General features: G+C 31.7%; 2 protein-coding genes across 2 annotated transcripts; one reads left to right on the top strand and one right to left on the bottom strand.

Moving 5' to 3' along the window:
* The first annotated feature begins 31,171 nt into the window (after window positions 1–31,171).
* LOC139487900 (receptor-type tyrosine-protein phosphatase epsilon-like) lies at window positions 31,172–77,276 on the top strand. The gene is made up of 27 exons (XM_071273110.1): window positions 31,172–31,244; window positions 35,511–35,622; window positions 44,642–44,851; window positions 49,128–49,349; window positions 49,825–50,025; window positions 51,317–51,490; window positions 54,128–54,328; window positions 56,714–56,848; window positions 57,327–57,464; window positions 58,554–58,665; window positions 59,365–59,432; window positions 62,038–62,276; window positions 63,164–63,251; window positions 64,260–64,327; window positions 64,743–64,779; window positions 65,634–65,731; window positions 67,187–67,324; window positions 68,254–68,399; window positions 68,716–68,851; window positions 70,725–70,874; window positions 71,622–71,721; window positions 72,678–72,751; window positions 73,100–73,225; window positions 73,803–73,913; window positions 75,481–75,629; window positions 76,373–76,508; window positions 76,869–77,276. Exons 2-27 carry the CDS (start codon window positions 35,568–35,570, stop codon window positions 76,938–76,940), a joined length of 3,384 nt encoding a protein of 1,127 aa, XP_071129211.1. The 5' UTR covers window positions 31,172–31,244; window positions 35,511–35,567; the 3' UTR covers window positions 76,941–77,276.
* A 915-nt stretch (window positions 77,277–78,191) lies between these two features.
* On the bottom strand, window positions 78,192–122,044 carry LOC139529808 (neurogenic locus notch homolog protein 2-like). Its single transcript, XM_071325759.1, has 10 exons — window positions 121,892–122,044; window positions 119,719–119,937; window positions 111,162–111,386; window positions 108,726–108,926; window positions 103,218–103,352; window positions 100,927–101,070; window positions 95,213–95,413; window positions 81,727–81,849; window positions 80,515–80,545; window positions 78,192–79,511 (listed from the first exon to the last, which is right to left on the bottom strand). The coding sequence occupies exons 1-10, from the start codon at window positions 121,941–121,943 to the stop codon at window positions 79,382–79,384; spliced, it is 1,461 nt and encodes a 486-aa protein (XP_071181860.1). The 5' UTR covers window positions 121,944–122,044; the 3' UTR covers window positions 78,192–79,381.
* Window positions 122,045–144,179: the final 22,135 nt, after the last annotated feature.

Here is a 144,179-nt window from a genome sequence, read left to right as displayed (position 1 = left end):
GATTTATTTCGTCTTCAAGCCATTGTTCAACTACTAAATTGTCTATTCTTCTTACCAGCACACTTGGTACAATTAAAAACCTGATAATAAATTGTTCAAATACGGCCTTCGAAAATAGTGGAATAAATTACTTTTGGAGTGTCAAGAACTCGTTGGAAGTACTTGATAAATTGCATGCTTATATTGGTGATTTTGAATCTGTTCAAAGTTTTGATTTTCTACCCTGTATACCACATTGCCTCACATTCTCATTAAGAAAAAATTCACAAACCTAATTAAATGGGCATTCGAAAATCAGAATTCAGAATGTGAATATATATGTTCAAACTCTTTTAGGTCATTTTTTAGTAGCAATAAACAAAAAAACTATGTTAATTGGACATGCTTTGATACTATTTATGCCCTTGAATTTTTACTAGATAACATTTTTGTTCGCTGTGGGGATTCCGTATATCGTCAGATTATCGGAATTCCAATGGGGACTAACTGTGCACCACTTATTGCGGACCTGTTTTTGTATTGTTATGAGTTACAATTTATGACAAAAATAGACAAAGACCCATCGAAACAACATCTGATAAACAAATTTAATAATACTTTTAGATATTTGGATGATATTTTGGCTCTCAATAATGACGACTTCAGTATGCATATTAATGAAATTTATCCTGTTGAACTTACTTTAAATAAAGCTAATACTAACAATGACCACTGCCCTTTTCTCGATCTTGATATCTATATCATTAATGGAAAGCTGAATACTAAAATTTATGATAAAAGGGATGATTTTTCATTTCCTATCGCTAATTATCCGTTTTTAGATGGTGACGTTCCCTTGTCACCATCTTACGGTGTTTATATATCTCAACTTGTACGATTCGCTCGTGTATGTAACAATGTTTTAGATTTTAACGAGAGAAATTTATGTATTACTGAAAAATAATTCCACCAGGGTTTTCGATATCATAAACTAGTCAAAACATTTACTAAATTTTATTATCGGTATAAAGACATCATTCGTAAATATAGCTCAACATGTAGACTTCTAATACGTTCAGGTATTTCACATCCATTTTTTTATGGAAATATTCTTTATAAAGCACAAAGGTGTCAGTATTCACCTCAGAAACTTACAAAACCTTTGAATAGACTTATTAAGAAGGGATATAATTACGATACTGTTGTCAAGTCATTAAAGGTTGCATATTTTGGCGTTAATATTGAGTCACTGATAAGGTCCTTGCATCGGAACAAAACACATTTATTCTAAAAACAGTTGTTGGCATGACACGGGTTATGTTCTTCTCATATATGTTATGATGGTATGATACTAAACCCCTAACGGGAAGGATTGTGCCTGATGTTCATATGATGAAATCATAATCTTTCAGTCAGTTTAATTGAAGTCTGGAGCTGGCATGTCAGTTAACTGCTAGTAGTCTATTGTTATTTATGTATTATTGTCATTTTGTTTATTTTCTTTGGTTACATCTTCTGACATCAGACTCGGACTTCTCTTGAACTGAATTTTAATATGCGTATTGTTATGCGTTTACTTTTCTAAATTGGTAGGAGGTATAAGGGAGGGTTGAGATCTCACAAACATGTTTAACCCCGCCGCATTTTTGCGCCTGTCCCAAGTCAGGAGCCTCTGGCCTTTGTTAGTCTTGTATTATTTTAATTTTAGTTTCTTGTGTACAATTTGGAAATTAGTATGGCGTTCATTATCACTGGACTAGTATATATTTGTTTAGGGACCAGCTGAAGGACGCCCCCGGGTGCGGGAATTTCTCGCTACATTGAAGACCTGTTGGTGACCCTCTGCTGTTGTTTTTTATTTGGTCGGGTTGTATCTTTGACACATTCCCCATTTCCATTCTCAATTTTATTTGATATCCTTCACCTCTCTGTTATGAAGATATCGCAGCAGACCAGTCATCATTACTTCGATACTGGCATATAAATAGAGGAATTTGTTTGAATGAAATTTGCTGTTTTACAGTTTTTAAGTATTTAGTCGGAAACATGCACAATGTAAGTCCAATAACCTCTTTGCAACAAAATGAATCTACTCTAAATTCCATTGATAGGTAAATGTATATATTTTTTCTGTTTCGGATTTTTTGTTTTAAATTGTTTGAAAACATCGCATAAAACAACAAGATAGATATGAAAAAACTAATTATAGATACCAGGACTAAATTTTGTATTAAAGCTAGACGCGCGTTTCGTCTACAAAAGACTCATCAGTGACGCTCGAATCCAAAAAAATATAAAAAGGCCACATAAAGTACTACTTTTAATGTAAGTTGAAGAGCATTGAGGACCACGGTTCATAAAAGTTTTGGCAAATACAGCTAAGATTATCTATTCCTGAGGAAGAAAAGCCTAAGTATTTCAAAAATTCAAATGTTTTGTAAACAGTTAATTTATAATGATAATACATTGACATTTAGAAGCATATGTGTCGATCTAATTTTAAAGAAGTATCAGAGAATTGATGAGAAATAGTGGATTCGTAAACGATAATCAACGAGCGATTTAGTGAGGAAATAGTGATTTGATAAGGACATATATATACAGAATAGAATAGTTCTAGATCTTTAACAGCTATCAAACAGCAATAAAACTGAAAAAGTGAGAGATTCTTTACAACCATTATTACAACGTTTCAGCCTATTGTAAATACTGAAAGCCGGTGCATTTTATTTATAATTTAGATTGAAAAATGTCGATCGAATCAGTTGGAATCATCATGAGTTCATCATCATCTAACATGTATTGGCGTCTTTCAATATACCTATAATAAAACGATAACTTATGATTATACATTTAATTGTATGGCAGCTCAATAACACGGAAAGGAGTCACAAAAAATCAAGCATATATCTGCGTTTATTATATAAGATAAATAAACGGTGGTCAATCTCTAAATTAATCTCTTACTTTTGTCACATGAATATCCGTGCCAACCCTTTTTACAACCACCAGGAAGACATGATCCTTTAAACCGGTTGCATAGCTCAGTCAAACAATTACACTTCATTGTACAGTTGTTACCGAAATAAAGATTGACAGGCTACACGATTACAAGGATATAATTATGATTTCTTATTGAAACAATCGATGTTCTTGTTAACAAGTTAATTTGACATGTAATGTAAAAAAGTTTGCGTCAATACCATTAGTAACAGGTTCAGATAGGCACTCAGTTGTTGCTCTTCTCGGTCAGCATCAACTTTATTCAAACGATGCTTAATCGTTGTATCATCGTTATTTGATTATTTTGTACTCTACACATCGAAATGAAAATATATTGATCTTCGTTATTTAAAAGATCAAATTTCTATTGCATTACATTAAATCACAAAGCTAAAGTATTAAAAAATATTCACCATTAATTAATGCATTCCCATGATACTGAAAAAATTATGTATATGAAACAAAAGTGTAGCAACAGTGACACGATCACTGGGTTATATGAATACTTATAAAGTCTTAGATTTATAGATGCCACCGAACGGATTATAGTCTTGAAACCACTTTGTCAACCAGTTGTCAATTGAAGTTGGCGGGAAGAAAAACAAACATTATGTAAAATTTTAATATTATCTTAAAACAATTAACTTTCTTCCGAAAGCCCTTACATTTTCAAATTATATTGGATCTTGCCTCACTGATGATTCTTATGAAGACCAAATTACAAACCTAGTGTCTATAGTGATATTTGTTGTAGATGGTTTATATATATAAAGAAGTTTTGAAATTTGTCGCATAAACTCTGACATAACAGCTTGCTGCCTTGCCTTCTCTTTTGGTATGCCATTCTGAAGGAGAACATTATTTCCAATCAGTAGGTACGATTGAAAAAATCTTCTACATGAAGTTGGTTTTAACTATTTCAGCTTTCTAAAAAATAAAACTTTATGTCCAAAAATTGTTAAAAAAAGATCTGACAGTATATTTCTATTTCGCTCTCCATTTGAAAAAAACCAATTGAATATATATGTTTGAGTCCAACAACTGAACAAAATTTTGGAACAAGCTTTCACAGGTCAATACAAAGAAAAACACCAATGACAGCAGCAATGTAAAATTATCATTGATATCACTCGAAATATTTGATTCCACGTATTCACTTTTAACAACTGATATTTATGGACCTGTTTGAGAAGTAAGGTAATATGTCAAAATGTTCGTACTCTTGTTGCAGTATTCCTCTTACAAATAACCAGGTTTACATCCAGTGGTGTTGTAACATAATCCATCTGTGGTTTCACAGCTATTTGATATACAGCAATCACAATTTCTCTCAAAATGACCCATACTACATTCTGAAATATTAGACTTCATTATCAATTTTGTTAGGAAACTTTTAATCTCGAAGTAGACTTAGTCTTTGATCTTAAACAACCGATCACATAATTATAACAATAGCAAGTTTTATTCGTTTGTTTGATTGTTATTGATTTGTTGTTGTTGACTGTTACCCTTGCAACCTTTTGTTGTTATATCGTTTCTTTACGGTAGAATTTTGAAGAAATAAAGAGATGCGTGATGTGCAAGTTAGTTATTAGTAATATTTTAAATACTTAGGATGTGCTAATAAACATCATTTGTACACAATGCATTATTTCATTAAATCAAAATCTAAAATATATAGTATTATATGGTTATTTCTTTGCAATCAATATTTGACAATTAAGAGATATTTAAATGTTGTCAATTAATATTATCAAGAAACTCTCAAGTTGTCAGACATACGTATTCATAGTACGTATTTGAAATTTGCCTTTTATATCATCATTATGGCTCCGTTGAGCTTCTTTCAATTAATGCATTGAATTATATTACCACAGACATCAAAATTGTCACGTTCTTTTAAAAAATGTCTTTTGCATATTATGAGTAACATATGTAGTCGATGGTAATTTTTTGTTATATTAAAGCAAATTGTCCTAGCTTGCATTGGTGTTTTTAATTTTAATAGATATAGTAAAACATATATAATACAGCAAAACGACGAGGTATCATTTCAACAACTTTTGTAAATATGAAAAAAAAAGAAAAAAAGCGACATATATCGTGAAAGATAAATGTCGCAGGGTTTTGTAACTTAAAGACAGACTCTGGCATTAACTTAATTGACTGCATAATTATAAATAGCACATGATATCATGTGTGTTTTCACATGTTAAGTACAGCTCTTTGTAAGAACCAGACAGAGTGCGATTTAATATAAAAAATAAGATGTGGTACGATTGCCAATGAGACAAAATAAGGTGGTTTCAGATTTTTTTCTATAAATTGCCTGGTAATAGCATTACTTAAATACTGCTAAAAAAATTTTAGTGGGAAAATATGAGTGGTTGCCATGGTAAAGGACACTCTATTTTGTGGTTGTTAAGCGTGGTAAAATCTTTCAAAAATCAGCTAAATCACTAATATTCAGAGTCTGATTATGAATAGAATCAAACTTTTTTCATTTTTTTTTCATATATAACATTGATAAAACTTGGTTTAAGCTCCATTTTAGTTAAGATTGCAAGTCATCCAAATTTGTAATTTTTTTGAAATACGCCAAAAAATGCATATGTTCAACTTTTGTGAATTTTAGATTTTTAAATTAGTATTTTTTAGAATAGTGCAAATGTGTACAGCAAAGTTAACACTATAAATATGAAGTTTGGATACAATTTTACCAAATTTGATAGAAAAATGCGTGGGTCTTTCTTTGGTTTTATCACCATAACAACCGATTTTGTCTTTGGAAACGGAGTATTCATTTGCAAAATATTGCAGTTTAAGAGCTTGAATGTCCTTAAATTGTTTCATAATCGATAAGAACATACATAAAAGCTAACGCGAACTTTCAATTACTGTCATCAAGTGTTGTTGACTTCAATGGGTACCATGGAAACAAAGATTATCCATAGCAACATCCATTTAAAAGCTGCAGAAATGAAAATGTATGTGAAAACATACATATATAGAAGGTGTCTATTTTCATATTGGAATATGGCTTTGTTCGTTGCTTCACTCCCAGTCTTGTCTTGGTTTTTTTTTCTCTCAGAAGGTTCAATAAATGTAATAAATAATGTAACATTGGTGCTGGAGGGTTGGAAGGCTTTGGAGAGTTGAAGAGTTTTTGAAGGAAAATTAATAAGCTGTTTACGATCGTTCGAAATTCTAAATTATTTTGCGCTTCATACAAAATGTACTTCGGTCAACGCTTTTACACCCCAATGAAGTTACAAAAAGAAACATTCAATTCTTAATTAAATCTTTTTGATTAATTAGTAAAGATTAATAACTAGTAAAATTGAGAATGGAAATGGGGAATATGTCAAAGAGACAACAACCCGACCAAATAAAAAACAACAGCAGAGGGTCACCAACAGGTCTTCAATGTAGCGAGAAATTCCCGCACCCGGAGGCGTCCTTCAGCTGACCCCTAAACAAATATATACTAGTCCAGTGATAATGAACGCCATACTAATTTCCAAATTGTTCACAAGAAACTAAAATTAAAATAATACAAGACTAACAAAGGCCAGAGGCTCCTGACTTGGGACAGGCGAAAAAATGCGGCGGGGTTAAACATGTTTGTGAGATCTCAACCCTCCCCCTATACCTCTAACCAATGTAGAAAAGTAAACGCATAACAATACGCACATTAAATTCAGTTCAAGAGAAGTCTGAGTCTGATGTCAGAAGATGTAACCAAAGAAAATAAACAAAATGACAATAATACATAAATAACAACAGACTACTAGCAGTTAACTGACATGCCAGCTCCAGACTTCAATTAAACTGACTGAAAGATTATTATTTCATCATATGAACATCAGGCACAATCCTTCCCGTTAGGGGTTTAGTATCATACCATCATAACATATATGAGAAGAACATAACCCGTGTCATGCCATCAACTGTTTTTAGAATAAATGTGTTTAGCTCCGATGCAAAGACCTTATCAGTGACTCAATATTAACGCCAAAATATGCAATCTTTAATGACTTGACAACAGTATCGTAATTATATCCCTTTTTAATAAGTTTATTCAAAGGTTTTGTAAGTTTCTGAGGTGAATACTGACACCCATGTGCTTTATAAAGAATATTTCCATAAAAAATTGGATGTGAAATACCTGAACGTATTAGAAGTCTGCATGTTGAGCTATATTTACGAATGATGTCTTTATACCGATGATAAAATTTAGTAAATGTTTTGACTAGTTTGTGATATCGAAAACCCTGGTGTAATAATTTTTCAGTAATACATAAATTTCTCTCGTTAAAATCTAAAACATTGCTACATACACGAGCGAATCGTACAAGTTGAGATAAATAAACACCGTAAGATGGTGACAAGGGAACGTCACCATCTAAAAACGGATAATTAACGATAGGAAATGAAAAATCATCCCTTTTATCATAAATTTTAGTATTCAGCTTTCCATTAGTGATATAGATATCAAGATCGAGAAAAGGGCAGTGGTCATTGTTAGTATAAGCTTTATTTAAAGTAAGTTCAACAGGATAAATTTCATTAATATACATACTGAAGTCGTCATTATTGAGAGCCAAAGTATCATCCAAATATCTAAAAGTATTATTAAATTTGTTTATCAGATGTTGTTTCGATGGGTCTTTGCTTATTTTTGTCATAAATTCTAACTCATACCAATACAAAAACAGGTCCGCAATAAGTGGTGCACAGTTAGTCCCTATTGGAATTCCGATAATTTGACGATATACGGAATCTCCAAAGCGAACAAAAATGTCATATAGTAAAAATTCAAGGGCATATATAGTATCAAAGCATGTCCAATTAACATAGTTTTTTTGTTTATTGCTACTAAAAAATGACCTAAAAGAGTTTGAACATATATATTCACATTCTGATTTTTTGAATGCCCATTTAATTAGGTGTGTGAATTTTTTCTTAATGAGAATGTGAGGCAATGTGGTATACAGGGTAGAAAAATCAAAACTTTGAACAGATTCAAAATCACCAATATAAGCATGCAATTTATCAAGTACTTCCAACGAGTTCTTGACATTCCAAAAGTAATTTATTCCACTATTTTCGAAGGCCTTGTTTGAACAATTTATTATCAGGTTTTTAATTGTACCAAGTGTGCTGGTGAGAAGAATAGAAAATTTAGTAGTTGAACAATGGCTTGAAGACGAAATAAATCTATATTTAGGTCTTTCCACTTTTCTGTGGAAAGACCTATTGTTTTTCTTCTGATTATTTTTTTTTTTTTTTCTTCCGCCTAATTTTGTTCTTGCGATAAACATTTGTTTCGCAATATGTCGCTTAGATATTTTGTATATGATATCGAACAGTTTATGCGCTTTTGAAATTTACCCTGCGTAAACAAATACTTTTCTTTGTAGGAGTTATCTCCCCAAACACTGTTTTCCTTGTTAGCGCATCTCCTTCGCAACCGTAAAAGATTATGACAAATTTATTTTACAAAATTGCTCGTTATATCCTTCGCATGATTTGTCCTATTTTGACCGAAGCGATATGACCGCTCCATATGAGAGTTATTTCCCCTTATGCATCTGATATAAGTGATATGAATTTCTATCTTATAAACCATAAATGATAGAGACCTAGGATCTTTTGATTTGAGGTCCTTGGTCCCAAAAAATGAAAATTAGGTCAAGGTCAAAGGTCAAGGTCATATTTTAATATTTGAATTTGGCTTATTTTCACTTATATCCAAAGACTGTATAAGATATCAACAAATTATTTTTACTAAATTGTTAGTTGCGACATGTCGTAAGATGTAAATTTTGATTGCAAGCGTACGTTGAATGTGAAAGGGAGTTTTCTCCCCTCTTGTATTAAAAAATACGCGTTTGGTGATACAACTCATTAACTAAATATAATTAAGACCTATGGTCTTTTGATTTGAGGTCCTTGGTTTATGACCTTGAAATTGATCTCAAGGTCATAGCTTAATTTGACGTTCTATATTTTGACCTTTGCTTTTATTCTATATGTATACATGATAAAGATATACAACTTTTAGAAAAAGGTATCAAGCCATTTAACCTTGAAAAAAAACAACCGGAAGTGACCTTTTGTAAACCGGAAGTAGCTATTTTTTGTACTTTATTAATATAAAAGTATATAGAACCAGATATTTTTGGAATCGGTTTCAAGTAAATATTTAAATATAATCGGAAGTAACATTTTTCAAACCGGAAGTAACAAATTATCTCCATTATTTAAAAAAAAATGTATGGAAACAATATGTAAGTGATATGAATTTCTATCTTATAAACCATAAATGATAGAGACCTAGGATCTTTTGATTTGAGGTCCTTGGTCCCAAAAAAATGAAAATTAGGTCAAGGTCAAAGGTCAAGGTCATATTTTAATATTTGAATTTGGCTTATTTTCACTTATATCCAAAGACTGTAAAAGATATCAACAAATTATTTTTACTAAATTGTTAGTTGCGACATGTCGTAAGATGTAAATTTTGATTGCAAGCGTACGTTGAATGTGAAAGGGAGTTTTCTCCCCTTTTGTATTAAAAAATACGCGTTTGGTGATACAACTCATTAACTAAATATAATTAAGACCTATGGTCTTTTGATTTGAGGTCCTTGGTTTATGACCTTGAAATTGATCTCAAGGTCATAGCTTAATTTGACGTTCTATATTTTGACCTTTGCTTTTATTCTATATGTATACATGATAAAGATATACAACTTTTAGAAAAAGGTATCAAGCCATTTAACCTTGAAAAAAAACAAACCGGAAGTGACCTTTTGTAAACCGGAAGTAGCTATTTTTTGTACTTTATTAATATAAAAGTATATAGAACCAGATATTTTTGGAATCGGTTTCAAGTTAATATTTAAATATAATCGGAAGTAACATTTTTCAAACCGGAAGTAACAAATTATCTCCCTTATTTAAAAAAAAATGTATGGAAACAATATATTTTTGGAATCAGCTTACTAGGAGCTATCATTTGACAATTGAAATGACATTTTAAACTTAGTTTCACAACTTTTCATATCAAAAAGGATGGAAAGACCTTCAATTGTTCTCTGAATTTTTTTTTTTTCTTCCGCCTAATTTTGTTCTTGCGATAAACATTTGTTTTGCAATATGTCGCTTAGATATTTGGTATATGATATCGAACAATTGATGCGCTTTTGAAATTTACCCTGCGTAACCGAAAACTTTTCTTTGCAGGAGTAATCTCCCCAAACACTGTTTTCCTTGTGAGCGCAACTCCTTCGCAAACGTAAAATATTATGACAAATTTATTTTACAAAATTGCTCGTTATATCCTTTGCATGATTTGTCCTATTTTGACCGAAGTGATATGAATGCTCCATACGAGAGTTATTTCCCCTTATTCATTTGATATAAGTGAATTGCATTTCTAACTGGTAAACCATAATTGATAGAGACCTAGGATCTTTTGATTTGAGGTCCTTGGTCCAAAAAAATGAAAATTAGGTCAAGGTCAAAGGTCAAGGTCATATTCTAATTTTTGAATATGGCTCATTTCCACTCATTTCCAAAAAACGTTTAAGATATCGACAAATTATTTTTTCTAAATCGTTTGTTGTGACATGTCGTAACACGTAAATTTTGATTGCAAGGGTACGTTGAATGTGAAAGGGAGTTTTCTCCCCTTTGGTATTTAAAAATACGCGTATGGTGATATAACTCATTAATTTTGTCTATATGTGTTACATTTTAGTGTTATGTCGTTGTTCTCCTCTTATATTTAATGCGTTTCCCTCGGTTTTAGTTTGTTATCACGATTTTGTTTTTTGTCCATGGATTTATGAGTTTTGAACAGCGGTATACTACTGTTGCCTTTATTCATTAACTAAACATAATTAAGACCTATGGTCTTTTGATTTGAGGTTCTTGGTTAATGACCTTGAAATTGATCACAAGGTCATAGCTTAATTTGACGTTCTAGATTTTGACCTTTGCTTTTACCCCATCTGTATACATAATAAAGTCATGAGACTTTTTGACAAACGGTATCAAACCATTTAAACTTATAAAAAACAACCGGAAGTGACCTTGTGTAAACCGGAAGTAGCTATTTATTGTACTTTATTACATAAAAGTATAAAAAACAAGATATTTTTGGAATCAGTGTCAAGTAAATAGTCAAATATTATCGGAAATAGAGTTTTTCAAACCGGAAGTAAGAAATTATCTCCCTTATTTAAAAAAATATTGTTTAGAAACCATATATTTTTGGAATCAGCGTACAATAAGCTATCATTTGACGATTGAAATGACATTTTAAACCTATTTTTACACCTTTCATATTAAAATACATTGTTTTGGTGGAAAGACCTTCAATTGTTCTCTGAACAATTGGTTTTTAATTGTAAGGGGTTTTGTGTAGCTTCGGAAGCCAATACATAGTTGGGACTTTCATTGTATTTGGCTCTGCTTGTAAAAGGGTGGCTCAAAGTTATGTTTGTTACAGATTTCGTTTTCTGAAAATGAAGTCAGTTGGAATGTTGGTGAATTGGTGATTTCCTTTTTCAGAACCTCAATGTAAAATTTACGTCAAACAATAATAATATTATTAACAGCTTTATCGGCCGGGACAAAAACAAATTCCTTAGCTAGTTCTTTTAGTTTATGTTTGATACGAGAAATAGGTTTATTGTGGTTATTGTTAATAGTAAAATGTTCTTTAAAATGTTGAATACGTATATCAACTATCTTCAATACTGAATTAAAAAAAAGAGTCCAAAGATTTTTTGTCAGCTTTTTCCCGTTTTATCCATTTCATACAGTAAGTATATATATATGGAGTGAGTCGTGGATGATATTACGACACTCATTCCAATTAATAATTGACGGGGGACGATATTTAGGTCCTTTACTGAGGAATGATTTTAACTCTCGGTCTTGAACGATGTTAAGATCTTCTGTTATAACATGGGAAATGGGTCCATAAATATATTCGGAATTACTGCAATTACATGAAGTAGGTGTATTTTCACTGATATTAACATCTTTACACATTTGACTATAATTAAACACAAATTTCCGGGTAGATTTCTTGTAAATATAACAAATAAGAGGTAGCTCAGTATTGTCAAAATATTCAGGAATTTGTTCTTTAACAGAATGTTCGTTAAATATACCGGCAATATTTACAAAATCAAAGCCTTTATTGACATACTTAATTTTAATAAAATGTTTGTATGATCTTCAGGGCGATCAATTTTGGGAAATAATTTAGAATAACAATATGCCATAATAATTTGAACAATTTCATACTTAGGACTGCTATATGAAATTGTGTTGCAATCCTCCAAAATTTTATTTAACTTATTAACCGGTAACGAACAGAGTTTTGTTAACAGATAATGTCTGCCGTTGTTTTTTGAAATAGAAATTAGGTCCGAAATATTGGTATGGTTGGCCCGAAATTTTCTTTGATTGCGATTTTTTCTACGACCGTGTTAAAAATGTTAGCGATGGTAGTATTATTAGATAGCCTATTTTGAAGATTGAGACGTGTAGATACCCTTTGAACAAGTTTAATATTTAGTAATTTTCCATTTCTAAGCTTCATAATTGTTTTGTTAGTGAATTATATAATAAAGGAGCAAAGATTGGCGTCCAGAATATGAACCAGCATACAAAAGTTTTAGTGATATAAAATGGATAAATTTGTTCGGCTAAAAATGTCAAACGCTATCAATATTAATTACCCGAAAAAGATAGGGTATATCAGGGTAGGACTGATGGCTGACTAAATTGTAGAATGGGGCTGAATATTGAAATACTACTTTTTGATAAATATTCCTAAAGTAATGAACTAGAGCAGTTCTCGCTCGGACACACACTCCTTAATCTAGTATTTTATAAGAGCATAAACCTGACATATTTTGTAGACATCTATAACTGCTAGTAGTGTTAAATCATGTATGTTGCCCGCTCGATGTGATTAGTTGTTTTTGTCGTTTGATTTCTGTGTTATTGACTCCTTCAGTTTTAATTCCGTTTTGGTGTACTTTCAAATAAGTGTATGAAAAAATTAACTGAAAGGGTTATTGAATATAGATTAATTGCTTTTCGATCCCTCAATAATATGCTTAGATAAAGGTAGAGATGTGCCTAAATTTATAAAATTATATAAACAGAAGAAAAGGTTTTACTTTCAAATCTTTAACTCTCCGCCTGTTTTGACACAGTCACATTTGAATATGATATTCTTTAAATTCGACCCCAAAATAGTTATTGTCTACTCTTTTGGGTTGTGTGTTGTCTCTTTGACACATTCCCCATTTCCATTGTCAATTTTGATTAATAGGAATAAATATTCAACAAGTTGTAATAAATTCCATTGAGCACAAAAACTAATCCAAATCAGATTTCATTTATTTGGATATTCAAAAAAGGGATTACTTCTTCGGCAGAAATAAACAAAATAGTAAATATTATCTGGTTTGACTTTGCAGCACTTATTGAAGATTTACACTGTACACACAATATCATGAAATAAGTTAAAGGAATGAGAAACACTTTCTATTTCATATTTTGACACTAAAATCGTCAAAATATTTGTTAGTCTTGCTACACTCAGTGATATTATTTGTATAAGTCCGTTTACTGAACGTATTCCGTTGTTCGTCTGTCCATCTGTCGTCAACAAGTTGGACAATAACTCAAAAATGTTTGAACCAATTCGCGGTGAATTATGTATCTATTGTCGTGAGCTCCCTTTCTTTTTTTTCTTTTTTTGTTTTATAAATTTAGGATTTTCAGTTTTCCAGTTTTGGTGTGATTTTTTTTCATTCAAAAAGGGGGATTTTCTAGTTACCGAACAATAACTCAAAAACACTTTCACCAATTTGCAAGAAACTTTGGTGAATGGTTTATATCTATTGTCATGATCTCCCTTTGAATTTTTATAAATTTTAGATTTTATGTTTCCGAGTAACTGTTTTTTTTTTTTGTTGTTAAAACAAAGGGTGATTTTTCCAGTTTTCGAACAATAACTCAAAAATGCTTTTAGCAGTTTCAATTAATCTTTGGTGAATTGTTTATATTTATTGACGGGAGCTCACTTTCAATTTGTATGAATTTTAGATTTTAAGTTTCATAAAAAAGGGGGATAATTCAGTTTTCAGACAACGCTTCGATAAGTAAGAAACTTTGGTGACTGGTTTATTTCTATTTTCAATAACCTCCCTTTAGCATTTCATGAATTTACGATATGAGATGGAGAAGTTACTGAACTCTATTCTTTGAAAAAGTGACGGGCGTATCATGCACTCATGGCGCAGCTATTTATTTTCATTTTATTGAATCACACAATTCACAATCCAGGATAAGCCCCTATAGGTAGGAGTACTTTTGAACTGTGCTGTATATCTGAGGTAGTTAGTGTACAACTTAGTTGATTGTAGGACAGAAATAACAAAGAGATTTTACCTAATATGTTATGTGTGAAGGGTTTTTAAAACACCATGACTTTATATGATTTCTATTGGTCTGTCCGTCCATCTCTCTGTCATTGTCACTTCAGCTGCAGTTTAGAAATGCTTAAACCAAATGTTTCTATTATTGATTTTTAAGCTTATATTTTTGCTATATTATCAATATATTTTCTTTTATCATCTCTTGTACTAAATTTTACCTCCTTGTTCTTATCTTTATAATATTTTCCAAGATTTTCTTTCTGTCTCTGAGATCTTGTAGCATTGATTTTTTTGTGTTATCTGTTTACGTTCTTGTATTTTGTGTATACTGTTGGTGGTTATCCATTCTGGTTGTTTCCTATCATTAAATCCTAGTGTTTGTTCACCAACCTCACATATTGCTTGTTTAGTATCTATCCACTTTTCTTCTATGCCTACTGTTTCTCCCAATACCTGAAATATGTTCCTTAACTCAAGTTTGAACTCTTGTGCAACTTTTGGTATCTTTAGCTTATCTGTGTCATATCTTTTCTTCTGTCCCCGATTTACTCTCTGTCTCCGTCTATAAAGTTTAAGCTTAACTCTGGAAATAAGTAATTAACGATCACTACCAACATCAGCACCTCTATATGACCCTACATCTTCCATAGATCTTCTATACATTTTGTCATGTGATCAATCTGATTCTTGATGTTTCCTTCTGGTGATGTTCATGTATATTTATGAATATCTTTATGTTGGAATATGCTGGAGCAAATAACAATGTTGTTAGTCTGACAATAATCCCGAAATAGTTCCCCGTTCTCATTGATAACACCATACCCGTTCCTCCCCATGACATCTTCATTTCCAACGTTATCTGATCCTTTCATTACATTTATGTCACCCATTACTATTATCATATCATGTTTATGGACTTTTGCTGTTACATCATTCAAGGTTTGGTAAAATTCCTCTTCTACTTCATCAGAAGCTTCGTTCGTTGGTCATACCACTGTATTATGGTAAACTTTATATGTCTAGAAAAAAATCGAGCTATTATATAAAAGGCAGCAAGTAAGGGAGAGCAGAACAAGTTGTATATGCTAAGTAGGATGAGAGGGCACAGACCTGTAAAGTCAAAAGAGGGACATGTAAAAAACAAAGAGAAGGAACAGTTAGAGAGGTGGAAAGAACATTTTGAAGAGATTTTAAACTCGAAAGATCCACCAGTACTAGCCCATATTCAGCATTCAGATGTTGTTGATAAGAATATTGAACCAACAGCCATAGAAGAGATAATAAAGAGTATAAGGACACTCAGTAATGGTAAGACTCCGGGCATTGACAACATAAAAGCTGAACTATTGAAAATTGATGTAGGCACAATAGCAAAAGTCTTTTGCCATTTATTTACAAAGATTTGGAACAGGGCAAAAATACCAACAGACTGGCAAAAGGGAATTATAATCAAGCTCTCAAAAAAAAGGAAATTTGGAATATAGAGACAACTGGAGGGAAATAACCTTACTATCTGTACCATGGAAAGTCCTCTGCAGAATCATCATCAACAGAATTAGAGATGCTATTGACAACATACTACTTAATAAACAAGCTTGGTTCCGAAGAGGTGGAGGCTGTATCGATCAACCAAATATTCAACCTTAGAAATATAATAGAACAATGCATTGAATGGAACAGCCCCTATTTATCAAATTCATAGACTTCAGAAGGGCATTTGACACTATCCATTGAGAAACCTTAAAAAAGATCATGGTAAACTATGGAATCCCAGGTTAAATAATCAGGATGGTACAAGCATTTTATGATCACTTCAGTTGTGTAGTCGAACATGAGGGTAAACATTCGGAATGGTTCCACATTAAATCCGGAGTCAGACAAGGATGTAAAATGTCTGGATTCCTTTTCTTACTGGTTATAGAATGGACAATGAAGCAAACAACACAGAAAAAGCGTGGTATCAACTGGGGAAGACTAGAGGTATTAGAAGTTCTTGAGTTTGCAGATGATATTGCTCTCCTGTCAGCAACAAGAACACAGCTGCAAGCCAAAACAGATGATGTACAAAAGATAGCTAAATCAACACGCTGAGAAATAAACAAAAGAAAAAAAATAATGTGTGCAAAGGCAAACAACATCCAGCCTATTACACTGGACAACGAAGAAATAGAGATGGTAGACAGCTTGACATACCTTGGATCGGTCATAGATACCAACGACAATGCAAAAGCCGACATAAGGAATATAAGTAAAAATGCAAGAACAGCATACATTATTTCATTTATGTTGAATTTACTTTTGTTTTGTTTTGTTTATCAAATTTATATTTAAATTTAATTTGGTATAGTAACATTGGCCACTTGACAATCTAAAGAACTTACTTCGTTACAATGGCTAAAAAAAAGTACATAGGGTAAACTGCAGTGTGTGGCTCATATTTCTAAAACCTAAGCATTAAGAGTAAAATTTGACGGGATAACATTGTTCATTAGGTCAAAATTTATCTGCCCTGAATTTTCAGACAAATCAGGCAATCCATTGTTGTGTTACTGTCCCTGAATTGGTATTTTAAGAAAAAATTTCAGCTTTTTGGTTATTATTTTAAATATTATTATAGATAAAGATAAACAGTTAACAACAAAAATGTACAGCAAAGTAACCCCTACAAATTAATCAACATGATCAAAATGGTCAATTGACCCCTTGAGGAGTTATTGCCCTGTATAGTCATTTTTTAACAATTTTCATAAATTATGTTATTTTTGTCAATTTTTAAAACTACTGGGCCTTATTCATTATAGATAGAGATAATTGTAAACAGAAAAAAATTTCAGTAAAGTACGATCTATAAACACATCACCATCACCAAAACACAGTTTTGGTCATGAATCCATATTAGTCCTTTATTTAATATTCACATAGACCAGGATAAGCGACACAGGCTGTTTAGAGCCTCTAGTTTATATTACTTTAAAAAAAACTCCTACACACATTTATCCTTAAATACTCAAATTTATGTCAGTGGTTTTCCAATTTTGCTTATCGAGGGATTGATTTTCGTGCGAAAAAAATATTAATCATTTTTCTACATTTGAAGTATCTAACATAATATTATACACATACTCGTCAATATATTAGAATGTATACCCTCATATGTTTAAAAAGTATATTTTTATGGTTTGTAATTCAAAATTAGATTAAGATAACAAGAATACATCGCATACATATCTTTCCACATGATAACGGCAGAAAAATTTAGAAAGCACAACATGCCTGTGTTTTTAATTTAAAGTTTGTCTAAACATATAAGTGATAAACATGTTTGAGCGTTCCTTCAATTCCTAATAAAAAAAGTATTTAGTTGGTTCGGTTCAATATATATTTACGTCGTAAATGTACTTCCTTGTGTGACTTTTATCAGTATGTGATATTACAATATCTATTGAGTATTCTTCTTCAAACGTAAGTAAACAGTTGTACATATCTAGCATCTTAAATTTATTCAAAATTGTATTTAGTCTTTTTTACCAAATACAATGTTCAAAGTTTTAGATATTTGGCCACTTTAGTCTTTAATAAGTTAGTTAAATCTCTTCCTTGTTGCAATTTAAACTTTTAAAGAACCTTGTAATTATTTTACTATAATGAATCGTTTACATACATATATAGCTATCAATTGCTACCTTATATAATTAAGATCAATGATACAGAGTCTAAATACACCAATGAAATAATGTATAGAATTGTTGAGTGTCTCAAAAGATCTGATCATCGTATATTTTGCAACCAAATGACTAGGTCAAGAGATTCCGATTATTGCAAGCTACATAATAAGCTATGTGTGTTACTCATGATCATGTGCTCGTGTAAAGCAGGAGTTGCCTATCCTTCCTTAGAACACATTGTGTTGCTGTGTTTTGTATTGTATACTGTTGTTTGTCTTTTAACCGTTCTTTGTACTTTCCTTGGCATTGTCAGTTTGTCTTCCACTAATATTTCTTTGGTGTCTTTCGCCTTCATTTTGCATTCCTTATTTACAACTGAAAAATTGTCCTTTAAATATTTACTGTTATTTATTTTGACAAGAATATGACAAACAACATTCTTAGTTAAACAATTATTCTAATATTATTCTTAATACCATCTGTAATTCCAACAAATTGCAGTTTATTGATAATAGTAATTATACTTTGCTTTTTAGTCTTCTATATTATATATTACTTAAAATTGAAAATTATCCAACATTTCAGCTTATTAACATTTTTCAAAACTTTTAAAATTTTTGCCAGTGTTAAAAAAAGTACACTTGTTTAATGAGGGAAACAAATGCGTATTTTTTAATTTCTTTATCAGGAAATATATGAAAATAAAAATATCACTTTTGATTAGGTTAACAGACCGTTAAATGACCTTAATAACAGGGAAATGATTTTTTTTAAAACACGTCAACATTTGATTTCTCGATGGAATATTAATGTCATTGTGTGCAGATTATTTAAAGTGAAGGTTAAAAAATCTATCATAAATGATCATGATATTTTTTTTTATAATACATAAATCAATACAAAAGGATAGCAACAATTGAAGTAACTTAAATCGTCTAGATTGTGCAAAGACAAGTAATTGTTTATATAGAAAATGCTTCAAATGGTTATGTTACAATATTCCCTTTAATCAGTTGTATCGTGTATTCAGGTTGAAGAGCATCGTGTCAAAAATGTCATATTGTGTCTAAATAGTTACTCTATAAGATTTAATTTACAAATCGCTTATGTAGCAACTAAAAGAATTGAGCTGAAATGGTGTCGTATGCATAGAGTAAGACACTATTTGAAGATGAAAGGTATTAAACTAACCTACCGTTTGTTTTTAATTTTGATTTTGTTCGTATCTGTTTTTTATTGCTTGCTGATCTTTTTGCTATTTGGAGTTAATCTCTATCTGTTATTGTTTCCTTATATAAGGGCAATAACTAGTGCTCCTATTAGAGATCATCTGAATGTTTTGAAAGAATAAGAATTGTTTTCTCAACACCCTCAACATTTTCACCTGTAGGATTTCCATATTCATATGATATATTATTTTTAAAGATAATACACAAAAATGGCCTTTTTACTATTGTGTTCTATGTTAATATTTTATATAGTCATATTTTCCATGTTAGTAAGCAAGTGGTTTCATCAGAAACATTTATACATGATTCTTTATGGACCAGCTGAAGGATGCCTCTGGGTGCAGGAGTTTCTCGCTGCATTGAAGACCCAGTGGTGGCCTTCGGTTGTTGTTTGCTCTATGGTCACGTTGTTTTCTTTTTGGCACATTCCCCATTTCCATTTTCGTGGTTTTTTTTAAAACTAGATACCCCAGTAGTTTGGGTTTTGGTTTAGAAGTTTCAGAGGATTATATTCTTGTAAAAGTGAATGCTTTTGGCAAGAAGGAAAGGTCAGGAAGGCTCATGTGAGCTAAAGCAAATTATAAAAGTTTCTCTATAAAATGTAAACACATGATAGTCCTTCGTAAATTGCAACTAAAAAAGTGATTTGAGTGGTCAATGAGCAAGCGAACAAATTGTTCCTTGTTATGAACTAGCACTCACACAATTATACTGTCAGTATTCTAATCTATGCGTTTCCGTGAAAGGTAGTGTACCCGACCTTTTTAGTGTGATAAATGTAAAACTACATCTGATTAGCAAGGTACATTTTTCGCGTGATACCGACCGTGAGAAGAATTTAGAAAGCGCATCATGTGATTATGATATTTTAAGTGTGTTAAATAAATTGATAAAAGACATTGACTTCGTCTTTAATTCTTATCAAAATGTGAAGTTGTTTCTCGGTAAAAAAGTTGGAATAAGTAAACATTAAAAAGTGATACAAATGATTAAGAACTATTTTTATTATCATAACAGATTGAATACTTCCTTTTATTATTTTAGGTACACTATGTATTGCACAATAATTTTATAAGCAAGATGCATTTATAATTGTTGATATTTAGTTTAAATGTTCATGCTACGCAAAACATTTTCAAAATGTCTAAATTGTAATATTTTAAAAAATATAGGGTTTATTTTACAATTTCAGATATCAATCACATAACTCTATAAAACATAACATTTCTTTACCACGAATCGTCAATAGCTATAGTTCTATACCTGATATATGCTTGGGGTTTTAATGTCACAGTTATACAAAATTCAGTTGCGGATCCATAAATTTACATAAGGGAAGCCCACTGACTTCCTAAGAGGGGGCCCACTAAGTCATGCTTTAGTGATTCCATTAATGTTTCCAACAAATAGGGACTCCCCCCCCCCCCCCCCAAGGAAAACCCTCCAAACCCCTGTCTGTAATTTTGATAATACAAGATAATATCAGAGACCAGTTGTGATATCAACATAGGCATATGATTTATTAAATTTATACATCAGACCAAATATCAAAATGTATCATTTAACCATGTATGAATGTTTCAAGTATATCTATCGATTTTTTTTATATTTTTCTATCAAATAATTACATGACGATCATCATATTGATATGGTATTTTGTTTATAATTTGTACAGATTTTTTTTGTACAAGTTATCAGTGTTTCATGAACCGCTCAACACAATTGTATGATGCAAGCACACAGTCTTTTGTTTTGCTTATTTTTGTGAATTTTCCACAACTACATGATACAGTCTATACTGAGCATCGATGCAAAATAACATTATAAGAACACGAAAAGACTTTTTATGGATATGGTTTTGGTATAAGGAGAAAAATAAAATTAGAATTTAAACCATTCGGTTATCCTCATTTCCAGTTTGAGGACAATGAGAATAGCACTAAATGTTAAGTTGAAGTATATAAATTTGAATTTAAGACAGTAAACTGATATATTTTAAAAGATAAACTTTTATCACTTGTTGCAAGAGGGTAGATGTGAAAATACTTCTAACTTGTACAAAAACCCTGTACAAGTTATAATTTGTACAAAATTACATCTTGAACACAACATATATACCATGTATACGATAACATCAACATTGTGAGTGCATTTTGTTTTACATCCTGTTCGTGTTAATAATCAATTTAAAAAAACCAAAGCATAACATTTATTTTTATCATTTTTATTTGTAGATTACTTAGTTTTAGTAGGACGTGCTTCATTATATTTGGTACATTTTGTACTATGTTATGTACAACACTTATCCACGTTACTGCTGTGTTGACTGTTACAGCACAAAGTTTTTTTTGTATATTAGTTATCAACTAAAACACTGAATTCACTTTTTTTTTATCATTATTCACTCAACTGTAAAGTATCAATGGATAAAAAACCTTTGAGAAAATACGCTCGTTGAAAGACATAGTGAATTTAACATACATGTACATTACGTACATTATATCGGTTTTTTTTTCCTTTTCCTTTTCATGTAAAATAGGATTGCTCATAAACAGTATGTCTTGACACTAGTTTTTTATAACTCCGTCATAGTGCATCATAGTACTACTTTATTGATTGTAAGTTATGTAAAGGATATAAGCCGATAACAGTCCATTCTGTAAAATATTGGACAGGTCTGAGGCCGCAGGCCGAAGACCTGTTCAATATTTTAAAGAATGGACTGTTAGAGGCTTATATCTTACTTAAAACATTGTTTAACACGTCAAGAAGGTGAAAAAATGCAATCAAATAAAAAAGATTTATTTTCATCAAGTGAGAAAAATTGTTTTGTGAATAAACTTTCTTTACATTAAAATGTATCCTACGTGTTGCCCCTTTTTAACAGTAGCTGAACTTAAACAATAGAAAAAAAAAAGAAAGTACAGCTGAAGGTAAACATGTCCAACATGTATTTCTACATAAAGAATAAGACTCAGGGTATACGTATCAGGATTTTTGCGTGCGAAAGGACTACCCTGAATATGTTCCGTGAATACCTTTACATGCGTTTTGTGTTTTTAAAATGGATAAAGACGTTGAAAGGATATTCCTAATGCCAAAAAAATACGAAGAAAGTGGTGATTAGTGATTGTGCTGATTCAAACTTTGGATTTAAATCAAATTTGTATTCAGATTACAAAGATGATATAGTTTTAGCAGCTGATAAAGGCAAGTTTTATAAATATAATATTTCACAATGTAGTCCTCTCTTATTTGTTCTTGTTTCTTCTCGGGTTTTATTTCTTACTAGGGAAAAAAGAAGAGAAAAAACACATGTGAAGACAGGTTCGCATTGACCCATATTAATGCACTGCAGTCGATCGATTTTGTTTCAAATATATAATTTATAGGAACAAATGAAAAGATAACAATGTGCAATCGTTTTACATTCTTTTGTTGTTCATCGGAATTTTCAGGAGAATGTTAGGGACCGCATCAAAAAATCTATGAAGGATAAAAATCTTAATTTAAATATTTTCGGGATGGGGGTCAAAATTGCTGCAAGTTTTGTTTAATTGACATTGATTTATATATATCCTCAATTTTGTCTCCCGATTTTCTTTTGTAAAAACTAAAAACCTCTTTCTTACACATAAGGATCACTACGAACAAAGTGCAAATCGAACACACGGTTGATTTGTTTACAGCCGATTTCATTGAGTGTGTAGGCAAAGTTAATATCTTTGGTTAGCTTGCTTGTTAGCTTTAAAAGTAGACTAGTCTGACACATAATTAATTTATCTGTCTGTTGGACTAGGCTACTTCGAAAGGAGGGTAATATACCTGACCTAATCATGACTTCACGGTTCGGCTGACAAGCAAGCTAACTAAAGATATTACATTTGCCTACACACTCAATGAAATCGGCTGTAACAGATAACATGCAGTAACGTTTCCTTAATTCTGAGTAATTTCCCATATTCATCGTCGTTCATAAGCTAAATGTCGCATTATATTCATATTGAAGCAATTATATCAGACTTAAAAACAACATCTTGTAAATCAACGAAGAAACCTGAAAATATAAAACTATTGAAGTCCCCTAGTTCACGAAGCAAGTTCTAGCCATGCACTTTTTACACAGGGTGAGGTTTATGTTGTTTTTGGTCCTTGTATAGCAGCGTGATCTATCAAACGTAAGAAGCATTCCTTTCTAATTGTTTTTTTTTAATTGTAGATGAAAAAGATGTTAGGAAGAATAAGAATAAGGAAGAATAAGAGCAACACCAGAGATCAATTTTGATAACCAAAGACGGACGAGAATTAATCTTTTGATAGTATTAAAATCAAGTTGAAAGTGATTTTTTTCTAAAGGAACTGTTTTGACGAGTGAAAAAACTATTGTTTTGGAAGGTGACTTTAATAAAATGTGTATTTGTAATTGTTTTTCGTTATTTGGTTGTATTTTTCTTTTCCCATGATAAAAACAGTTGGCGGAATTGATATGTTTTTTTTTCAGTCATTGGACTATCATTTACCTGTAAATGATCAGTTATACTACCTTCAGCTGTCCAATATTTTTAAGAAAGAAGAGGGCTATTCTTAAAAATAGTGGACAGCTAAAGGTAACATAATGGTCTCTTACAGGTAAATGATAGTCCAATCACTGAAATAAAGAACAGGTACAACAATAGAATAACGTCACAACAATGTTTTAAACATCGTTAAACATTTTTAACATTTAGAGCGTGTTTGAAAGTATGTAAACTTTTGTAGGATGAATTTTTGTAAAAGATTTGAAGACTGGAGAATTTCAGGAAAGGTATCAACAGTCATAGATACTAAGTGACGGGGCATTTTTCTTTTTTAGTTCTCTACCTTTTTTCAAAAGTCCGTATATTTTTTTGGTTTTCTGTTTTTCTGTATACTTTGAACATACATATACCATAAATGTATTTGCTATTTACTTTCAATTCCAAGTTGTTTACTTTCAATCGTCACTATCCAATCAGGTCACTGATATATATTACAAAGAGACTCTCTATATAGCCGTGGATAGTTAACTTGGAATTGATAGAAATTATCAATTTCATTTTATTTATCGTATGTGTATGATCATACTTTAAAGAAAAAAAAACGAAAATAATGTTCTGTCCCCAAGTGATTATGAAAATTATGTGTAAAATAGTCCTAAACGGAAGTCTTGTCTATGACTTAAAAGTCCGCCCGATGACGAAGACCATATCTGGACGCATTTATTTTCGTTTTTCTCCCTAAATAACCCTAACTGAATAATCATAAGCGAGAATGTCAAATGCGACTATGCATAGGACATAGATGCATGATGATTAATATATTGTGGAAGGATGAGAAGCGACACACAAAATGAGGTCTTCTCATTTAATAGTATAGATATACAGTATGCATTATCAGCACTAAAACTTTTGTATCTGCGTCTTTGGCAATCAACTGTCAATTTCAACAGAGATTTTGTTAACATCTTTGTTAGATTTATTTATATGCAGCTTTGAATTTTTTAGTCAGTTGTGTCGTATGTCTGTGATTAATGTTTACACAGTTGGAGCTGCCGATCCAAAATTGTTGTTACATTAGACTACATATAGTGTGTTTGTTTAGGTTGTTCATTTATTTTTTTCAATATAACGGAACTATAAACAACTGGCATACACGTAGATGATTTTACCCGGCGTTTTACGTTTCCGGAAATTGGCAATTTGATTTTCCGTGAAAAAAAGATGATGTTACCGCTAAAACAAGTCTACGTTTCCGGGAATGAATACCATACTTTTCCTAGAAAATAGTTACGATTCCGGAAAAATAAATTATTACTTTTGGGGAACATAAATAAGAAATTATACTTGTTGAATGAAATAAAGACTCGACACCTTTCGTTAATTGTTTTCTTTTCCTCGGGGTCAGGAGGTGATGCCAAAATGGTGAAAATCTCGAATTGCAATCTATATAAAGTTCCAAAATATAATCTGCAAACTTCATGCATTCATCGTCAGATGGAGCATCTACTATTAATTCCCCAAAGTGTTCTTCAATCTTATTGTTTGGCATGTAAGCAAGTCCACTTTGTAGGTAATTTGAGAAATTGGTTTCGCCTTTCTCTGTATAAGGACATAGCAATATAAATTATATGTTTATTGTAGATATTTCTCTAATTTTTGTTTTTATTAATTCGTAATAACAGTAATATTTTCTAGTTCATGCGTAAAATCGACACAATCAATATCTCATTTTTGGATAATTAAATTCAAAATTAGGTTAAATCTCGAATTTTGTACCGAAGTGCACAAATTGTGACCTTGATAACAATCAAAACAAAATTATGGAGTTCGTCAAAAATATTGGACAAAAAGAGCGACAATCGTTTTTTTTTTATACATGATACAAGCATTTACTTAATCAAAACTTGTTATACAAGTAGTTTAAAGATTCGGTGTATACAGATTTTTCTAGAATTGATTGATGATACATTGTATCTTTCTTTTCATGTTCATGCATACCACATTTAAAACTAAACACCTTAAGAATTGACAGACGTATGCGACTTCTGTATCAATAAAACAATTATTGTGTACACATCCATTAGAATACATATATTTACTTTCTTTAAACAGCTAGAATATTTGAGTATTGGGTTTCCTTTAATTGCACATTTGTCAGATCTATTATTATTGTAATTTTTTACATACATATATCAACCCCTTAAACTCTATTTCTCCAAAGATGTCAGCCAACGTCTCTAGACAAACAATAATTTTGCTGTACACAGCTTTACAAATATATCATGATCTCATCGATTAGGTGACTCAGATTTAATAAAGTTGGCTATTTATCGCTAGAAAAAAGTTAGTTAACATCAAATTTGAATATTTATGTTTATTAACGAACGAGTTTCTTTTTTTACGTGCATACAATGTACCAAAAATCAGTGTATTCGAATAATTAACAATCCGACAAAAAGAACATAAAACGGTATGTTCATTGCAAAGTCGCTACACAATTAAATATCAAGTACAACTATAAAACCATGGATAGTTTTCGTCTGTCATTATTGTTGTAATATACAATATAATGTGTTTAAAGACCAATTATGTGATTAAATAAATCAAAAAGAAATGTCACGCTTTGTCATTCGTGAGTAATGCATTCCATATTTATATTTAAAACTTGTTTCCTAACCGTATTATATGCATAAAACCGATATGAATAGTTCACAATGTATAATTCGATAGGAGGGTATTAGTATGTCAAAACCCCAAAGGAGGGCTATACTAATTTAACTCAGTCCAACCATATGTCCGTCCGTCTATGACATGAAACTTTTGTTGCATATTACACAAAAGATTCCTAAAACTGTCTTAAAAGCTTTCCTGTATGAGTAAATACGTGTAGTGTGATGTGGTTTCACATTCGTGCTCATCAACCATCTGTTAAACGAAGATGCATCATTACTAAATGTATAAATGACCATGCATGAAATTGTTAAAAACTACTTATCAGAGCTTCCTGGCATTTAGTATCAAGCTTCACGTAAGCATGCGACATGCACATTTTTACCGTATATGCAGTTTCCCAATAAATCGGTTATATACTATCTGGTTATCAAATACTTTTATATTCCGAAACTTCGCCATGTATTCTTCAAAAACTGTTATTTAGAGGTTCCTTAAAGGAGTAGGTCCGGTAAGGACCGATTTTGGCCTCAAATTTCAAGTTTATCTTACGAAAGATTTTTACCACTTTTTAAACACTTAAGTGTCTATTTCATTTGAATCAATTAATTTATGTGAAAGATTTTAACTGATATAGTCATTAAAAACAACCCGATTCAAGCTCAAATATGAAAAATCTACCAAATATGCCGAAAAATGTCACTTTTCAGATGATTTTTGTCAAAAATGAAAGTGGCCGCATCCGTGTTCATCCTCAACCTTTATATATGTTATGTTTTATCATAAAATACAACTTACATTTCATTTTAAGGATGAACACGAATGCGGCCACTTTCGTTTCACACGAAAACTGTCTAAAATTTAACTAAAATGCTAGAATTGTGCAGATTTCAGTAATTTAGCATAACTTAATGGTGCTAGTACCCGATATATGTGCATTGTATTGTCAAAAACAGCCCATATTTATGTAGCAGAAGCATTCTACTGTCCAATAAATAACTAAAAGTTTACATTTTAACAATTTTGTAAAACTGCTATATTTTGGGGCCAAAAAGGGGTTTTACTGAACCTACTCCTTTGGTATCACGCTTCATGAAAACATATCGCGCATCAACTTCCGGTTAACAGAAAAAAATCAAAATTCTGCCCCAGAATGTCCATCTACTGTATAAATTTTTTCTCTCTCATGAACTACAAATAAGAACATTCTAGTATAAACTGCAGATTCACATGAGCATGTTTTACCGTGTGATGTCATGACCAAATGACCAAAAATAGTTAAATCTAATTATAGATTATAACATGACATTTTCCATATCGGCTCTGATATCAGACACTCTGGCTTGATATGGGAGTGTAGGGCTGATACTAGGGCCAATATGGAAAATGTCATGTAATAATCTATAACTAGATTTAACCTGTGGTGATCATTCAAATAGTTATGATTGAACATTTTCTCTTTTCTGAAGAAGTTAATTATGTGATAAATAGATTATAATATGCCTTTTACTTATTGACCCTGGTATCATTCCGCGACCCATATTGGCCCTCGGGTAACGCCACGGATTGATATTGGAGTCTGGGATGATATCAGGGCCAATATTGAAACGAACATGTTATAATCTATAATAATTTACTTTAACGAACAGCTATGCTTATCTTGGATAGACAAGTATTTCTTTGTGACGACAGGACTGCATTGATTGCTCGATTTTGTTATGGTCAACGTCTAGTGGCAAGTATTTCTTTAAATTCAAGACGAAAACAATTCAAATAATAAATTGTAAAGAAGAAATTCAGGGCTCGATTATAAGTCATCGAGACATGAGAAATACATGTATATTAAAATATATTTTTTTATCCTTGATAAGCTGCCATGATTTACACACACGCTGGTGACATTAAGCATTCTGCGGGTTATCTTCATAGAACAGGTTGATTGTTGGTGTTTGACCTACTTTCAGTACTATTGACGTTATTGAGAAGATGACTAATGGGTACGAAAGCCAACGGGAAAACTGTCCATCCAACTCAGAATGTATTGAAAATAAACAACTATAGGTCAAAGTACGCCCTTCAACACCAAACATCAAGAATTAAAGAGTCCAAAAATGACTAAATTGTAAAAAATCAAACTCGAAAATCAACTGTCTTATCTATATAAAAAACGAGAAACACTTATCAACCATACCAACAACGACAACCACTGAACCTACAACAAGCTCCAGGCCTAACATGTGCATAAGACGTCAATATATATTCTGTCTTTCTAAATTTTATTTAAGAAATATTTTTTGATATATAACTAACTACAAAGGTACCTCCGTCTCCAAGCGATATGTATCTACGTGGAATTAGAACACTGATATCACGTGTTTTTTGGTATGCTTTAAATAACATCTATTTTATCTTTTTCTTTCATGCGTAAGTCTTTAACACTGTCACGGGAAAGTAGCACTGATTTGCGTAATGATAAAAAAAAATAAAATCATCAAGATCTCATAATAATTTATTTACACTACCTTCCAAAAATCAGAGGTAACAGTGGTTGCACCTCGACCACTAGCACTCAAAAGAAGCCCGCTACTTACCAGAAAGGCTGTCTCATGAAATATAGTATTACTAATTCTGTTGTGGCAAACTTTTTCTCTTATAAAATACAGCCTTTTATTTCAACTTTAATATGAGAGACATACATTAAAAATAACGAGTGTATCGTCTAATAATAATTTTACATGACTTTTGTATGTTTCATTATAAAACGTTATTTTCATTGGCTAAAATCAATATTGCGTCTTTCTGAAATTAACCTACATTTAAAATTAAATGTAGAATTCATGATGACACAAGCTTTCTAAAAAAAGTGATGAGGTTGACAAAAGAAAAATTTTGATAGAAATCGTGTTTTCTTGATCCTTGCAAAAAAACGTAATTATAAGTATTGAATACATCTTTAAGTAATTTCATAGGGTTGTCAAAGCGTTGACCATGTACACATTTTCAAAAATGAAGCGGAGGTGCTTCATGAAAAAATGAACTCCGATCAATGATTTTACACCCCAATGAATTTACAAAAAAAACACCATTATATTTTTTAATACATTTATTTCAATCTAAAAAAAGATCCGTTTCGATTGTCTTTTCTAAATAACGAACTTTCCTTTTGTTGAAACATAAAGTTTTCCGTAATACTAAGATACTCTCACTTTTTAAGAACGTTAAATGCCGTATTTGGCAAAACCTTTTCAACTTTTTATCTTCAGTGCTGTACAACTTTGTACCTGTTTCACTTTCGATCTTTTATATCTGGGCGTTATGTATTCGGGTTTAGTTATCTGTAATTAGTTAATACTTCAGTTTCTTTATGTATATCTCTTTCATATTCATTTGATAAAATTTACTGTTTGCAATAGCATGAATTGTTCTATATAATAAGAATGTTCTTATCCCGGGCATAAAAACAATGCCGTATTTGGCGAAACCTTTTCAACTTTTGATCTTCAGTGTTGCACAACTTTGTACTTTTTTCACTTTCGACCTTTATATCTGGGCATCACTTGTAAGTCTTGTGTGGACAAGACGCGTTTTTGGCGTATTGAATTTTAAACCTGATGCTTTTTGTTATCTATTAATCATGTTTTTCTTTGTCTAATATGTTCTATTAATTTGTATTGTAGTCCTGTAATATTATGTTGTCATTTCAATGTTATATTTAACTTTGCCATTAAAGTGCGAGGTTTGGCATGCCACAAAACCAGGTTCAACCCACCACTTTTATTCCCCCTTTAAAAGTGTCCTGTACCAAGTCAGGAAGATGGCCATTGTTATATTATTGTTCGTTTCTGTGTGTGTTGCATTTTAACGTTGAGTCGTTTGTGTTTTCTCTTATTTTTGAGAAATTGAGATAAGACGTGGCACGGTACTTGTCTATCCCAAATTCATGTATTTGGTTTTCATGTTATATTTGTTATTCTCGTGGTGTTTTGTCTGATGCTTGGTCCGTTTCTGTGTGTGTTACGTTTCGGTGTTATGTCGTTGTTCTCTTATATTTAATGCGTTTCCCTCGGTTTTAGTTTGTTACCCCGATTTTGTTTTTTGTCCATGGATTTATGAGTTTTGAACAGCGGTTTACTACTGTTGCCTTTATTTAAAGCATCATGTAAACCCTAAGTATTATTTACTCCTTTTTAAAGTTATTCTAAAATACTCAAATTTATGTCTGACTCAGTGATTTTTCAAGTTTGGCCCTTTCGAGAGATTGAACGTAGGAAAAATATTAATATATTTTTATAAAGGTATCTCATTTGAAGTCAATCATCTAACATACTATATACACATACCCGTCACTATATTAAAAAGCATACCCTCACATGTTCAGAAAGTATACTTTTATGGTATTTAATTAAAAATTAATTTAGATAACACGACTACATGACGTAGAACATCATCCACATGCAAACGACAGAGAGATTAAGAAAGCACAACATTTGTTTTTATTTCCTTTCAAGTGTATCTCAAAATAAACATGTTCGAGCTTTCCTTCAATTCTAATAACAAATATATTCATTTTTTTTTCGGTTCAATATATATTTACGTCAAAATTTGACACACATGATTAAGTCCTCCTTGGTATTCGTAAATGTACTTCCTTGTGTGACTTTTATGATTTGAGATAGTACACTATCTATTGAGTATTCTTCATCAAACGTAAGTAAACAATTGTACATATCTGGCATCTTCAATTTTATCCAAATTATACTCACCAAATTAAATGTTCAAAATTTTAGGTATTTTATTTCGATAGTCAGATTTCATCCTTATAACACAATAAGTTAACTTTGTGGTGAATATATTATGAATCGCATATATATGTAGTTTTTTTCCTGATATATTTTTATGTTATAAAATTGCATAGAAGTTAAAACACAATAATAAGAATGAGAAAAGCTGGTACATGTATAACTGAAATCAGAAATATCCACCAGAGACCAAATGACAATAGAAGTTAACAACTACAGTAAAGGACACTGTACGGACTTCAATAATGGGTTAATATATAACAGGGGGCGTATATGGTCATAGACCATTTATATAATTTAAAATACCATTGATACATAGTCTAAATACACCAATGAAATAATGTATAGAATTGTCGAGTATATCGAACGATCTTATCATCGTAACTATGTTTTCGACCAAATGACTATGCCAAGATATTCCGATATTTTGCAAGCTAAATGATAAGTTATGTATGTCACTTATGTGCTACATGTGGAGCAGGAGCTGCCTTTCCTTCATTAGAACACACAGTGTATCAGTTTGTCTTTGGCTAATGAGTTTGAAAATCCCTTTGGTATTTTTCGCCTTCATTTTGAATTCTTTTTTTACAGCTGAAAAATTGTCCTTAAAATATTTACTGTTATTTATTTTTAACAAGAATATGACAAACAACATTCTTAGTTAAATAATTAAAAATAATTATGAATAAGCGGTTTTCGGTACTATTTTTCTAATACTATTCTTAATACCATCTGTAATTCAACCAATTGCAGTTTGCTGATAAGAGTAATCATATTTTTTCCTTTTTAGTCTTCTATATTATATATTACTTATAATTGACAATTTCCAAAAATTTCAGCTTATTATTATATTCATTCATCAATTGTTAACAATTTTTAAAACTTAAAACTTTGCCAGTGTCGACAAAAAAGAAAGTTTATTTAACGAATGAAACAAATGCGAATTTTAAAAATTTCTAAATCAGGAAAAACATGAAAATAAAAATATAACTTTTTATTGGTTAACAGACCGTTAAAAGAATTTAATAACAGGGAAATGTTTTGTTTTTTAAAAGACGTCAAAATTGGATTTCTCGTGGGAGTATTAATGTCTCTGTGCAGATTATTTAAATTGAAGGGTATACAATCTATCATAAATGATCAAGATATTTTTTTAATAAATCATAAATCAATACAAATAAACTCATCATAGATACCAGGACTAAATTTTGTATATACGGATAGCAACAATTGAAGTAATTTTAATCGTCTAGATTTTACATAGACAAGTAATTGTTTATTATAATAATATAGAAAACACTTCAAATAGTCCTTACAATGATTAAGTCACAATATTCAATTTAATCAGTTGTATCGTATGTACAGGTTGAGGAGCATCATGTCAAAAATGTCACAAGGTGTCAATTTACAAATCGCTTATGTAGCAACTAAAGAATTGATCTAAAATATTGTCGTATACAGACACTATAAATGCAGTAATCTTTGAAGATAAAAGTTATTGTACTAACCTACCGTTTGTTTTTAATTAAGATTTTTGTTCGTATCTGTTTTTTATTGCTTGCTGAACTTTTTGCTATTTGGAGTTAATCTCTATCTGTTATTGTTTCCAAGATAACAGGGAAAGTGAATCAAAATGAGTAATTTCATTATATGAGGGCCATTCTAGTACTCCTATTAGAAGTCGTCTGAAGGTTTTGAAAAAATAAGAATTGTTTTCTCAACACTCCACATTTTGCATCTGTAGGATTTAAAGATAATACACAAAACTTGTCTTTTACTACCGTGTTCTATTTTAGTCATATTTGCCATGTTAGTAAGCACGTGGTTTCATCAAAAACATTTATACATATTTGTTTATGGGACAGCTGAAGAATGCCTCCGGGTTCGGGAGTTTCTCGCAGCATTAAAGACCAATTGGTGGCCTTCGGTTGTTGTCTGGTCTGTGGTAGGGTTGTTGTCTCTCTGACACATTCCCCATTTCCATTTCCAATTGTATTAAAACTAGATACCCCAGTATTTTGGGTTTTGCCTTAGAAGTTTCAGAGGATTATATTCTTGTAAAAGTAAACGCGTTTGGCCAAACGAAAAGGTCAAGAAGGCCCAGGTGAGCTAAAGCTAAATAAAATGTAAACGCATAATAGTCCTTCGTGAATTGCAACCAATACAGCGATTTGATTGGTCAATGAGCAAGCGAACAAATTGTTCCTTGTTATGAACTAGCATACACACACACTTATACTGTTAGTATGCTAATCTATGCGTTTCCGTAAAAGGTAGTGTTCCCGACCTATTTAGAGGGAATAATGTAAAACTACATCTGATTATCAAATCTACGCAAAGTACATCCTTTACAAGATACCGACAGAAGAATTTAGAAAGCGCATCAGGTGTATATGATATTTTAAGTGTGTTTCGAAATAAATTGATGAAAAACATTGACTTCGTCTTCAATTCTTATTAAAATGTGAAGTTGTTTGTCGGTAAAAAAGATGGATTATAATTAAGTAAACATTAAAAGTGATACAAATGATTCAGTACTATTTTTATTATCATAACAATACTTTTATTATTTAAGGTACATTATTTATTGCACAATAACCATTTTTAAGCAAGATACATTTATAGTTGTTGATATTTAGTTTAAATTTTAATAGATAGGCAATCATTTTCAAAATGTCTAAATTTTAATATTTTAGAAACATAGGGTTAAATTCGCAATTTCAGATATCAATAATATAACTTTATATAACAGAACATTTCTTTACCACGAATAGTCACTAGCTAAAATTCTATACCTGATATATGCTTAGGGTTTTATTGTCACAGTCATACCAAATTCCTGGCCCCCTGGAAAACCCTCAAATCCGTCTCTTTAATTTTGCTAATACAAGATAATAGATTTAACAGAGACCTGTTGTGATATCAACATATGCATATGATTTATTAAATTTATACATACAGACCAAATATCGAAATATCATTTGAACTATGTATAAATGTTTCAATTACATCTACAGATTTTATATTTTTTATTAAACAATAATTATTGTTAAATAACTACGCGAAGATCATCAGATTGATGTAGCATATTTACGTGACGATATCGGGATATAGGTATTTAGTCGTATCTTAACACGTACTTGTGATTTGTTTACAAACCGGTATTGACAGAAATAAACAAACAAATGTCGAAAAGTTCAGGACTTAATTAAATCTGTATTTGGGTAAGATGATGCAAGCATAGTATTTTTTACGATTTTTATTGCGTCTTACACTTTGAGAAGCAAATAATCTTTCACTACTTTATTAAAATATTGTGTAAAAACGTTAATTATGAGCTATGAAAGTTAAGTGGCTCGAGTATTTTTCTGAGGAAGTTTTAAAAAATTTCATCAAAATATTTTTTACAAAGGACTAGATTTCATTAGTCTTTACTATCCTATAGATTAACAACTTTTGGTTATATTTATATTTTAGAATCTTCATTGAAGGTGGAGCAAGAATGCACAGTTAATTAATTATATTGATGACATTCCTTTGTATTATGTGCCGATTCGAATAAAAGATTTGCGAGTATTGTCTCCCTTCAACAGGTTCATTATTTTATAATTCAGTATAGGTTTCTGATATATTTTGGATAATTACAAAATGTATCAATTCAATATAGTTCAGTTTTTGTTATTTGTGTATCAAAAACATTGATGTACGAATATAATTTCATAAATTTGAAACGTTTAAAATGATTACATACCAATATAAAGAACCGTCTATCATGTTTGAAAAAGACTATAATAATAAATGAATATCGAATTATTCATCTCCCCTTCATGATAGATTGATTGGGAAACTAACCAGAGTTATCTAATATTAATCACACCCAGGCACTAGCAAGCAAATGTTGATTGTTGCTTATTTAACGAAGACAATTTCCCACTATAAACGAATGTTACTTTATACAAGTATAAGGACTTTGTTAGCTAAATCTACAAATTTTATTAGATACTATGAATTTTCATTACAATTGATTATTATGCTATCAGATATGGTATTTTGTTTGTGTATAAACGATAACATCAATATTACAAGCACATTATTTTTACATCCTGTTAATGTTAATCATCAATTTAAAAAAAAACAACGCATAACAATTTATTTTTATCAGTTTTATTTGCAGATAACTAGTTGGACGTGCTTCATTAGATTTGATACATGTTTTGTACTAAAAAATAGTATGTTATGTACAATACTTATCCACGTTATTGCCGTGTTGACTGTCACAGCACAAAGTAAGTTGTGTTTTTGTATATTACCTGTCAACTAAAACTATGAACCCCTTTTTCATCATTATTCACTCAACTGTTAAGTATCAATGAATAAAATAAGCCTTTGAGAAGATACGCTCGTTAAAAGACACAGATAATTTAACATATATATGCATGTACATTATGTACATTAGATCGTTTTTTTCATTTTCATTTTCCTTTACATGTGAAATAGGATTGGCTCTTAAGCAGTATGTCTTGAAACTATTTTTTTTTAACTCCGTCATATTACTATTTTATTGATCGTAAGTTTTTATTTACTACATTGTATATCGCAGGCATTTAGACCGTGGTTGAAAGTATGTAAACTGTTGTACAGTCGGAAACCCGGTTGAAATAGAACAAAAGAATCGAAGCTCTTTGTTAGAGAAGGCGATAAATGTGTACTGTAATGTTTACTATAGTGACAAAAATTTTAAAAGTTAAAAGAAACAAACAAAATTATAATTTTCTTCTCAATTACGAAGTGTTTTATTTTAAAAACACCATTTGCATAAGTTTTCAATTTATTTAGTACATAGTTAAGCAGAACAATTAGATATCAAGTCGACGACATGGGAATCTTTCAAGTTGGATGAAAGAAATGCATAACATCCGATTTAAAAAAAAATTACCACGGACGGAAAACACACCAATGTATCAGTTCAGTAATTTTCGTTCCATTATGTGACTTAAGAAAAAATTCCAAAAAAATGAGTAACAATAGTATCAAAAGGAGAAAATCAAATGCACCTTTTTTTTTGTTAGGGCGTGTTTGAGTTGAAAATTTTGTCTTGATATCGTATAAATCAAGAATATTTCATACATCGTCTCGCTCCAGATTATATCATTTTTATTTATCAAAGCTACAGGTTGACTTTATAACATACAAAAAATCACAGTACTAAAAGATGCAATATATAGGTCAAGTGAAATACCTATCTAATGAATCACAAAAACAGAGAAGGTGGGTTCGAATAGCTATTTTTTTTTACTGGAAGTACTTGACGACAGTCTTTCAAGTTGGATGATGAAAATGCATATCTTCGAAAAATTAAATTCTTTTGTGTGTGATAACCAGGATTTATAGTCTTCAGCCACTAAAAAAATCTAGTCTGCCCTTCCACGAAATATTTAATTAGATTTTTTTTTAAATGTTTATGAATTTTCGAAAATTCCACCTGACAACCGATCAGACAATAGTTTTAAGTTGAATCAATGCGGACAAGATCATTAACTGATGCTTATTCGCTAGTTGATATATTTGCCTTTTAAAATACAACTGACATATTAGGATCGTAATGGTGCAATGGGGATAAATTTATCGGTTTCCAAGAGCAAAATTGGTAGCGTCATCCCTACAATGGCTTCCATTTCTACGATTGTGAAAATGAATTGGCGTAATGGGGAGATAATTTTGACGAAGTAGAATCCTGACTGTTGTAGGAAGAATTTTTGTAAAATATTTTCTGATTGGATAATTTCAGGAAAGGTATCAAAAGTCATAGCCATACTTGGTGACAGGACATTTTTTTTAGCCCTCTTCCTTTTATCCAAAGTTCGTATTTTTTTCTCTGTTTTTCTGTACTATGAACATAGTTACATATACAATAAATAAAGTGAATTTGCTATTTACTATCAATTCCAAGTTTACTTTCGATTGATCGTCACTATCCAATCCGGTCACTGATATATTACATAGAGACTCTCTATATTGCCGTGGTGGATAGTAAACTTGGTATTGATAGTAAATAGCAAATACACTTTATTAATCGTATGTGTATGAATACTTTTCAGGAAAAGCGGAAGTCTTGTCTATGACTTAAAAGTCCGTTCGATGACGGAAACCATATCCGGATGCATTTATTTTCGTTTTTCTCCCAGAATATAACTAACTGAATAATCATAAGCGAGGATGACAAATGAGACTATGCATGGTACCTATAGGACATACATTTGTAGATGCATGATGATTAATTTATTGTGGAAGGAAGAGGAGCGACACACAAAATGAGGTCTTCTCATTTAATATTATAGATATACAGTATGCCTTATTAGCTACTGAAACTGTTTATCTGCGTCTTTGGCACTCAACTGTCAATTTCAACAAAGATTTTTTTAGCATCTTTGTTAGATTTATCTATGTGCTTGTTTGAATTTTATAATCCGTTGTGTCGTATGTCTGTGATTAATTTTTACACAGTTTAACCTGCCGATCCAAAATTGATGTCACATAAGACTACATGTAGTGTGTCTGGTTTTTTTTTGTTTTTTATTAATATAACGGAACTATTAACAACTGTCATGATACACGTAGGTGATTTAACCCGTCGTTTTACGTTTCCGGAAATTGGCAATTTGCTTTTCCGTGAAAATGTTTCCGCGAAAAAAGTCCACGTTTCCGGAAATAAATACCATACTTTTCCGGGAAAATAGTTACGATACCGGAAAAATAAATTATTACTTTTGGGGCAAATAATTAAGGAGTTATACCTGTTGAATAAAAAAGAATAAAATAAAGACTCGCCACCTTTCGTTAATTGGTATCTTTTGTTCGGGGTGAGGCGGTGGTGCCCAAATTGTTGGTGGAAATCTCGAAATTGCAATCTATTTAAAGTTCCAATATATAATCTGAAATCTTCGTGCATTCATCGTCAGATGGAGCATCTACTATTAATTCTCCAAAGTGTTCTTCAATCTTATTGTTTGGCAAGTAAGCAAGTCCACTTTGTAGGTAATTTGAGATATTGGTTACGCCTTTCTCTGTATAAGGACATAGCAACATATATGTTAATTGTAGATATAAGATATGACTTTTTTTTTAAAAGATTCTAAATTAATATGACGTGCTTCTTTCGCTTTGTGAACAAACCCATGCTCTAAATCCAATAAAATTTGTTTGCACATGCGTACAATGTATATTGACTACTTCACAATAATGAATTTTATCAAATTATCATGCACTTAATATATTTCCTTAACTTTAAAACACTTTCAAACTATTAAATGGTGTACATGATGTTATTAATTCATTTATTATGACTGTAATGTGTTGCATTCCAAAATTGACATATTTGACCTAGATACAACAACGTACCGTTCATGCTGGCTGTTCAAACTCCTCCCTATGAAAAATCACAGTGCCAGCCGTTTGCTTCTTTGCAAACAAAGAAGGGAGGTTCATGGAAGAGCTTTCACAAACGCTTTTACACTTCTACTTATCGGACATAGAAATTACCTTAATTGTCCTAATACGGTATATATTGTTTTTTAACGGCTTAATGACCAGAGATGTCCTGCATTTGTAATTAAAGTGGGACAAACATACACCAATGCCGTCTGTAATACAATGCACTAACTACAAATGTAGCTTGTTTGTTTTATGCCGCATATTGATATCAATAATATAGCTGTGGCCACATCTTACCGGATAGCACGAACGGACGCCTAACGGATGAAAATAAAAGTTGTCCGTTTGGAGTCCGTGGATGTACAGACCAATTAAAACGGACGAGTAACGAATGCATATCGGACACACACCGGATATGCAAAGTACGAGAAACGAAAACGTAGCGGACAGAACGGATGTCGACGGTACATCCAACGAAGGAGTATCCCATAAAACGGACATCTAACAGAAGCATACTGGATAAAACGGTGAAGTGTGGATTTAACGGCAACTTTTAACCAATGAAAAAAGAATGTTACATAAAAAAAACATTAGAATCAGCTATTTATGTATCCATGATTTGTTTGGTTGAGCGTTCCAGATTAAGAAAATATCTGTCTTTCATATTCTTTTTGTTTGTTGTTTTTGTGTTTAGTATGTATCGATTGAGTCAATTTGTTCTAACAATTTTTTTCTTTTAATTTTGTTCTTTTTAGTTCTTTTACATTTTTATCACAGGAGCGGGGAATTTAGTGCACACACATATGTTTTACAGCATCCCATAGCACATCTCTTTATGTTATCAGCTTTTCAATGGGAACCAACTGTGCACCCCTACTGGACGAACTTTTCTTATTTGCATATGAGTCAGAGTGTCTCTAGACACTTGATGTAAAACAAGAAGATCAAAGAAGCTATATCATTAAATTCAGATCCTGAAAAGGCGAATTATTACACGCTGGTCTTGGGGTTGAAATTATAGGACTGGTGTGGATTTTGACTGTATGTTTTTTTTATTTGCTTTCATTGTTTTCGCCTATTTATCTTTGTGCTTTATTGTTGTTTTGGACCAATGACTTGAGAGGTCTCAGTATTTATGCATACCACTAGCAGGTTTGGACTTTGGTCGTTCGTGGCACATGAAGTGTGATACGGACGCAAGAGGTTTCTGAAGTGTTGTTTCATTTTGATATCCTTGTATTTATATTTTACTGTATTTGTACTTTATCGAGAAAGTACATGTATATACTATATACAGTATGCAGTATCAGCTACTAAAAAAATGTTTTATCTGCGTCTTTGGCAATTAACTGTCAATTTCAAAATGTTTATGCTAGCATCTTTGTTAGATTTATTTATACGCTTGTTTGAATTTTCTATTCAGTTGTGTTAAAGCCAACATACATAAAAAATTCGGCCTATTGTTTTCTTAATTATATTGTTTCATATTTTTCATATCATGGCTTTTTAAAGCCGACCATACGTTATGATTGTCTGATTGGAAGTCATATCTTTATACACAATGGAAACTTTTGTTTGTTTTCTTAAACAAATGTATGTGAAAAAAAAACTTGACAAAATTGGCGTAATTCAGTGTTAACGATAGAACACAACTTAAGCTTCTTGACAGACAGTTTCAGCCATGTGTCTGAGAAAAAAAACATAATAATGCACATTTTTCGCATATAAAAATTAACATACTTGAACATTATATCTAATCGATATGAACTTGCCAACATAATTTGTAACAATTTGTAACGTTGACTTTCCTGTTTGAATTTTTTTAAGTAGTTATTTTGGGATATTTTATAACGGTTGCTTTTACACCGTGTATCATCAGTACAGCGGATATAGGTACTACCCAAGCGGGAGTGATCGACGTTGACCTTACACGGTAACGAAAATCATTGTTTTGTTCACATAATATCAATGTGTACTTCAATCTAAACATAAGTGTTGTTTTAAGGTAGCACAATACAAAGATTTTATAACTCCAACTTCCAAGTTTTAAAATGCTGTAACTTTCTTAATAATGCTTGAGAATTTATAAAAGTGGTAGTTTTGGAACGCTAACAGATTACTCTTTCAAATTAATGCAATGTTAGTATCATGCAACAATTATGTAACCAATTATAATGTTAACTGTGTCTAAAATATTTTTCACCAAATTTCCACTTTCAAATGAAATTAGCTTCTACATATGTATCCCTAGAGGGTTGATTTTATTATATGTTGTTCCTATATCTACAAAAGGATGTCTCAGATTTTAGATAGAATGTAAAGAGCAAATTTAACACCTAATTAAACATTATCTTCTTTTATGTGGTTAGGATGTTTACACTAATTAGAGATTTATAAGAGAATGGAATACCATAAAGACAATCTGAGACATCTTTTTGAAGCCCATGATGTGTTGATTAAGATTTCGTTAAATTTTTCTGTATAGTTAAAAACATGATAGAGCTAAATTCATTCAAGTGACTTACCCAGATTTTGCCACTAATTACATAATAATTGATTACATAATGATTGCATGATAAAAATATTGCATTCATTTAAAAGATTAATCTTTTATCTATATATGTATACCTCTTTTATTATTTTCTATGCATTCATAAGAAAGTTACAGCATTTCAAAGGTTAGTGATTGGAAGTAAAAAAAATCTTTGTATTGTGCTACGTGTACCTTAAGAAAGGATTTGGTCGTATGTTGATGATTAGAGATGTCTCATTATTCCCCAAAACAAGAACGATTACTAAAAACATGTGCAAATATTTGCCAAAGAAGTTGGCACTCGTCTCATCCGATATTATTCTATTTTCATTGCAACTCTTTTTCTGATAGAAGGCAACTATGTGTGTTTAATCAGTATAGGTGTTTCAATAATTGGCATTGCAATCTTTCATGCATATGTTTTTTCGATATTTTATTACGAAAAGAAGCGTTGTGTACGGTGTTTAGCCGATCACATAAATCCTTCTGTACGGTGCATAGTTAGGTTGCTGTACACCGTACACAAAAACTAAATTTTCAAACTCGTTTATTACCTAAAAAGTTTCAAGGAATGAGTAATCACAGTTAGGTTTATGATTGGTAACTATTACTTTTGCCATGTTTTAGTTTTCTTTCAGATAAAACATGTAAATGTCTCGACAATTGCATCGAAATTGAAAGTTGGTGTTGACATTAGTTGACAACTAATTGCGTATTTACAAGTTAATTGTTCTTATTAGAATATCAAAGTTGTCTTATAAATAGGAAAAAATCGATTTGAAAATTATTTTGGAGGAGCAGGAAATTCAAATGTTGAGAAATGTGCACTGCATGTTGATAAAATAAAACAAAGATTTTCATGTCTGTGTCAGTTCAAAATCGATCATGCCCGCTTGGTTAGTACCTATATCCGCTGTAAATTTGTACGATGATACACGGTGTGTTAGGTGTGATCAAAGGCTCCGTGTTGAGCCGTACTTTCACCTCTGGTTGTTTACTTCTTATATCTTGTGACTTTGATTGAGACTTGTTCCATAGGCACTACATGTAGACATAATCAGACTAACAAATCGGTTTGCAAATCAAAACAAATAACCTAGAATTTATTGCGAAAAAGTATGGTGGGATAGGGAAAAGGTCGGGGAGGGCATGTGCTCACAGATCATTTACCATTTCCTGAAGGAATTTAATTTTTGGTTTTGATATATATTTTCATTTTTTCTGTCTTCAGTGAATGATATTTTTTTCGTTTATTTTGTTTTCTAAGAATGACCTGTTGTATGATAAATTGAAATGTGTCACAAGAGATTAATTAAATCCCAACTACCAGACCTCTTATAGACTGAATGAACATAAAGTAAATTTTATCGATTGCCGATGACAAACCAATCTAATTAATATATCGATCTCTGATTACGTTATGTAGTTTACATAATCAGAGATCAATATTTTAATTAGATTGATGGGAAACAAGTTTAATGTTAATGATTAAATATTTACTAGAACACACCCGTGAAATCGGGGGAATTTATAGCTTGGTTGAAAGTATGTATACTGTTGTAGGGAAAAATTTTGTAAAAGATTTTGTGTCTGGAGAATTTCAGTAAAAGATTTCATGTCTGGAGGATTTCAGAAAAGGTATCAAAATTCATAGGTACTTGGAAACAGTTTCTCTCCCTTGTTTCCAAAGACCGTTATTTTTTTTTCTCGGTTAAATTCCATTATTTTCGCGTTTCTGTATACTATGAACATATGTATCCTATAAATAAAGTGTATGTGCTATTAACTATTAATTTCAAGTTTCTTCTCACAGGCGATCACTGCTATATTACAGATAGAGTCTCTATTAACCCGATAATAGTTGTGCTGTCCCCTCTTTGAGTACTCTTTATGTGCAAGTTTAAAACCGGTAGACTTGTCCTGGCTTGGTTGAAAGTATGTTATCTCTTTTAGGAAATTTTTTTGTAAAAGATTTTATGTGTGGAGAATTTAAGAAATAATATCAAAAGTCATTTAGGTACATTGAGACAGGACAATATTTTTACGCCCTCTCTCCTTTTTTTCAAACTCCGTTATCATTTTGTTTTCTGTTATATTCCATTATTTTCACGTTTCTGTATAGTACTATGAACAAAGACATATATATTACATTCTATGTCTCTGCTATGAACATACGTATCCATATTATAAATATCAAAGTGTATTTAATTTTCTATTAACTAATTAATTCTCAGATTCGTTTCCATAGCGATCATATAATTAATTATTGTATACAGTACATGCAGATAAAATCAAAAATAATTGTCCTGTCCCCGCCCGAGTACTTATGAAAATTATGTGTAAGTTAAAACCGAGGTATAATAGTAATGATTCTTACGATCTAAAAACCACGATATGGACAACACCCTGATTGGCTTAATATTTTTCATTTTTGTTAGCTATCATACGATTGGTTCTCAATATCAAAACCGGTAGTCATGTTTGACATAAAAGTCGGTCTGATGACGGAATAAATATACGAGCGCCTTTATTTTCGTTTTTCTCCCAAAATAACCAAAACTGAATAGTCATAAGAATGGATGACAAATGCGACTATAAAAAAGAAGATGTGGTATGATTGCCAATGAGACAACTGTCCACAAGAGACCAAAATGACACAGACATTAACAACTATAGGTCACCATACGGCCTTCAACAATGAGCAAAGCCCATACCGCATAGTCAGCTATAAAAGGCCCCGATATGACAACTTAAAACGATTCAAACGAGAAAACGAACGGCCTTTTTTTTTTATAAAAAAGTGAACGAAAAACTAACATGTAACACATAAACAAACGACCACCACTGAATTACAGGTTCCTGACTTGAGACAGGCACATACATAAATAACGTGGCAGGGTTAAACATGTTAGCGGGGTCCCAACCCTCCCCTAACCTTGGACAGTTGTATAACAGTACAACATAAGAACGAACTATAAAAATCAGTTGAAAAAGGCTCCACTCATCAGATGGACAAAAATACAATTGGACGTGGCCGGGTACTTGTACATCCCGACAACAAAAAGACACTAGGAACAGATCTGAGAGTATTCGCAGTTATCTGACAGCTAGTTTAAAGCCACTAACAACTAATAAAAAAAAATCATGCATCTATGCATTTTACCTATAGGACACAGAGGCATGATGATCAGTTTATTGTGGGAGGAAAAATAGCGACACACAAAATGAGGTCGTCTCGTTTAATAGTATAGATACATGTACCTCTATTCTGATTAATATGAGAAAAAACATGTAAAACAATTAATGAGATATTTGTAAATTTACCGAACCTTTTATTTCAGAGAACCTTACATCATTTGGCAAGGCTACACAAAGCTCCTCAGCTCACTTTACTAGACCAGAATATGCAATTTACCCACCAATATCAAATGCTTGGAGTAAAACGCAATGTACACACACTGGTTATGGTCAAATAGCAGCATGGTGGATGTTTAATTTTTCATTTGGATCTGCATTCATCACAGACATAGCGATATATTATAGAGGAGGATGTAAGTTTACATCGGCGATTGATTTACACTAATTCAAATAATGAAATCAAATCAAGTTTTTTTTTTGTACAAAAGCAGACCTCTATGAAAGGCAGTTCATGTCAAAAACCCGATAAAGTAACGCGTTAAAAACCACATTTTAACGCGATAAATATAGTTTTAACGCGTTAAAACAATATTTTAACGCGTAAAGAAATCAAAATATTTAATGCGTTAAACTTTGCAATAATTAACTTTGAGCTTTAACCCGGCCCGTAAGGAAAGAAAAAGACATTTATCGCGATAAAATACCCGTCGCACTGGCTGCATGTGTCATAATAAATCACATTTAACGCGTTAAGCTTAGCCATCGTTTCACGCGCATAAAAACATCATTTAACGCGATAAAACATCATTTAACGCGATAAAAAATCGTTTAACGCGATAAAACATTGTTAACGAGACAAGACCCCACACCTTGATTTCCCCAACAACACTGAATCCATTTAAAAATAATAGTCTCTGCACTTTAGAACACCAATTTTTACGTCCATGTTCATTCAGCTTGAAAGCGCGTAACACTCTCCTTATCTCGATCAGTTGTATGACAGCATACCACATGACCTAACTCTAGTTTGTTCGGCTTGTTTTGGGTACGACTCAAATGAATCACAAAAAAAAAACAACTAACAAAAAGCCGTACATGTATTTTTTACTTTTCTTAGATTAATTGTTAAACTTTAAATTTCCTTTGTACAAATGGTTTGTGATTATATATACTAGTCAACAAAAGAAACGATCATTTAAAGGTAAAGACAGTGTTTGCCATCAATTTGTTTTTAAAAATCATACAGTTTCTTCGTTTATTAGTTAAGCAAAGTTCGGCCAAACGAGAAATCGTTAAAATGTATACATTATCAACTGATTTACCATAGACAGTATGTGTAAAGTGATATTTAAAACGCGGTAACAATCTTAAAACTAATCCGAAAGGTTCCAAATTTACTGTGTATTGTTTTCATATCTAAAGCATTGATTTGAGACGAAAATAAAAAAACATTTTTTTGCAATTTTTGAGATTTCAAAAAACACTTTTTTCCCAAAAAATTTAAAAAAACAATATTTCAACCCATTAGTTACAACATGAACATAACTTGATTAGCATATTGAATATTTTAAAACAAATTAAAAATTTTATTTAGTACTTAGAAAATTATGTGTCGATTTTTTATTCAACTTTCCTCAAAACTAATTTACACCCTATGATCGTTTACACGGAACTTAGATACTTTCCGAAAAGTTTTGATTTTCATTATCACATGTGCATACATTGCAAATGAAAGCTTTTTAAAATAGTGTATATCATTTTGTTTTATTTGTAACACTTTTTGATACATTTTATTGCAAAGTCGTGTATCGTTTCTTTTGTTGACTAGTATAGTTTTATTTTAATTCTGATCGGATATTTGTTTGGGTCTGATCGTTTGTAATCGTGATTGTGATTGTATTTTTTTTTTATTTTCCATTCGTATGTAATTTATAAAGGTAAAAATAATTAATCACCCAGTTCATTTGTATGACTTTAGTTTAAAGTAACTCTGTATACAGGATTTGTTTTACACTGTTTGATTTTTGAAGGACTACCGACGTAGTTAGATGCATTATTACTAACACAATTCTACATTAATATCATTGTAATTGTTATAAAATACATCAAATAACATACTAAGAAACCAAACTTGATTTGTATCCAATATTTAGAAATTTACATATGACGCTACTCTTGTGACGTATTTGCATTCGTGCGAAGTCGGGAATATGTCAGTTATTAACTAATCGGGCGTTTCTATGCATGTTGCATTGTCGTTTTTTTTTATTGCTCTTCGGTGTGCTGTGGTTTCATTGCTTCCCTCTTTAGATTAATGTGTTTCCCTCGGTTTTAGTTTGTTACCCGAATTTGTTTTCTCTCAATCGATTTATGACTTTTGAATAGCGGTATATTACTGTTGTCCTAATATTTTGCCTTTTGTTATCACATTATAAAGGCACACGCATTTTCAACGTTTCTCTCCAAAAACTAAGTTTAGCCATGTTACTCCTTGAATAATGCTTTCAATCGAATTTGACTCTTGCATTCTTAATTTTTATATTGATATTGAAAACATTATTTAAAAAAAAAATCCAATAGATATATATAGACATACCAGACTTTTATACCTGCTTTGTACGCCAGACGTGCATTTTGTCAACACAAGATTCATCAGAGGTGCTTGAATCAAAGAGTTTGATAACGAATTAAAAAACAAAGTTGTAAGGATGAGTAGACCAAAAATAATTGTTTTCCCCAAAAATACACCAAGGCCAATTTATCCCATGGGTATATAAACCTTATAGGTTGCACTTAGAAGAGACAGCTATTTCACAAACCCCGCCAATTTGTATCTCGCAGAATCATAACATGGGGATGTTACCAGAATAAACATATACAAATAGCGGCGAAATTAAATTCTGAAAAAAAAAAAATAATTAAGAGAGAATTTTAATATAAGTTTACACTCTAAGAAGTGTGAAGCATTAAAATATTGACAATATGCAGCAGAAACCTATATTTTTACCACTGATCTTATGGGCTTTCAATTCCAGTGTTAACAGTTTGCTTTGATTCTTAAATCCTGCTAGCTTAATTATCGTAATGCAGCGAATTAGTTTTTAAGTCCTTACTTTCACATGACCGTAAATGATTTTTAACTGGCGTTCTTAACATATCAACTATATGGTCATTTTTATAAAGCTACTGTTTTCAAAAGTATGAAGTATTCGAGATATTTAGGATTTTTTTATCCTTGTCATGGATTACCATAGCCGTACTTGGCACAACTTTTTGAAACTTTTTGTCTTCAATGCTCTTCAACTTTATACTTGTTTGACAAACTAACCATTTTTATGTGAGCATCACTGGTGAGTTATATGTAGACGAAACGCGCGTCTGGCGTATCAAACTATAAGCATGGTACCTTTGATAACTCTTAACAGATACAATGTATATAGAAATGAAAGACATTGTATACGGTAACACGTAACTGTGTAGGGTGACAATTAAACAATAATAAAGCTTATGTCTGTCGTAAGTTATGAAACAATATTTAAAACGATATTTTTATTAAGTTGTTGTATTACTTTCCATATGTCTTTACGCTGGGGTCACACATTCACGATTTTTACTGCCGTCCTTGACAGATTCATTCCCGATTAAAATTTGTCAAAAGTCTAATCAAGATCCTGTGAATCTTGCATGGAAATTCAAACTTTAATTAAAATTTGTAAAACAAATAATTTAATCACGACAACAATCAAATATTGTTCAGGACGTGTCGATATTCAACCGTTTCCAAGCGAATTTATCCCGATAATCCCGTTCTCAATCCGCTTCTAATTCAATGTATATCTTTTGCCTGGTAAAATTCGACCGAGTCTGTCACGACTGCGTCCCTATTCTACCGAATGTAATCCAACAGAGGTCAGACAGTGACCAGACAGTGAACCGACGCTGACAGAAGTTATCCGTTCGAAAAATGTCGGCACACTCGGGATGATCAGGTACTGTCGGAACGTAATCCTATAACGGTCCGCGCTATCGCATTGCCAACAGCCTTGTCTGGTGTCTGTCGTATTGTATTCTGTATTGTCGGGATTCTGACGTGGGTATCATTGACGAATTTCTAACGGGACTGTTCCAGAACGGTTTCGGCAACAACGGTTCGCAATGGACAATATCTTGATGCAATCTGGACTCAATCGGCAGAAATACAGCATTGAAAAATTTCTCCAGATCATTACCGTTCCACAGGATACCGTTCAGACTACACAGAACATTGTAAGGATTTTGATCCGATACAGCAAAATCTGCCGGGACATGGCACGATTGTAATCCGACTAGACAAAATCGGCTGAGTTTCCCCGAATGTTACGGGACGCACCTAACTGTCGGGGTGCTTCGCCGAACTATTCGGACCCTTCCCGACACGTGGGAATCTGTTACGAACTTAAACGACTGCGTTCAGACAATGATAGGACGTTCCAGATAATTGAGGATAGTAATCCGATTTTTTCACTTTTCGTGTCGTATCGCGGTCTGATCTCAAACGGGAGCAATAATCGTCAATGTGTGAACCCCGAATTACGTATACCTTTACCCCATTCAAGCTGTAAAGGAATTGGTAGAACAATAGACTCTTTATTTATCCTTTTACGCATTACAACATATATAATATATGCATTGCGATAAATTTTGTTGCAGTTGAGCAACGGATGAATGGATTTAAATTGTATATATCTAATACTTCCACTATTCCGCCTCTTGACTATGATCTCTGCTACCAAGATCCTGATATAGGTCTTCCAAAGACCACTCAGACTATTCCATGCTATCAACTTGGACAATACGTAATTTATTATGATGATGTGGCAGGATCTGATAGTCAAGGAAGCATTATTGAAATATGTTATGTTGAAATAAATGGTAAGTTTGATAAGCTAATAAAAATAAAAAAGAACCAAAAATTAAGCCAACATTTGAAAAATTGTCTCCTTTAAATAAGAAAAGGAGTAATTTTTCTGTCAAACAAAAAAAATTAACAAACAATGACAATTTGTTTTATATTGATTAACTTAAGTCGACCTATGTAGTTTGTAACCGAACATCAAAGTAATTGTTGATATATATACAGATTAAATTACCCTCTAGTAATTATTTTAGAAATAACACTCTTACTAGTAAGTATTTTGGTAAGCAAAATGACTAATGTCAAAATTGTCCCACACATTTGCACTTGAAATCATTTACGAGTTAAAGCAATCATATAACATGATAAAATGTTTTAATCAAATTATGGGATCCGACGACTTCGGTTAACAATCATAACATTGTCAAATGTAATTATATCAAGTACGCTAATTTCATTTTTCTCAGTATATTTTTTCTTTTAATATCTTAGGTTGTAAAAAATCATTTTGGGGAAATAACTGTAGTAAGTCCTGTACAGAACGATGTATAGACCAACATTGCTATCCTGGAAATGGTTCATGTGTTTTGGGGTGCAATACTAAAAACTGTTTGAAAGATCTATGCGATAAAAGCACTACAGTATGCACCAACGGTTGCAAGGAAAGAAGAACTGGAACGTATTGCAACAAGTGTAAGTAATTTTACTTTTAGATTTAGGTCAATAATTCGAGATAGCATGACCAATTGCACTGAATTCAATGTTCTAATCATAGTAAAAGCTTCAAAGAAACATATAAATAAGCTGTATCAGTGAACAAAGGAGTAATTTCAAATTGCTACACTTTATCGATCATCATATCCTTTAAACATAGTAGGTTTAATGCTCATTTAAGAATTCAATGCTTATTTTTGTAACTTCATTGGGTTGTAAATAGTTATCAAAGGTACCAGGATTATAATTCAATACGCCAGACGCGTTTCGTTTACATAAGACTCATCAGTGATGCTCAGATCAAAATACTTCAAAGCCAAACAAGTATAAAGTTGAAGAGCATTGAGGACCCAAAATTTACGGCTCAGGTAATCTATTCATGGGATAAGAAAATTCTTAGTTTTACGAAATATTCAATGTTTTGCAAAAGAACATTTATAAGAATTACCAAATAATTGATATTCATGTTAACACCGAAGTGCTGACTACTGGGCTGGTGATACCTTCGGAGAAGAAACGTCCACCAGCAGTGGCATCGACCCAGTGGTGTAAACAGTTATCAAAAGTACTTAATACGCCAGACGCGCGTTTCGTCTACATAAGACTCATTAGTGACGTTCAAATCAAAATAGTTTAAAAGCCAAACAAGTATAAAGTTGAAGAGCATTGAGGACCCAAAATTCCAAAAAGTTGTGCCAATTACGGCTAATGTAATAGTTGAAACTCGAGGATACAAAAATCAACAAAATTTAGAACGAGTTTGGGAGCCCACCCATAATTATTACACATTACCTCAGCTCTTATTCTGTGTAAATGAACCGATAAAATTAAACATCGTTTTTTGTAATGATTTTATTGTTTATCAACTGAAATTATGTGTAGATGTATCCTTTAAACATTCCTATACCGAAGCAATTGTATAGGTATCAGGGCGTATTTGAAAGCTTGGGACGGCCAGAGATACCAAGCCGGAGGAAATAAGAAAAGGTTTTGACAGCGACAAGTATTTATCGAATTATTTTTTTCATATGTACTCATAAGAAAAAAAATCGAAGTTTAAAATTGTCTTAAGAATTGCCTCCCTATCTTTGGGTTTGATGAAATAATTTGTAAACAGAAAAAGTAAACCAAATTAACTAAAATTTTCATAACAAACATTAAATAAAAACGGATCTGTTACACACATATATATATATATATATATATATATATTGCTTGATAATTCTTACAAGCCCCAAAGATACTATTTATTAAGATTTCTCTTTGATAGATAACATTGCAACTGACGCTTCAGTCTCACAGATTCAATTTGGTACCAAAACGGTTGATCTTGCAAATGATGGAGATAAAACAACGTGTTTCAAGAGTAAAGGAACTAACGTACGGATTCAGGTTGACATGACGGAAATAAGAATAGTGACAGAAATTCATCTTACCGGCAAAGGTATGTCAGTTTACAGGCTTCCAAATTGATGCTCAAATCGATAATCAATCAACTTCCACTTAATAGTTATGAATTGCTTCAATAATTAATTTATAAGTTACCTTTATATATTTTTTACGAAAAAACAATGACAAAAAAATAATTAAAAATGAAAGAACTTAATATATATCGATATATTACAGTGCTTATGAATACATGTAACTTGGTTTTTAAGTTTGACTGGTGTTTATGAGCGAAGGTAAAAATGTTTGATCTAACTTTGAATTTGTCAAACATAATAACATATTGTGTCTTTTTGAGTTACATACGAAATTGAGTCACTATAACAAAACTTTTAAAGCAACTATGGAATTCTCAACTTGCTATAATACCCGCAAATTTTTGAAACTTGGCCGTTCCATTTCAATAAATTGACAGTTGTTTTCCATCTGTTCCGTTTGTTGATAAAAGTTGATTTGGTTTTCCAATTTTGAAGTTTTCTTGAATTTTGTCAGAAGATGTTCCTGCAGCATTTTGTGCAGTGCAATTTTATATACACTGCACTACAAACCATTAAAAGTCTGAAATGGCCTATATCTGTACTCGACTGTACTGATTTTTACTCGACCAGTCTGAATTCGTCTGAGATTTACTTGATAGTACTCGACTGTAGTCTGAACCATACTTAACAGTCTGAATGTGTACTTGACCAGTACATACTCATTTTATACGAGTCTGAACCGTACTCGACCTAGTCTGAACCGTACTCGACCTAGTCTGAACCATACTCGACCTAGTCTGAACCATACTCGACCAAGTCTTAACCAACCTAGACCTATTCTTTGTATATATCAACTGAATTTTATCAATTTATGAATTCTTTTAATAAAAATGAAATTTGAACAACAACTTGAAATTAAAAATGTATTCAATACAGTATTGAAATTAAAATTTCACAATAATCAACCATAATATAACTCAATATATTTAACACTTACATAATAATGTATATCAACTTTTAAAATATAATAAAACAAGCTGATCAAATAATTTAAAAAATTGAGTTGTGACTAATATTTTCAATATTATTCAAAATTTTATGAATATTTCGGAAGTATTTAATGGTAACAGGACTATTTTCACCAATTTAACTTAAGCCTAGAATAGATTTATGTTCAACTTGTCAGTTGACTTTAGTTTATAATGCAGTGAATGTTTTTTTATTAAGATATATATATGTATAAAATAGTACATAAAACAACTTAATAAATTAAAAAAAAATGAGAGCTTAACTGTTTTGTTTTATTAAACCAAGAATTTAATATAATCATGATAATAGAATTTCATAGCAATTCTTTATAACCTTTTTAAAAAATGAAATGTACTCCAAAGTAACAGTAAAAAAAAATTCAATTAATTTTAGTATTTTTTTGTCAAATTAGCATGGCATACATAAAGCACTTTAATATGTTCTAATTACCTCAGTACATGTGTGTTTTACAGGTAAAAAGAAAGCCCTCTTTTCTTAAATTCGTGTATTACTTATCTAGTACATACATGTATATTCGAAAGGCCTTGTTCAATTTAAACAGGATGTTGCTATTTTGAATCAATGTTATTCTAGAATTTTAAAATACCTCTGGTCAGGTGTGATCTTATTTATGAGTTTGCCCCCAAGCAGAGGTTATACTTTATATTTCACCACTAATCAGAAAAACAATTTTATCTATTTATTTAATTTTATCCCTTTTTATATAAGTTATATATAATATATATATTTTTTTTATCCTAAATATAATCAAGAGATATATTTCTTTTATAATGTTAATTTGTTTTTATAAATTTTGTTGGCTGTTGTTATATATATCAGTTAAAAAGAAATTTATTTTAACAGTTAAAAAGTAGAGGTTTTTTGGTTAGTATGGTTCAGACTGGTCGAGTATTGTTCGGACCTTTGGTTAAGTATGGTTTAGACTGGAAAAATAAGTCAAATACATGTCGAGAATGGGTTAAGACTGTTTCAGACTGGTCGAGTATGGTTCAGACTATTTTCAACGGCAACGATAAGGGTCAAGTACGATTCAGTACAGTCAAGTATGGTTCAGACTGGGGTCGAGTAATGTCAAGTAAAAGTCAGACCAATTCAGATTGGTCGAGTAAAAATCAGTACAGTGGAGTTAGGATATAGGCCATTTCAGACTTTAATGGTTTGTAGTGCTGTCTTTATCTATGCATTGTTTTTTACGTTGTTGTGCACAATCGTTTTGAATATAAAACGTCTGTTTTTCATGATTTTTGTGTTGGCAAGTTGTAAAGACTTTATTTTTGCTGTTACTCTACATTTTCATATATTGTTAAATGAAGTGAGATTTTGCTTCAACAAGTTTAAAAAATGCATTTATATCCAAAGAAATGTATGCTAGAATATATACTAATCAGATTATCTTATAAACATTTTGAAATATAAGAATTGTTTGCTTTTATTCCTATGAGTGTGCTGTCTGTAAAACAAATGGATTTTAAATCGCTTATTCTGCAAACACGTGACATTTAATTAAAAAATAGACAGCTAACTAAAAAGAAATGTTGTGTTGTTAAGTCATTTAATATCAACATTTATCGTTTTTGTATTTTGTTTATAATTTTGTCATGTTTTAGTGAACACAACAACAAAGGGCCGTGTACATACAATTTACGCTTCAAATTCAAGTGGTGACCCCGCAAAAGGAACTGTTTTATATCATGGGGAATCGTTACCACAAAATATCAGCACCAATGCCATTTTCAGATATTTGACATTTGTACCAGATAATAGGAGTGCATTATTGGAACTTGACATTTGTGAAATTGGGATCGTTGGTGAGTATTTGAATCGAAACTTGGAATATAAAACTGATCTGTTAATAGACATCCAGATTTAAGCTAGGATTACCATGTATTGACGTTACTGTTGATGAGTACTTAAAAACTTTTTTGTAGTATTCTGTAATGAAATAAAATTAATGCCAAGTAAGTTTGAAAATACAAGATGTAGTTTTGTGGCCAATTTTCAATAAATCTAATTTACAACAGGAATTACTTTTTAAACACCCTTCACTTTTTTAATTAAATACAAAAGTACCGTATAATATTTTCTTAAAGTAAGTGTGCATGTATTATCGAATATTTGATCAAATTAATGATCGTTGAATACTTTTAAAAATAGTTACAGATTTTAGCAAATGTTTACTAGATTCAAAATTACAAAATTTATTTTAGAAGTGCACTTGTATTTTCATTTAGTCTTTCTGATAGAAACTAATTCGTTTACTTTAATTCTATCTTTCCATACCACATTTTGGAAAAAATTGTCCTTAACATCGCCCCTTTTTTGTTCGACCTCTTTCATTTTACAATCATTATTTATGGATCCCTTGGTCTGTGTAATGCCAAAATCTTAAAATTCAGGACGGCGCTCATTTTTTTCTGAACAGTTTGTAACTGGGAAATTTCGTATATATTGACAAGCGTAAATATGTTTTCGATGAAATTTTAAATCATGCAACGAATAGAAAAAACTGAATTATATCATGATCTATTCATCACAATGGACATAGATGGATGACTCCAAATATAAGCTATAACAACATGAACAACATGATAATTTCAAATTTTCAATTGTCAATATCCCATTTCTCAGCAGTTACATACCCTCTGCTCCATCGTATGGCGTTTACGTATCTAACTATACATTAAATTACTTTCGTTCATATTCACACGTAATTCTATAAAATTGGTTTCCTACTTACACCTGAACTGATTTTACAGAGTTATAGGAAAAGACAAGTGAAATCGACGCTACATAAGTTTAACATTCACCAGCACCAAATCGCCGAACTATACGATGTGTCGGTGTCTTAACTCACTAGCTTCATGCGGTCTTAGATCTTTATGTATTAGTAAAATAATCTAATATGTAATTCGCAGCTTGAATACTATTTCCGATTGTAACATTTTGACTGAATTGGTATGGCAGGTGCTAAATTCATAGCAGGAAATATACGCTGTTGAGGCTTTTTCAGCTACTCATTTTGCTACTCGTGCGATATCCCTGTTTTGCCTGTTATGTTGCATTTTATTTGAATAACGATATATGATCATCGGTAAAATCAAAATTAAAGTTGGTTGAAATAGTCACACGATTGATTTTTTTCAGTTTGAATGTGATTACACTTTTTGAACTAACTTTTGAGTTCGGTGGCTTTTGTAAATGCATTTGTATTGGATATGGACTGAAACATGCCACATATGGACCAATCAAAAATAGGTAATTTAAGGGCAATGTTCGTTCCCTTTCTGACCGGACGTGGCCGCAAATATATACAACCCGCGAAAATCAAACGGATACCCAACTTCGATTAACTATTACTTCGAGGTGAAAGCATACCAAGTGACCATATTGATATCCTCACAGCCACCCTTGTAATTTTTAATAAGCTAAATTTCAATAACGCTGTAAAACGTTCATATAACAAAAGTGAAAAGGGAATTACGGCACTGAGTTTAAAAAAAAAATGGAATGAAAAAAATTATTTTGATTTGTCATATTTTCTATGTTTATACTTTCATCGTAGCTATGGTGATTATATTTCTTTTCATCTAGCTGTAAAGGATAATGTAATGGGTACAGTTTGTTAATAGTAAAATCTTACTCTAGGAACATTTAAGGTTTTCATTATATTTTTACTAAATGTTCTTTTGAAATTTAAATACACTGTATCTTTTTGAATTGTATACACTCCTGTTGATACAGCTAGTTCTAGATTGTTACCAGTACTAGCACTGCAATATTGCATGATCTTCTGAGGAAAGATACCAACCAACATTCATGCAATAAATGTGCATAACTCTATATCAAAGCCAAGAAAAACTGTTGAATACAACTTTTTGTCATTCAATGAAGTTATCCATTTAATACACTATTCATATATCAATTCAGGGTTGTATTCAGTACAAATTATGTTGCTGGATACAATTTTAGCAGTCTTCTTGTACTCATCCAATTCATATTTATTTTATATTAAGTGATTATTCCTTTCTGGCATTTGTCATTTTTCAAAAGAAATCAAGCCATGTCAATCGGGCAAAAAAATTTAAAAGCTGCTTATATATGGATCAATTGCAAGCTTCGACAACTTCTTGTCAAAATCATCAATGAAATTATGTAACATAAATTCATGTTTTATCTATGTTTTGTGTTTCAAGGATGTCCTTCTACACAGTATGGTCCACTTTGTACAATAAAATGTCCATTAAACTGTCATGGACCGTGTGATCTTGACACAGGGAACTGCATATCAGGTTGTTCAAAAGGGTGGATTGGTGAAAAATGTAAACAGGGTAAAGAAATTTAACATATTTCGATCTATTCTTATACTTTTTTTTGCTGTAATTTTACATACTGAGGTTACATCGAAGAGATAATATGGGTACTTAAAGTTATACCAACGAATAAAACAGGAAGAAAGACAATCGATCGTATTACATATTCATTTTTAAGCACAACAGTTAAAAAAACAACAATATATGCATCAGTTCCTTAACCGTTGTTTCATAGCTATTCAAAAGTTTGAAACAAATTAATAACACGTATTTTTATAGAAGTACCTTACACTTCAAGGATGTCACAGTATATCAGTAATAATTATAATCAACTGAAATTGTTCCCCTAATTCACGTAATTAAAGATTGCAGGATTTGTAACCATTTATATTTATATACATCAGAAAAGTAAAAATAATATGTTTATATTGTTTTGACTAAGAAGCACTAATTTTCATGCCAATTTTTGAAAAAAGATAATACTTTGATTTAACAGCATGTAGCTCTGGTTTTTATGGACAAGAATGTCTTCTTAATTGTTCAATAAATTGCTTAACACCACCATGTGATCATACAACGGGAGGCTGCAATGGTGGATGTACTAGTAAATGGAAGGGATTCAATTGTACACAAGGTTAGAATTTAGACGTATACTTTTGGATAAGCATAATATTGACAAATGAAGACATTTAGATCAATATGTAACACCACAAGAAACAAGTATATATTTTAATGCAGTTATGTCCAATGCCGTAATTTCTTCTGTAGTTACCACGCCCCTTTTGAAAGTAAGCAGATGTAGTGTGATTGTAAAAAAGAGAACTCTTCATCAGAGAACAAATGACGTAGATTTTAACAATAATAGGTCCACATACGGCCTTCAAAAAAAGCAAAACCTATACCGCATAACCAGCTATAGAAAGCCCCGATATCACACGTATAATATAATCCAAACGGGAAATCTAACGGCCGTAAGTATGTACAAAACAACAAACAAAAACAAAAATGATATGCACCTACAAACGACATCCATAGAATTTTGAAAAGTTTTTTAAAATGTTTTAGTAGTATTTTCATTTCAGTGTCTTTAAAGGGAAGGTACTTTGATAAACCTTTTTTTTTAAGATACACTGAGTTTTATTGCAAGTGTTCAATTTTAGTAATGAATGTGTGTACTATGGTTAACGAATCAACATGATCTGATATTTTGAAAAAAATACTTATTATCATGTTTGAATCATGCACGTTCTACATAAGCAACACGACGGGCGCCACATGTGGAATAGAATCTGCCTACCATTCCCGAGCACCTGAGATCACCCCCAGTTATTGATGGGGTTCAAGTTGCTTAGTCTTTAGTTTTCTATGTTGTGTCTTCTGTACTATTATTTGTCTGTTTGTCTTTTTATTGTTTAGCCATGGTGTTGCCAGTTTGTTTTCAATCGAAGAGTTTGACTGTCCCTCTGGTATCTGTCGCCCATTTTTTCTACCTTTGTGGTTTTTTTGTAATGCCTTATGAGCAGATATGGGTAATCAACCTAATTTAAAATGTGCGTGTCGCTTATGCAGCAATATATACTGATCTTACGAAACATGCTATACGTTCTTGTCCGTTCTTACGGACTATATTTTTAGTATCAGGTGATTTATGTTAAAGATAAGAATAACCATATGATCATTGATGATGATCATCGCAAATTATACGTGTTTCAATGTAAAATAGTTTCAGCGAGATCAGAACTGCAGGAAGAGCTTAACGGGGCAGCGATAGGTGGAGGCATTGGTGCCGTTATTGCAGTCATTTTGATTATGATAGCAGGATATTTTATATACAAGTAAGTTCGTGATTCAAGCAAGGTGCTTTTTTATCTTGAAAAATATTGCTACTTTGTATTCTTATTTGTTTAAAGATAAAAGATACATAAAAATTTGTAAAATAAAGATAATTATGATTTTAAAATCCGGTTTTGAATATTGTATGCTCTATGATCATGATGATATCAATGTTTTCTTACAAAAATGCATATAAATAAAATTAATTAGTCTCTCTTGTACTGGTTTGTTGTTTACAATTGTATTAATAGTTATTTCTTTCATACACTTTTTTTATATCAATCATGTGAAACACATCGTTTTTTGCATGTCTATTTATAAGAAAGAAAATTACCACATCAGAATATTCACAAGTGCCAAGGAGGGAATACATCCGCTTGTTGTTTCGAGCCAGCCAATATATGATTTGCTATTGACAGCCCTAAAGAGAACATGCATTTCGCTTATCATAATTACTTAATATTAACCGGATCCCCCGGATAACAGTAATTCCGATGAAAGCGTTGTATACTGACATGTACGACAACTATATCAAAATTTTAAATATTTGTGAACAATTGTCATTATTTATTTTAGTTAATAGTACATTGATTTAATCAAGTTGAATCCCTGGGAATATTTAGAAGAACCAAAATACCAAACCTTGTATGTGAACGAGTGTAATCTTTATAATTTTGAAATGTGCAAGTTTTTATTTGTAGACGAAACTTAAAGTTACCAACTGATAAATATTCAGACAATACAAAATCAATTCAAAAGACTGCCTCTAGTAAGTTTATATAACAATTTCAATTATTTATTACCTGTCTATTTTCGTTTCACCAAATAACGAGAGAAGTTCATGATATCAAATGCGTATTCAGCCTCGTTAGTCGAAAACAAACTGACAAGGTCATGGGAAAAGGCAGTGGTTAAAAAGAGGTAAAAGATGCTAATGAGAAATTAAAGTCATAAGATTACAACGCCGTGTAAAAAAATGACTGAAAGAAATACAACATTACATAAAACACAACATATTAACTAAAGACTGAACTACTCTGTATCCACCTTTCAAACGATTATGTGATTTTCAAACCAGTCGAACGGTAACTGTTTTCTGATACCTTAAATTTTATAATTCCAACCAATATTGAACGTTTAGCTATGTTGAATAACGTGTGTGGATATACTTTGCCTGTTTCTGCATGTTTCTTGTAAATTTATTATTAATTTTTAATGAACATTTGCCCATAAAAGCTAATAATTTGTGTTACAAAATCTCGACTATGATTTCTAGAATATGAATCAAATATTTATAGCTCTACATTGAGTCATTAACGTTATAGTTAACTAACAATGATCTTCTAAAATTCTGTTATTTTTGTATAAAACTTCTTTTTTTTCATACAAATATTATTTCTATTTGGTTAAGAAGGGGAAACAAGATTTAGGTTGGCCATTTTAGGCGGCGTAGAAATAAAAATCTTAGCTCACCTGGTCCCACTTAGAGTTCGTCGTCGTCCGTCGTCTGTCGTCGTCGTAAACTGGTTCAACTAATTTCCTATCATGATTTTCTTGATAGAGGGTTGCTGCTCACAAGGAAGTTATTAAACCAAGAGTTCCAAATGGTGAAGTTGAAATCATCCCTTCGTAAATTTTACGGACGCCATCACGAGTTGGTTGACCGTTATGGAATAACCGTTTCACAAATGATATCGGATATGTTCCTTACGTCGTAACTACAATCCCCTTCCCTTTCATGAATGTGACCTACATAATAAGACTATTTACCGGATTTGTAATCACATAAGCAACACGACGGGTACCACATGTGAAACAGGATCTGCTTACCCTTCCGGAGCACCTGAGATCACCCCTAGTTTTTGGTGGGGTTCGTGTTGTTTATTCTTTAGTTTTCTATGTTGTGTCATGTTTAGTATTGTTTTTCTGTTTGTCTTTTTCATTTTTAGCCATGGCGTTGTCAGTTTGTTTTAGATTTATGAGTTTGACTATCCCTTTGGTATCTTTCGTCCCTCTTTCAAGAGACTTCTCCACTTTAACTACTTAATTAAATACTTTCAAACTTAAACTGCAAATTGAAATCAAAGTTTTGATCCGTCAACAAACATAGCCGTCATGGCTAAAAATAGAACATGGGGTCAAATGCAGTCTTGGCCTTATATCTCAAAAGCTAAAGCATTTATAGTCAAAAGGTTCAATAGGTCTAGATCTAATAGCCTAGAAATCTACAAACAAACCGAACATTCATTGTTTGGTTTATGTCACTTAACTGTTTTTTCCAGGAAATTTTGTAGTTTTTGGTTACTATTTTGAATATTATAGACGATGAAGATAAATTTTAAACAGCAACAATATTCGGGGACGTAAGATCTACAAAAAAATGAAAATGACCAAGATTGTTTATAGAGCTATTGACCTCAAAAGACAATTTTACACAATGTGTGTATCATGTTTTTTTTTAAAACTTTTGTCCTCTAAAGCTACTATAAAAAAGCAACTTAAGATGTTGATTCTTGGGTTATATAGAATAAAGTTTGAGTTTTGATTTCTGTTTCCTTAGAAAACAGAGATGCCATTGCTAAACAAAGAGTATAGGGTAAATGCAGTTTTTGACTTATATCTCAAAACTTAAGACAGTTAGAGCAAATCAGACAAGATTTAAAATATTAATTAGTTCAAGGTCTACCTTCCCTGAAATTTTAAGCCAAATCAGGTGTCTGAATTTAAATTTATTGCCCCTGAATTGGTGATTTTAAGAACATTTCAATTTTCGGTTAATATCTTGAATAATATTAATTGATAAGAAACTGTAGACAGCAAAAACATTCAGGAAAGAAAGATCTACACGTAAATGTTATTTGATTTAAACCTTTGAGAATTATTGTTCTTATCACCAAAAAAAAACAAACACAATTTGATCATCTAGTTTGCATACTATAAAAATCTCACCGATGTCTATGAGTATATTGATACTGCTTAATCAATTTCAGACAAAACATTGAAGAGTATCTAGTATATTGTTTTTGGTTTTATTTCCTTGTAAGGCAAGAATCATAGACACTATGGCTTAAATGGAACATGGGGATACAATGCATTTTTTTACTTTTGAAGAAAATATGACAGATACAAAGAACATTTAAATTGCAATTTTAAGTCGCTCTTTAATTTATATTGAAAAACAAAATAATCATTGATAAAAGAGTTAAGCAAAAAATTTAAAGTGAGATACTCCGACTCCTGAGAGCTTCTTGTTGCTGTTAATGAACGAAAATAAAAACAAAAAATAAATTGTGAAATGAAAAAAAATGTGTACCGATTCAACAACTCATACATTTGCTTAAGTTAAGTACAGTCATGTAACCTCGTTTTTTTAGAGGGGAATAGAGAAACCAATAATGGAAACAAATATGAAAATTCAGCAATAACATTAGATCCAGATGAATTGACTGTTTACCTTAAAAACACAAAAGAAACCGAGCTACAATTTGAAGGAGATGAAACTGTGTACAATAATGTACCAACTGAACAGTTTGCATACAAGATACAAATTGGAAATTTAAAGGACGTTATTAATGAAAAACTGAAAGATGAGGGTTTCAAGAAAGAATACGAGGTTAGCCATTTTGTTTGAGTTTAAATATAATAACTTCACAGAAATAAGCTTCACTCGCAACCAATAGGAAATCTAACGACACAATTGATATAGTTTTAGGTCTCTAGCAAACTCTCACCCCGTATGTTTTAGTTTCCTGACTGACTATGTAAATAATAATATCGTTTAGTTTGAGTGACAACAAATGAATTGTATAGGTGATCTTTTATGCGAATATGCATCATATATGTCGTAGATCATTTACATTTCAGTTAATTCACGCATTTACTTAATTAATAATCCAAAATAGTAAAGTTGGGGTATACGTATCACTCATGATCATATGATGAATGTAATTGAATTCGTGACTTTCTTTAACTAAGTTTAGAGGACTATAATTGAGAAGACGGCAATGACAGACCTTAAAAACTCATATCTTGACTGCGTATTGTGAACCAACATGTATGAGGGATATTTGGAGGACCCTGTTGATATTTTTGGAAATTTTAGGTAGCACATATTGAATACAAAAGGCGGATATAATGAGGACAGTTGTAATGAAAACGATATTTAAAATAAAAAGTGTATCTGTTACAGTAAACTTGGAACATTTAAATGTGATATCAATCACATGTCTAAATGGGAAGGTTTCATGTAACTCTTTACAATGCAAACCGGACCCTAATTCAAAAATGTCAATGGCTAAACCACACGACCAATGCATGTCTATTTGGTCCTAGAATACTCTTAAAAGTGTAATAGTGGAGTGAATTATAGTTAATCGTTATGAGGCTTTATTTCAAGGTTCTACATATTAACGTTTGTTTTATATGAGTAACACGTGTACGGGTGGTTTCAATTCAGTTTCAAATTTCAATGTTTCTAACTTGTATTTTTTTATTTTTTAGATTTTACCTAAAGGTCTGGTCCGTGCACATGTTGAGGGTTCAAAAGAAGAAAACAAAGTTAAAAACCGTTTCCTCACGACATGGCCTTGTATGTTAAAATTGTTCAAAATAATTGAGCTGACAAACGTTACTGCAATAATTTGACAATATCAAACTCATTTTGTGCACCATAAAACATTTTGTCTCGCCAAAATAAGAAATCATTAACGTCGGTCAAATATTAATTTTTATACTGCACTCTTTCTATTTTAGCAGTCAAAATACGTTGACTGTATATTTCTATGTTTCACTGACCTCATCATGCTCATGAATCTTTAAATAGAAGTTGCCGGAACTATATTTAATAATTCACGACAACCACTTCAACCTGTCTTTGTTAACATCGAGGCGTGGAACGACTCAAGCTTATTTATTATACAATTGTCTGGAAACATATTGCACTGAGTTGTTTGAAACATTTTCATGTTTATTATTGATATTTTAGTCATACTCAAACGAATCTTTCCACCATCGTTTGGTTTCAACAGATCACATTTTATTTACGTATGATATTACTCCGCCATATATGAGGCATTTTTAAAGATGCTTTTCCCAATATTTAAATAAAATGAATTACAATAACACAAGAAACAACAATTGAGATTTTGTTTTAAGATTGCAGTATTAAGTTAAGACTATACTAGTCTATTGAATTGACATATCAACCAAATAAGGATTTGGCCCGTAACGGGGAAAATCTAGACAAAGCTTCGCATTTCCCCTTTCTAACGCCTCATCCTTATTTCGTTGATATGTCGATACACCATTATTGTCTATAAAAGTGTTAAGTCTTAAAGCTGTGTTGCCAGTTTCCGCCTCTTTAATCTGTCAAGTCTTTCAAAATTCAATAATGTTACATGGATTTATAGTAAACGCTTTCTTTACTAATATAAGAAGAACAAACTAGTGTAAGGTAATTGATATTAAATTGAGTTTTAACATTTATATACATATCTTTTTGCGTTACCTGCTTATTTCATCTACATTTTGTAAGTATGTCTTATATTTATTTGGTATAATACTACATCTATTTTTCATATACTTTTTTTTCTTATAGATGATCATTCACGTATTGTGCTGAAGGGAAACACAAAGACTGATTATATTAATGCTAGCTACATTGACGTAAGATTTGAAAATGAAATAATTATACTGTACAATGTATATCGCCACATATCTTGCACTTACACACACATACAGGTATCTCTGAATGCAAATTTAGGATCTTTTACAATTATACAAGAAAAGAACTACCTTCTTAGAAGGCTTTAATGTAGGGTTTCTTTCTTATGTTACTTTGGAACTATGACATATCAGTATCTTTATCTTGGCAATATGGTCATCAATTATTTATTTATTTTATTAGTCTTATATTTCGTTTTATAGTCACGGAATTAACTGTAATATTTTTCGTTTAAACATTTAAAGAGTAAATGGATTTTAAATATGGTCATTCATTATACATATTGCCATAGGTTCTGTAACTTTGAAAGAAACTTGATGAAACTGTTGAATTTAGTTATGAACATGTGTATTTCAGAATTATGACCAAGAAAAGGCATATATAGCAAGCCAAGGTTTGTGAAGAATTATTTGCAAATTGATAAAAGTTTTTAGAGCTGGTATTTAAAACAAAGTGCTTACGATCATTTATCAAGCATGTTTAGGAATGAAACTTTTGGAATTGTCCCGAGCACGTTTGAGTTTGACTTTATAGACATTGGTTAGGGTGACAATTATACTCTTGTTTTTCAATAAGATATTTGGAGAGATGAACATTAATGTTTTTTTAATTGTTTTAAAAGAACAAAGCTGACTATTTTTAATGATCTTGATGACCTTTAAATGTGTAAGCTTCTAATTCATTTGTCAACAGGAAACTGTCTCAAACATCTTTCATTTTTAAAAGTGTTGAAAAAAGTAAAAACACAAAAATACTGAACTCCGAGGAAAATTCAAAAAGGAAAGTCCAAAATCAAAAGGCAAAATCAAAAGTCCAAACACATCAAACGAATGGATAACAACTGTCATATTTCTGACTTGGTACAGGCATTTTCTAATGTAGAAATATATATTCAAACAAAAAACCAAAACAAATCTATCTGTATTGAAGAAGTAACAAAAGAAAGGCGAATTATAGCAAAGGGACATTCAAGCTCATAAGTTGAAAATAAACCGATGTTCTTTCTATGTATCAACAAAGGTGTTTCTTGTATTATCAGCAAAGGTGTTTCTTGTATTGAAATCGTTCAAACAATTTCTTTATATTTTTATCTATCAATCAGAAAATAGATTTACAAAAATATTTTTTAAGAATTATAATTCAAAACCAGAATTTTTGATAATCTTGCGATGCCGTTTTTCTAAACAGTATTTCCATACTCGCCTTGTAAATACATTTTTATTGGTACAAATCGTTATTTACTTTAAGGTCCAAAGAGTAATACCGTAAGAGATTTCTGGCATATGGTATGGCAGGAAAACGTTGGCAAAATTGTCATGGTTACACAGCTGAAAGAAGGAAGAAGGGTATCAAATTATATTATCACATTCATCATATAAAATCAATTGAATAAAGATGAACGCATAATATCTTAAAAGGCATTATCATGACAATCCGATAAAAAATGTGACTTAAAAGTAATTTAAAAGAGGGACAAAAGATACCAGAGGAACATTAAAACTTATAAATTATGAATAAACTGAATATGCCAAGGCTTAAAAGAAACAAAAACAAACGATTGTACACAAAACACAACAAAGAAAATAGATACTAAGCAACACAAACCTCGAAAAAAACTGGGGGTGATCCCAGGTGCTCCAGAAGGGTATCTAAACTCATCATAGATACCGGAAGGGTAAGCAGATCCTGCTCCATATTTGTCACCCGTCGTGTTGCTCATGTTTGTACAAATCCGGTGATAAGTCTAATTCGGTAGGTCACATTTGTGAATAGGGAATGGGATTGTAGTAACGATACAAGGAACCTATTCGATGTCATCTGTAAAGTTGGTAGTCTTAAAAGGTCAACCAACTGGTGAAGGCGTCCGTAAAATTCCCAAAAGGATGATTTAAACTTTACCATTTTGAGCTCTTGGTTAAAAACTTCCTTGTTACAACAACTTTCTATCAAGGAAATCATGATAGTAAATACAAGCACCAGAATATCGTATCAATTTGGCTAGTTTTCATTCATTGCTACACAGAACAAATCGCAGCTTGCAGTGGTGCGCTCGCCCCGAGGTTGTGAAGTTGTAGTTCCAATTCCTAGCCCGGTCACACCAATCAATAAAAGATTGGAATGTGCTACTTTACCTCAGTTTTCGACATTTAATTGTTAAACAAAGACTTGTCTGTTGGAAATTGGTCGGGAATAGATGAGACAAAGTCAGCGAAACTGCTACCTTGTGGACTTGGCATGATGTCCTATATACATAGTATCGCTATTTGATCAAAGGTGTCTCTCATATAATTTTGACAACACAATATATTGCTGTTGCCTCTGTTGTAAAGTCATTTTTCATGACAAGTGTTACAAAATCCCAATTAGACCGCGTTATACATCAGACTCAGTATATGTCATTAAAGTACAAAGACAGTTCGATTTATATCACTTAAACCGGTTTCCGTCACGATATACGATATCAATCGTTACACCTTGTATGCTCTTTATGAAAAATCATCTACTAAACCAATACTCGAAGTTAAACGCTTCATGGTATATTTAGAACATAAAATTTACTATCAGCTGAAATGTGTGTGAATATTTACAATGCTGTTGATATTGTGATAATTTATTACAAAAAAAATAAATTCTGAAATATTACTAGATTATAGGACAGAACTATTATTTTGGTGTATTTGTTTTATGTCTTACATGTTTAAACTGGAAATGAATGATTTTGTAGGACTGGTTCGAAATAGTTTTTGTCAGGACATATATACAATGTAGTGCATTATCACTGTTGGTGATTTTTTTTCCAGGAAAAATGTATACAATATTGGCCTGATGCAGTTAATGACCCAATGGTAGTAGATAATTATCGGCTTACCATGACAGAAGAAAAGGAACATACGATTTATGTATACAGACGGATAACTATATCCAACCATAAAGATACGGTAATGAGTACAACGTTCTCAAATAAAAATTGATAAAAAAAAAAAGAGAAATTGAGCGTAAAAAGATAATTATAATTGATGTTTATTACAACTGCGTTATGTTAACCAATTTTTATCTCAAAAGGTCATGGTGATCTGATCAGCTCTCAAAAGACTAAACAATAAATTAGATGTATCATTACAATCTTTCCGACTTATCCACTGCGATGAAATGAGTAATGGTCACGACAATTCGACGGCAGAAAATAAGATCTGTTCAGTTGATGTTCAGACTATTCAGGATATGGTATTAATTAACTGTACACATCAACCGTATACTGAATTGTCTGAACTACTACTGTCAGTACTTAATTGACGTCATGAGTTTTGTCTAAAAAGTACTGAATCTACCGTAGTGGATAAATTTGACTTAAAGACTTTTAATGGAATTACAAATATTTGTACATAATGTTCAGATGATGATAAGATCAAATTGACCGTTTCAGATTAAAATTCAATTAATTATTGTTTTTATCTATATCTTTCGTAACTGGATACAAACTGATTTTACGGGACTGTGTTTTTGATTGATGTTTATACGGTGATAAAAACGTTTGTTATAAGTTTAACGTTAATTTAAAAAAAGTATTTCTTTGCTTCGTTTCATGTGTTTTATCATTTGATTTTGCCATTTGATTAGGGACTTTCCGTTAGAATTTCATTCGGAGTTCAGTATTTTTGTGACTTTTCGTTTTGCTGCAGTCGCACTCACTCAATTCGAATGCCCTCCCTAGCTTTAACCTCCATTTCCTCTGGTTCATGTTGTTATATCGTTAGTTTTCTGTTCAACATTTTACGTTTTTACCTATGATCCTGGTATTTTCCTTGATTTTGACTTTTTTCCTTTGACTTCTGTACTCTTTCTGTCTCAATAACAGCCTATATTTTAGAACGAGAGAGAAAGAAGCATTCACCAGTACCATTTCACCCAATGGCCAGACCACGGTGTTCCTGACAGCATCAAATTGGTTCATTTTTACAGGAAAGTCAAACGTGATCACTGTGATAAAAATGAACCTACGGTTGTACATTGCAGGTATGAACATGACATTAAGTGATAATGTTTCAATCTTTGTGAATCAGCTCTTAGAACAAATCTTTACCGTATTTCAGCAGTACATACTTATCAATTTAACTAAAAAAACATATTTCAAGATTCAAAACTAGTAATAAGCATTATTTTCTTTGAATAATTTATCGTAACCAGTATTTCTATAAACACACTTTTTGTAAGTTAGCTATATTTATAGTGAAAACATTAAACTGCGAATTTAATGATAATATATTGGAATTTGCGATTTCATTAGCACTAATTTTGTTTTGATCAATTCTTTTGATATATCATTTGTTAGCGCTGGACTAGGAAGAACCGGAACATTTATTGCTATAGACGCAATATATGAGTACGGCAAGAAAGTTGGACACGTTGATATTATGGAGTATGTTCAGATGATGAGGAAGGACAGAATGAATATGATTCAAACACATGTAGGTAATACTTTTGCATTGCAACCGATTTTTAGGGTCTTTGCATAATTCGATCAATTGGTTGCATATAAAAAAGTAAGACACTTTTCTATATTTACCATCATCAGATACGCTCAAATCCGAATATTTTTATGCCATTGATGAGTAAAAATGAAACAGTTGAAGAGCTATATGACCAAACAGGGACCTTTAATAATCGCAAAATCCATCTAAGTTCAACTTGAACTGAGGGAGTTGAAATTGTAATTTCTTAATAATATCTAGATTTATAAACGTGCAATTAAAGTAATATTTGTCACAAATCCTGTCTTTAATGAAGTAGAACATTCTGAGCAGATGAAACTATATGTGACTGATTGTCCACTAGACGCGATATCGACCCATGTTATTTGTGAAATAATAAAAACAACAACGTTTTTTTGCTATATTTCCTTCATCAAGAACGGTTGACACCTTATGTCGGAAAGCTAAGTACATGTATGATCAAGACGACAAAATACAAACCAAATTTAAATAAGATCAACTTTGCATGAGAAAGTTCAAACAAGATTTTGTTTCAGCGTCTTAGTTTAAAAACGGACAATTTACAAATGATTAAGAAATGTTAGTCGAGGTACCGACAAGTGAACTGATGATGTTCTCGGGGACTTATAGACAACCAGAAAACTGTTTTTGTACAATGAAAAACATCTTGAAAGTCTGTTTTCTTATCGAACTTCATCATACCAAAACATTTACGATTTTGAATTATGGGTCACATATTCGTTGAACCATTATATTTGCTAATTTGTAATCGCTATTTTTGATTAGTTTTCAACAGGAACATGCCTCAGGATTTTTGTTCATCGATAGTAGATTCATTAGTAAGCTAAAAAAAATCATGCAATGAATTGGAAATCCTTTCTTAGAAAACTAGCTTAAATGTGATGTATCGGTATTGGTAGTTACCAAATGTCAAGTAGCAAATGTTATTGTTCTTGCATGATTTAAAAGAATAGTAGATACATGATTAGTTGAAAATGTTGTAGTTACAACTAAGATAATAAAACGATAATAACACCAGACTGACTGAACTTAACCTACGTAACTATACTGATCGTATGTTGGATATCTTTGGATTGATAATCTGCAGGTCATGAATGAATTAATGGAGATTATTTAAGATAAGTGTGAATGGATTTTTTCCTGATAAACAAAATGAAAGACATTTATTTCATTGGTTGAAAAATAAAAATCTATAATCATAATTAAATAAACGTTTCTGACGTATTACACCAAATGATGTTGCCAATGCGTTGTTGATGACGTAGTATCCGTAGACAATTATATAGTTCCTTACAAATGCTACTTTTACTCCTGTAATAAAGGCCGACTTCAATGTAATGAAAATAACTTACCAAAGAAATCATATATCGAAAAATAGTAAAACTCTTGACAGAACATATAAGTGAACACGAAGCTTTTTTTTTTCTTCTTCTTCTTACAGACAACAATGGTTTTGCTTTGAACTTGAAATATACACTCGACAAGAATGGTTTTGCTTTGAAATTGAATGTAAACGGTTCTGGTATGCCGTAAAATATGATCCAAACCAACCCATCAGCATTTGGGGGAAATCGATTTGTTTAAAAATGTAAAATATAAATTTTTTTCTATTTCTTAAAGCGTCATAATTAAGTTATTTTTAAAAACATGTCACATGTATAAGGATTTTCCGAATGCCTTTCGATCAACGTACATAAATCTGAGTCAAAAACGTTTGTCAATGCTAAAGGGAGACTAGAATTTGACTTTTTACTAGCCTGATGATGTTTGTACTCTTTGGGTAGTATTCATTGTCATGAAATAATGGTTTTCCTTTGAAATCATACAGGAACAGTATGAGACAGTATTTAAAGCACTACTAGAATTGTTTACAGTGCCAGAGACGGCTATTCCAAAGAATGATTTTTGTAAATATATTGAGGATCAGGAATGTAAGACATTACCGAAAAATCAAAAAGTGTACAAACGGGAGTTTCAGGTAAGACAATTAACACCAATTTTAGTACTCTGTTTATGTTATCGCTTGGTTGTGAATACAATCAGAAATATAATATATTGAACAAAACAGTTTTATCATTTAAGAATTTAAAAAAATGATAGGTGACTATAAAAAAAATATTATGCATAACATCAGCAAGTCACCGTAAGACTTTCACAAAAAGATAAGCGACAGTACTGAAAATTATGCTAGTTTAATAAATCGTGACACAATCAGTCCGTCTTCAAAAGATACATCGTGTTAATAAAATGAAACGAAATAAAAGTATCCAAAAATACTGCAATATATCAACGACAGCCGAAATGCAAGTACATTAATAAATTGCAAGATAACATATTTTTAGGTCCTCATTACTTTAATTTACAAGAGGTCGTAAAACCTTAAAAAAAATCATCAACATGTATTAATGTGTTCAAAAATTGGAATTTTTAACAAAAGTATCCAATAAAATAAGAACAACGGCCAAGGTCTCCAATCAGTTGCTGCATGTTAGTAAACACGTGTTGTAGTTATCAATCAACGTTTTGACAAATACGCAATATTCTATTATTCAATCCAACAAAAATAAATATCTTTGAACAATCAACTTTGACTAAGTACTAACAAATGTTCTTTTTATGTAAATTGTATAACAAACTAATCAATTATAAATCTTTCTTAGGTGACTTTAAGCTTTATATCATTGATTTCTTATTTAAATCCAATATAATTTCTATTTTGAATTAGACATTAGAAGCAATGAGACCATCATATCCTGCATCAAATTTTACTGCTGCAAATTTAAAAGAAAATATACCCAAAAATTTGGTAAAGAATATCCTTCCACGTAAGTTGATTTTCCTGTAATATATTTTAGGAATACTTCTAAATAATATATGACTCAAAGTGACAGTTATTTTCCATTCTTTTGATGTGTTTCAGCTTTTGATGCTGTCATTTGATAAGGGATTCCCGTTTAAATTTTCCTCGGAGTTAAGTTTTTTTTGTATTTTTACTTTTTTTGGCATAATAATATTCAATTTAAGGAAGTATTTATACAGTAACAAAGTTACAATGTATATGTATACTTATCATGCAATACAATATACACCTTTGTATGTGACGTTTCTAAGGCATAATATGACAAACTAACAATGAAACAACTTCCGATTTTCAAAATAAAGAATGTTTGAAATTGCAGAGTATAAAAGTAAAAAGAGGCACACTGGGCTATGCGGTATAGTCTTTGCTTATTGTTTACGCCGTACGATGACATATTGTTGTTAATGTCTGTGTCTATTGGTTTCCTTGTGGAGAGTTGTAGGATTGGCAATCATACAACGTCTTATTTATAAGCATCAAAATCCTTTCTATAGAATTGAGTATAAAATAATAAAAAAGATGTAGGATGAAGACAAAAAGACAATTAGAGAATTTGAAAAACAGATGCATTTGTTTAATCATTCTAATTAAGAAAATGAAAATATAATTAAAAGCATTCATAGATTATGTCCATAATCCCTTCAATGTAGGAAAAAAACCCAACTTGCAATATATAAGGTCGAAGGATTGATCCACTCAAGTTTGTATACTAATTACTTCAAACAATTTCTTTCTCGAATGCCTGTACCAGTTCAGGATTATGACAGATGTTTTCCATTGGTATGATGTGTTTGGTTTGTTTGATTGATTTGAAATTTTTATTTTTGACATTTGATAGAGAACTTTCTGTTTTGAATTTGTCCTTAAGGTTCAGTGTTTGTTATTTCATTTTTTTTTTCTCATAACACATTCCGTTTTTAGATGACCATTTTCGACCATACCTGATGTCATACGGAAAAACAAGAAATGATTACATCAACGCAGTGATTATACCTGTAAGTATTATAAAGTTATCGGTAACGAAAAAATATTTGCAAAAATAGTTTGAATATCAAGTTTTTCTTAACGAAAAAAAAAGTGTTTCGTCCATTTGGCGATATTTCCAACAAAATATATGATGTTATTTGTTAACAGTAATGCCTAATGTTTATGTTCTGTGTCGGTTAAAACATTAGACTTTTAAACTTAAAGCACGGAAGCTATATTGCAACAATGTGTATGGCTGTTTGTTTAGCCCTTTTCTCTTTGATTGGGCACCCCTTTTCTCCTTCTAATTTTAGAAAAAAGGATATTATTCCTTCAACTACTCTTTTGATATCTTTTTGATTTTTAAACGTTTTCAGGGATACAGAGATGAAAGCCGATTCTTCGTTACACAATGTCCACTGAAAGACACTGTTGTGGATTTCTGGACAATGGTATATGACCATAACTCGAGAATCATTGTGATTTTGGACCAAGTCTACAAAGTAAATTTAATTTGTTTTACATCTCTTCTTGTTGAACGTCTTTTTCAGACGTCATTTGCAAATATAATGTTCATTTTGTAAGAACGGCGATCATAAATGTTTAATCGCCGCAATAAAACTGTGCTTTCGTTGCGTAAAGGCTAACGCATTCACCAATCAATCAATATATATAAATGTTTAAAAAAGGCAATGATCTTGCAAAAAAAAACCCAACAGACATTAATGTTGTAAAATCTTCTTTTGTCCTGTCATTATCTTATCCTTTCTTTTTTAAATCAAAACTGATTATTTGCTTATTTAAACACGGGACACATCACCTAATCGGCGAATCGGTTCACGGTTTCTATGTTAAAATATCTCATGGAAAAAGCACTGAGATTTCCTTGACCACAAAAAAAAATAATTTATTATATGGCATAATATAACAGCTCCCTAAGACATTTTTACCCTAACAATTATGTTTGCTTTAATGAACGACAATGTATACGCATAATGAAACGTAATCTTAAGTTTTAAACAAAGGATGAATCGTTCATGTTCTTTTATAATTGGCCTTGCTTGGATTTTTTTTTATTAGAATGCAAAACTGTGGTTAGGAAAATCAGAAACACTTACAATTGGTGACTTTACAATACTTTTAGAAGAGGAGTATAATGTAGATGAGTTGAAAATTGCTTTAAAATATAAGGTAACCTATATTTATTTTTTTTAAATGATATTATATGAGTTGAGCGACACGTTTAACTTGAAATATATACAAATCAGGAATAAAGAAGTTATCTCTATTTGGTCAATTTCGTTAAATATTCTCATTAAATGTTAGAACAAATGAGATGTGTTACGATGATCTGTGAGATAAATATTCACAAAATACCAAAGAAGTGGCATTAAGGTACTTATTTTAAATTTATTAGATATGCCAGAACACCACACTAAAAAGTGATTGCTACAATAAAAAATGACATACAAAGTTTGAGAAAGGAAATCATTCCGCATGTAATCATTTCATTATTGTCTGAACTATATAAAACTATCAACAATTTCTGATGTACAGGTCAGGAAGTATTATTCAATGATAAGATTCAAGCTTTTATTTTATTTTTATTTTTATGTGTTATGTGAAAAATAGACTAAAAGAAAAAGGCATACAATCAGCTATATTTTAAAATATTTATTGTACGGTTGATAAGCCTGAAATTGGTTTGATAAGGGATATAAGTTGGACATTGTTGAATGAATTATTTTAATAATCATGATAATAGAATAAATTTTATTTGGATACTTATGTTCATGAATAAGTTAAAATACGGTTAAAGCATACAATCGAAAAAAAACCTGAAAAAATCCAAGTGAGGTGAATGATCTATATAGGCAACAGTAGTATACCCGTTTTCAAACGAAGTAGAACCTGCCGTTTGATCACGAGTTGGTTGACCGTTATGGAATAACCGTTTCACAAATGATATCGGATATGTTCCTTACGTCGTAACTACAATCCCCTTCCCTTTCATGAATATGACCTACCGAATTAGACTATTTACCGGATTTGTAATCACATAAGCAACACGACGGGTGCCACATGTGGAGAAGGATCTGCTTACCCTTCCGGAGCACCTGAGATCACCCCTAGTTTTTGGTGGGGTTCGTGTTGTTTATTCTTTAGTTTTCTATGTTGTGTCGTGTGTACTATTGTTTTTCTGTTTGTCTTTTTTATTTGTAGCCATGGCGTTGTCAGTTTGTTTTAGATTTATGAGTTTGACTGTCCCTTTGGTATCTTTCGTCCCTCTTTTAGTCAGAGTATACTGTACACGCATCATACGTCTTGCACGGAAAATAAATGGCACTGTAAAGAGAACATGACTTTATTTATAACGACCTTTTGATATCTTAGCATAGACTACCACGAATACATATTGATTGTGGTTTCAGACATATACCTATCATATTGTTCAACCAAGTTGCAATCTTTATAAAAAAGAGAATGATTTGTGTCGATTTAAGTCGTTCTTCTTCGTTTACTAACTTAACAAGTTTTGCGTTAGGAGTGCACCCCTGTAAATAAAACTCGTATAAGTCATAACACACATATAATGTATTAACACTTATTAGTTACTTTTCACTGTGATAATAGGTTCTTAACGTATGAGGTCGAAGTTTTACAAATGCTTACTTAGAGCCATAAAGATAGACAACTAAAGCTACATCGTAGTGGAAAAAACCCGTATACATTATAACCGCTTAATTTCTCCTTCTAGAAACAACAAGAAAAAAGAACAATAAATGTGTTAACGATAAGTGAATGGCAAGGTGCTACACTACCTTCAACAAAGATGATGGTGGATCTTCTAAAAAGTGTCGTTGATAGTTGGAACTCACAAAAATGTCCAATTACGGTCGTTTGCAGGTACATAAATTAAATACATCAAAATATATTTTTATATTGAATTATTATTAAAGTATTACTGTTCAACACAATCTGTTTCTAAATTTAAATCATATAAGTCAGTACAATCGAACAAGAAACTCTTCATGAAACTAACATAAAGACCGCAACTGTCTATTCAAAAAACATCTGCGAAACATGCATTACATAATAACGATACTGAAGTACAAGGTGCCAGGGCTACGAAACAGATAACAATGTCATATGTAATACTAGCATTGAGGAATTGAAGACAATTTCTAATGGCTTTATAGTAAGCCAAGAAACAGCGACTCTATAACAGTTAGCCATTTCGTGGTGAGAAAGTTTAAACATGTACATGTAAAGTGACAATTTTAGCCGTTCTGCTTCATTCCAACAGTGAATATATCGTAAGCAATAAGTGTATTGCTGTAAAAAAAAATCAATAGAACACATTTGAGAATATACCATTATACTCTTAATTTTTATATTAGGTTGGTATATCTGCGATACCAATGCCTTCTGTATCTTATTCATTTAACAATCAATTATATTTCATTCAATACTTCCATGTTACAAAAAAAACAACACGAAGACAAACATAGCTCAGCAGTTATCCAACTTGTAGAAACAGCAAAAACAAGCATAGGACTATACTATTTTGTGTACTCTTAATGCATCGAGCTTCATGTTTTACTAATCGAAAATATTTAAACAATATGTACCTTTTTGCAACTTTTCAGAGATGGATGCACCAAAAGTGGGTTGTTTATTTCACTTTGTCTTATTTTTGACAAAATGAAAATAGACGAAGAGGTCGATGTTTTTCAAGTAGTAAGGAATATTCAAACAAGACGTCCAGAATTCTTTAAGAACTGTGTAAGTATATCTTCGATCTAACATATGCAACCTCTGCAAAATTGTGGTTGTTTAAAAACCTGATTGCACGACAATACATTTAGAATACATATTTCGTTTTCAGTTTTAATTTTAAGCTCACAGTTATTCAGTTAATTCACGTGTAAGCTCCCAAAACATGCCTAGAGGATATCATGTAATTGCTTTTCTTCCTTGCTCGTTCTTCGTTACAAGTTTCAATTTGTGTATAACAAAACAAAAGTTAAATCAATAGCAACTTCAGTATAAATCTTTAAAACTCTATGTATTTCTTCATAAAGGTTCTAAGTTATTATCTTTACTTTCAGTCCAACTTGTATATGTTTCTTCTTTTGTTAACAGGAGCAGTACGAATATTGCTACAAATGTATCAAAGAACTACTGGAAGCAGAATCAATGTATGCAAATACTTAATGATGCAAGATTTACTTACCTTTATAAACGTTTTAATGCATATATCATTATAATTACCGTTTAACAATATGAAAAAAGTTTTTGTTGTACATATAATATGAATATAGGACGATAGCAACGAATACATGAATATCGTTTAAACGGACAATATTTTTAAAATTTTACTGAACATGCTGAAGTAAGATTACTGTTTAAGGAAAATATTAAAATAATTAAAAAGGTAACACAATAAAGAAATTGGGTGAAATTGTCAGAAAAAATGTAAACTAAGAAACTTGGATAGTCTTGAGACGTTGTAAGAAAGACATGGACAAACTTTTGGACGGCTTTTAAAAAGTCAACTAAAGATAAAAACAATTCCCCCCAACTTACCCCGTTTAAATAAAATTGAGAAAGGAAATGGTGAATATGTCAAAGCGACAACCACCCGACCATAGAGCAAACAACAGCCGAAGGCAACCAATGGGTCTTCAATGTAGCGAGAATTCCCGCACCCGTAGTTGTCCTTCAGCTGGCCCCTAAAATATGCATAATAGTACAGTGACAATGGACGCCATACTAAACTCCGAACTATACACAAGAAACTAAAATTTTAAAATCATACAAGACTAACAAAGGCCAGAGGCTCCTGACTTGGGACAGGCGCAAAATTGGATTCAAAATTAAGAAAAAAAAGATATTCCTATAGATGTTTTTTTTTTCTGACCTCAATATGAAATGTTCGCATTTGGATGCCGCCAAGGTGCTGTTGTTTTCTTTGATAGTTGTTTTGTATGACATGATGTGTAATTTATATTTTTTGTCTACAAATGTGTACCTTTTATGCAAATCATTTTGCTTATATTTCGTGGATAATCAGCTGCTTGAATCATAACTTTTGAATATAATTTTCAATGTTTCATTCCCAGTAGTTCGTGTCTTTTCACTTAAACGTGCATTTTATTTTATTTAACCTTTTTTATGCATCTGCAATACAACTATTCATTGTTCATGATGTTGATATCTCTTTTCTAAATTTTTGTGGTTAGTTTGATTTTCTTCTTCGATATAAAGGAAGTCTCATATAGATGTATATCAGGCATAATTAGGTTCGAAAAGTTTATCCATACCAACCAAATGGTTGCTTAAGGGTCGATACATATATAATGTATTTCTCTACACTAGATCATTTCTCAATATGAATATTGACGATACAATAACCCAAAACTATTTGTTTTTATAGTAAAAAATAGATCAAACACATTATTGTTATGCTTATTTATATTTGAGTATTTGTATAGAACATGCACACAAACAAAGAACACTTTACACCACATTCAATGTTGGAATTGGTATTATATTATCATTTGTACTTTTAGACTATTAGACTCTTTGTATACACGATAAAATTGAAAATAGAAATTGGGAATGTGCCAAATAGACACAATTCGAATAAAGAGTAAAAGAAAACTAGCCAACCAATGGGTCTTTTGCACATCAAGAAAATCTTGAACCCGGACTTCCGCTGGCCCTTATAAAATTGTGTACTAGCTCAGTGAAACTGGACGTCTTAATAAACTCCAAAACATATAAACTGAAATTTAAATTGTTGCAACACTAACAAAGGTCAGATGCTCATGATTTGGGACAGGTACAAGATGCGGCAGTGTTAAACATACTTTGCGAGATCTCAGATATGTCTAGCAAATGTAGATTTAACAAACATAAAGCGTATGAGAGGATAATTAGTTATCAAAGGTACCAGGATTATAATTGAGTACGCCAGACGCGCGTTTCCTAGAATAGATGCCTTTATCGTACATGTACGTTTGTTTTTCATTTTAAATCAAAATCGAACACATGAAACATTCATCTTTTTTGGTAAATATTTCGCAAGAATTAGATAAAATTGGCCACTTAGATTATGACATGCACTTCAACCATTTAACGGTCTGGATTAATCAATTAACAATAAACTTTACAATGTTTTCTCTATGTTGTACCAGAAAACAAGATCTTTGAATATGGTAGTTTACCAGTTTTTGCCATTAAAAAATAATTTTGACAATATGAAACTATGAACAGATTTTGTAATATATGCCAGAAATGGGCTTGCTAATTGCTATATACCATGACAATATTTTGGTATAAAACGGAAATAAAGCTTCCATAAAGACTCACGGTTGATAATTTACGAACAAAATCTACTCATAACTAAATCATCTGGACTTAAGCATATTCATAATCACACCCGAATACGGAAGAGTAGTATATATCGGTATATCAGGGCATTGATCTGTAAATCTTGTAATATGTTCAGACTTCTATCATGTCTTTGTTACATTAAGTAGCGCACATACATATTTCTGCATTCACTATCCTATGTTCGTCCGTCTAATATTATTCATTTTTGTTACTTTTTAACATTGTTTGTTGTCCTATTAGTAAAACACACTAATCGCTTATTGATTGACGTATGTTGTATCTATCTGGTCATACACATTTGATGATTGTGGTGTCATGAGATCCTGATAGGTGGATACATTTTCCATTTGAACATGCTGAACATCGTCATATTGTTGCTGCTCATGACTACCAAAATAAAAAAAATATGTTTTTATAAATATTGTCTACATAAAATTGAAGTAATCGAACTATATTTGATGAGTACTCGTTTATGAAATTGTACATATTTGTGAAGATGTAAGTAGTATATACATCTTTATTACATGACTACTGACTACGTTATTTTTTCTCTGTTTTTTAATTAGCTAAAGGCAAATTTAAAATTCGTTTGTTAAACAATAACATCAACGCGAAAAAAGTCATGAGATGTCTGTAGGTGTATCAGCAATTGTATCTATCAGGGTGATAACTTCAAACGATTTTGATAAACACAAAATACAAACAATACGAGAAATAGCATTTGTTACTTTGAAAGTTTTACTTAGTTTTATAATAAACTCATCATAGATACAAGGATTGAAATTTTGTATTCGCACCATACGCGCGTTATAAAAGATTTTCAAGATTTGATTGTTGACATGCATAATACGAAGGCAGAAATGTACAACCAACAGCTTAGGGACGGAAAAGTTCCTGTTCATTACTTGGAGTTCACTTACGATGTTATGGTATAATATATAACATTCTGGTCGTTTCTCGTGCAACCTCTGAAAACGTTTTTTTTTCATTTTCAAATGGTAGTTCGAAGCCAATTTTGAATTAAAATTTGTTGAAATATTATGTCTTATTATAAGAAAATCAACATAAATCCCTCCTGTTAGAATTAATTACAATTTGTTATGCTACAGGATTATGATGAGAAGAACAAAACCCGTAACATGCCAACAACTTGTTTGAGTGAACCAATATTAATCAAAGAAATTCCATCTATATAATCGTTGACAACAGTATTGTACCTGTGAAACATTTTAATAAGTCTTTCTAATTGTTTTGTAAGCTGTTGGGTTATTAACGGCATTTTTGTGTTTTTGTATAGAATATTATCATGAAAGATAAGATGGGATACTCTACCGAAGGAGCATGTGACAAAAAAGAAGAATCAAATTTTACATTTATATTAAGTTCATACCTTTGTGTATCAACTGCGTTATTTTCTTTTCCTGCAAAAACGATTACTAAAAAATAATATAAACATATATAGAAAGTAGACTTTTCTCTCAATTAAAAAAAAATATATATTCTGAGAAGAAACAGTTTTGAGAAATTAAAATTATATATTCTTAGTCGATTAAAAACTAGTGTTCGCAACATGAAACCGTTGAAAGTAGGAGGGATTGATAAATGTGATACCAAATAACAAATCTGAATAAGGAAGAGCTGTGAATAACAAAAAAACAAAAAAAACTCAACGAAAAATTCAAAACGAATAGACCTTTAACAAACGGCAGTATCAAAGGCTCAGACGAATGTAAACAATTGTCACATACAGGCATTTTCTTATATATTTTTACCTGATTAAAAATGTATATTTAAGATTTACGTCTGACTCAACGAATTGTTATGGTTCTTTTGAAAAAATGTCAACTTACCAGGAATCATTATTTTGACTGTTAACTGATTAGTTTGTGGTCATACTTCTAAATTGTGTGTGGTTAGCGGGAACCATGCAACATGAAATCATCGTCTTTGGTTTGATGCGTCTATGGTTATTCTTTTGGTCATTTATAAAACCGTATTGAAATTTTTGTCTTCTTTTTAATTCTAAATCTTATGTAGGTACTTCCATTCACTATTACCAATAGTCGTTTGCATGTTTTGCTTGTCATGAGTCCTGATTGTTTGTTTTAAAATTTAATACCCGTATTATTTCGTACATTTTGTACAAACATTACCTTGAATTTGACAGTTGTAGGTAATTAATCCTACATTTTATTGCAGTAAATCATTTCTGTTTCATAAACATATGTCTTGGGTTTTCCAGAGCACCATTATTCTTTTTATTTAGGGTTTCTATAGAATATTTTGTAAACTTGAGGTTACATGGTTACTAAAGCTTGTACACAGGTTAAATAAGGGGAGACATTTGGTTAGTTAACTTCCAGTGATGGTTATTTTGTTATATGCAATGACATGTTATGTGAATTGTTTTTTTATAGTGCTGGCCAGGATAACACTTTACTCATCATTATTATTGCTCATGCCAAATACTTCTTTATTTGAACAGATAAATTCTGCACGATTTTTTGCAAAGTACAAATTTAAAAAAGACTAATAGGGGAAAATCATTTTTTATTGTCATCTTTTTAAAACATACATTCAATAAGGATATTATATTTCATACCTCGTTTTCTCTGAACAAAAAAAGACACCGCGACTGTCATCAGAACTCCTAACAGAATGCCTCCAATAAAAAGACCAACCTGTGTGGGTAAACCACTATCGGATTCCATTGTCTTTGCTGAGACTGAAAAAAAACTAGGATGATTGATATCACGGAAAATTTCGTACATTTCTTCTTCTGAATTCAAATTATTATTTTAGGTACTAGTATATTTTTTAGCTAGTAATACGAAAAATTATTATGGTAGATCGAAAATTTCTATGTTTATTTTATTTAACTGATATTGGTCTTGTATATTCAAATACTGACTGTCCATGACATTCACCATGCTCATGGCATCAAATAAAAACATTGAAGAAATAACATAAGCATATTCATCCACACTCATCCAAGACTTACTCACTATATTTTTGATACATGAAACAATAACACATGGGACCGATTAATAAATTAGTCTCAGAAACATATAATCTTTAACAGGTCGAGAACTCTAGATTTCTTTACGTCAGAATATATTTGCATAGTAATTTCCCAAACACAAGGCCAATACGGTCTTGAAAAACTGACCAATCGACTCAAAGAGCTACAATGCATTGTGGGCTACTACAAGTTTACTACAACCGGAAAACACGTGGAATCAGTGGAAGAACTATCAACTAGTGTCTGGGACTCTTAAAATATATGTTTTCGTTCTGCGAATGTGATTATTGTAAAATATATAACATAGTCTTCAATTTACATGCTCAGATTAAAAAAGTATTGTTTACGGGCTTCACTATTCGACTTTCTTTTTCACCTTGTTAAAGTTGTTGAACAGGTTTTTTTTCATTGTTATATGCATTGTACCTTTGCAATAATTTTACGACCTGAAACAGTGAAATTTTAGATGAAATGACCACTGTCCACTATGAAATTTTTTGAGCTCTTTTAAACCTGTATAATGTCATTTCAAAATCAGTTCTGCCTAGAAAAACACGAAAACTTTCATTGAAACACTTCTTTCTGTACTGGATGTGAAATTTTTTATCAGGACCCGAACTGAAAGTAAGAACATCATAATATTCGTTATGCTAAAAACAAGTGTTATGAAAGCCGCATGGCTGATCCAGCCATTTTAAAAAGGGGGTCTTAACCCAGGACAAAAGGGGGTGGGGTGGTTCCAACTACATGTCCCCATTAAAAATGCATTGATCGTTCAAAAAAGGTGGGTCCAACCCCCGACCCCCTCCCCCCTTTGGATCCACCACTGAGCTTACTACATTTTGTATAGCTCATCCATCGATGTCCGTTTGTTGCTAATTTTATCACAAAGTATACCTCAGAGGTTTTTTATCGTTCGGTTGCTGTCTTGTTGACGTATGTGAAATATCTTCAATATTTGAAGCCTCTGAATCACAGTGGGTGCCATATTACCTATTATTTTTATTCTAAAAAGTGCTTTGTATATAGAAATAAGTAGATGAGGTATGAGTGCCAAATGAGACATCTTTCCAAAAAAGACACAATCTAGTAAAGAAAGAAGTCATAGGTTCAATGCCGAAAAGTACGCTATAAATGACCCAAAAATAACTTAAACTGTAAAACAATTAAAAAAAAAAAGGCCCAATATAATATATAAAAGGAGAAGAGAAGAAATCTATCTAATAAATAAAAACGTATATAGGTTTGTATATATAAGAACCTGTAGTTTAGTGGTTGTCGTTTGTTTATGTGTTACATATTTGTTTTTCATTCATTGTGTTATATGATTTGAATTGTTTTACATTGTCATATCGGGGCCTTTTATAGCTAACTATGCGGTATGGGCTTTGGTCATTGTTGAAGGCCGTACGGTGACCTACAAATGTTAATTTCTGTGTCATTTTGGTCTCTTGTGGACAATTGTCCCATTGGCAAACATACCACATCTTCTTTTTTATATTAGATCCAACGCTGCAATTTTCACAAAACATAACAAATTTCCACCTCGTCGCATATACATATGAATAACATTATTACAGCTTATTTCCTCCTGCATGTAGAGAAAAACTTTGGTTAGCTTGCTTGATTTGTTTGTATATTGTACAATCATTTTAGGATAACAACCAATTAAATTCAAATATGAAATATACAAGTTAAACTATGCCTATATATATATTGTTTAAAGATGTCAATCTTATTTTCAAAGCTTGTATAAACAACTATACACACAAAGCAAGCAAGCCAACCAAAGTTGTACTTTGCAAGCATTAGGAAATCAGCTGTAATGATTTTATTCAGTTTGGCAAATGTCCGAGCCCGTTAAAAAACGAAAACAAATGAAACTGCATGTACAGTTGCTGACTTCACTACCTTTAAAACAAGGGAACAGTTTGGAAGTCTTATATACTGAAATGTGACAAAATAAATACTTATGGATTTTGTTAACACTCCCATGTATGTAAATATTTCTTCGCCTTTTTTACGAACACAAAATTCAAGGATCATACATTTGCTTGTAATTATCTATACGGAAATTGCTGTACTCGTGAATATTAGCACCGGCTGTGATCGACGGCTTATTTAACACTAGTAAGTTTGTCTCATGGGTAATTGTGTTTTTCGCTGTTGTTTCGTTGCTGTCTGTTGGACATGAAATATCCGTTCCATCATCAAACATATTAATGGCTATATATCGGGTAATTCAAACAATTTTTTCTTCGCATAGAAACAACTCTTCGTTAATCTAAGCATGGAAGGAATACTTTGTGTCACGAACTATAAATGAGGATACACAAAATGAAAAACTGAGCGAAATTGTGAATCCCGCACTGCACGAAAAAATGTGTTGTATTTCAGTAAATGACACGTGTTCACGGTTGATTGTAAACATGTAGTAGTCCATCATGCATTGTTACTCATTTAGTGGATTGGTCAAAAACCTAGGTAAAAATAAATTGCGTCACATGTAAATAAACAATTACATGTGCGAGAACATAAGTATGCTAATTTATGCATTTCCATATAAGGTAGTGGTCCCGACCTGTTTAAACTCGACGTTCACAAATAAGCAACACTTTGTTGTGAATATAAACTCAGGTATTCTACGTCACACATGTAAAGTACAAACATATACATGTGCAGTATACTTTTGAACTTAGTAAACACGCTAACATTATGAAAATATCTAAAGTGACTACACCTTTTGACATTTCTTTTCTTTTGTAAAAATCGTTTTGCTTTGTTTCATAAAAAAAAAAAAAAAACTTGTCTTAGGGAGAGAAAAGTTAACAAACATTAATCGGATTCCAACAAAACATTCTTTGAAACTAACATTATCAAGATTCACAACTCTTCATATACAGCATGATTGTACGTTGAGAGGACTTGTTGTTCAAATAACAATCGACACTTCCATGTGAACCGACTATGCTTCTCTTTTTATTGGCTTTTTTCATTTATGCAAAAGAGGCTGATTTCATATATGAGCTTTTTATGAAGAATAAAAAGACATTAGCATTATGTTAAATGATTGTAAGTTTAAGGATACTGTGTTGAAGACATATATCCCTTTGAACATGAAATACATGATGCGACTATTAAAGTTAAGTCACCTTATATCTTGACTTACATTCAGCAATTAACAATGAGTGTCTTTTGAGAACAAACAATTTCGACAGAAGAGATGATTGAAGCTTCGGAACTGTAAACTATGTAACATACACTTTCAGCGCTTACTTGTGTAGAGTATACATATACCAATTGATGCGATCTTTTGGAGAATGCATGGCCAACCATTATTTCCTTGATGCATGTACAGGGTTGCTGTCCACAAGCAAATTATTAAACCAAGAGTTGCGAATTGTAAAAATGAAATCATCTCTCCGAAAAACGAATAAAACGCCTTCACAAGTTAGTTGCCCGTTTTTGAATGTATGTTTCAATATATTTTTCGAATGTTACAAACACAATTACACTTGTCACTGGGTTTTTTGAACTACATAACGGATGCCACTAGTGGAGCAGGATCTACCTGCCTTTTAGTTTAACTGAAACAATCCTCACTTTTTGTTTGTTCGTGTTGATCAGTCTTTAGATTTATATGTTGAATTTTGTATAATTTTGTTTGTCGTTTGGTCGGTTCTGGGTTTGCCATGTCGTTGCAAGTTTATTGTCCACGTTTCATTCTGTATCCTTCGCCTCTCCTTTATGCAGATATCGCAATAGATTAGTAACCATTAATTCGGTAATGGCATACAAACAGATTTTATTTGATTGACATTTGCTGTTTAAATTTTTGAAAATCATTTCAAATTAAGGACTATATCTGCCTCACGCTAAACTTTAGATTTCTTTTCTTATAATCTGAAGTTTTTTAATCACTAGCTTTGCAACATTTGTAAAAGGTTTAGAACAAATTTTATTAATTTATTAAGTGGGTTGACATTGAAAATTATATATGCATGAATTGAAATAACTGATGCAATATATTACAGTTAGAAAATATAAATGAATTGTTTTAAATAATTCGTAGAACTCTTCTTCAAAACGTGATATCACTTTAACATACAATTGGCCAATGAATTAAAAAGATTCTCATAAGAGCTCAAATATCTCACTAGTTATATGTAAACTGTTTGGTCTTAGTTTTTACTTTCATGTGTTTTATGTTTGTATATACATGTATTATATAACTGACCATTATTGCAGTGTACTGTGTGTATCTATCTATTGTATTGTTCGAGATAATTCAGATACACAATAAACTCTCAAAACGCGTCAATTAAGGTGGCTTCCGATACTAAGGAAGATAACACCGTTTTACTGATGTAAACTGGTTCCCTATTTTAATCTTAGGATATATCGCCTATATATTTACAGTTCTGTTGTCGTCTGGTGATAACGTGCGTAAACAACTACAGCTGTTCGCCCGGAAGAGAAAGGTTTATAAAAAAGGATAAATTTATGCGTTCTTTTAAAATGAAGAATTAAATAGTTTCAGGCCGAAAGTTTACACAGTAATGATGATATGTGGATGTTTTACGGATATTGCGGACTGAAAAAACTATTTACAGACCTGTGTCTGTTTGTCGTTTGGCCTTCATCTTACTTCGACTGCGTCGTTGTGACTGGTACGGATTATCAGGTCGTTCTGTTAAAATGGCGGCTTGTATTGCTACTTTTGATTCAATGTTGACGGGCGATGTGTGTGGTGGTGTGCGCAGCAGGTCTGGGTCGTTGATCGAAGTCGATCCTACTGCGCTTGCCCCTGTCTGTTGTGGGGGTGTAGTATACCAGGCGATGGCAGAACTTGTTTGGGTTGTAAGGACTGGTGAAAATATTCTTATTGACTACAACCTCAACTGGTTCCCCTTTGTACTTTGTTGGTGTAAGTACTTGTTTGACTATGGTGTCACTTTCCTCGGTTTACGTGATGTGGTCTACGCTGGTGGTTTGTTGATATTCAGCAGCAGGTACAACGGCCGTTTTGTTGGCCATCCACTGGATGTAACGGTTAGCGTTACGTCTTTTGGTAGATGGTGCCTTGTTCTTGCTTTTCATGGCCGGCTCAGGTTTAATAGATGTAGTATCTGGTTCCTTGACCTTGATCCAAGTGATGCTGAACCGATACTTGGTCAAAACTGGTTGTGAATTTATATTCCTGCTCTTTTCCATCCAACTTTATTGTTACCAATAAGGTTTTTAGTTCATTAGGTAGTTCCATAATGTCGGTCCATGATGTGTACGATTCTAAGTTCAACTCACTATTTTAAATGATTCTCAATTTATATGATGTATGGTTTCATGTCTTGTATAAATGAACCTGCCCTTGTCTGGGGTTTGTGTGGTTTGAGGGTAAAGAACATTATTTTGAGGGAAAGTGCTGACCAATTTTTTTATGAAGCTGGACTTTGAAATTTTCTGGAATTTTGACCCTGGAAGTTATATATCATTTTTGCAATGAACAGAAAGACATCTTTTCTTTTTAGTTTTACATCCAAAAGGGGAGGATTATTTTGTAAATGATTATTTGGTAGCAATTTATCATAAATGAAATTAGAATTGAAAAAAGAAAACAAATACAGTCATGATGATTCATCAACAGAAATAATGTTTTACAAACTCAAAATATAAGTTGTCTTTATTTTATAACCAGAATTTTCATATTAATTCATCTTTTGCATGATATCACAGAACAAGACTCAAGACGCGTCAATTAAGGTGGCTTCCGATACATGGGAAGATAACAACGTTTTACTGATGTAAAACTGGTTCCCTATTTTAATCTTAGGATATATCGCCTATATATTTGAGTTGCGGTTACAGTTCTGTTGTCGTCTGGTTATAACGTGTGTAAACAACTACAGTTGTTCGCCCGGAAGAGAAAGGTTTATCAAAAAAGGATAAATGCATGCGTTCTTTAAAAATGAAGAATATGAATAGTTTCAGCCTGAAAGTTCAAACAGTGATGATGATATGTGGATGTTTTACGGATATTGCGGACTGAAAAAAAAACCAAACTTTTTACAGACCTGTGTCTGTTTGTCGTTTGGCCTTCATCTTACTCCGCATGCGTTGCTGTGGCTGGTACTGAGATCAGGTCGTTCTGATAACATGGCGGCATGTATTGCCTTTTTTTATTCAATGTTGACGGGCGATGTGTGTGGTGGTGTGCGCAGCAGGTCTGGGTCGTTGATCGAAGTCGATCCTACTGCGCTTGCCTCTGTCTGTTGTGGAGGTGTAGTATACCAGGCGATGACAGGACTTGTTTGGGTTGTAAGACTGGTGACAATATCTTTATTCACTACAACCCCAACTGGTCCCCCTTTGTACTTTGTTGGTGTAAGTACTTGACCGACTATGGTGTCTCTTGCCTCGGTTTGCGTGATGTGGTCTACGCTGGTGGTTAGCAGGTACAACGGCCGTTTTGTTGGCCATCTACTGGGTGTAACGGTTAGCGTTGCGTCTTCTGGTAGATGGTGGCTTGTTCTTGCTTTTCAGGGCCGGCTGAAGTTTAATAGATGTAGTATCTGATTCCTTGACCTTGATCCAAGTGAGCTGACCGATACTTGGTAAGAACTGGTGGTGAATTTATATTCCGGCTCTTTTCCATCCAACTTTATTGTTACCAATAAGGCTTTCAGTTCATTAGGTAGTTCCATAATGTCTGTCAATGATGTGTATGATTCTAAGTTCAACTCACTATCTTTAATGATTCTCAATTTATAAGGTGTATGTTGTCATGTCTTGTATAAATGAACCTGCCCTGGTCTGGGGTTTGTGTGGTTTGAGGGTAAAAAACATTATTTTAAAAGGAAGTGCTGCCCATTTTTTTATGAAGCTGGACTTTGAAATTTTCTTGAATTTTGACCCTGGAAGTTATATATCATTTTTGCAATGAACAGAAAGACATCTATGCTTTTTAGTTTTACATCCAAAAGGGGAGGATTATTTTGGAAATAATTATTTGGTAGCAATTTATCATAAATGAAATTAGACTTGAAAAAAGAAAACAAATACAGTCATGATAATTCATCAACAGCAATAATGTTTTACAAACTCAGAATATTAGTTGTCTTTATTTTATAATCAGAATTTTCATATTAATTCATCTTTTGCATGTGATCATAGACCAAGGGGTCTGGTACCTTACAGATTTAGTCATTTAAAACACACCTAGAATGAGGTGTAGAATCTGAGACTACTATAACACTGAAACTACTAAATGTATAACTGTGTTATAGTAGTCTCAGGTAGAATGCAGGATAATGCATGAAGGCAAAAAAGAAAACGAGGAAGGGGCACCAACCCTCACTCCACATTTTTAGAAAGGTTTATGAGTCTGTGATCTATAATTAAAAAGGCAAACATGAATTTAAAATCATATGATATAAATTAAAAAAAAATAATTGTATATTTCAAATAAAATTATAAACTCAAGTCTAAATAGTTTATAGTTTATCTAATTAACCAATGCGCAGACTGACATTTCATATCATATTGTTCAGGAATGATACATGCAGGAATTGGTTCCACACATTTAAACAATATCCTAAATGGATTGAATGTACTTTCTGTAAATTCATCAAACATATATAAAGAAAAGGAGAATTAATGAAACTGGAAAGAATATAGTAGCAGTTGCAAAAGGAATCCTGTATATTAATTCAGGAGAAGAAACACTTTTTGAACGTGGTTAATATAATGAATAATTGGAAGGTAATTAAATCTTTAGTTTTAAATAATTTCAAAGTACTTTTTTGATAATTTTCCAAAGTAGTATGGCGTTCATTAACACTGAACTAGTATATAATTGGTTGGGGGCCAGCTGAAGGAGGCCTCCGTGTGCGGGAATTTCTCGCTACATTGAAGACCTGTTAGTGACCTTCTGCTGTTGTCTTTTCTAATGTCGGGTTGTTGTCTTTTTGACATATTCCCCATTTCCATTCTCAATTTTATAAAGTAAAATGAGGAATATAATCATAAAAATGACTTCACAGATCTTGGTAATCATTTCAAGTTAAGGGTCAATATTTCATATTAATTTTGTGGTAAAGCAGTGTTATATACATGTATACACTTAAAGACTTTCATGTATAGATCATGACAGAATTTATTTCAACAATAATATTGAACTAGAATAAGTTACATTTGTATTTAGTAAATAAAGTTTATATTTATGGATAATTTCATTAAAATTAATGAAATCAATTTGGTTTTGAAAGCCTTTATACATTATTATTACAAATTTCATTGTTAACCAGTTAATTTTAAATGTAATATGTTTTAGCTATAGTATTTGAACACTGCATTATCATACTTTTATTCATTTATTTGGTACTACTTTTTTCATTAGGTTGAAGCCAGTTTTGTTGCAGAATGGCAAATGTTTGGTACTGGTAGGAACTATAAAAGTTATGTAGGTAAATTTAAAGAATTTAGACTTTAACTTTATTAATAGAAAAGCAATTCCCAAATATCAAGGTCAAAGTGAAAATTGTAGATTCTAAACACCCATGTGAAAGCAACAGTCCTCTATGGTGACAGGACGCCATAAATGTACTTAGCAATGATCTTGTTATTATATGGAATATGATTTTTTTTCCGTTTCAATGTGAGTGAATGTATAGCTGTATAATTAATCTATTAAAACAAAAATTGCACTTTTATCATTATTTTCATTATTTTGATATTGAACAACCAAAGTTGATAACAAGTAATATAAAAGTCTCTCCATTATGAATATTATAATTATACTAATTTACTTATTTAATTTGTAATTTTTGTTATATTTCTCTTCAATTGTAGGTCTTATGGTCGTCCTTTAACAGCAGGTTATTAGCAGCAGTTATACATAAAAATGAAGGATGGCTGTCAATGGTAAATACATACATTTTAGGATAATTACATGTAGTTACCTTTGAGAAGAAAAAAAACTTGAGGTTTCATTTGAGACTTTTTAATCTGATAATGGTGTTTTGCTGGCATTAACATTTCTTTTTGGACAATATACTTAGAAGATTCAAATATAAATTGTAGGATCATGTAAACTTGTACACATATGTCACTGACCTACATTTGCCACTTCACTGACTTTGGTTATGTTAAAAATTCAATTTCTTATATATCTCAGCAACTATAAGGTGTCAGATCATGCAAACTTATATACACAGATGACTCTCAGAGTCTCAGTTAGTAGCTCAGCTTTCAGGCTCCAGAAGTTCACAGTGATCAAAATATTACACAATTGATTTGTACTTTATTTTATTATTTAAATATAAAGTATATTATCAAGACTGCCACTGGTTCCTATGTGCCTCAATGAAGATAGCTATGTGATGTAGATTACTTAATATGTTTATCACAAACTTGGTCACATGCTGTATATGTAAGTTTATACCAAAAAGAACAGTTCAACTGTATTGATTTAAGGTAAATGGTCAAGGTCACAGCTATTAAATATATAAACCTTGAATTTGCATTGGACATTATAATGCTCCCTTTATCATGTATATTGCCACTTATATGTCATTCCAAATTTAAACTGGTATATATTTATTTGGAAACGACTTGTTTCCAGTAACCCCGGCTTTAGTACTGGCTTTACAGTTCAAAATTGTTTTTAAATACCAGTTTAAATTACAGGGCTCCATTCATTCGGGATGGATATATAAGTACGTAGCCACGTTCAATTATTTTACCTCATTTGATAAAACTTATTTTTCTAATCATTATTAGACTGCTATTCGTTTGGGAGGCTTAAATATGTAGTTTCTGTTGCAATTGTCCTACCGTTGTCAAATTTGAAATAGTATACCAACTTAGATTGGTAAGAACATTTTTGATTTTTTTGTTTGAGGACTGCCCTCAATGCAGTTATAACATCTAAACTGTCACAACCTTTAGAAATTTAGAGTTGTGCCAGTTAACATAGAAAATAACTATAATTTTCATTTGGCATATCTTTGTAATCTTTGCGCCGTGTTTGGAAATTTTAAAATTGTATCAGCGTCTGTGGTGTTCGCTTAAATTGTATAAATTTCAAGATTTAGAAAACGTTTCTCAGTTTGAATATATTAACATGATTCATTTGACATCGTGCTATTATTGAAGAAGGGTATCAGTTATCCGAAATATCTAATATTTGTTCATTTTATAGTTATTTAATGGTGATGTTGTACCCTTTTTGACTTGCTATATATTATATTTTGTAGTGTACAGAATCATATTACATGATCCATCGCCCTGTAAGATTGATCGTTGATTATTTATTTCTGTCATTTTATATACATATGTAAATATAAACAAGTTTAAATTGAAAACTACGTTCAAACCTATGATTACGTTGGATAAAACCGCAATTTTTATACGTGTGCATGTAAAACAAATTTCATTGTAGAAGGGTCTAAATACAGCACATACAACATTTTCCAAAAGACCAAAAAAATGAAAAAGTATATTTAAACAAAACGCACTTGACTAACTGATACTCTTTAACCCTGATGACTGCCATTGGCGATTGCCAAATAAAATTGATCACAAGATGTAACAAAATGGATCTTAATATAAATTTAATACTAAACAGAAAACAATAAACTTGTGGAAAAGATTGTATGCCACAAACATGAGGTGTCAATATTTTTTGCTACACCAGGTCCGGATTTCGACAATGAATGTCTCTTCAGTGATGTTAGGGATCGAAACAGTATTTGGAAAGCCATATAATTTACCCTCAATTTTAGACAGACTCTTGAATATATATAAAGATCAATGTTAAGATTTTGATTTTCAAACAAGACGTCCTTTAAGAAATAGTAAGTTCACGCAGGTAGCAGCTGTCAGTGAATCAAACCTATGCCAGGGATGTAATATGTAAAGATGTGACATTTTAAATGAAACGAGCAAAATAACTGGTATGTTCCTTCCGTAGTGCCACTTATGTACACTTGTCATGTGTACTATTGTTTTTCTGTTTGTCTTTTTCATTTTTAGCCATGGCGTTGTCAGTTTGTTTTAGATTTATGAGTTTGACTGTCCCTTTGGTATCTTTCGTCCCTCTTTTATAGTAATATGATATATCTGATTGGGAGCAGCCTGTACTATTCAATATTGAAGGATTGACAAATTTGACTGGGAACAAAGTGAACTCTAATTATGCTATGACTATCAATCAGTATTTTACTGAACCAGAGGAGTAAACTATATACATATTTTTAAATATAACAGTCTATATTTTTGCATAATTATTGAGGCATTCAAAATAAAGAAAGTTGAAAAACCTTTGAAAAAGCTATCATTTCATCATTTTTTGGTTATGTTACTACATTGTATGACAACTGAAAATATATGATGTATTATCATTATGCTTCATCAAACTTAAATCATTAATTGAGGACAGGGTGACAAAGTCTTGACATTTTTTTAATCCATTTACTTGCATGACTGTTATCTATGAATCGATCATTGAAAAAAAAATACATGGTGATTTTCGCTAACTTCTGAGTAATTTATTTTGCTCATTTTAGACACAGTAATAGTAATATAAGCTGCATTACAATGTATCAAAATATTTGTTTACATTTACACAGAAGCCATGTGTTGTAGCTCTGAAATCATGGTATTTGATCTCGTATTGTCCGTTGGGTAGTAACTCTTGCACATCAGAATTTTCTAACTTCATGTCCTGTTACCATGGTAACCATTGTTCATAGAAACAAAAAATTGCTTTCATTGGATTGTCTTGTGAAACTGTATTATTCTGTGTAAGTTTAACACAGAATATGACAACATGTGTCACACTTTGTACACCGATTATGAAAGATATTACAAATAACTGTTGTTGATCACTGTGTCGGTAGGGGTCAACAAAACTTTCTCGGTCAAAAAATAGTCTGGTGACCCATAATTTTTTTCTTCATTTTTTTAAAGCTCATTGTTTTGACCATCTTATGTCAAATCAAAAAAAGATATTCATTGGACCAATTTTTTAAAAATTTAAGAAAAAGATCTGTGCATGTTTTTTGTGTGGAGCAGCGTTTATGAAATTGGAGCCGAATTTAATAAATATGAATAAAACTGCCATTATTTGTGTTTTCTTTACATTTTCAATAATAATTTTGTAATTAATGAAGAACAAACATTTCAAAACACTTTCAAAGGCTTGAAAAAAATCCAGAGTTTCTACATCAGGTATGTATTTATGCCTACACGTGATGTACCAACATTGGTGACCGTTACCATGGAAAAGAGTCTGGTGACATACTATTTTGAACTCAAATTTCTATAGAGGCCATAGCAAAGTATATCTGTGCAAATTTAAAAAAAAATTCAATGGTGAAAAAAAATTTGCTGTATCTGTAGGAATCCACCTTAAAATCTGCTCAAGTAGTCATTGAACAGTTTCAGTCATTTTCGCACCATGTTGCAGCTCTTGTATGGCTGATCGTCATTTAACGGTTTCTACATTTCTCTAATATAATTTGACATAATGAAAAATAGTTAAAAAATATTTGAAGTGTGATACTAGATGTAAGAAAATGTTGTTTGAGTGCCAATGAGAACTTCCATCCAAATTTCTTCCAGTTCTTATAAGGACCGTTTCAGTCATTTGAACTTCATGGATATCCAGCAATGCTGATCATTTGATTGTTGACAGTATTTATCTATACTTTGTAGTATAAGATTAGTGGGAAACCCTAAATCTTGTCTATAATTGTTGTTTTAGAACCACAACCTATAATAGATACTATATCATAATCATTTCTCAAGTTTGTTTGAAATACGACAATGACAGACGACGACTACGGTACCTAAGTGCTGACGATACCTCACATGGCCCTACGAGCCAGATAATCTAAACAGTGTAAACATGATGTTATTCCGTTCGTAATATGTGCTTAAACGTCCATGTGATGGATTTATTGTTTTGGTAGCTTATTCAAATCTGGTATTATAACATTGTATAATGCTATGATTCCTTATTTGATGACAAAAGAGTTCATTTAAGAAAATTTTAAAATATACTCACAAGTGTTACAGTACTGTCCTGAAAGTCCAGATACACATCCGTCAGTACAAGTCCCTGTATAAATATCACATTTGTGATTCAAACAGTTCTGTGGATTACATCCCAAAACACACGAACCGTTTTCTGGATAACAGTGTTGATCTATACATGTAGGTGAACATGTTCTACTACAATTTTCACCCCAAAACCCTTGAAAGCATCCTAGAAAATATATGTTAAAAATGACGTTATTAAAACAGGTTTCAAATGAATACTTATTATTTAACATTCAACTATACGTGTAAAGAGGTGAAAGATAGAAAAATGTACCAGAGGGACAGACAAACTTACTGGTAGAAAATAAAGACAACGCCATGGCAAAAAAGGAAAAGGACCAACAGACAAATAATAGCACACCAGACACGACAATCAAAACTAAAGACTAAGCAACACGAACCCAACCAAAAACTGGAGGTGATCTCAGGTGATCCTGCTCCACATGTGGCATCCTTAGTGTTTACGTTGCTCATGTTATTATAAACCCGGTAAAAAGTCTTATTAGTTAGGTCACATTCGTGAAAAGGGAACAGGATTGTATAAAGGACATAAGGAACATTTCGATATCATCTGTGATCGAAACGGATATTCCATAACGGTTAACCAACTCGCGGTGGCGTCCGTATAGAACAATTAACGAAGGGATGATTTCAACTTCACTATTTTGAAATCTTTGTTTAATATCTTTCTTGTGAGCAGCAAAACCTGTATCAAGGAAATCATGATAGGAAATACAAGACCGGGAATATCGTATTTATTTGGAGATGTATACTCCGTATGCAGCTGCTGCTTGCCATGGTATGTTTGTTACAAAGAAAAGTAAAGTTCACAATTGGGAAGCTAAAATCATCTCTGTTGTCGTGGAGTTTTGTTTTCAACCGTCCCTCATTGTCAATGTCTTGATGTAAGTGAAGATATGAGACAGACTTAACTGTATCTGTTCTATACATTACTTTATCTCTAGTTCGATGGGAAAGATGCGTTCAACATAGTGATCCAAATTTGAATTATTTAATGAAAGAACATCATCTATATAGCGGAAAGTAGATTTAAAGGATATTGCTAACTTCTTTCCTTTCTTCCTTAAAAGTTCCTGTATGAAGTCACTTCATAAAAATAGCGGAACAAGTCGACAAAAAGAGGAGCATAATTGCGTCCCATTGGATTGCCGAAAGTTTGTTGAAAAACACGTCCTCCAAACATTATAAACACTAGAAAACACCCGCGAAATCGCAGGCATTCATAGCGTGCTTAACATTATAAAAAAATTATAGAAAATAACTAAGGGTGCTATAAACAGTTTCGTATAAAAAACTAGGGGTTATTCCCCGACTAAAAATAACCATGGAGGGAAACCCCTGTTTATTTACTCAATTGGTGAAAAAGTATCATGTTTTTTGTATTTGATTGTAAAAATTAGTTAATTAGCTTTGAATTAAAACAGGTTGAATGATTGAAATAATTTTTAAAATTGTATTAACTTTACATGTTTTGAGGGGAGACAACACTGTAAACAACCTGTTTTTTTGGCAGTGAAAATTGAAAACTTATTTGCAGCCACTGTAGCTCTTTTTGGAGCAGGAAACCGTACCCTGAAACAAGATTTTTTTGAAAGGCCAGGTAAAAACCTACAAATTTCATACAGTTTTGATTATGTAAAATGTGCATGGATCATGTCTTCATGGGTGTGCACATGACCTGGTTTCAAGTTTTTTTTGTTCAAATTAGACCTTTTTCCCCCATGTTCATTGGATGGAATATTTTTAATATATTAAAAGTACACATTATTTTTATTTCATTATAAACTAGAGAACATTCTGATTCCAGTGATACCTAGTTTTATACAAGTATCTTTATTAATCAGTCCACCACTAAGGGTCACTTATGCATGGTCCCTCAAAATGTGACGTCATAGAAAAAAACTGTTGATTGCACCCTAAACTCCGAGGAAATTCAAAACGAAAAGTTCCTTATCAAAGGTCAAAATCAAAAGCTCAAACACATCAAACGAATGGACAACATCTGTTAATTTCCAACTCGGAACAGCCGTTTTCTCGTGTAGAAAATATGGATTAAACCTGGTTTTGTTAACTGTTGTAGGATGATTTTTAGTTATAAAATTTATGAATGTAGAATTTCAGGAAAGGTATTAAGTCATCGGTACTTGGCGCCAGGACAATTATTTTAAGTCCACCCCCTTTTATTTCTTGAAGATCCGTTATACTAATGAGAAAAGCAGAACGCTACTCCAAATTTATTATTATTTTATACAGAGACTCTCTACATATAATATATTAGTGACTGCCGTGAAAAACGATTGAAATATATAGAAGATAAAAACCCTCCCCCTTTTTTCCCCTCCACAATCAGGAATATCCAATAAAAAACAGGAGAATGCTTCACTATATGTCTTATTATATTATAAAAGAACTCTCTACATATATCATATCAGTGACTGCCATGGAAAATAATTGAAATATAGAGAAGAAAAAAATAACGAAAGCCTGGTCTATGACTAAAAAGTCCGTCCGATGACGGAAAAATATGCGGACGCCTTTATTTTCGTTTTTCTACCAAGATAACCCAAATGGAATAATTATCAGGGAGGATGTTAAATGTCAGTATGCATGGTACATATAGGACACAGAGGCCCGATGATTATTTTATTGTGGAAGGAAAAGAAGCGACACACAAAAAGATCTTCTCATTTAATAGTATAAATGTTGTCAATCAAGAAATTAAGCATCTTGATAATATCACTTTCAGAGAAGTTTTCGTTTGAATCAGAGTGATTCTTTACAAAGACATATTGATAAGATGAAACAAAGCAATATTAACTTTTTTAATTTTTGGAATGGGGAAGACTTGTGTAAAGTGTAGAAAAGTTTAATGTTTTAATAACGATAATACATTCGAATAAAACACGAGATAAAATCGTGAGCTATCAATTAGACAATTAAAAAGAGACACAGACATAAATGTTCATAATGAAAAAGCAGCTGTAAAACAAAAACACTAATAAAAGATACATGCAAGGATTTTCATTGTTGAAGGCCGCACCAGCTCAGTAACACACATTTGTTTTATGATTTGGAATCTCATTGATATGTCAATTTTGGAATATTTTTATGTTTTTTAAATGTTGAATTATAATTCTGAACACTTAGGTTTGTCTACTCCCAGGAAAGGATTGCACTACTAGGTACACATTTTTATGAATTATTAGTTTAGAATACTAATCAACCTCATATTTGAAAAGGTATTCCAAGCAGTTATGTGCTTGGAATATGAAATTGTGCCGACAGTGTTACAGTAAAAAACACATTCATTCTCTGCAAAACATAAAAAAAAATCGAAAATACGGAGGTCATCAAATCGTTTTTGTTTGCCAACCTTGTATACATGAAGTCATCAAATCGTTTTTGTTTGCCAAATTTGTACATGAAATTTGAAAATATTGATTTTTTGTCAAACTAAAATACAACAGAAATCTTAAATAGCTTAATCTGACTAAAGGTGGAATCGGGGAGGGGGATCTTATTTAAAATCCATATAATGTTTTAATAGTTAGTCAACATGAAGTTTCATCATGCTTCTTTTCAAAAATAATACAAATAAAATTGAGAATGGAAATAGGAAATACTTGTATGTCAAAGAGACAACAACAAAAGTATGGGTCACCACACTTCTTTTCACACTGAAAGTTGTGCAAAATTAGATTTTGTCTAGATAACTCATGGAAAATCTAATTTTGTGTGAAATCTACACCATAGAATTTCAAAATGCGAGAAATAGCTGTTATAACATGCTTTCAGATAGGGAAAAGAAAAAAATAGGGTTCTTGGACTTATTTTCTAGCTACCTATTAAAATAGGTACAGTTTGGTACAAACCAATCATTACATGAAGACGGAATAAAAAGTTACTGCGGCGTTTATTTGTGTGCAATTTTTGGAAACGCCGCGTTAACCCTTTATTAACTCCAAAATTTCAGGAGACATAAAAAGTAAACAGATTTTCTTTCGCATTTATCTGCGCATTAACGCAAAAATGGCGCGTCTTACAATTTTGTAAAGAGTAAACGAGCGATAACGTCCGCGTTAACGTAAAAAAAATAGGGCGTCTTCTATTTTTTATGAAAACTAAACGCACGTTTATTGATCGTAGCCAACGCAGATTGTCATCGTATCTGCTGTAAAGAATGTGTATGATATTGAATACAAAATAGTTTTCAGTATTTAATTTGGGCATAATGTTTTTTTAATGTTTGGGGAGTTTAAATTTGTCCTTTTGAAAAAATATATAGAAAATCAGCTATTTGAAATTATTAGAACTGTTTTATTTGCAATAAATAGAAGATGATATTTCGAATTAAAAGTGTTTCTGAATTGTAACGGTTTGAAACACGTATACGTAAAATATTAAGATAAAGGTAATTTTGAAGAAATAATAAAAAAAACAACTGTACAAATGTACACAAAGTTTATTTTATAATTTCAACGTTTAGTTAACGCAAAAATTAAACGCACGTGTTTTTCAAGTGCATGTAAAAATTCACTAAAAAAAATCTGTACTAAACGCCCGTTTACTGTAAGGTGCTAGTAAAAATAAACTTGCGAAATCGGAAGCAAACGAGTGTTTACTACTGCCTAAACGGACACAGGGTGGACGCGCATTTACTCGGATAGATATTAGAAAATTTGGTCGTGCTAATATAAATACATGCATAGTAGAAATTGATGTTAACTAACGAAATATGTGCATGTGGCGTTAACGTGTGTTTATTTTATGTAATGCTTGGTCTGCAATCAACTCTAAATTAATAACACGTTCTATTATAGAATTCCTTTATATGAGTTATATCCCCTTCTATCTGCGTTTTCTCCCCTTATTTGGCAAAGTTGAAGAAAAAAAGCAAACAAAAATATTGTGTTTTAAAAAATACAGCCCTAAATATGATAACACATATACTTTTCAATATTAATTGTATGACATGTCTTACTGATGAATTACTTACTACTCTCAAAATTTGCATATTCCATTAAAGATATAGACTTATTGTTTTCTTCTTTTTCAAATTCAAGAAGGAGAAAGACAACCGAGCCATCTTAATCCACTTTGATTTTTTATTGAACTTCACGACAACACAATAACATTTTCGCATTGCTAAATATTTGAAAATGGAATAAATAAGATATCGTCGTTATTGATGGTTTGAAAGCAAAGCATTCCAAAAATAATCTTAACTGGTATATCTGTTCACAGTTTTGATGTTCTGCAAAAGATTGTTTATTAAGAATACGATATGACATGCCTCGCCTATGAAAAGTTGAACTTCCTCGCCTTTGAAAAATTTCATTCAGTGAGATATATTCCAAACTAGAAAAAACAACATCCATGGGGGAGAGATTGCACTCATATCGGAAAGAGGTTCCGAGCAATAAGATTAATCTTACCGTTGAACAATAATTATTACAAATTTGCCGTTTAAGCTGTCTTTTTCTATTGGATAGATTCACAGTTCATATAAACATTATAAATTGATGCGGAAATATAATGTATATGATATATGATGCTGAACTTAATGACGTTCTGAAAACGACAACATCAATCAATCCAGTCAATTATTTCATTTACAGTATAAACAAACGTATAATTTAAATACCACACTTAACGTACTTGTGTTGCAGTATTCACTGTATAAATAGCCGGGGCTACAGGAAACTGTGTTATCACATTCTCCATTAACAGGATCACACATACTTGATAAACATCCTGCACAAAACTCAGAACAATTTCTTCCAAATGTTCCATTTAGACATTCTGAAAAGAAGACGTGTTAAAATTTAGCCTAAATGTATTTTTAATTTGTTAGGATAACAACTGTTTACTTAAGATTAAAGTATTTAGTAACCTGTAGTGATTGCATATTTTTTTTATGATAAAATCATTTATATCAACTATCAGTGTAGAATCGATCTTTTTTTGTAATAACATTAAAAATACCTGGTATAACAGGTAGTCTATAACAATATGACTACTTTCGTTGTTTTTCTAACAAAGATCATAACCTAAATGTTAGTCCGTTATAATTGAGTACTCTGAGCATAAGTGATATGGAGAAATACAACGTTTATTTATGTCTACACATGTTTGCATGTTTGAGCTCTTAAATATTGTAATAATAAAAAATCTTTTCATAAATAAGCTTTAACTGAAATTGAATATAATGAAAATAAAAAGTAGATATATCAAAGAATAATCATTGTGGAAAGGTGACGCCCTGTCACACATCATTACATTTCTAAATGCACTCGCCATTAAAATTATTACATTTTCTATTAAAACAGTTTGTTGAACATCCTTGAAGACAATCTTTCCGAAAAAGAAACGAGCTGGAATTCTAAAAATTACTCTTAACAGATCTTGACTTGTTAAAAGGACAAGCAGAGAACAGCCCCCAATTTTCGTTCACATTAAAAGTGACGTGCCATAAATTATACTACTGTATTGTTTTAGTTTAAAACCTATTTTTTGGTAAACATCAAACGATTTGTCAACTGTCGCTCATTTACTTCATGTTTTGTTGCTGTGGACACCTCACGATTCGCGAAAAGGGTAGATAAATGGCAGTTTCTAAACGTGTTCCTGCATTTTAAACTATGAGCGTACCTACGGCACACCATCATTTTCATACCTAATATTCCTTGATTACACAAGATATGTGTAACTTTCATCTTTTCATAGACCGCCAATCCGTGCCTGAAATAATCACCCTTTACGACAGTTCTGCATTTATAGTAACCCAATTCAAAACAACTTCAAGGAAGCACTTTTTATACATATTCCCCAATAGTTATACCGACAGTACAGTAGACAAGGAAAAAAAAACCAACCACAAATATTACAAAAAGGCTAATTTTCGAATAACGTATTAGATAAAAATGTAGTTACTAAAAGCAAGCTGAAAACTGTCTTATCTGTTGACATGAAACCATTCTTCTTACATTGTAATTATGATTATTGTATTTTAGAATAGAGTATAAGGCAACATATAACCGATTTGATGTTTCTACCAACATAGACATATGCATAAACTATTCCTCAGTTGTCATGAGTGGGATTATGGATCCTAACGGAACCCCCGAGTTTACTCTTAGCTTTTTTTAGGGATCTTTTTTCTGAGACAAAACATTATCAGCTATAGGAATATATTTATTTCATTTGTTTGTTTGAACAGAATATATAATTAGAAATTTTTTCACACTTGATTTGAGGGTTGCGGAGACATGCTTATATTGTTATTCTAATATGACGTGCTTCTTTCGCTTTGTGAATAAACCCATGCTCTAAATCCAATAAAATTTGTTTGCACATGCGTATATTGACTACTGCAGAATAATGAATTTTATCAAATGTGCATGCATTTGATATATTTAATTTACTTAAAACACTTCCAAACTCTTAAATGATGCACATGTTGTTACTAATTCATTTATTATGACTGTAATGTGTTGCAATTGGAAATTGACATCGACATCCGTTCATGCTGGCTGTTCAAACTCCTCCCTCTGAAAAATCACAATGCCAGTCATTTGCTCGTTTACAAACAAAAAAGGGAGTTTCATGGAAGAGCCTACACAAAACCTCTACACTTATACACATCTGACAGAGAAATAACCTTAATTGTCCTAATCAGAATCGAAATAATTGATGTAAGCTATTCTTTATTGTAGTTTTTAACATGGGAAGGCATTATTGTCGTGTTATTTTAGCCTTCACTATCGCTCGGGCAAAAATAATCACGAATTTAATGCCTACCAATGTTAAAACTACAATGAAGTTTAGCTTGCATCAATTATTTTCTTTAATTTAAACAACCTTTATTTAAACTACAATCTGTAATTTTAATTTTTCGTCATCTAAGTGCCTCGGTATGACTAAATCTAATAGTGTAAACTGGTCTTTACCCTGTGCACAATTATTTCCAGTCCATCCATTTGAACATCCAAATGCACAGTTTCCGGTTTTAAGGTCACATGGTCCATGACAGTTCTCAGGGCAGGACTCATTACACATAGGACCATAATGTGTAGATGGACAACCTTAAATATAAGTTAACCATTTAAACTGCGTTATTTGTGTTATTTATTCGAAACAACATTTTCATTTAGAGTTTGAAAAAAAGCTGTATTATGTATATCCACTTACATGACTAAATCATTCAGAAGTTTTGATGAAAATTGCACTATTTATTGTGTGCAGCGGACGCGCTTTTTGTGATTTATTTCAACACAGACAATTTGAAAGCCATGATGCAAAGACCTCTACTCATGAAGAGATTTTTGATCGTTTTTGATGAGCAATTTAGAGTTTTCGTCTTCGTGTTGTGTACCCCAAACCTAAATCTGATTTTTAGAGGAATTTGCACAAACTTCGCAGACAGTAATAAGACATTATAAGAATGGTAAACCCGAGAACAACTATATAACATACAAACGTGGAACGCATGTCATTAGATATCTTTTGAAAGTTTCATTGGACGCAATGCTTGTTAACAACTACTAATTAGAGCTAAAACAATGCAATCAGCATATTAAAACAACATGTCAAAAATAGAACGGTGAAAGAAAAGTTAGATTAAAATAACAAGTATATATAAATTTACTCTTCATTGATACCAGGCTTAACATTTTGCACGCCAGACGACCGTTGTGTTTACAAGTCATATAATTGGAAGGTTTAGCTAGATATAAAACCAAGTTTTATCTACCATTTTTTACATAAGAAAATACATGTACCAAGTCAGGAATATGAAATGTGTTATCCATTCGTTTGATAAGTTTGAGCTTTTGATTTTGCCATTTGATTAGGGACATTTAGTTTTGAATTTTCCTCGGAGTTCGAAATATTTTGTATTTTACTTTTTACAATACTCTGCAGTGAAACCCGAATAAAAAAATCGTTAAAAAGTCTACACGAGGTAGGCAGTTGAAGAGCATTGAGGACCAACACTCCCGAGAGATTTTGACAACAACAGCTAAGGTTATCTACTCCTGTGGTAGGAAATAAACAGGAAATGTTAATGCCGCTTGATTATATGATAATGATATATAATTGCGACAAATAGCTGACTGTACATTTATATTGACCCTGAGCTGGTCATTTTCTACTGGAGAACTGAAATCATCCCCCTTTTCGGATGGGTTTCGTTTTGCTCAGTCTAAAGGTTTATTTGTAGTGTTTTGTGTAGTGTTATTTGTCTTTTGTCTTTTTTCGTTTTTTGCAATGGCGTTAATATTGTCAGTTTATTTTCGACTTTTCAGTTTGAATGTTCCTTTTGTGAACTTCGTCCTTTTTTTTTTTAGCTTGGTTGATATTAAGACAAAAACAATAACTTATCTGTATATGAAGGTTTAGAAAGGCATATATTCTCTTTTTTAAATCTAAAATGGAAAGTATTTCAACTCAAAGTAAAAAAATATTTTTTTATACATGCACGAGCAGTCGAAACTTTCATTAGTGTCAAATATTCGCTTATACATGTAGTATTACAAAAATCAATATCCATGCATTTTATAATTTTCTCCATCATGTCCATTGAATTCTAGTTATAACCTTTAATAGTACGGTGACCGAGTAAAGTAAAGTCGCTTATTTAAGGAGTTTAATTGTCATTCGGACTATACGGCCATAAATCACAGTATTGGTAGTTCAAAGGTTACACTTAACGTTTTGACTTGTCGTCAAAAAATCGTACGGTGCAATTTTCGTAAAATGGGCTTTGAAGTACGTTAGTTTACTTGAACGAAAATTAGACTAAGAAAAGTTTTGAGGTCAACATTGTAAATTAACATCCGTGATATGATTTCTATTATTATATACATTGTTGTTACACCTTATTCATGTTATTTTAACGATTTCAAATAAAGTTTAGCAAAATTGATTCGTTATTAAAGAGTTTTTGTAAAAGTTTAACACTACGAATACTTTGCATTTGATAGAGTACGTTCCAATTTAATTTCATAATTTTTTTTAACGCAAAATGTAAAATAATTAACATTTATATGATATTTCATACATTTGTACCTTTATTTATCAATAATATCAAATTCATTTGTCTCCGAAGCACTCTTTCAGCAATTCAAGCCAGACAAAATTCATAACGCTCATATGACGGAGCTATTCGAAGTTCATAAACATCCGCTTGTAGATACATATACGCAATTGGAATGTGATGTATTACTTACATTTACATACTGAGATATGTTCCTTGAAGCAGTAGACATTTAGCTGTCAAATGTTAGAGCAGAACGAGAGGGAAATTGGTCTCTTCCTTGAGATCGTAATCTCAAATGTAACATTACATTTTTGAAACCAACCGCACCGCACGAAGGTGGATACTCGATATGCTTCAATTTTCTGAGAACATTCGTTCACCTTTTATAGATGGCTACTTTGCTTTTTAGACAGATTCCTGGACATTTTAACAGTACTATTACATGGCAACAGAAAAGACCGTTATAAAAGCCTCAAGGGGATTAGGTGGCACTGTAGGCATAATAAGTCTGCGCTTGTTAGATGGACCCTTACTAGACATTTCATAGAATCTATTAGTCGTGTAAAATGGAAAAGAGATGGAATTGCTGCAAATTATGCAAATTCACAAGGAGAAACAAAGCTAACAGCAGAGAAAAGAGATGAAGAACATGTTATTGCCATTGTGAACCATCTAAATAATCCATGACTGATCCCTTTGGTGTGGAATTCCACCCTCAATGTCTTATCAATATCTCTTTTTAAATGTATGCTTCAAGACATATTCGAGGTTCTTTGCTCACAGTTGTCAAGGAAGACTTGAACATCTCTAAATATTATATCACTAGTGCTCTTTCTTAAGACCACAAGGAGTTTTTATAGTCCAATATCAAAGTCAAACACAAACCTTAAATATAAATCGGGGGAAATACTTTCAGGTCGCATAAATCCATAGTTTGTGATTAGACGTGCACTGATTTCGACAAAATGTAGAGATGATTTTATCATAGAACATGTGTTGTCGCACCCATTCCATTATCCCCTTTTCAAAATGACGGCACCATGAGAAAATCATGCAATTCGGATTTTGTGAAGCAAATCAAATCTTAAGTCTCTTGTGCACTTTCCCTACCTTCCTTTATACCATCACTCACAACTTACATAAGAGATGGTATGGCATTGGTTTAATTTTTAATAATGCTAAAAAAGGTAAAACATACGGCGACCTAGCAGCTTATTATCAAAAATATGTCCCAATGAATTTCTATGGCGAACTTTGAAGCACATGTGTTTGACCGCTACGACATGAACAACTCTATAAAGCCTGCCGAAAGAAAACGCCACACAGAGACTACATGCATCAAAGTGTATCATATTATAGAGCGGAGAAGTACTCCTGAGTGGAAAACTTTGACAAATCCCATAAGATTCCACCTGATTAGAGCTTTACATAGTCAGAACGATTGTTAATTCCGAAATTGTCAAAGTTATTTATACCAACACTGTTTATGGCTGTCGTAGCTTGTTCAGCACTCAAGATAAGGCATATACCCAATGCTTGAAACTTTGACACGGAGTTTACGGAAATGTGAAAGAGTGGAAGAACAATCATACGGACCTCTTATACAATTGTAATTGTTCTGTGTATTCGCTTCTATAAAAATTAGGACACATACAAGCGAGTTGTGGTTGCAGATGTGGAACATTAGCAGTGTACATGATTGGCGGAGATGTTCACCAATTCAATAATTATGTGTCTGTCTTTCCCCAACAATTTGTAAACTATTGCCTGCTGCACATGCACTTGCCCGATGCGACACAACTTCGTCTCTGTTTGGAGTAGGTATACAAACTGTCTACAAGAATTCGAAGGACACGCACAACTATTTCCGTTGTTTTTAGAGTTTCGGTAATATTGACAATGATGAAGCCCCAGTTTTGCCATGAAAGATAATTTCAAAGGTTTATGATCACAATGTATCTCTTTAAAACCACTCCATTATTATAATTATTCAAGTATGCCACTAGTAAAGATGTAAGTTTAGTCAGGTTACCTTCCTGCGAGACGGCACTGAAACAGTATGTTTTACGTACTTCGTTTCAAACTGAAAATTTGGACCGCATTACATACTGCTAAACCCTTATCCGGTCACCTTTAGAATACGGTTGGCGAGAGTAAAATGATGCATTACACCCCGTGTATTTTTAAAAGTTTATTTCAGCAGAATTCTTGCAGGATCTTGTGTCTTCATTGAAAGGAAAATCTGCATGTGAAAGAGTCATGTGTTTGTTCACTACAAAACCTTACATGTCCGGGGCTTTGATCCTGTAAAGGGTCAGAATTACGAGAAAATTTCAAATGTTCCTTGAAAATTAACCAGAAGATATGATTTTGTTGTGTGGATCTCTTCGATTGGAATGTTGAATTGTAACTATTTTCGAAGTATTGAGTGCTTTTTAGTTTTAATGAATTTCATCAACGATCTTATGCAAAATATGCCTTCATGACAGTAGGATGCAGGTAAAAATAATATATATCATTTATTGATGAGGTTGAATGTCAGCCGGCAAGGTAACTACTGTAATTTTAACAGAATATGTGTTGATCTTGTGTAATTGAACAAATTTTTGAAAAACGCCAATTTCCAGAAAAAATCGATTTCTTATTCTTTTTTGTTTAACATTTTCGAGACAATTTATTGATAATTGATATAAGAAAGTGTCTGTATCTAGAATTAAACCTAATTTTTTATATATTTCTTCAAATTTTGAAAGTATGGAAGAAAAAATAAAATAAAAACAGAATTTGATCTTTGACCTCATTTTATGCAAAACTGTTACCACATTTCTTTTTGACGACATCGATATTTCAATAGTTCTAATTTTTCCGAATCCAATGATATATAATATAGCCATATAGTATGTTTGACGATTAAATCTAAAAAATATTGGGTCTGGTCACGGTACTATTAATAGAAGACAAAATCAATACATTTCTGTTTTACATAACCAAAGTTTTGAATATATCTGCATGCAAATGCATTATATTATTATATAAATGAAAACATGGGCATATCTGCAAAGTTTCTATAATTTTGCTAGGTATCTTGGTTGTTTGACGAAAATGCTTTAACAACGTCAATTATTGTTAACCACTTATGATCGTCGAGTTATGTACGTTTGTTTTAATTTTATTTAATTTTATTTGATATCAAATAAATCATAAAAAGGATTAAATGAAATACCAAACATACAGGACAGAACACTACACTACGTCGTAGCACATATACTCTTACGAAAAATAAAACTTAAATTAAAAAACAACGAAGAACACCAGGTAAACATAACAAATTATAGTTGTTGTTTTCGTGCATATAAACTCCACAATTTCCCTTTCAGACCATATGTCTTACATCATTTTGATGGAATGTATTACTTACACTTTTCACAATACAGTCCTGTTCGTCTTTCCTTACAACCGTCGGTACAGACTCCAGTATCGTTTTTGCACAAATCATTTAGGCAGTTAGTAGGGTTACATCCCCATACACAAGAGCCATTTCCAGGGTGGCAATGACGGTTAATACAATTGTCGGCACAATGTATCTCACAATTATTCCCCCAAAAACCTTTCTGACAACCTGAAGAGAACATACATGTTAAAGATTAAAGTATGCATCAGTGATACTATTAAAACCACAACATTTAATGTGTTTAGCATAATGTAGAATATTCAGACAAATAGTTACGACTGAAACCATTGAATTCCGTGCGCAAATTCGTTTTGCAATTCTAAAAGAATATTATTATCATAATTTCAAGTGTCAGGATCGTCATTTTTTGTGATTGATACACGGAAGACAATTCAATAGTGGAAACATAATCAGCAGGTTGATAATGTAAACATCAATACAAACAACAAACGCTTGTTGTTCATCCATTTGTGACCTGTTCTCTTTGGTCGGGTTGTTGTCTCTTTGAAACATTTCCTATTGTCATCTTTTATTCTATCATTTTAACAGTTTTAGTGCGTATTTACTTTTTGGGTTTGCGTAATGCGTCTATGTGAAAACTTAAACTGATTTACTTTGATTATTTTAATGCCCTCTTGCTTATATGTCGCAATGTATCCATATTAACTTTAAAAACTTATCCTTATAAAAATAGTACAAAATCTTTCCACCAAATAACATTAAACACAGAATTACAGATGAAACCCTTAATATTGGTGAATTAAAACACTATACTAGCTTGCTGTCTAAAAAAAAAACCCTGGACGACCAATTTTTTTTTTAGATATGAATTTCTCAAAAACGTGTGTAAATGAGACATACAAATATAATCATGCTAAAATTTAGATGTCCCATAAATAAATTTGAACTGCTGATAGTGACTGGTGATCACACGTGATCTTTCCGGATCAGCATTCGTAACACAAAACTAAAATACATACGGGAATATATAGGATTTATAGGAGAATTGCACGTGTGAATCATGTCTTATCGCTTTGCGGGTTTAATGTGTACATATAAGACACAAGACCGATTAAATAAAATCATCCGTTATAATATTTCTCGAACATGCTATTATATGAAAAAAAAACTAGACTCATCTACACGGAACATTGTCATGCGTTGCCTTTAAGCTGGTAAAAAACATAATTCAATCGCTAGACTTTATCATGTTCACTGAATTCCGATTTCCTCAGGCAACGATAGCAGCAACCCAGTTCAAAAGATGACAGTCAACGTTCTGGTTGACTTAGGACAACATCAGCAGAACAAGATCACAATAAGGATTGTACTTAAATTGACAAAAAAAAAAATGGACAGCGAAAGCAACATAACCGATATCGACTGTCCCAGATCTTTGACAAATATCGAGACAGAGATTCGGCAATTGTTTGCGCACAAAAAAAGTGTGACGCACCAGACGTCCTTACTAATTAGACACTGGCATCGACTTTTAAAGGTCCTATGGTGCAGCAAAAAAATTATAGGGCATACAAATGACCGTAAACTGAAGAAGAAATGGCCGTATAAGTGTTCATTGACGCGTAGGAGAGAGGTTAGTTAGGAAACTGGTCGATAATTTAACAGAAGAAATGTGATGATGTGGAGTGCTATATTATTCACCCTTAAACCTGGTGCCCACCAGAGACAACTTTAACGCCAGCCGATAAAGAAACTAATGAAACACTGGCATCGACTTTTAAAGGTCCTATGGTGCAGCAAAAAATTTATAGGGCATACAAATGAACGTCAACTGAGGCGAGTCTTGTTCAGAAGAGTCAAGCTGCAGAGAAGAAATGGCCGTATAAGTGTTCATTGACGCGTAAGGAGAGAGGTTAGTTAGGAAACTGGTCGATAATTTAACAGAAGAAATGTGATGATGTGGAGTGCTATATTATTCACCCTTAAACCTGGTGCCCACCAGAGACAACTTTAACGCCAGCCGATAAAGAAATTATGTGTTGACACTTTCAATGCAGCACTTAAATAACGTAGGAAAGTTTGCAGCTCGACATAGCTCGTGTGTATACATCTCATGCTACTTTTGACTTTCTAGCTAACAAGATTGGAACCCAAAAAAGAACATTTGCGGGATAATTCAAGGGATAAAGTCATCATGCTTTTGAGTAGGAATGGGGATAATTCGTTGTCGTCTTCGATTGATCAGAATGCAATTTGCACAAATTCGAGTATAATGTGATGCTTATTTCTGTATTTAAAATGATATGGACTTACTAAATTAAGAGTATTTTTCACATGTTGTGTTTCTTTATTTTCAACCATAGTATACATTTTTGGAAATGCTGAAATACCCAAACAAAAACAATAAGATAAGAATATATTGATAAAACATACTATACCTACCATTAATAGCAACGTAGCATAATTCAACGATTGGTCCGTCTTTAAATACAGGTTGAGATCCCTTATTATCATAATAAATGACATATTTCCCAAGATAATTACAAGGTATAGTCTGAGTGATGTCTGGAAGACCGGTATCCGGATCCTCATAACACAGATAACCGTCAGGTGGAATAGTTGATGTGTTGGTTATAAATATTTTAAATCCATTCATCCGATAAGCAACTGTAATACGAATATAGACATACTGCGAGCAAGAAAAACTGTGAACGAAAGAGAACTAGACAAATGAACTATTTATACATCACACCGTACTGATTGCCGTAATGTTGTATAAACCAAACTTGGTATGTCATATCGTAGAAACAGGCAAGATATGCCCTTAATTTTATAATTCGTTCATATATTTTTGTATTATTCGAAACCATCATTTTATTATATATTCTACAAGGATCACCAGTCCTTCAAATTATATTTAATACCTTAATAACTTTAATATATTCTACACATTTGTTCTGACTTTTATTCGTTTGTGAGTGAATTGTCCGAGTTTAAACGACAATGTATTGCTTTAGAAAGGTGTTAAATCCTTCTGCAGATATTCCTTGTCTAAGTTATGCAGACCACTGAACGGTAAGCAACGAAAAGTCACTCCTATACGAAGCAGTGCTAAACTAGTTCCTTGATTTCTCAACCATTAATCCCTTTTCAAATCGAGTTACGATGACTAGAACACTTATAACAGAGAGTCATATTCGAGGAAAAGACAACGTGATTATGGTTACCACAACTGAAAGATATCGTTTTCATCTGCAAAACAAATATTCCATAACGGCCTGTCAACTTAATGATAGTGATCGATATGTTTTTGAACTAATGATTTTAACTTTACCATTTCAAACATCTTAGTGGTGTAATAGCGTTTTTGTAAGAAGCAACATTCTATATAGGAAATCATGATATGTCAAGCAAGCTGTGGACCAAGCTCTGACTATCGTACATGTATTAACTGGGAGATATATACTTCATCTGCAGCACTAAAAACAAGTTAAAGTCTGAAGCGGCCTATATCTGTACTCGACTTTTTTTACTTGACTGATCTTAATTGGTCTGAAATTGACTAGATGATATTACTTGACTGTAATCTGAACCATACTTAACAGTCTGAAGTTGTTCTCGACCAGTACTTAACCATCGATTAGTGTATGAATGCTCAACTTAGTCTGAACCATACTCGATCTAGTCTGAAACATACTTGACCAAGTCTTAACCAACCTAGACAAGTTTTTGTATCGATCTATTATATTTCATCAATTGAGGAACTAATTTAATTTATCTTCCTTTGTTAGAAAATTGAACAACAATCCACAATGTATTTAAGATGTTTAATATAGCATAAACATACTTTAACCCATTTCTCTGACGTCAGTCTATTGTTCTAACAGTGGATTCTTTTTTAAGAATCCACTGACCACCATGTTAACTTCAGATAACTTATGTCATAACTTTAATCTTTTAACTTACGAAATGTAATCCTCTCAAAAACGAGTGACAGATGAAAGGTTCGAACCCGCGTGTATTTTCGTCAGTGAAGATTGTAGTCTATGCATGATACCACTAGACCACGAGCGCTTAATATTTTAATATCACTCTTAAAGCGTATATTGGTCAATACATGTCAATAAACTGTATTTATGTCTATTTGATATATAATAAAATAAATAACACCATACAATCAAGGAATTGTAAGTATTACTTATTAGAACAGTTCCTTTATAAAATAAACATCCATGAACAAATTACACTTATCACTTTTAACGTACAAGGCCTTCCCCTTTTCATCATAAAACATTTTTACTTTTGGAATTAGTATTATAATGCTATCATACCATCACTTTTTGTTTGTTTGATTATAAATGGTCCAAATATACATCAACATTTAACTGTCTCTAATGTGAATAAATTGTGATAAGCTACAACTGTAAAACTACTTCTTTGACTCTAAAACCAGAAACAAAATCGTCAACTTGTTATGAAAAATGAAATATAAATACTTTTCAGATTAAAAAAGTATTTTGGTAGAGAAAAAAAGTAAAATGAAAAAAAAAATATTCCCGGTCCTAGGTTTGAACTTGTTTCTTTCTGAGCCAACGACTAGACGATCACGGCTATGAACAGATTACATGACAACTTTTAAAATTGACATACTTATATATTGTACATTTGTAACATGAGCAATTCTGATTGGGTTTCAGAATGCGTACCACAAATATTACTAGTTTATTTACTGATTGAAGAGGGATGTCAAATGTAATAACGTTGAAATAATCTAAACATAATGAATGCGAACCAGTTTACACAATATTTATATATTATTTTTCAATGAAGACCAATCAATGTATTTATTTTGTCATCAACTGTGAGGTGGTTTTATTGTGGCATTTATACTTCATTCAGATTTTAAATAATCTTAGTCTGTTTGTAAATATATTGTAAATCCCAACAAATGAATTGTATTAATACTATTGACCTGCTCATTTGGTTGCTAAATACTATATATGAAAATATTCAAGGTTTTCAAATGTTGGTAACTATTTTTTTTAAACTTTCCAAACAAGATTACAAAAAAAAATCCGTATAATAATTATATATCTTTTTGAATAAATTATGAATACTAAAATCTAATCAATATAAAAAATTTGTAATGATTAAACATTGAATGAAATAATTATTTACAAATATACAATCTGGAATTAATAAGGGTAGATAACAATCGATTTAAGTTAAATTAAACTTATATTAAGTTAAATATAAAATTAATGTGAACCGTGTGGATCTAACCATTTCCAGCTATTAGAGAATAAAAAATACAAAATAGAAAATTATTTTCATGAAATTTCGTTGATTCATTGTCAGATGATGAAACAGATAGTCGTTTTACTAGAAATGGGTTAAGCTAGAGAATTGATAAGAAGTAGAAGATTCGAAAACAATAATCAACTCGCGACTAAAGTCGCTCGTTGATTATCGTTTACGAATCCACTACTTCTTATCAATTCTCTTATACGGAACTTTCTACCACTATTGAAATATCTTAAAAGGTATTTAAAACTTTTTGAATGTTTCAGATATATCTTATGGTTACTGGAAATTTCAACACTAACTTTAGCCTAGTAAAAATCTAATCAAACGGACAGAAAATCACAAATTTGATAGAACAAAAAATCTCAAATAGTTGTTTTTATAATTGTTTGAGTATATAAGAGAACGAATACTTACCTTTATTACATTTATTCATGAAACGGCTAAGGATATTGTTCATAAAACTTTGATAAATGAAGATTTGTCAAATTTAAATCATGTTAACGAAATAAATCTCTTTATTACTGAAAAATAATAACATCAGGGTTTTCGATATCACAAACTAGTAAAAACATGTACTAAATTTTATCATCCATAAAAGGACATCATTCGTAAATATAAACAACATGCAGACATCTTATACGTTCAGGTATTTAACATTAAATCTTTTCTTTACAAAGCACAGAAATGTCGACATTAATATCTAAAGCTAACCTAACCTTTAAAAAGTCTTATTAAGAAGGGATACAGTTACGATACTGTTGTCAGTTCATTAAAGATAGCATATTTTGGTATTAATATTGATTTACTCATAGGGTCGGGAATTAACACATTAATTCTAAAACCAGTTGTTGGCACAATGCGGGTTATGTTCTTCTCGATTATTTTATGAAGGTATGATACTAAACCCCTGACGGGAGGGATTGTGCTTGATTTTTATATGATGAAGACATAATCTTTCTATCAGTTTTATTGAAGTCTGGAGCTGGCATGTCAGTACTGCTAATAGAACTTTGTTAATTTATGTATCATTGTCATTTTGCTTAGTTTATTGTGTAACCTATTCTGATATCGGACTCAGACTTCTTGTTGAAGACACATTGGTGGCCTTCGATTGTTTTATTTACTCTCTGGTTGTTGTCTCTTTAACAGATTCCCAATTTCTATTCTATATTTTTAGGACATATATTTTGGCACCATGAAGCCATTTAAGTACCAGTCATCATTGGCAAATTGTCTTCTTAACCATTATTTGATCATTATTGATTTTCTAGAATATGTATTTGTTAAAAAGTTGCTTTGTATATTAATGATATCATAGTTCAAAATAAACAAAATTTAAAATTAATTATTTTCTTTTTTAATCAACAAATAATCTCAAAAGAAATTGTGACCTTTTTTCTCTTGAATTTTGTTTTTGAATGTCCTACATGCTAAATTTATGTTGTTAGTCGAGTTAAGTTAATACGCAGTTAACCTTTTTGTTTATAAAGCAACTTATAAAATTAAAAAAAAAAGTGACTTCCATGTTTTGTAACACCAATAATTTAATATCATTGAACTTCCATAACAATCCCTTTTAAAAAAAAAAGAAATTATGTTACAAAACTTCAGTTAAAATTGATGTTGATTTTTTAAGTTTTGCTAAAAATTAAAGACATGTCATACACGAAGCAAATTAATAAGGTTTAATTACGTCAGTCCAGATGTGTTTTACAGGTAAACATCAAATCCTTTTTTTCACTCGTGTCTTATCTTTCTAGTCAATTCAAAAGGCCTTGTGATTTGAGCTTTACAGTATGCTGTTTATAATTTATTACTCTCTGACCAGGTTGGCTATTTCAATGAGTCCCAATCACGAGTAATTGCTTTATAGTTTAGACTGATCAGAATAAAAATTTAAATTATTTTTTAATATATAAATCCCTTTTAGATATACATTTAGACGTACTTAACATATAATTATTTCTGTGACTACATCTTACGATCCTATACGACCCAGCAGCAGAAAACAGCTGACGGCCACCCATGGGTCTTCAACACAGCGAGAAAATCACGCACCCGGAGGCGGGATTCTGCTGGTCCCTAAACAAAATGGGTACTAGTTCAAGGAAAATGGACGTCACACTAAACTCCAGAACATATAAATGAACTATGTAAAACAGTAAAAACATACAAGACTTACAAAGGTCAGAGGCTTCTGACTTGGGACGGGCACAAACATGCGGCGGGGTTAAACATGTTTGTGAGATGTCAATCATCCCCTATACCTTTAGTCAATGTAGAATAAAGAAACACAAAGTAACACGCACAGTAAAATTCAGTTCAGAAAAAGTCCGAGTCCGATGTCAGAAAAAGTTACTTGAGAACCAATGATATATTAATTAACAAGGGACTACTAGTAGTAAATGACATGCCAGCTCCAGGCATCAATTAAAATTAATTGAAAGATTATGTTTTCATCATATAAAAATCAAGCACAATCCCTCCCGTTAGGTTGTTTTAAAATGCATTTAAAATAAATGTGCTTATTTCCGATGCAAAAACCCTATGAATAAATCAATACTAATACCAAAATAAGCCATATTTAATGAACTGACAACAGTATCATAATAATATCACTTCTGAATAAGTCTGTTTAAAGGTTTGGTTTACACCATACGATAGCGACAAGAGCACATGACCATCTGGAAATGGATAATTTACAATAGGAAATGAAAAATCATTTCTTTTATACTTCATTTTGGTATTACGTTTCTCGTTAAATATATAGATATCAACACCCAGAAAAGGGCCTTGCTCATTGTTGGTATTAGTTTTATTGAAAGTAAGTTTATGAGATATATCTAGTATCGTCATTAATGAGAGCCAATGTATCATTCAAATATATAAAAGAGTTGTTTTCTTCAAATTTTAGTATCATTTTTGTATCATAACAATTAAGAAACAGGTCCGCAAAAAGTGGTTCACAATTAGTGCCCATTACAAGTCTATTGTATGTAACCATGAAACATAATGTGTTTTGAGGTTTATAATTAAGGTGAATTAACCATGTCCACTTTGTTAAAAAAAAATGCATGACACAAAAATGCACCTTAATAAGGTTTTAGTACCATCAGTAGAAATGTGTTTTTAGTCTTATTTTATATCAATACTCAGACCTAAAAACTAGATAATTTGAACAATGTGATAGTAATGGAAGGATGTTGAAATTTGTAAATATATCTTTAATTCATTGAGGCTGGTGTCATGTCAGTTAAAACGATGGTTATGTAAACAGTTAAAATTAAAATAAAGTAGAAGTTATTTGATAAATATAAAAAAAAAGATGTAGTATGATTACCAATGAGACAATTCTCCACCAGAGCAACCGTACGGACTTCAACAATGACCAAAGCCTATACCGCTTAGTCAACTATAAAATTATAAAATCGGTTCAGACTTATCGAGTATTTTGTAAACCTTTGGTCGAGTATTGTTCAGACTGAAAAATAAAAAAAAAAAAATAAAAAAAAAAAAATCGGTCGAGTAAACATGGTAAAGGTCGTGAATGGGTTAAGACTGTTTCAGGCTGGTCGAGTAATAATTCAGTTCAATGGCAAAGGTAAGGTTCAAGTACAAATCACCACAGTCGAGTATTGTTAAGATAGGGGTCGAGTTATATCAGGTAAAATACAGACCAGTTCAGCCGGGTCAAGTAAAACTCAGTACAGTCGAGAACAGATATTTGCCATTTCAGACTTTTACTGGTTTGTAGTGCAGGTGCTGATTGAAAATTGTTTCATAGAAATAGAAAGTTGACATTTCTGAATTCTTATTTCGTAAAGTGTCAATTTCAGCCGAACTTTTGAATATCAAGATGTAAGTCCAGAAATGAGGCCGACTTTACTTTATGGCAAAGTGTGTCTTTTATTTCAAGCTCAATAAGAAAGATACATTCAAAATAGCCACACAAAAAAGAAAGAAAAAAAAATAGTGAGAGAGCATCATCTTTTATTAAAAATAGAAAGTTCACAATTCTGAAATAATGTCAGAACGTATTGTTCTCAGCCGAATTTTATTTTGAATTTCTAGATATGAGTCCAGAAATGATGCAGACGTTCCTTTTTTGTTGTATTCTTTATTTCATGGTCAATGAGACAGATACATCCAATATAGCCTCCAAAAAAAAAACATTTAGTGAGAAGACATTATCTTTATAGTGGAAAATGAAGTTAAAGGAAAATGCTAGCTTTTCGCGTCCTAATAAAAAGGGTATAAAAGATAATAAAATACAAGACTTTTTGTGTAAATACAACTCCAAAAAAGAAGACCAAACCGTATCGATGTCATAGTTTATAAAGGCAAGATCAAAGTACATAGCCTACATGTATAAAATAATTACTATATGTATTCTAATGATATGAAATGATGTCGTCCGCCAGCAATATGTGTCAAAAGTTTGTTGTTGCGCTTCAAAAAAGATGAAACACAGCAACTTAATGTGCATAAAAAAAATGTATCCAATTTCAATTCAAAACAACTAAACCATTTCAGATCTGATTCTGTTCATAATCGAAGAAACGTATACAACCACACACATGAGTGATTTGATCAAAAGCAATAAGCATACCAAGACAAAATACAATACTGAATTAAAACATGCAAGACGGCTATTTATGATATATTCCTAATTACTTCAAAAGAGGGACGAAAGATACCAAAGGGACAGTCAAACTCATAAATCTAAAACAAACTGACAACGCCATGGCTAAAAATGAAAAAGACAAACAGAAAAACAATAGCACACACGACACAACATAGAAAACTAAAGAATAAACAACACGAACCCCACCAAAAACTAGGGGTGATCTCAGGTGCTCTGGAAGGATAAGCAGATCCTGCTCCACATGTGACACCCGTCGTGTTGCTTATGTGATTACAAATCCGGTAAATAGTCTAATTCGGTAGGTCACATTCATGAAAGGGAAGGGGATTGTAGTTACGACGTAAGGAACATATCCGATATCATTTGTGAAACGGTTATTCCATAACGGTCAACCAACTCGTGATGGCGTCAACTAAAACTCTAGCCGCAGAGTATAATATAACTGCCGTTTGCAGATAGTCCATGGTAAACTATAATTTTGTTGTTCGTGTACTGCAAAATGAACGAAACCGTAAAGTGTTTAGTTATGCATACATCACCCGCTATGCACGGTAAAAATGCCTGAATGAGGAATAGGACATAGTGGGTAAATTTGTACATCAGACGACTATTATGGTATCTAAAAATAAGATCGCACCTGATTTGAGACCTTTACATATCTTATCGGTCAACCAATTTGGGATGGACAGGGTAAAACTTATATATAAGTGTCCTGTAGGGATATGTTTATGTAAATACAAATATTTCAATATTAAAATATAAGTATTTTGATATACTTAAACAATCAGTTTCGTATTTGTAGGAACATATTAGGATGAATAAAGGGGAAACTGAGTTAAAGTGATTGATTTGGTTATTGACAAACATTAAAGAAAAACCAACAAAAGACAATAATTGAGATAAGATATATACAATGTTCATGTCAGCTGCTCAGTTCAGAAAAATAAATAAATAAAAAAAAAAAAAAAAAACTCAGTTCAAAAATCCACAATGCATCATGATGCATTCTTCAAAAAGAAATGATTACAATGACAATAACATACTTACAGCGTTCCCTGTAGTATATTTGTATTTCTGTGACATATGCAATTTCGAACGAAAACTTAAACATCCACCAAGCTTCAGACACATTGGTACGAGATACAGCTGTGTGGGAACATTGATCAGGTCCCCATTCATTTGATACTGGAGGATATATAGCATGTTCAGCTTCACTTGCATGGTACTTTGAACTTTGTGTAGCCTGTCCGAATGGTGTTAGGTTTTCTGTTGTCAAAAAGTAAAGCAATCAGTTTAATTACTGTACATAATACGCACTAATGATCAAACTTTAATGCAACAATAATGGGTTCAATTGAACAAGTAAACAGGATAGAATAAACATAAAAAAACAATTTCTATTTACCTTTGAATTTTTAAAGTGTTATTTTGTTGACGTAGATAGATGTAAGCAGATGTGTTATAAGTGCCAATGAGACAACTCTCCATTCTAGTCACAAAAAGTAAACCATTATAGATCACAGTACGGCTTCAACACTGAGCCTGGGCTCACATCGAAATGCAAGCTATAAAGGACCCAAAATTGACTTGTGTAAAGAATTCATACAGGAAAACCAACAATCTAATCTATATAAAAACGAGAAACGAGAAACACTTATGAATCACCATAATGATTATCACATCAACAAACAAAAACCACTGAACAACAGGTTCCTGAAAATCCGTGTAGACCTTGCATCTTATTTATTAAATTTTGCTCATTTAAATGAGATAATGACTATGACAACTCCAGCTGTAATATATTTATGTCACAAGAGCTTTCGATGAACATGCTCGATGCAATATGTACTATATCCTCTTACAACAAAAATGGGTATGTATATTATCATTTCCTGAACATAAGTACCTCCATAATGTGTTTTCATTCAGAAATTATTGTGCCACACATTTGTTTGAAATATCATGTACATTAGAAAAGAGTCTACCGATTCATTCGATACAGTAACATTGGTACAATTATACAATTGCAAGTAATGTAAGTATTCGATGTGAATGTATAATGCATGACACATTTTCAAAAATTTCAGGAATAATCATAATGATGTCATTTAAGTATTTATAAATGCGAGATAAAGTGACAAAAACTCATGATCCGCCCGTAGAACCAACTTTCTTTATGCAAACGAAGTCTAAAAAGTCCACCTGTTCAAATTTGTAACAAATCTTATAACATGTATAAGAAATTCAGGAAAATCTTTGATACTAGTATTCAATCACGCCATTTATCTACATGAGTCTAGAAAACAATGTTTTTCGTCGTCTTGAAAATATAAGTCTACATTCTCATGAACCCAGACGAAACATATCTGACGCATGAGGTAATGAACACCATGTGATTTAGTTTAAGAAATAATCAGCACAAGTACCTGTATCAATAGAGAAACCGCTTAATATTTTTTTAGTTACTTCCAATAAGCTATGATAATTGTACACAAACAATATATGTCAGGTGTAATAGAAACGTGTAGTAGCTACAGATTACAAACACGACGAAAACAAAAACAAAACCTGATGGAATCGTATTAAATTGAAAACAAGCAATGCGGAATGCATCGACATGAAAAGTATTTTCTTCTAATGATTCATTCCCAACCATGCGATTCTTGTTCAGTATCGTTTCAGTTGTTGTGCCTTGTTGTATACAATACTGGATCATTTAATGCACAAGGAGCATCGCTATTAATGCAGAATGTACGGTTACACATCATTCGATAAATTGACTAGATAACGTGTTAAATATTATTTGTTAATTTGTTAATTTATTACATATTTTCACATCGATATATATAAATGTGAATAAGTGAAAACATACTAGCATATCCCAGGTCTTTCTGTATTCCTTTTTTTTTATCAATATTGAATTGATTTTCAACTTTCTTAGTTAAAAGAAAACCGACGTCATAATGTTATTCAAATATCTGATCTGTACACTTCTATGGTTTGATACAAGATTATATAAGTTTTATATGCAAAAAAGTCGATAACAAGTGAAAGAATATCCTCTAAAATAAACGTTTGAAATCTTACATGTCTTATGAAGTGATAAATCGTTTTTTTTAACTTGTGGAAGTGTAAGTCATGAAGTGTAATTTGACAATTATCATAAACAATGTATTACAATCCTGTTAACACAGTTTGGATTTAATAAAACAGAACTTACTTTGAGCTGTAACTATCAGCAATGCAGTTGCGTGAAAAAGTAGCACAAACATATTTGATGTTAAACGTCCGATATGTTCAGTCGGACCTAATGGTATGCTGAAATAACATATGTAAATAACGTATAATTAAAACTGTAGCATCAACTTGTTTCCTGAAGTGAATGTATGTACCACTTTGAATACAATGTAAAATCATGTAAATAAAAGAGTCATCGTAGTGCGCAGCATGATATGACTGCAAAATTTATTATCAGGCTAGGCTGAACATGTCACCTAAATTCAAAGCGACTACGACTCATAGTGAGAGAAAGACTTCCAAAACACAACGCGTTGATCCTTTTTCCTACGATTATGTTCCAGACCGTATGAGTATTTGGACCGTACGCGTACGGTCTGGACCGTATGCGTACTTTTTCAAAATACGTATACGGTCGGACCGTACGCGTACGGTCTGACTAATAGTAAGAAGTTGGCCAAGTTTATTATATACAAATGTATATAACAGATCAACATAACTTATATCTCAAACTAATATAAAAAGTTCAATAGTAATTGAAATAAAAACTTAATATTTTAACTCCTGCATTTAGCATTAATTGCAGCCCAGTATGCTCATTGAAATTGAAGTTATCGGAAGTAAACATAATGTGGGAGGACAATTGTTATAGAATATTTAGGAACTTAACAAAAAAATGCATATGCAAAGGAACATGCATGAACAAAACATGTTAATGTAAAAAAAAATATGACGTTCCTTGTGGTAGCAAGACTAGTGTCACCTTGGGCCAGAGTAACAAAATATGATTCAGATATACAATTAAACAAATATTTAATGTCAATTGTTCGCTTATTTACATCCATCTATTTGTAATAATAACAATTTGTATAACTAAAAATAAAGATTTTGATAAATGATTGTTTAAAGATTAACCCATATGATCTCAAAACATGTCTGGTCAGCTGGACCGTACGCGTATACTCATACGGTCCGACCGTACGCGTATGGTCGGACCGTACGAGTATACGCATACGGTCCAGACCGTACGCGTACGGTCCAAATACTCATATGGTCTGGAACAATTATAATAGTTTGCCATACTTATAGCAAAGACGGAAAGGCCCTTATCAAATGGCAAAATCAAAAGCTAAACATACATAATGTGGCGGGGCTAAACAAGTTTGAAGACGCCAACACTTACTTTAACCTTGGACCGTGGTGTACATTTAAAAATACAACATAAGAAAAAACAATATAAGTATCATGATGTTAAACAACATGGGTGATTGGAAAACAATATTGAGGCTAATCGAGAGAGAGAAAGAGAGTTGTGATTTACTTGCTTTAACTTGTTTAAGTGTTCAATCAACATGTAGTATAACATTTCATTTTTAGAAGCATGTACATTCGCAACTAGACAAATACTTTTTTAAATGTATATCAGACCGATTTAATTTAATACGCACTTAACAGTCAAGTATTTAATGATTGATAAACGTACTTTTTCCTCATTTACATTAAAACACATGCTTACAGTTTGTTCGAGACGAGGAAGGAAAGTATAAGGAAATTCAAATTCAACTAACGGCTCAATTTATAACATAAATACTATAATAAAATATAAGACATTACAATTATTTTAGTTGTCCTCAAAAGGAAAAGGTTCAGTAAACCACTTTTTGGCCCCAAAATATAGCAGTTTTACAAAATTGTGAAAATGTAATTTTTTAGCTATTTACTGGAAAGTAGAATGCTTCTGCTACATAAATATGGGCTGTTTTCGACAATACAATGCACATATATCGGGTACTAGCATCATTTAGTCATACTAAATAACTGAAATCTTCACAATTTTAGCATTTTAGTTAAATTTAGACGGTTTCCGTATTAAATTAAAGTGGCCGCATTCGTGTTCATTCATAATATTGAAAAGTTGGTTGTATTTGAAATTATAAAGGTTGAGGATGAACACGGATGCGGCCACTTTCATTTTTGACAGAAACCATCTTTAAAGTGACGTTTTGTTTTTGCATATTTGATAGATTTTTCATATTTAAGCTTGAATCGGAGCGTTTTTAAGGACTAAATCAGTTAAAATCTTTTACGCAAACTAATAAAATCAATTGAAATAGACACTTAAGTGTTTAAAAAGTGTCCACAATCTTTCGTTAGATGAACCTGAAATTTGAGACCAAAATCGGCCCTTACCGGACCTACTCCTTTGTTAAATTTCTCGTACAATATGACACACAGTAGACACATAAGGCATCACATATCTCGTTAGATAAACCATTGACGTGCGTATTTACCCCAAAGAAGAAAGCCACATTAAGGAGTATATCTAACTAAATTGTTGTCAAAACATAATGGGAAAGATCACTTTATCTATGACTATTGTAATTTTAAAGAAACCAACAGCACTATGATGATGATGATAATAATTATGGTCAGTAGCACTCCATATATCTATTTTAGGGAGATTTTGATTATCATTTACTCCAGATTAGAGATAGATACGGTAGATACGGTATAAAATAGGGAAATCTCTTTTAAATTGTCCATAAAACTTTTGTCCATAATGGTACCTGTTTTTATGGATTTGACCCGCAGCAATGCATATACCGTATCTACCGTACCACAAATCGGACAGTCATTCAAGAAAAATAGATACATGCACTTCGTATAGATGACAGAGGCGTGTATTGAATATAACAATTGAATATTATGATACATGTATATTAACTGATATTTGTACTATGCATGATCATTATTCATTACACTCATGTATTCATTTTTAACGCTACCATTTTTTATGTGAAACTTTTATCAGATATTTAACCTTATTATTTGTATTGTCAAATGAACGAACAAAATCTATTTAATACATGACAATCATGATAAAATAATATGTTTTGATTAATCTTTTGAATTGGTTTCAATATTTGTACAACCTTATCTAGTTGAATTTTACATTATACATGTATAATACACATAAACATAGCACTATTATAGCAGTTTTAAAAGTGCAAATGAAATCTCCTGTCATAATGAGCTTTTCCCACATTTTTCAAAAGGCGAGTGTTGTTAATCATGTTAATGTTATTTAAAGATTGAAGATTAGTAGAATTATTGCCATCTAAGCTGCAGAACATAAAACAATATAGTTACCTACGAACCCTCCTCCTTCAAAAATGAATTCGTTTTCTTGGCAAATAAACTGTTGCTGTATATTCGAAATAAAAATCACATTGACTTCACACTTTCAAATGTTCTTGTTTCGTATCTTTAAAATAAAATGGTGCATTCCCTAGATCTTCAGCTTATAAATGAACAATGAAAATATCCCTCTACTTGATTGTACAATTAGAAATACTTATATTTCAAGTGCTTTAGGGACGACAGCAAAAGTTCAATGACGGATAAAAAAACTTAATTCAAATAGTTTTTTCACTGACCCCCACACCCCCTCTGAACTTTATTTGGGAAAAATTGATTGACCAATAGAGATATATGTAAAATCGATTTTAGATTAACAAAACTTACAGCAATGTTGACCCTCACCCCCCAACTATTTGATTTAAGTTTTTTTTATCCTACATCGATCTTTTGATGTCATCCCTTACTGTTAACGACTTGATAGCATTATAAACGTGAATGCAGGAGGAAAGTGAAACTTAGTTGCCATGAATGTGCGAGATCAAGTTTATTTATATTGGAAGTACTAAGGGAGTTTTTCATTTTCAATGAAATCAAGAGTTACAGTTATCATAAATTGAGAATATAGATCTTATTTATATATACATTAATTATCGGGTTCAACCGTACATGTACAAAATATGTTTGTTCAACCATGCAATAGTCACGATATATAATATACTGTATTTAAAGATTTTCAAATGTGTATCTAAAAACAACTGGAAAATAATGTCTTATCTCAGATGAGTGCTATAACTTGTGCATATTTTATCAAATAAGTTAAATCCTGATAATAATAATAATATTTAAATGACACATATCTTAGCTCTATCCGATTGTGCAATGTTTGCAGAAGCAGCAATGTGCCCAAATTAAATGGAACACATATCGCATCGATAAAGGATATGATTCCAGAAAACCAAGTTATATAAAAAAAAAGACAAAAAAAAACCCCAAAAAACCAAACAAACAAAGATTTGTATGTGTAATAACAATCATTTGTTATAACAACAAGTTATATCTTGCTAGATTGTGCTTCCCTTAACTGTTTGGTAAACTAACATGAGAGATACTGAGATAAAAGCTGTAATCATAGTTAATTATTTCAGAAAATTGATTCATGATTGAGAGTGTTAATTATTGCGAACCAAATAAAAGTTTTCCAGACATATTTTGCAATAGCACTTTTTCACGAATCTCATTTCCTCCGAGTTTTTTTCCGTAGCTAAACATACAGTATCCGACTAGAACAACAAACAGAAAGCCATCAGTGCTTACAGCCACAATGAATATTGAGTTAGCATTGTCTATTGTATTTTCCACAACTAAAAAAAAAGAAAGAAGATAAGAACAGCATCTACATGGATTAGCGGACACATGTATGGTGGTGAAAAGTGTTACAGTTTTAGACTAGCTTCTAACTGTACATCTAATTTTATTTCATGTATTGAGTATGACATATACATGTAGATTGGGGATTTATGCATTGCTGTTCGTATTACTCAACATAACTTCAATTGAAGAATTAACAATTGTCGTTGAACTGACGCTCATTTAAAAAACAAACTAAAAAGTAAATCAGAACTAAACAAAAGGAGATAGATGATCATTTGCGAAAAGATGGCAACGCAGTCGACTAACAATATATAAGTAAAGAGTAATTTGTATTTCAAATCTTGATATATTGATGACTTATCCTCATTTGATAATTACTTGTATCTCATATACACACTTAAATATATTCTAGAATTCCTAGTCCGATGATATATAAGGTAAAAGAACAAACTAAGCAAAGTAACCAACATTTATTTACAAAAGACTACTAGTAGTTGCACATGTGCCAGCTCCAGACTTCAACTGAACCTATCGAAAGATTGTTGTGTCATCAGATGAAAATCAAGTACAACCGCTCCCGTTAAGGGTTTAGTGTTAGTTAAGTATGATGTCCACATAAACTATACGAGAAGAACATGAAGGGTTTGTTTTGCTTCTTTCTAACCACCCCCACTTTACACTGTTTTGATTATTTAATAAAGAAAATATACAGAGGTCCGCAAGTATTAACGTAACTAATCGCACGTATAGTTTGTAAATGTTGGAATTTGCCATTATAATTTAATGTGTAAATCACAGGTTTCATAACGAGTGAAAATTTAATATCGCTTAAAATCAACCCGAGATATTTAATTTCAATATACTATTCTAATATGACGTTCTTCTATCGCTTTGTAAATCAAACCATGCTCTTAATCCAATAACATTTGTTTGAAAATGCGTATATTGAATAGTGCAGAAAAATGAATCTTCACTTTTACACATTCAACATAGAAATCACCTAAATTGTCCTAATCAGAATCTAAATAATCGATGCAAGCTATACTTTATTATAGTTTTATCATGGGTAGGCATTATATTCGTGTACATTCGGACATAGAAATAACCTTAATTATCCTAATCAGAATCGAAATAATTGATGTGAGCTATATCTTATTATGATTTTAACATGGGTAGGCATTATATTCGTGTAAATTTAGCCCTCACGATCGCTCGGGCAAAATCTATCATGAATATAATGCCTACCCATGTTAAAACTACAACAAAGTATAGCTTGGATTAATTATTTCTTAAATAAACAAACCTTTGACGAATGTATTTCTATTTTATTTTTAAATCATATGACGAGAGTAAATACCAAGCGGTATCCCATCCGAGGAGTCGTTACACATATTTCTCTTATGGTCAACACTCTCATGGTGTGAATTTGAAATTCCGCCAATTGTTATTCTATTCATCACCACTTAGTCTTTAAAAATTTCATGTGACCACTGTTCACATGAAATTTTCTTTTTGTCACATTTTAGCGAACAAAAAAAAAAATCCCGTTTCCCATGATCTTTGTGTCGGAGCTGTTAATTGATTTAGATCAGAAGGTCTTGTTTTAATTGCTTCAATACAATCAATAACGAAAATATAAGCAATATCTTGGGATATAAATTCGGAATTTTCAATAGCACAATTATCATTTTTACTTAAGGTGGCTTTCTCCCTCTTGGACTTTGAAAAAGCTGATAACGAACGGTCTAGATCTTTAATGAAATGTGGAAAGTGGTTTGTTATTCATCTGTTAGACCTATCGTGTTAATATAGATAATGTATGTGTATTATAATATTTACGGCTGCATTTTTAGAAGCATGTACATTTGCAACTTGACAAATACTTTTTTAAATGTATATCGGACCGATATAATTTAATACGCACTTAACAGTCAAGTATTTAATGATTGATAAACGCACTTTTTCCTCATTTACATTAAAACACATGCTTACAGTTTGTTCGAGACGAGGAAGGAAAGTATAAGGAAATTCAAATTCAACTAACGGCTCAATTTATAACATAAATACTACAATTATTTTAGTTGTCCTCAAAAGGAGAAGGTTCAGTAAACCCCTTTTTGTCCCCAAAATATAGCAGTTATACAAAATTGTGAAAATGTAATTTTTTAGCTATTTTATGGAAAGTAGAATGCTTTAGTTACATAAATATGGGCTGTTTTCGACAATACAATGCACATATATCGGGTACTAGCATCATTAAGTCGTGCTAAATTACTACAATCTTCACAATTTTAGCATTTTAGTTAAATTTAGACGGTTTCCGTCTTAAATTAAAGTGGCCGCATTCGTGTTCATTCATAATTTTGAAAAGTTGGTTGTATTTGAAATTAATGCATAACATATTTAAAGGTTGAGGATGAACACGGATGCGGCCACTTTCATTTTTGATAGAAACCATCTTTAAAGTGACTTTTTTATGCATATTTGATTTTTCATATTTAAGCTTGAATCGGAGCGGTTTTAAGGACTAAAATATTTAAAATCTTTTACGTTAACTAATAAAATCAATTAAAATAGACACTTAAGTGTTTAAAAAGTGTCCAAAATCTTTCGTTAAATGAACCTGAAGTTTGAGACCAAAATCGGCCCTATTCGGACCTACTCCTTTGTTAAATTTCTCGTACCATATGACACACAGTAGACACATAATGCATCACATATCACGTTAGATAAACCATTGACGAGCTTTTTTACCCCAAAGAAGAAAGTCACATTACGGAGTATATTTAACTAAATTTTTGTCAAAACATAATGGGAAAGAGCACTTTATCTATGACTATTGCAATTTTAAAGAAACCAACAGCACTATGATGATGATAATAACTATGTTCAGTAGCACTCCATATACCTATTTTAGGGAGATTTTGATTATCATTTCCTTCAGATTAGAGATAAATTTCCCTCATTAAATCTGTTTTTGAGGGCATTTTATAGCTGGCTTTGCAGGAAGGATTTTGATCATTGTTGAAGGCCGTTCGTATATACAGTGACCTTAACATATCTGTAGTTGTTAATGTTTGTGTCATTAAGTCTCTATGGAGAGTGGTCTCATTGTCAATCATACCACATCGTCTTATTTTCATATTTAGCTTTTTCATTTTTGTACATTACACTTAGATGATCGGTTCTGAACCTACATCATGTACATATATGCAAAAAAAACCTAAACGAAGAAATAATAAATAGAAGAAAACTTAAATTCAAATTAGTTTCTTTATATGTCTTACAATTGGCCTCCAAATGTAAGTTACCACGATGTTTTAATCCTTCTCAAATCTATATAAAAGTTTTATGGACAATTTAAAAGAGATTTCCCAATTTTATACCGTATCTACCGTACCACAAATCGGACAGTCATTCCAAAAAAATAGATACATGCATTTCGTATAGATGACAGAGGCGTGTATTGACTATAACAATTGAATATTATGATACATGTATATTAACTGATATGTGTACTATGCATGATCATTATTCAATACACTCATGTATTCATTTTTAACACTACCAGTTTTTATGTGAAACTTTTATCAGATATTTAACCTTATTATTTGTATTGTCAAATGAACGAACAAAATCTGTTTAATACATGACAATCATGATAAAATAATATGTTTTGATTAATCTTAACAATTATATGTTTGAATTGGTGTCAATATTTGTACAACCTTATCTAGTTAGAATTTTACATTGTACATGTATAATACATATAAACATAGCACTATTATAGCAGTTTTAAAAGTGCAAATGAAATCTCCTGTCATAATGAGCTTTCCCCACATTTTTCAAAAGGCGAGTGTTGTTAATGTTATTTAAAGATTGAAGATCAGTAGAATTATTGCCATCTAAGCTGCAGAACATAAAACAATATAGTTTGAATAAATGACCTTTTTTCGTCAGTTTTGTTTTTATATCATATAGCAAATCAAGCTCAGACTCTGGCATGTGTATACATAGTATGTTTCTGGTATCTAGCTGTCTGTCTTAAATATCGTTACCTACGAACCCTCCTCCTTCAAAAATGAATCCGTTTTCTTGGCAAATAAACTGTTGCTGTATATTCAAAATCAATCACATTGACTTCACACTTTCAAATGTATCTTGTTTCGTATCTGTAAAATAAAATGGTGCATTCCCTAGATCTTCAGCTTAACAATGAACAATAAAAATATCCCTCTACTTGATTGTACAATTAGAAATACTTATATTTCAAGTGCTTTAGGGACGACATCAAAAGTTCAATGAAGGATCAAAAACTTAATTCAAGTAGTTTTTTCACTGACCCCCACACATACCTCCTCTTAACTTAATTTGGGAAAAATTGATTGGCCAATAGAGATATATGTAAAATCGATTTTAGATTAACAAAACTTACAGCAATGTTGACCCCCACCCCAAAACTATTTGATTTAAGTTTTTTATCCTACATCGATCTTTTGTTGTCATGCCTTACTGTTAACGACTTGATACAGTACTTGCAACCTTAGGCGTTACTGTTTGACGTGAACTTGACTGATCGGTGAATGATCGGTGACGGATGTTTGACTGATCGATGAGTGATCGGTGATCGGTGACCCATAGGATCCGTCAGATAAGTCAAATAACCTATGTAAGAGTTACCCTGACAACTGTCACCGATCGATCAGTAAATTAAATTTATGCACGGATCGGACGGATACGTATATATTTAAAATTCTTATGTAAACCGAACTCCACAGTGTTTACAGTCGATGAACGCGGACCTCTACGAAGACACCTTAATTTACACGTTATTATTTGTAATAAAATTAGTTGCAATAAAAAAGTAAAAATGGTTTAACAGAATAAGATGCTTAGAGCGTTAAATTGTTTGTGTTGATTAATATTTTCGTATTAAATATTATAAACATCAGAGACATATAATACATAATTGTATTATATGACTCAGTTAACATGAACTTATTTCTACGAAAATGGTTATTGTTGACCGCCATTGGATTTTTGAACTTTTAATAGTTTCGAATAGGTTGTTTTTTCATGAAATTAAAAGAATGTCAAAGAAATGATATTAAAAGTTTGTTCCCATTGTTTAGAATTACCAAAATTAATCTTCTTTTATCAAATATTGTACTATTTTATTTGCAATCAGTTATTTTTACCATCTTGAGACAAGTCTTCTAATCAGAATTGAGATATAATGAGAATTAAAATATTTAAACTTTTAATTTTGTGGAATAAGAATGCAGTTATTGATTTATTTTGATGCATATTATTAACTGTCATATGATTTCAGTACTTTTTGTACATAATGATTGGCTGTTCTTCATAAAATAATTTTACTTTCAGGAAAAAGATATCAAATTTTTGTACGCGTTGCCTAAAATGCAAATATTTCTTCATTTTACTGAAAATTATTGACCGCCATTGGATTTTTGTACTTTTTATATTTTGAATAGGTTTTTTTTTCATAAAATTAAAAGAATGGCAGAGAAATCATACTAAAATTTTGTTCGCATTGTTAAAAATAACCAAAATTATTCTTCTTTTTATTAAAAATGATACTATTTTATTTGAAATCAGTTATTTTTACCATCTAGAGACAAGCCTTCTAATCAGAATTGAGATATAGTGAGAATTAAAATACTTAAACTTTTATTTTTGTGGAATAAGAATGCAGTTATTGATTTATTTTGATGCAAATTATTAACCGTCATATGATTTCAGTACTTTTTGTACATCATGATTGGCTGTTCTTCATAGAATAATCTAATTTTCAGGAAAAAGATATAAATTTTTTTTACGCGTTGCCTAAAATGCAAATATTTCTTCATTTTACTGAAAATTATTGACCGCTGTCATATGGTATTTTGAACCCCCTAAAAAGTGAACCCGGGGTCAAAATACCATGCGGTAAAATGACCCCGGGGTCATTATACCGCATGGTATTTTGACCCCGGGGTCATTTTTCACATATGGTATTTTGAACCCCCCTGCGGTATATTGAACCCCCCTGTTTTTCATAAATAGTATTGCAGATAATCTAATTTACAATTTATTGGCTATCATTTTTTTTAATTTGTGGTATTAAGTAGGGGGTTCAATATACCGCAGGGGGGTCAAAATACCATGGCTAAGCAAAATTTTCAAAATATCTTTTCCAGCATGTTTAACACATACAAACCACTTATTGGAGTATTATAACTATGTTAAGAAGTCAGAATAGCTTGAATTTTTGAAATTCAAGGTCTATAGTAGGGGGTTCAATATACCGCAGGGGGTTCAAAATACCATGGCTAAGTAAAATTTTCAAAATATCTTTTCCAGTTTATTTAATACATACAAACTACTTATTGAAATATTATAGCTATGTTAAGGAGTTAGAATAGCTTGAATTTTTGAAATTCAAGGTCTATAGTAGGGGGTTCAATATACCGCAGGGGGTTCAAAATACCATGGCTAAGCAAAATTTTCTAAATATCTTTTCCAGCATGTTTAACACATACAAACCACTTATTGTAGTTTTATAACTATGTTAAGCAGTCAGAATAGCTTGAATTTTTGAAATTCAAGGTCTATAGTAGGGGGTTCAATATACCGCAGGGGGTCAAAATACCATGGCTAAGTAAAATTTTCAAAATATCTTTTCCAGTATATCAAATACATACAAACTACTTATTGGAGTATTATAGGTATGTTAAGGAGTTAGAATAGCTTGAATTTTTGAATTTCAAGGTCTATAGTATGGGGTTCAATATACCGCAGAGGGGTCAAAATACCATGGCTAAGTAAAATTTTCAAAATATCTTTTCCAGTTTATTTAATACATACAAACTACTTATTGAAGCATTATAACTATGTTAAGGAGTTAGAATAGCTTGAATTTTTGATATTCAAGGTCTATAGTAGTGGATCCAATATACCGCAGGGGGTCAAAATACCATGGCTAAGTAAAATTTTCAAAATATCTTTTCCAGTATATTAAATACATACAAACTACTTATTGGAGTATTATAACTATGTTAAGGAGTTAAAATAGCTTGAAATGTTGAAATTCAAGGTCTATAGTAGGGGGTTCAATATACCGCAGGGGGTTAAAAATACCATGGCTAAGTAAAATTTTCAAAATATCTTTTCCAGTATATCAAATACATACAAACTACTTATTGGAGTATTATAGCTATGTTAAGGAGTTAGAATAGCTTGAATTTTTGAATTTCAAGGTCTATAGTATGGGGTTCAATATACCGCAGAGGGGTCAAAATACCATGGCTAAGTAAAATTTTCAAAATATCTTTTCCAGTTTATTTAATACATACAAACTACTTATTGAAGCATTATAACTATGTTAAGGAGTTAGAATAGCTTGAATTTTTGAAATTCAAGGTCTATAGTAGTGGATTCAATATACCGCAGGGGGTCAAAATACCATGGCTAAGTAAAATTTTCAAAATATCTTTTCCAGTATATTAAATACATACAAACTACTTATTGGAGTATTATAACTATGTTAAGGAGTTAGAATAGCTTGAAATGTTGAAATTCAAGGTCTATAGTAGGGGGTTCAATATGCCGCAGGGGGTTCAAAATACCATGGCTAAGTAAAATTTTCAAAATATCTTTTCCAGTATATCAAATACATACAAACTACTTATTGGAGTATTATAGCTATGTTAAGGAGTTAGAATAGCTTGAATTTTTGAATTTCAAGGTCTATAGTATGGGGTTCAATGTACCGCAGGGGGGTCAAAATACCATGGCTAAGTAAAATTTTCAAAATATCTTTTTCAGTATATCAAATACATACAAACTACTTATTGGAGTATTATAACTATGTTAAGGAGTTAGAATAGCTTGAATTTTTGAAATTCAAGGCCTATAGTAAGGGGTTCAATATACCGCAGGGGGGTCAAAATACCATGGCTAAGTAAAATTTTCAAAATATCTTTTCCAGTATATTAAATACATACAAACTACTTATTGGAGTATTATAACTATGTTAAGGAGTTAGAATAGCTTGAATTTTTTAAATTCAAGGGTTATAGTAGGGGGTTCAATATACCGTAGGGGGGTCAAAATACCATGGCTAAGTAAAATTTTCAAATATCTTTTCCAGTTTATTAAATACATACAAACTACTTATTGAAGTATTATAACTATGTTAAGGAGTTAGAATAGCTTGAATTTTTGAAATTCAAGGTCTATAGTAGGGGGTTCAATTATCAATATACTGCAGGGGGTTCAAAATACCATGGCTAAGTAAAATTTTCAAAATATCTTTTCCAGCATGTTTATAACATACAAACCACTTATTAGAGTATTATAGCTATGTTAAGGAGTTAGAATAGCTTGAATTTTTGAAATTAAAGGTCTATAATATGGGGTTCAATATACCGCAGAGGGGTCAAAATACCATGGCTAAGTAAAATTTTCAAAATATCTTTTCCAGTTTATTTAATACATACAAACTACTTATTGAAGCATTATAACTATGTTAAGGAGTTAGAATAGCTTGAATTTTTGAAATTCAAGGTCTATAGTAGTGGATTCAATATACCGCAGGGGGTCAAAATACCATGGCTAAGTAAAATTTTCAAAATATCTTTTCCAGTATATTAAATACATACAAACTACTTATTGGAGTATTATAACTATGTTAAGGAGTTAGAATAGCTTGAAATGTTAAAATTCAAGGTCTATAGTAGGGGGTTCAATATACCGCAGGGGGTTCAAAATACCATGGCTAAGTAAAATTTTCAAAATATCTTTTCCAGTATATCAAATACATACAAACTACTTATTGGAGTATTATAGCTATGTTAAGGAGTTAGAATAGCTTGAATTTTTGAATTTCAAGGTCTATAGTATGGGGTTCAATGTACCGCAGGGGGGTCAAAATACCATGGCTAAGTAAAATTTTCAAAATATCTTTTTCAGTATATCAAATACATACAAACTACTTATTGGAGTATTATAACTATGTTAAGGAGTTAGAATAGCTTGAATTTTTGAAATTCAAGGTCTATAGTAGTGGATTCAATATAACGCAGGGGGTCAAAATACCATGGCTAAGTAAAATTTTCAAAATATCTTTTCCAGTACATTAAATACATACAAACTACTTATTGAAGCATTATAACTATGTTAAGGAGTTAGAATAGCTTGAATTTTTGAAATTCAAGGTCTATAGTAGTGGATTCAATATACCGCAGGGGGTCAAAATACCATGGCTAAGTAAAATTTTCAAAATATCTTTTCCAGTATATTAAATACATACAAACTACTTATTGGAGTATTATAACTATGTTAAGGAGTTAGAATAGCTTGAAATGTTGAAATTCAAGGTCTATAGTAGGGGGTTCAATATACCGCAGGGGGTTAAAAATACCATGGCTAAGTAAAATTTTCAAAATATCTTTTCCAGTATATCAAATACATACAAACTATTTATTGGAGTATTATAGCTATGTTAAGGAGTTAGAATAGCTTGAATTTTTGAATTTCAAGGTCTATAGTATGGGGTTCAATATACCGCAGAGGGGTCAAAATACCATGGCTAAGTAAAATTTTCAAAATATCTTTTCCAGTTTATTTAATACATACAAACTACTTATTGAAGCATTATAACTATGTTAAGGAGTTAGAATAGCTTGAATTTTTGAAATTCAAGGTCTATAGTAGTGGATTCAATATACCGCAGGGGGTCAAAATACCATGGCTAAGTAAAATTTTCAAAATATCTTTTCCAGTATATTAAATACATACAAACTACTTATTGGAGTATTATAACTATGTTAAGGAGTTAGAATAGCTTGAAATGTTGAAATTCAAGGTCTATAGTAGGGGGTTCAATATACCGCAGGGGGTTCAAAATACCATGGCTAAGTAAAATTTTCAAAATATCTTTTCCAGTATATCAAATACATACAAACTACTTATTGGAGTATTATAGCTATGTTAAGGAGTTAGAATAGCTTGAATTTTTGAAATTCAAGGTCTATAGTATGGGAAAATTTTACTTTGCCATGGTATTTGGACCCCCCTGCGGTATATTGAACCCCCTACTCTAGGCCTTTAATTTCAGAAATTCTGGCAATTTGAACTTTTTTATGTAGTAAGAATACACCAATAAGTAGTTTGTATGTATTAAACTTGCTGGAAAAGATATTTTGAAAATTTTACTTTGACATGGTATTTTGACCCCCCTGCGGTATATTGAACCCCCTTCACTAGGCATTTAATTTCAGAAATTCTAGCAATTCTAACTCTTTTATGTAGTTAGAATACACCAATAGGTAGATGTATTTATTAAACTTGCTGGAAAAGATATTTTGAAATTTTACTTTGTCATGGTATTTTGACCCCCTGCGATATATTGAACCCCTTACTCTAGACAATCCAAAAAATTCTGGCAATTTTAACTCTTATATGTAGTTAATATACACCAATAGGTAGATGTATTTATTAAACTTGCTGGAAAAGATATTTTGGAATTTTACTTTGTCATGGTATTTTGACCCCCTGTGATATATTGAACCCCTTACTATAGACAATTAAAAAAAATCTGGCAATTTTAACTCTGATATGTAGTTAATATACACACACAAGTTGTTTGTATGTATTAACTTTGATGGAAAAGATATTTTGAAAATTTTACTTTGCTATGGTATTTTGACCCCCCTGCAGTATATTGTACCCCCTACTCTAGACCCTTAATTTCCAAAAATCTGGCAATTCTAACTCTTTAATGTAGTAAGAATACACCAATAAGCAGTTTGTATGTATTAAACTTGCTGGAAAAGTTATTTTGAAAATTTTACTTTGCCATGGTATTTTGACCCCCCTGCGGTATATCGAACCCCCTACTCTAGGCCTTTAATTTCCAAAAATCTGGCAATTCTAACTGTTTTGTGTAGTTAGAATTCACCAATAAGCAGTTTATATGTATTAAACTTGCTGGAAAAGTTATTTTGAAAATTTTACTTTGCCATGGTATTTTGACTCCCCTGCAGTATATTGAACCCCTTTACTCTAGGCCTTTAATTAAAAAAATTCTGGCAATTCTAACTTTTTTATATAGTTAGAATACACAAATAAGCAGTTTGTATGTATTAAACTTGCTAGAAAAGTTCTTTTGAAAATTTTACTTTGCCATGGTATTTTGACCCCCCTGCGGTATATTGAACCCCCTTACTCTAGACCTTTAATTAAAAAAATTCTGGCAATTCTAACTTTTTTATATAGTTAGAATACACAAATAAGCAGTTTGTATGTATTAAACTTGCTGGAAAAGTTCTTTTGAAAATTTTACTTTGCCATGGTATTTTAACCCCCCTGCAGTATATTGAACCCCCTACTCTAGGCCTTTAATTTCCAAAAAATCTGGCAATTCTTACTCTTTTATGTAGTTAGAATTCACCAATAAGTAGTTTGTATGTATTTAACTTGCTGGAAAAGATAATTTCAAAATGTTACTTTGCCATGGTATTTTGACCCCCTGCGATATATTGAACCCCTTACTCTAGACAATTCAAAAATTTCTGGCAATTTTAACTCATAAAATGTAGTTAATATACACCAACAAGTAGTTTGTATGTATTAAACTTGATGGAAAAGATATTTTGAAAATTTTACTTTGCCATGGTATTTTGACCCCCCTGCGGTATACTGAACCCCCTACTCTAGGCCTTTAATTTCCAAAAATCTGGCAATTCTAACTGTTTTGTGTAGTAAGAATTCACCAATAAGTAATTTGTATGAATTTAAGTTGCTGGAAAAGATATTTTTAAAATTTTACTTTGCCATGGTATTTTGACCCCCCTGCGGTATATTGAACCCCCTTACTCTGGACCTTTAATTAAAAAAATTCTGGCAATTCTAACTTTTTTATATAGTTAGAATACACAAATAAGCAGTTTGTATGTATTAAACTTGCTGGAAAAGTTATTTTGAAAATTTAACTTTGCCATGGTATTTTGACCCCCCTGCGGTATATTGAACCCCCTACTCTAGACCCTTAATTTCCAAAAATCTGGCAATTCTAACTCTTTAATGTAGTAAGAATACACCAATAAGCAGTTTGTATGTATTAAACTTGCTGGAAAAGTTATTTTGAAAATTTAACTTTGCCATGGTATTTTGACCCCCTGTGGTATATTGAACCCCCTACTCTAGACCTTTAATTTCCAAAAATCTGGCAATTCTTACTCTTTTATGTAGTAAGAATTCACCAATAAGAAGTTTGTATGTATTTAACTTGCTGGAAAAGATAATTTCAAAATTTTACTTTGCCATGGTATTTTGACCCCCGCGATATATTGAACCCCTTACTCTAGACAATTCAAAAATTTCTGGCAATTTTAACTTTTTTATATAGTTAGAATACACAAATAAGCAGTTTGTATGTATTAAACTTGCTGGAAAAGTTATTTTGAAAATTTAACTTTGCCATGGTATTTTGACCCCCCTGCGGTATATTGAACCCCCTACTCTAGACCTTTAATTAAAAAAATTCTGGCAATTCGAACTCTTTATGTAGTTAGAATACACCAAAACGTACTTTGTATGTATTTAACTTGCTGGAAAAGATATTTTGAAAATTTTACTTTGCCATGGTATTTTGACCCCCCTGCGGTATACTGAACCCCCTACTCTAGGCCTTTAATTTCCAAAAATCTGGCAATTCTAACTGTTTTGTGTAGTAAGAATTCACCAATAAGTAATTTGTATGAATTTAAGTTGCTGGAAAAGATATTTTTAAAATTTTACTTTGCCATGGTATTTTGACCCCCCTGCGGTATATTGAACCCCCTTACTCTGGACCTTTAATTAAAAAAATTCTGGCAGTTCTAACTTTTTTATATAGTTAGAATACACAAATAAGCAGTTTGTATGTATTAAACTTGCTGGAAAAGTTATTTTGAAAATTTAACTTTGCCATGGTATTTTGACCCCCCTGCGGTATATTGAACCCCCTACTCTAGACCCTTAATTTCCAAAATTCTGGCAATTCTAACTCTTTAATGTAGTAAGAATACACCAATAAGCAGTTTGTATGTATTAACTTTGATGGAAAAGATATTTTGAAAATTTTACTTTGCTATGGTATTTTGACCCCCCTGCAGTATATTGTACCCCCTACTCTAGACCCTTAATTTCAAAAAATCTAGTAATTCTAACTTTTTAATGTAGTAAGAATACACCAATAAGCAGTTTGTATGTATTAAACTTGCTGGAAAAGTTATTTTGAAAATGTTACTTTGCCATGGTATTTTGACCCCCCTGCGGTATATCGAACCCCCTACTCTAGGCCTTTAATTTCCAAAAATCTGGCAATTCTAACTGTTTTGTGTAGTTAGAATTCACCAATAAGCAGTTTGTATGTATTAAACTTGCTGGAAAAGTTATTTTGAAAATTTTACTTTGCCATGGTATTTTGACCCCCTTGCGGTATATTGAACCCCCTTACTCTAGGCCTTTAATTAAAAAAATTCTGGCAATTCTAACTTTTTTATATAGTTAGAATACACAAATAAGCAGTTTGTATGTATTAAACTTGCTGGAAAAGTTCTTTTGAAAATTTAACTTTGCCATGGTATTTTGATCCCCCCTGCAGTATATTGAACCCCCTACTCTAGGCCTGTAATTTCCAAAAAATCTGGCAATTCTTACTCTTTTATGTAGTTAGAATTCACCAATAAGTAGTTTGTATGTATTTAACTTGCTGGAAAAGATAATTTCAAAATGTTACTTTGCCATGGTATTTTGACCCCCCTGCGGTATATTGAACCCCCTTACTCTAGACCTTTAATTAAAAAAATTCTTGCAATTCTAACTTTTTTATATAGTTAGAATACACAAATAAGCAGTTTGTATGTATTAAACTTGCTGGAAAAGTTATTTTGAAAATTTAACTTTGCCATGGTATTTTGACCCCCCTGCGGTATATTGAACCCCCTACTCTAGACCCTTAATTTCCAAAATTCTGGCAATTCTAACTCTTTAATGTAGTAAGAATACACCAATAAGCAGTTTGTATGTATTAACTTTGATGGAAAAGATATTTTGAAAATTTTACTTTGCTATGGTATTTTGACCCCCCTGCAGTATATTGTACCCCCTACTCTAGACCCTTAATTTCCAAAAATCTGGCAATTCTAACTTTTAAATGTAGTAAGAATACACCAATAAGCAGTTTGTATGTATTAAACTTGCTGGAAAAGTTATTTTTAAAATTTTACTTTGCCATGGTATTTTGACCCCCCTGCGGTATATCGAACCCCCTACTCTAGGCCTTTAATTTCCAAAAATCTGGCAATTCTAACTGTTTTGTGTAGTTAGAATTCACCAATAAGCAGTTTGTATGTATTAAACTTGCTGGAAAAGTTATTTTGAAAATTTTACTTTGCCATGGTATTTTGACCCCCTTGCGGTATATTGAACCCCCTTACTCTAGGCCTTTAATTAAAAAAATTCTGGCAATTCTAACTTTTTTATATAGTTAGAATACACAAATAAGCAGTTTGTATGTATTAAACTTGCTGGAAAAGTTCTTTTGAAAATTTAACTTTGCCATGGTATTTTGATCCCCCCTGCAGTATATTGAACCCCCTACTCTAGGCCTGTAATTTCCAAAAAATCTGGCAATTCTTACTCTTTTATGTAGTTAGAATTCACCAATAAGTAGTTTGTATGTATTTAACTTGCTGGAAAAGATAATTTCAAAATGTTACTTTGCCATGGTATTTTGACCCCCCTGCGATATATCGAACCCCCTACTCTAGGCCTTTAATTTCCAAAAATCTGGCAATTCTAACTGTTTTGTGTAGTTAGAATTCACCAATAAGCAGTTTGTATGTATTAAACTTGCTGGAAAAGTTATTTTGAAAATTTTACTTTGCCATGGTATTTTGACCCCCCTGCGGTATATCGAACCCCCTTCTCTAGGCCTTTAATTTCCAAAAATCTGGCAATTCTTACTCTTTTATGTAGTTAGAATACACAAATAAGCAGTTTGTATGTATTAAACTTGATGGAAAAGATATTGTGAAAATTTTACTTTGCCATGGTATTTTGACCCCCCTGCGGTATATTGAACCCCCTTACTCTAGACCTTTAATTAAAAAAATTCTGGCAATTCTAACTTTTTTATATAGTTAGAATACACAAATAAGCAGTTTTTATGTATTAAACTTGCTGGAAAAGTTCTTTTGAAAATTTTACTTTGCCATGGTATTTTGACCCCCCTGCAGTATATTGAACCCCCTACTCTAGGCCTTTAATTTCCAAAAAATCTGGCAATTCTTACTCTTTTATGTAGTTAGAATTCACAAATAAGTAGTTTGTATGTATTTAACTTGCTGGAAAAGATAATTTCAAAATGTTACTTTGCCATGGTATTTTGACCCCCTGCGATATATTGAACCCCTTACTCTAGACAATTCAAAAATTTCTGGCAATTTTAACTCATAAAATGTAGTTAATATACACCAACAAGTAGTTTGTATGTATTAAACTTGATGGAAAAGATATTTTGAAAATTTTACTTTGCCATGGTATTTTGACCCCCCTGCGGTATACTGAACCCCCTACTCTAGGCCTTTAATTTCCAAAAATCTGGCAATTCTAACTGTTTTGTGTAGTAAGAATTCACCAATAAGTAATTTGTATGAATTTAAGTTGCTGGAAAAGATATTTTTAAATTTTACTTTGCCATGGTATTTTGACCCCCCCTGCGGTATATTGAACCCCCTTACTCTGGACCTTTAATTAAAAAAATTCTGGCAATTCTAACTTTTTTATATAGTTAGAATACACAAATAAGTAGTTTGTATGTATTTAACTTGCTGGAAAAGTTATTTTGAAAATTTAACTTTGCCATGGTATTTTGACCCCCCTGCAGTATATTGAACCCCCTACTCTAGACCCTTAATTTCCAAAAATCTGGCAATTCTAACTCTTTAATGTAGTAAGAATACACCAATAAGCAGTTTGTATGTATTAAACTTGCTGGAAAAGTTATTTTGAAAATTTAACTTTGCCATGGTATTTTGACCCCCCTGTGGTATATTGAACCCCCTACTCTAGACCTTTAATTTCCAAAAATCTGGCAATTCTTACTCTTTTATGTAGTTAGAATTTACCAATAAGTAGTTTATATGTATTTAACTTGCTGGAAAAGATAATTTCAAAATTTTACTTTGCCATAGTATTTTGACCCCCTGCGATATATTGAACCCCTTACTCTAGACAATTCAAAAATTTCTGGCAATTTTAACTTTTTTATATAGTTAGAATACACAAATAAGCAGTTTGTATGTATTAAACTTGCTGGAAAAGTTATTTTGAAAATTTAACTTTGCCATGGTATTTTGACCCCCCTGCGGTATATTGAACCCCCTACTCTAGACCTTTAATTAAAAAAATTCTGGCAATTCGAACTCTTTATGTAGTTAGAATACACCAAAACGTACTTTGTATGTATTTAACTTGCTGGAAAAGATATTTTGAAAATTTTACTTTGCCATGGTATTTTGACCCCCCTGCGGTATACTGAACCCCCTACTCTAGGCCTTTAATTTCCAAAAATCTGGCAATTCTAACTGTTTTGTGTAGTAAGAATTCACCAATAAGTAATTTGTATGAATTTAAGTTTCTGGAAAAGATATTTTTAAAATTTTACTTTGCCATGGTATTTTGACCCCCCTGCTGTATCTTGAACCCCCTTACTCTGGACCTTTAATTAAAAAAATTCTGGCAATTCTAACTTTTTTATATAGTTAGAATACACAAATAAGCAGTTTGTATGTATTAAACTTGCTGGAAAAGTTATTTTGAAAATTTAACTTTGCCATGGTATTTTGACCCCCCTGCGGTATATTGAACCCCCTACTCTAGACCCTTAATTTCCAAAAATCTGGCAATTCTAACTCTTTAATGTAGTAAGAATACACCAATAAGCAGTTTGTATGTATTAAACTTGCTGGAAAAGTTATTTTGAAAATTTAACTTTGCCATGGTATTTTGACCCCCCTGCGGTATATTGAACCCCCTACTCTAGACCTTTAATTTCCAAAAATCTGGCAATTCTTACTCTTTTATGTAGTTAGAATTCACCAAAAAGTAGTTTGTATGTATTTAACTTGCTGGAAAAGATCATTTCAAAATTTTACTTTGCCATGGTATTTTGACCCCCTGCGATATATTGAACCCCTTACTCTAGACAATTCAAAAATTTCTGGCAATTTTAACTCATAAAATGTAGTTAATATACACCAACAACTAGTTTGTATGTATTAAACTTGATGGAAAAGATATTTTGAAAATTTTACTTTGCCATGGTATTTTGACCCCCCTGCGGTATATTGACCCCTTACTCTAGACCTTTAATTAAAAAAATTCTGGCAATTCGAACTCTTTATGTAGTTAGAATACACCAAAAAGTACTTTGTATGTATTTAACTTGCTGGAAAAGTTATTTTGAAAATTTTACTTTGCCATGGTATTTTGACCCCCCTGCAGTATATTGAACCCCCTACTGTAGGCCTTTAATTTTAGAAATTCTGGCAATTCGAACTCTTAAATGTAGTTAATATACACCAACAAGTAGTTTGTATGTATAAAACTTGATGGAAAAGATATTGTGAAAATTTTACTTTGCCATGGTATTTTGACCCCCTGCGGTATATTGAACCCCTTACTCTAGACCTTTAATTAATAAATTC

This window comes from Mytilus edulis, chromosome 1 (assembly GCF_963676685.1).
Source record: "Mytilus edulis chromosome 1, xbMytEdul2.2, whole genome shotgun sequence".
Lineage (NCBI taxonomy): Eukaryota > Metazoa > Mollusca > Bivalvia > Mytilida > Mytilidae > Mytilus > Mytilus edulis.
This window is presented reverse-complemented; position numbering and strand designations above follow the sequence as displayed.

Excerpts from the sequence above, each read along its gene's own strand:
- LOC139487900 (XM_071273110.1), top strand. The coding sequence starts at position 35,568 with ATGTTATGTACAATACTTATCCACGTTATTGCCGTGTTGACTGTCACA. Across the intron at positions 72,752-73,099 it reads TCAACGCAGTGATTATACCT|GGATACAGAGATGAAAGCCG; the intron begins GTAAGTATTATA and ends AAACGTTTTCAG. Across the intron at positions 73,914-75,480 it reads AAATTGCTTTAAAATATAAG|AAACAACAAGAAAAAAGAAC; the intron begins GTAACCTATATT and ends TTCTCCTTCTAG.
- LOC139529808 (XM_071325759.1), bottom strand. The coding sequence starts at position 121,943 with ATGTTTGTGCTACTTTTTCACGCAACTGCATTGCTGATAGTTACAGCT. Across the intron at positions 108,927-111,161 it reads ATGCTACGTTGCTATTAATG|GTTGTCAGAAAGGTTTTTGG; the intron begins GTAGGTATAGTA and ends TGTTCTCTTCAG. Across the intron at positions 81,850-95,212 it reads AGGACAGTACTGTAACACTT|TCTCAGCAAAGACAATGGAA; the intron begins GTGAGTATATTT and ends GTTTTTTTTCAG.